We start from the raw sequence: 144,179 nt of genomic DNA, 5'->3' as shown, positions 1-144,179 counted from the left end.
CATGCTCTCATGAAGCAGTGATTCTAAGAGAGAGATTATTTTCACCTGGTTTTTCTCCCAAAAGCTGTATATAGCTGAGGGTAATATTCAAAGTAGAACTGCCTACAACTGCTAAATAGCTGCCTACAACTGTATCTGAAGTTAACCTTGCACAAAAATGATTCCTGGTGGTAAGTGGGGGAAACAGAAGGGTGCCAGCACACTCACCAGGAATCATTTTTGTGCAAGGGTAACTTCAGGATACAGTTGTAGGCAGTTGTTTTAGCAGAAGGACAGTGGTGGCATGACTAGGATTATTTTGAGATTCACTGTATTCAGTAGGCCTTTGTCAAAACTGGGAGTAGTGTTGAACACTTAATTAACAGCCATTCACTTTAGAGACCCTTTCTAAATATTGAGCAGCCAATAGAAAGGCCAGCTGAAATAACCTCATGGCTTTGAATAGTAAATCTGATCATGCTTTATAACCAAGGCAAATATTAGTAAAAATTTCAAAAATAACTGTTCCCTTAACACCCAGATTTTCTTTTGGTTACAGCAGAAATTTGTGACTCATTTATTCTCAATTTTATTTTTCACCAGCATTTAAGGAAATCAGAAATGCATTTGATTTACTTAAATTAACTCCAGAAGAAAAAACTGAATTTCCTGAGAATAATCGGAAAAGAGAAGAAATATTAGACTGTAAAATCACAGAAGATCACAAAACCAAGGAAAACAAGCAGTTACTTAAAGAAAGGAGAAATACAAGAGATGAAACTGATACTTGGGCATATATAGCTGCAGAAGGTGATCAAGAGGTTCTAGACAGTATGTGCCAAGCAGATGAGAATTCTGGTATGTGTGTAGTCATTTTGCAGTATTTTTTCAGGGTAAATGCACCATATTATTTCACTCTCCTTACTCTTCTCTCCCAGTATAATTCTGATCAGAAAATAATGGAGTAGATTTTAGCGATCTCCTGACATTTTTAAATACATTTTTATAAAATTGAAGACTTAAGTCATTCTGTGATTTCTAAATTCATTAAACAAATATTTTCTGAGTTCCTATACTATGCTCAACACATTTAGAAATTATAAAGATTTTGGTTTTCTACATTACCTACTCTTGTCAAGCAGTCTGTTTCTATATCTTACTAGATTTCTTTCAGAAAATTATCAAATACAGGCTTATTTGTATTCTGCCTTTTAATTTTGCAGTAACATTTGATAAATAAGATTATATTATAAATGCCGTCCTGGGGATGTTGGAATGGGCTGCCAAGGAGGGGAGAATCATGTGTAGAGTCAGAGTACAATAGCTGTAGCGAAGAGTAATAAAGAGTCGTGTGTGTGTATATAAAACTAGGACAGAATAAACAAAAGAGGTTAACCTGATAAAACTGTTATTTGTGAATCTTGAGAAACAGAGAATTTTTAAAATATTTCAAAATATATGGCAGGCTAGATACTCTGGGTGGCTCTCATACTGCAGAACAACTAGATTCTGAATACTGGGTAAAACATGCTTTTTGATACATTGCTGAGCTTGTAGGAAATTGGGACACTTTCTAGGAGGAGTAGATAAGAGGGAGGAAAGAGGTTACCCACAGGGCAAATGCCAATAGCAGCACTCCTGTTGGGATATTAAACAGTAAAGAACAGATAGTAGGTATTGGTTGCAAACTCAGAATTTCCCTGGATGAAATCTAAAACCAGCCCTGGTATGGGGAGTACAGGAAATGACCAAAGGAAGACACTGGCCATTCCAGATTGATAGGTAGCAGGTTTAATAAACAAGGGAACTTATATACAAAGCTTGCCTGGGTTGGCCACAAGATGAGTAGCGCACGTGCACACACACACCCCTCCTCCTGAATCTTAGAAGTTTATATAGAGGCCTTAACTGAGTTCAGTCACATATTTAGTCCAGATGGTCTCAACAACACCTATATTCTCAAGGATATGAAATAGCTCCTGGTATGGGAATGGTGTGTACATTCTTTTTTTTTTTTAAAGATTTTATTTATTTATCTGACAGAGAGAGACACAGTGAGAGAGGGAATACAAGCAGGGGGAATGGGAGAGGGAGAAGCAGGCTTCCCGCGGAGCAGGGAGCCCAATGCGGGGCTCGATCCCAGGACCCTGAGATCATGACCTGAGCCGAAGGCAGCCGCTTAACGACTGAGCCACCCAGGCGCCCCTGGTGTGTACATTCTAAGGAGACACCTCCGATTGCTCAGGTCCAGCCTGTGGGTCAACCCAAAGTCACATCCTCTTGATGACCTCCACCAATAGTAAAGAGCATCAATAAAGCCAGAGGTTGGTTCATTGATAAGACTAATAGACAAGCTTCTAGCAACACTGATAATGGAGAAAAAAGGATGGTTTACACAACAGTATTTCCATTGAAGAAAAACACATGGTTATAGATTGTGTCCAGATTAAAAAGATAATTTTCTGAGCAATTTTTTACCAATAAATTTGAAAACAGAATGAGATGGGAAAATTCCTGGAAAAATATGGTTTAACAAAACTGACCCAAGAAGAAATACAAAAATTGAATAGTTTTGTAACTATTAAAGAATTAAAGAATGTGAAATAGTAATTTAAAATAACCTTAAAAATTTAACACTAGCACAGATAGTTTCATATGCAAGAGCTTACCAAACTTATAAAAAGGTCTTCCTAAAAATAAAGAATGCTAACTCATTCTATAGGCCCATCATAATTTCAGAACCGTAATGAGACAATAACTTTGTTAGAAAGGAAAATGACAGGCCAAGCTTATGTAAATATCCCAAACAAAACATTAGCAAATTGAATCCAGCTGTATATAAAAACATAACCTCTTATGATCAAGTTAGGTGTTCCCTAGGAATTCACTGTGTAAAGGAGAAACTGATTCAAGAACATTCTTGATTTTTAAAAAACAAAACCTAGCAAACGATGAATAAAAGGAAGCTTTCTTAAATTAATAAAACATTAAACCTTTGGCGAACATCTGTCACCACTGTTACTCAACATTATTCTAAGGTCTACCCAGTCCAGTAAGACAGTGAAAAACAAAAGATATAAGCATTGGGAAGGGAGCTTCCCCCCACCCCAGCAAAGCTCTTCATTATCAGATGTTATATATATGAAAAACTCAGTCCACAAAGTTTTATGTTAAATGTTTAGCAAGGTGACTGGATATAAGACCAATATACAAAAGTTAACTACAGTTCTCTATATTTCTGTACAGTGTACATTTCTGCAAACATTTCTACATAAATAATATAATCTTAAAAAATTAATTTTCAGTAAAAAAAATAAATAAGCATTGGCGAGGATGTGGAGAAAAAGGAACCTTTGTGAACTGTTGGGGGAATATAAGTTGGACAGCCTCTGTCGAAAACAGTATGGAGGTTCTTCAAAAAATTAAGAAAAGATACCATATGACTCAGTAATTCCACTGCTGGGTATACCCAAAGAAAAGGAAAACACTAATTCGAAAAGATATATACACCTCTATGTGTATTGCAACATTATTCATAATAGCTAAGATTTGGAAGCAACCCAATTGTCCCATCAATGGATGAATGGATAAAGAAGCTGTGGGGTGTGTATGTACACACACACACACACACACTCTCTCTCTCTCTCTCTCTCTCTCAATATATTACTCGACCATGAAAAAGAATGAGATTTGCAACAGCATGGATGGACCTACAGGGTATTACACTCAGTGAAATAAGTCAGAGAAAGACAAAACCCCCATATGATAATCACTTTTATGTGGAAACTAAAAAACGAATACACAAAAAGCAGAAACAGATCCATAAATACAGAGAACAAACTGTTGGTTGCCAGAGGGGTGGGGATAAGAGAAAGGGCAAAATGGGTGAAGGGGAGTGGGAGATACAGGCTTCCAGTTATGGAATGAATAAGTCACCAGGATAAAAGGTACAGCATAGGGAATACAGTCAATGATATTGTAATAGTGTTGTCTGGTGACAAATGGGAGCTACACTTGTGGTGAACATAGCACAAGGTATAGAGTTGTTGAATCACTATGTTGTACACCTGAAACTAGTGTAATGTGTGTCAGCTATACTTCAATTAAAAAAAGGTAGGGAGATGAGAAATCAATTTTCAGTAGCAACACATTTAAAAGATTGCTAAGAATATTGTATATGAAGATCTGTAAGACCTATATGGAGAAAATTATAAAAACTTTTTGAAAGTTATTAAAATTTATACCATTTTATTAATAAACACAGTATTATAAATGTGCCATTTTCTTCAAGTTGGTCTGTAGTGTCACTGTGGTTCCAATCAATTTCCCAACATAATTTTTCATGGAATTTATAAATACCGATTCTAAAATGTATGTGGAAGACTAACCAAAAGCCAAAACCAGTTAACCCAGTAATAATCAAAACCTGCTGTGTAAAACTGTAGAACTAGATACAGTATTTACTTTGCACAGGGAAGTTTAGATTAGTTTCAAGTAGAGGCCTCAGACTAGGACCCTTGCAGTTGTGGAAACTAGATAGATGGTAAGTGGCAACACAGATCTCTGGGAAAGATAAGCTCTTTATAGATGGTGTGAGGATACTTGGTTATCCATGTGGAAGAAACCATACACAAAAACCAAATCCTGATGGATTAAGGCCTTAAATATAAAGAGGACTGTTAGGTATTTGGAGGATAAAGGATCATATCTTTAAGATCTTGGAGGTAGGGAAGGATTTCTGAAACGATGCAAAAAAGTACCATAAAAGAAAAGACTGATAAAGTTGACTGCAAAACAGTTCCTTTCATCAAAGTTCCCATTAAAAAAGGTGAAAAAAACAAAGGATTGGTACTCAAAAATATGTAAAGAATTTCTTCAGTATGATACTGTATTAATTAGGACTCTCCAGAGAAATAGAATCAACAGGATATATATAAAAGGAGTTTTGTTATGAGGAATTGACATGTGTGATTATGAAGGTTTAGAATAGTCCCACAACCTGCCATTTGCAATGTAGACCCAGGAAAGCTGGTAGTGTAATTTCAATCTGAGTTCAAAGGCCCGAGAACCACAGAGCTGATGGTGTAAGCCCTGAAGTCCAAAGGTCCAAGAACCCGGATTCCTGATGTCTTAAGGCAGAAGATGGAGGTCCCAGCTCAAGAAGAGAATCTCTCTTCCTGTGCGATGCAGAGGATTGGGTGATGCCTGCCCACACTGATGAGGGCAGATCTTCTTTAGTTCATTCTATTGATTCAAATGCTAATCTCCCAGAAAGGCCCGCAGAGACACACCCAGAAATAATGTTTTACCTGCTATCTGGGCATCCCTTAGTCCAGTCAAGTTGACACCGAATTAGCCGTCGTAGATACCAATTTCTTTTTAAAGATTTTATTTATTTGAGAGATAAAGAGCACACGCGTGCAGGCGCATGCACCAGCACGAGTAGGAGGGAGGGGCAGAGGCAGAGGGAGAAGCAGACACCCCGCTGAGCAGAGAGCCTCATATGGGGCTCCATCCCAGGACCTTGAGATCATGACCTGAGTCGAAGGCAGACACTTAACCGAGTGAGCCACTCAGGCACCCAATACCAATTTTTATAAAGCTAAGAAACAACTGTAGATTTTTTAGGATATATGTATTTATGGCAAAACCATTTTTAAAAAGAACGAAAGGGAATGACAGATTCAAACTCTGGATCCATGACATTGCTGTGGTGGGGGGTGGCATGGGGTGGGAGTGTTTAGGCCCCAGAGTGGTTCTGTGCTCAAGTTAGTGCCGTGTTCACGGATGTTCACCTCCTAACACATTCTTTAGTGTTACTAAAAATGAAGTTTAGGGGCGCCTGGGTGGCTCAGTCGGTTAAGCATCTGCCTTCGGCTCAGGTCATGATCCCAGGGTCCTGGGTTCGAGCCCCGTGTTGGGCTCCCTGCTCAGCGGGGAGGCTGCTTCTCCCTCTCCCTCAGTTACTCCCCCTGCTTATGCTCTCTCTCTGTCAAATAAATAAAATCTTTTAAATAAAAATAATTGAAGTTTATTAAAAATAGAAAAGGCTAAAACTACCAGATGCCGAGTCAAGATCCAGTACTTGGTAGGAATAAACGTAGGATTTTGAACCAGTTGGCTATGTTAGAGACCAAAATCCAAACTACAGCATACCTTTTCTTATTATTTATGTTGTATGTTGTTGTTACTTAACAACAGTCCTGTAAGTTAGGTGGTATTATCTCAACTGATACGAACCCTCATCTGTCCTGCTTCCCAGATCTTTCCATGGTTCTGTGGGGCTGCCCTAGAGAGGGAGGTCCAGCTGTGGGCTCAGATATGTCTCAGTGAGAATATGGCTCTTGGCTTATTGAAGTGTTTCTGAGCAAATCACAGAGCCTCTTCGCCTTGTTTTCTTACCTGTAACATGTATCCCTGTATAGGTTATTGTGTGTGTGCTAAGTTATGTAAATACTTTAACACTTCTCACTGAATGTTAGCTACTTCTACTATTACTACTACTGTTGTTTCTCAGAAAGTGAGGTACAGCCAGTTTACATGACTTACTCAAAGCCATGCAGTTGACGAATGGAGCTGGGATACAGAAAAGCCAGTATGTGTAGCTCCTAAGGCTGTGCTGTTTTCCGATGGAATGCTCTTGGAGGTAGCAAAGAGAAGTGTTGGTTTGAGTTGAAAGCTTTGGAAGAATTTCCTTCATTTCTTTGCATGTCTTTTACAAACTTCATTTCTATGGCAGTTTAACTGTCTAACATTTGTTTAGTTTGAGGAATTGGTTTTAGGTGAAAATACTTTAACTCTTACCATAAAATATTTATGATTTTTGCTTTTTAAAATAGCACAGTTGAAGGGCGTCTGGGTGGGTGGCTTAGTTAGGCATCCAAATCTTGATTTCAGTTCAGGTCATGATTTCAGGGTCGTGGGATCAAGCCCCCACATCGGGTTCTGTGCTGGGTGTAGAGACTGCTTAAGATTCTTCCTCTCCCTCTGTCCCCCCCAAATAAATACATAAATAAAATATTTAAAAATAAAATAAAATAGCACAGTTGTTTTCAATACTCCCCAATGAGTTATGCTCAAATCTTATTTGTTGCACCGCCAATAGTGGATGAACATGTCCTTTCCTAATGTTAGGAAAGCCCCTGGGTCAGACATGGGAGGGAGGAAACTAGCACTTGCTTTGTGGGTAGGCGGGAGCACAGAGGGCTTCCAGGAGGAGAAGCTAGAGCTGAGTCTGAAAGATCAGTGACTAATTTACATACAGGTCTGGTTTACACATTTAGAATGACTTTGCTTGCATAAATGATTGGAGGCAATGTATATCCAAGAATGGCCAAAGATAGAAATGTTAAGAGATTCCTCTTACTGAATCCCTGTGATTTTTCTTTCTTCCTTTGAGCTACTTAATCTTGTATTTAAAATTCATAGTTCATCATTTTATAATTAATAGATTACCTACTTATCTTTATGCCTTTGAAGCACCATGACATCTAAATGTGGATAGTTAGTATTACTTGACGAAGAAAAGCAGAAATTTAATTAAAGACTCAATTACATAATGAAGTATGTTACAAATGTGTATGAACCTTTGGTTAAGACACCACACACTTAATAAAACAACATTGTTACAGGAAAAAAAATGTGTATTAATAAGGCTCTTCTGTGTTCCAGATGGCAGACAACAGATTTTGAGTTTGGGCATGGACTTGCAGTTGGAATGGATGAAACTAGAAGATTTTCAAAAGCATCTTGATGGGGAAGATGAGAACTTTACCACAGCAGATGCAATTCCAAGTAGTGAGTAGTTTAGGAATTTTGGAGGTCCTTTTCATGAGTCTAGATATGTGAAGCTTAATTTACCTGAATTTCTTTCATTGTAGATTTATTGAGGGATGCTGTGAAAAATGGGGATTATATTGCTGTGAAGGTTGCACTTAATTCAAATGAAGAATATAACCTGGACCAAGAGGTAATATGTCTTAGTAAAATCTCATGAGATAAAGATGGGAAGTAGCTCTTTTAACAAAATTCTGTTTTATTTTTCATTTTTTAAAAATTAAAAAAAGTAATGTTCACTGAAAACACAGTAGAAATGTATAATGTAGAAAATTATAGACCTTGTGATTCCAGCCCCAAGAGTGACCATTTGGTTTAGCTGTGGCCTGGCTGGTTTTGTCTGTGGTTGAACCTCTGCTGCTCTGAGGGGCATAAAATGACTCCTTGTGTCCTTGTCACTGTTGATGTTCCATTTGTAGTCACCTGTTCACAGCAACTGCCCATGGTTCTGTTGCTGCAGGTTTTTCATTCTGATTTATAGGGGGGTTTTTGTTTTTTGTTTGTTGTTTTAATGAAAGCGTATTCACCCTTTCTTCCTAGTTTTTAGTTTTTGTTTTTTGAGTCTTTTATTGCTTAGAGGATTTTTATTTTTAGATAGTCACATCTGTCGATCCTTTCCTTTATGGCTTTTGGGTGTCTTGCTTACAAAAGATTTTTATATTCTTCAGTATTTTTGCTTTAGTGGTGGATTTTTTTTTTTTTTAAGATTTTATTTATTTGACAGAGATACAGCAAGAGAGGGAACACAAGCAGGGGGAGTGGGAGAGGGAGAAGAAGCAGGCTTCCTGCTGAGCAGGGAGCCCAATGCGGGGCTCGATCCCAGGACCCCGGGATCATGACCCGAGCCAAAAGCAGACGCTTAACAATTGAGCCACCCAGGCAGCGCTAGTGGTGGATTTTTTTTAGGCTTAATCCTTAGGGGTTACAGTTCAAAAAAATTATTGGGATTTTGGGTAAAATTGCATGAACTCTATAGATTAATTTGGCTGAGAATTGACATTTTTACATTTTGAGCCCTCCAAATAAGAACATGATAACTCTACATTCATTCAGCTCTTCACTTACTCCTAAAGCAGTTTTATAAGTTTTTTTCCTTTGTATGGTTCTTACACATTTATTTTAGATGTGTTCCTACATACTTGATAATTTTTAAATTATCTTAGTATGATCATTAGGATCTTTTTCCTCCCACATTTTGTCTTCTAACTGGTTATTATATATGTTTGGTGAAGCTATTGATTAGTGTGTGTGCGTGCGTGCATGTGATCTCAAGTCACTTTGTGAAATTCTCTTACCGTAATAATTTTTAAGTCACTTGCCTGGGATTCTCTGGGCAGAGAATATGATCATCTGCTAAAAAGTAACTATTCTGTTCCCTTTTTCTCCAGTAAAATTTCTTTTTCTGGTCTTTTGAACTTGGTGACATTTTGAAGAATAGTGATGATGGAAATGATCCTGTCCTGTGTCTGATCTGAGTGGGGATTTCCCCTTAGGCTGTGTGTGAAGATTCTCTTTCCGATGTACTGTTGTTGGTTTCTCGTGGACAGTAGCCTTTCTCTTTTTAGACTTCCTTTCTTTATTTACCTGCTTAAGTTTCTATCAAGGATGGATGTTGGGTTTTATCAGATGGGTTTTTTTTTTTCCTACTTTAATACTAATGTAGCTTGGTCTTTATTAATAAATTAGGAAAAGATTTTTTCCTTTTAACATGTTTTGTAGTAATAAGATACTTTATAAATGAGAGGAAGTGCACTATCTTACTTCAGTTGATTTTTCTTTTGTGTTCCTTCAGATTGCTCATACAGGTGAATTCTGCTAAGCTTTCAGATTACAGCCAAATTAACTACAGTATTAGAACTTGGTTTTAGCAGATGGTATTTAATGGTTTGGTATTCCCATGTGTTTGTTTCAGTTAATGATTGGAAATATTTTAGCTATTAATTACCTTTTTATTTTTTGTGAACTTTATATAATTTTATCTTTTTAATTTCTCTATTTTGTCATAGCCTCTTAGAAACCAATCATATCAGTGTCCTGTTTCCTGCTTCTGAATTTTCTTCTTTATCCTTTGAGTAGCCAAACTATCACTTCCCAACAGTTATATTCATATAGGCCACCATTTGTAGTGACAGCATTCACTTAGCCTGTCATCAATAGAGTGGACTTAGGTCACGTCTAGTGGTCATTTCTAGCCTTAGGTCTTTCGGGCCAACTAAATGAGTATCACGAATGTGTGAGTTTCACCTGTTTTACCTAGAACACAAGGAGACTTCTGCGCCTGAAGTGTGCGATAAAGAAATACCTTTGCCATTTTATAGCGTCAAGATATGAATGTGATTCATTGTATGTCAGGCAAAGTGTTGATATGATAGGCCTTACAACATGGAAGTTGTAAAATTTTATGAATATATATGAAAGAAATTGTAATATTTCTGATTATTTATTATAAGGATATTTTCGTGAAAACCTAAAGTACCTGCTTAAATCAGTGCATTTAAATGATTTCACATTGAAATACCATAGATGAAAAGACTTAGTTCTAAAATTTTTCTGATAGACACTGACATGTTTTTTTTCCTCAACAAAACCAATGAAGGATTCAAGCGGCATGACTCTGGTGATGCTCGCCGCAGCAGGAGGGCAAGATGACCTGCTGAGGCTCCTCATCAGGAAGGGGGCTAAGGTGAATGGCAGACAGAAGAATGGGACCACCGCCCTCATTCATGCAGCTGAGAAGGTTGGGAACTCAAAAGGCATCAGTTTCTTAGTCTGTGGGAATTCCTGCCTGTGGACCAGAACAGAGTCTGTTTCTGTAGTGAAATATAAATCTCAAATAGTTACATAACTTTAGAATCTCATATTTCAGCTCATCTAGGACTTGTCATGAATAGATTTTTTTTTTTTAATCAACAGTAGTACTTTATAATTGAATTTTCAAAGTGTGATTTATCTAGTGGGAAGTGAATCATATTGAAAAAGGACCCCGGGGGTGCCTGGTTGGCTTAGTCTATAAAGCGTGCGACTCTTGATCTCAGGGTTGTGAATTCAAGCTCCATGCTGGGCATAGAGATTACTTAAAAAAAGAAAAAAAGAAAAAGGGCCTCTGATTAATGTACTAATAATGCTGGTTTCAATCTTAAATCTTTTAAAAATCTTTTCTAATTGAAATTAAGTGTTCCTTTTGATTAAGAACTTAATTAAAATGTTCCCACATATTATCTTTTTAAAGGATTGATATACGGAGTTTCTTATGTTAAAACCAGTATTTAAACTTCCGGTTGAAGTTGCTGTCAAATTGTGTGTGGCTGTGCATGGGGCCTAAACAGTGGGGCACAGTGAAGAGCCATGTTCACTCACCTGCTTTGGATAGAGTCTGAGTATTTTTCCTGATAGCTAAAAATTTCAAGTCATCAAAAACTATCTTACTTTTAAAGAATTTTGAGAATTAAAAATGCCTTTTTTTTTTTTTAATAGAACTTTTTAACTACAGTGGCTATTCTTTTGGAAGCAGGAGCTTTTGTTAATGTCCAGCAGAGCAATGGTGAGACTGCTCTAATGAAGGTAAATACTTCACTTCGGTTCTGACAGATGTTCCTGTTGGTACCTCTGATTGCCAGGCACTCTGCCAGGGGCTGGGAATATGATGGGGAACAGGACACAAGATGTGTAGGAGAAACAGGTCAGCAAAATTAAAAGCTAGTGTGAGCCATGGGATTACATAAAAGTTGATACCAGGCTCAGCAGTGCGGATTCAAGGTGGGACAAGGTAGGGCACCTGGCTGGCTCAGTTGGTAGAGCATATGACTCTTGATCTTGGGGTCATAAGTTCGAGCCCCGTGTTGGGTGTAGAGATTACTTAAAAAAAAAAAAAGGTGAGACAGGCTGGATGTGATAGGTGGCTGAGCTGCATCCTACAAATGATTATGAGCTGGCAGGGATAAACTGTGTAAGCGGGAACTGGAATAGGATATGCACAGAGAACTGGGAGTGGAAAAGAACATGATGTACTTTCATTATTATTTTACATTGGTGGATTCATCTCCTTAGCTTCCGATTTCTTCATGGGTGTTTGGAATTGTGGTTTGCTGACCATTTTGAGTGGAAGGTTGTTAAAGCCTCCCCCATGCCTCACCCTTTAATTACCTCTCCCTGTTTAGCAGTTTTGTATTTGCCTCTGCTGGGGCCCAGCCTGGTCTAGCATGTTCCTGTGGCAGTTTTAGGTTCCTGGCCTAAGATGCCATTAGGACATAGCGGGTCCTGACATCGAGCCATGCGTTAGTTCCCTGCGTGGAGGCTCTGTCTTATTGCCCTCTTCCTAGATACAGTTTTGTGCAAGGAAATTGACCCAAGTAGGTGTTTGTCTGCAGTACCTATTTTCAGCAGTCTTTCCTGAGTCAGTAAGAGAGCACAGGTATAGGCCCTAGTTAGCATCGGGCTTGGTTCTGAGGGTGGTCTTGAATTTCTGTTATTCTCAAGGCTGGGATCACCTTGCCCCTCAACCTTCTTCCACACTCAGGATGTGGACCTTCCTCACTGCTTGTGTTGCCATTTCATTTTTGGTTTATGGAAATGCTTGCTTTGTTCAGGAGCCCTACTTTTGAATTTTAATTTTCCTTGTGTGCTTCTATTGCCATATGCTTAGAGTAGAGGTGGCACCTCAAATATGAATTAAAACTTTGTCCTATTGAGAAATCACCAGGTACATTCTAAATAGCAAATAAGTAGTCTGGCGCATAAAGGTGTGCACATAGGGCAGTGAGCACGGACACCATCTACATCTGGGACGAGGAATTAGGGCAACTTGATCCTGAGAGCAATTGGGAGCCACTAAAAGGTTTAAGCTGGAGAGAGACATAATCAGAATAAAAGTGGTTGTTTTTAATGTTCCTTAGTTCAGTACGGGGAACAGATTGGTTAAAAAGACAAGCAGTTTGCAGACTTATAGGGACATTTTTAAAATTAAGTGAAATAATAGTGTGTACCTAGGTAGTGACAGTGGAGATAAAAGTGGGTAGACTGACCAGCGGTTTAAGAAGATAGAATTCACAGGACTTGGTAACTGAAGGTGATGCTTGGTAATCCTATTTCCTAATTTAGGGAACTCAGGCAGTATACAATGGGAGTACGGTTGCATTTGAACTGGAAATGCTCAGATGATGTTTCACATGTGCATCTTTAGCTCAGGAGAGAGGGTTCAGCTATAGATTCAGATTTGGGCTCATCGGTATAGACCGCACAATTGCAGCCCTAGGCTGAGAGTGGGGTCACCGCTGAGAGTTGGAAGGGAAAGAAAAGCAGCGATGGAAGGCAGCCACATAGGAAAGACCAGAGAAGGGGGAGGAAGATCAGGAGAGAGAAGTATCCTGAGCGGTTCAAGGAGGAGCTGGCCTGCGGTGTCTGCTGAGGCAGAGATGCCAAAGGAGGAGGCTGAGAAATGCCACTGGGAAGGAGCACTGGAGAGGGTGTTGGTGCCCTCGTTTCTCAGGTTTGAGGGGTGTGGGACTGCAGGGGCTGAGGAGGTGGATGCTGGATGTAGCAGGCACTTAGGAGTTAATCTGCAAAGGAAGAATGCAGTGTCCAGAGGGGAAGGGGCCAAGGGACTGTTGCTTCTTCGTAGAGAAGAGCTTAAAGCATGTTTAACTACTGTCTAAATAAGACTGCCTATAACTGTATTTAAATTTCATTTTTGGTTTTTTTGTTTTGGTTTGGTTTTTGTTTGTGTTCGGGTTTTTTTGGTACTGGTTCCTTAAGCTTTAAGGATTTAGTATATTAAATTGGTTTTTAGAATTAGAAGAAAGAAACATGGGGAGAGATGTTCAGAAATTTAAGAAATTTTTGAATTTAAATTTAAATTTCAGAAATTTTTGAAACAAAATTGAAAAAAGCCTTTCATCTCAGAAATAATATTTCTCGGTTGTTACCAGAGTGTGAGGGTGTGGAGAAACCATTCCCACCCACTGATGTGGGGCATATAATTGGTTCCAGCAGGGCTTCTCAACCTTCCCGCTCCTGACATTGTGGGCCAGATCATTTGTGGGATGTGTAACAGCATCCCTAACCTTTGCACCAGATGCCATTAATACCCACCCTGTAACAACCAGAAATGTCTCCATACATTGCCTGAATTCCCTTGGTGGGGCAAAATCACCCCAGTGAGAACCACGGGGTTATATCATTTTGAAGAGCATTTGTCAGATCTACCATGAGATGCATGCCCTTTGACCTAGCACTTGCACAGCTTAGAAACCTACTCTGTAGTATCTAAGCTGTGCTACTAAGTGGTAGCACACCAGATGGCCTTGTTCTTGTAGGAAAGCTTACTGGCTTGCCCTGGTCCTTTACAATATATCTTTTAATTGCGGCCTCAATGTTGTGAGGCAGAAGTACTGTGATCCCCTTTTGACAAATGGAAACAGTGAGACTCAGAATTAGGGACTTAACTTCAAGTCCCATAGCCGGTAAGTAACAGAGACAGGAGAGAACATGGATGTAGGTCTTTTTACTCTAGAATTGGTCTTTGAACTGTGTCCAGGTCCATCTTAAATTTGCCGAATTCAAATTTGTATCTATGCTTAATTAGTCTCCTTTAAAGCGGCTTTTAGGGAAATTTTGGAATTATTTTGTGATGCTAAGAGACTTGGTCTGAAAAATGGAGCGCACTAGAGCTTAGAAACGCCTGGTGTTTATTCTGCCTTGGGACAGAAGTATCTTTTTCAGAGTTGCCCATTTCCCCAGAAGTCAGGGATGAAATTGAACGTAGCACAGATTTCAGTACTGTTCACTGAGTAAAAGGAGCATACCACTTGTTTGTTTACATAACAGTTTGTAACCCTTGGTGAAACCTGATGTCAGGTTTTCTTCCCCCTCTCCAACATTCTTGTCTTTCTCTTCACAAAGAACTCCTGGGCTCACGTGTGGAGAAGGGGGAAAACACAAATTGGTAGTTAACTTATTTTACAGCTGAGTAATTACTGCTCCTTTTTTCTCCATCATAGGCCTGTAAAAGAGGAAATTCTGATATTGTACGACTTGTAATTGAATGTGGAGCTGACTGCAATATTTTGTCAAAGCACCAAAATAGCGCACTGCATTTTGCAAAGCAGTGTAACAACGTGTTGGTGTACGACTTGCTGAAGAATCATTTAGAGACGTAAGTGTGAGCAAATATGCCATGGTTAAGTCACAGAGTCTGTTTGGACACATCATAATTAGAATGGCCTGTGTATAATTGCTCAGACGAAGATTGTTAAGTGGAAGTCCTGATGGGTTTCTGTTCTCAAAAGATCATAAATTTAGTAAGTGGCATATGAATTATTTTTCTGACAGTTACTGAGGTCTCAAACTTTGAAATTTAATACTGTCCTATCTAGGACTATCTACTTGAAATCTTAGTTATGCTCGTAATTTGGCTCATGCTTTCTTAAAACTGTTTAATCTGTAGTTCCTTTTTTTTAATAGACAATTTTTCAAGCAGTTTTAGGTTCACAGTGAAGTTGAGCCAAAAGTACAGAGAGTTCCTACTTATCCTCTGCTTCCATATATGCACAACCTCCCCTCCTAACATCTGTCACCAGAGTGGTGCATTTGCTAAAACCAGTGAACCTACAATGACAGTTACCATTCAAAGTCCATAGTTTACCTTAGGGTTCACCTTGGTGTTGTGCATTTTGGGGTTTTGACAAACATGTAATGATATGTACCCACCATTAGTGTCATACAGAATAGCACTGCCCTAAAAATTCTCTGTGCTCTGCCTGTTCATCCCTTCCTGCCCCTGCCCCTTGACCCATGGCAACCACTGATCTTTCTGCTGTCTCTATTGTTTTGCTTTTTCCAGACTGTCATGCAGTTGGAATTGCAGTATTGCCCTTTTCAGATTGGCTTTTTTCACTTAGTAATATGCATTGAAGATTCATCCATGTCTTTTTTTTTTTTTTAATTTTTGTTTGCTTTAATTCCAGTTAGTTAACAGTATTATATTTCAGCTGTGCAATATAGGATTCAACAACTCTACATTACTCAGTGCTCATCACTCTTAATCCCCTTCACTGATTTCCCCCATCCCTCCACCCACCTCCCCTGTGGGAACCATCAGTTTGTTCTCCATAGTTGTCTGTTTTTTGGTTTGTCTCTTTATTTTTCCTTTGTTCATTTGTTTTGTTTCTTAGATTCCACATACAAGTGAAATCATATGGTATTTGTCTTTCTCTGTCTTATTTCACTTAGCATTATACTCTCTTGATCCATCCACATTGTTGCAAATGACAAGATTTCATTTTTTATGGCTGAATAATATATATACCACCTCTTCTTTATCCATTCATCATCTATCGATGGACACTTGGCTGCTTCCATAATTTGGCTATTGTAAATAATGCTGTATAAACATAGCGGTCCTCCATGTCTTCATGGCTTGATAGCTTATTTCTTTTTAATGTTGAACAGTATTCCATTGTCTGGATGTACCACAGTGTATCCGTTCAAGTTCATTATTTTTCAAACGAATTCTAAATCATTTTATTTCAATTGAAAGTTCATACAAGTAATATAGTAGCTTTTTCCTTAAGAATGATTTTGGCTTACTCAGCCATAGGGGAAGGGAAGGAAAAATAAAATAAGATGAAAATTAAGAAGGAGGCAAGCCATAAGAGATGCTGAACTCTAAGAAACAAACTTGAGGGTTGCTGGAGGGAAGGTGGGGGGGGAGGGATAATCGGTGATGGTCATTAAGGAGGGCACTTGATGTAATGAGCACTGGGTGTTAGATGCAACTGATGAATCACTAAATTCTGCCTCTGAAACTAATTTAAAAAAAGTATTTTGGCAACACATAATAGAAACTTCACAAAGTCTAGTTAATACAAGTAAGGTGTTTATTGTTCAAAATAATACAGAGTCCAGGGGTAGACAGCCGTGGGCAAGAAAAGCCTCTCTTCCCCTTTTCCTCCTCCACCACACTTAGGGTGTGACTTGGATCTTCATGCCTGCGTGATGGTTACTCCAATTCCAGGATCTATATTCTAAGCAGAAAGTAAGGTAAATTTCAGACGAGAGACAAAAAACAAACCAAAAGGGCATGTATGTGTGGTGAGTCTGCCCACGTTGGCAGCCTTTGCTGGGAGCCTTACCCAACTGGTAATTTCTCTGTGTGTCCATGACCCAACACAGTGGATTTCCACTCCTAAAACCGGAATATCCTGGGCAAACCAAATGAGTTGGTTACCTTCCCAACAAGATCTTTTAAAAATATTTTCTGAATTAGCACTGATCATTTTTTAACTGCCTTCTGAACTAAGTACTATAAAGACGTGTATGTGTGTGTGGCAATTCTCAAATTTATTGTTTAATAGAATTTTCATTTTCCTTTTTTTTTTTTTAAAAGATTTTATTCATTTATTTGACAGAGAGAGACAGCTAGAGAGGGAACACAAGCAGGGGGAATGGAAGAGGGAGAAGCAGGCTTCCCACTGAGCAGGGAGCCCGATGTGGGGCTCGAGCCCAGGACCCTGGGATCATGACCTGAGCCGAAGGCAGATGCTTAGACTGAGCCACCCAGGCGCTCCTAGAATTTTCATTTTCATTAGACAAATAAGTATTGAGTGTTGTCCGTATGCCAGGAACTATTCAGAAGGCCGGGAAGATGGAGACAGCAGTGGGGGAGGGGGAGGAGACTTGCCCTCTTAGAGCCTAAATTCCCTGTGACAACATAGACAGTAAGACACATAGTGTGTCAGATGCTAAGTGCTAAAGAAAAATAGAACGGGGAAGCAGGATGAGTAGGAAGTTATATTTAAAGGTTGATTTGGGAAGACCTCACTGGTATTCAGCAGTTTGATAATATGACTCATGGTTATTTTCTACATTGATATTAACAACTGTTACTATCCTTTTTGACTAGACTTTCAAGAGTAGCAGAAGAAACAATAAGGGATTACTTTGAAGCACGTCTTGCTCTGTTAGAACCGGTTTTCCCAATAGCATGTCATCGTCTCTGTGAGGGGCCAGATTTTTCAACGGATTTCAATTACAAACCGCCACAGAACATCCCAGAAGGTAAGTCTTTGTTTTTCTGTTTGAAAAGTGACACTGTAAATATCAGCTGATTTTTAATCAGATGAGATTGGGCGTGTTCAGGGTGGTATGGCCATGGGCTATCAGTTGATTTTTAAACAGAACTCTGTGAACATAACCTTAACAGAATCCCATTATGTATAATAATTATGTAAAATAGTTAACAGCAGAGCTACTCTGGCAGAAAAAAAAGAGACCCAGCTGAGACCTACCATCCCAGGTGACTTTGAGGGATCCACAGAGCACTGTGTTAGCACTTGTTTAAAAAGCAAGGGGGTGCCTGGGTGGCATCTGACTACTGATTTTGGGTCATGATATCAGAGTTATGAGATCGAGCCCTGAGTTAGGCTCTGTGCACAGCAGGGAGTCTGCTTGAGATTCTCTCTTTCTCTCTGTCCCTCCACCCCCCTCAAATAAAGAAATAAATCTTAAAAATTTTTTAAAAATGAAAAGCATGGAAGTTGGGCCTGTTCTTTCTGCCCATGGGTCCTGTCCCCTGTGCTTTAATGAAACCACCTTTTTTGCACGAGAAGGGAAAAAAATAAAGTATGGAAGTTGGATCTTAATAATTGTACTACCTTTTGTTAAAATTGAGTTTTATTAAAATTTAAATTCAAATTCAAATTGTGAGCCCAGAATCAGTGTTTTTCCTGAATTTTATTAAAAGAAAAAGTCAGTGACTTGGCCCATAGGAAAGTTGAGTAGCAGGAGATGGGAACTTCAGTTTTCCATCTGAAAACTAGCCTCTGCTTAACAGCTGCTCTGCAGGCAAGACCATGACATGGCGTGGTCCTTCTCTAGAACACAGACGCAGCATGTTTAAGTGGAAAGAACACTGCCTTCATGAAAGTAGGAAGCTGGGTTCTGGCTTTTTTGTTAAACAAAAACATCCATTTAAAAAAATATGTATTGGGCGCCTGGGTGGCTCAGTCGTTAAGGGTCTACCTTCGGCTCAGGTCATGATCCCAGGGTCCTGGGATCGAGCCCCGTGTCGGGCTCCCTGCCAAGCGGGGAGTCTGCTTCTCCCTCTCCCTCTCCCTCTGGGCCCCCACCCTTGCTCATGCATGCTCGCTCGCTCTCTCAGATAAATAAATAAATCTTTAAAAAATGTATGTATTCACTGATGAAAATTTAAAATATAGCCATAGCATGAAAATTTAATTAAAGACAACTATTCATAACACCTGTGTTTAGTGAACTTGACGTTGAAGAATCATTTGTGGTTTCAGCTGTCCAAGTGGATCGTTTACATTGCTGGGTAGTGAGCACGAGGTTGGGGAACAGGGTGTAGGGGTGGCTGAGCTGATCTGGGCCAGTCTCCCCGCATCCACAACTTACGGGCTTCAGTGCATCTGGACTGCCTTACGGTTACCAAAATTTTTTTCTGCACATGCACAATGTCTATGGCCAGCAGAGAGCTTGTTAGAGATGCAGATTCTCAAGCCTCACCCAGGCCTGACTCTCAGTTGACACCTTGGTGAGATCTCAGGTGATTTACGAACACACTCAAGTTTGAGAAACACTGACCTTGGTTCCTTGATTGTGATTTTAACACCTAGTTTGGCTGGAGAAAGCATTTATACTGATACCGTGAAACAACAGCTAGCAAACTGATTAGGGTTCCTCGTGTCATTTTTTATCTATGAAATTCAAGTATTTGTTGGAGTAGAGCTAATGAACACACCTTCCTTAGATCTAACTCATTTTGGTTAGAATAAACAGCACCTGAATGAAGGATTTTCACTGTAGACCACTAGTCCCCATTCAGGCCATTTTGAAGCGTTACCACCACTCTCTTTCTCTATATAGGCAGTAACAAACAGTCCCAGATCAGATGCTCATTCATAGTGGAGCTGAAGGGAAAAAGACAAGGAACGGTCCCTATATTGTCTGTAGGCCTTTTCTTCTTTTGAACCTTAGCACTTTGGGGGCGGTGGTGGGGGTGGGTATTGCATTTTAAAGCTGGAGAGCAAAATCAGTATGACAAACCTTAAATAGCTTGAAAGGCAAAGAAAGAGAGCCAGGGGCTCAGCGTGTCCTCCTTTCCCTGGGACCAGAACAAATAAAGCCAATGGTTCCTTGGGGTCTCTTTTATGAAGTCTCCTCTCGTTTATAATTGGGCTGGATCAGTGTTTTTTCATCTTAAAAATGGCTTACCAGAAAGGTCATAGAGTTCATATATCGTTTTGTTATAATAAAAGTATGGCTTTGTTTAGAAAAGTGAGTCATGCACAGCATTTTGGATATTCAGTGGAAGCTTCAAATCTCATGGTTTTTTCCCCCCCAAAATAAAATAGGTTTTGGTATTAATCAGAAAATTTGGAAAAGGCAAAATACTATGTGGAAGAAAATGGACAGTCATTCAAACCCACACCCAGAGAGAACCGTCATAGAAGTTTGCTTCTATGGACATTTACACATTTAGCAGCAACTTTTAAATACTCATTTTTTTAGACCAAAATTAATGTCGAAAAGCGTATTTTAAAATATTTGTGCCATGGACAAAAAATAAAACGGGTCTGTGGTTTGAAAAATGCTAGGTAACACCAAGTTTTGAAATTGGACTCAAGATTGTCTGGCGTGAGTGGGCAGCAGGTGAGGTCGTAGACCACCAGGCTTACTGAGGGGACCGCTCCCAACTTGTACAGCTGCACCTTCCTCAGAGTTGAAAGGTGGCCGTGGTAGGATTGGTATTAAAATCTGTGTTTACACCTCCCTTATTCAGGCTCTGGCATCCTGCTGTTTATTTTCCATGCCAACTTTTTGGGTAAAGAAGTTATTGCTCGGCTCTGTGGACCATGTAGTGTACAAGCTGTAGTTTTAAATGATAAATTTCAACTTCCAGTTTTTCTGGTAAGATTTTCTGTAGTTCATTACTAAAAAGTATATTCTTCTAATCCAGAAGCACAGATGACTTTTAATTGTGTGTTGTAATAAAATGTTAATTGTAACTAAGCCAGATGGAAATGAGGCAATAACCCCTAATTATAAAGTAAAATTATCCTAAATTTTGTCAGTAAGAGTCTGGATTTCTCATGTTTGATATATATGCCTTAAGTTAACGTTTACCATACTGTCTTAGAACATCCTGAATATAAATTCTTAAGGTATAATAAACATACTGTCTGATTTTTATTAAATCTTCTGCCTTTTCCCACCATCATAATTACAGTCACCTAAAGGAAATTTAGGAAGTTTTAAAAATACACCCATCCTGTGCTTCAAGCACCTAGAACATGGGTGTATTTATGCTCAGTGTTAATGTGTGTAGCTTTAGGTAACCATTATACCGTAAATTTGGTTTATAATAAAATAAATATTAGTGGCTGTATGAACTTTAACAAAAAATGGTCTTGAAGAATCTTTGTGTATGTTTCCTTTTCTGTACTTAGAGTTCTTTCCTTAGGCTGAATTAAGCAAAATCAACTGTTCATGAGGATTTTTAACACTCATGCTGTATATGGCTGGATACATGCTAATCCTAAAGATTTATCTGGATGCTGTTTTTGCAGATAAATCTTAACAAGCTTTTTTTGTCAGTTGTGTCTTTTTAATAAATCGAGAAAAGTAATCACAGCAAATTGACCTATATAAAGTATAAAGTTTGTGTTCTTTTATGTCTTTGTAATCTGAAGTGTTTTTGCTAAGATACAGTGATGCTCTCAGATGTAGAAGTTTGTCTGAGGAAACTCTGACTGGTTGGTGTCTCTCCTCTCCCTAGGATAGTCATTTTGTTTACTCGTTCAGCCCTGCGGCAGGCCTCAATAAACTCTTCATAAGGTTGACGGAAGCGCCTTCTGCCAAGGTGAAAATCCTTTCCTCACATTTAGTGCAGCTACTTCTGTTGCTACGCCAGATTACTTTATCATCAGCAGAAAAACATTCCAAGAATGCTGTGTTCCTGGCGTGCCTGTCCTGGAGACAAGTGCTCTCCGGGATAGCAGTGCACCAGAATCTACAGATGTGTTAGACATAAATTGTGTGTCAAGAAAGGGACTGATGGTAAGGATGCATCTCTCCGGTATTGAGCAGTCGGAGCTGTATTCTGGCCTTTGTTATTTAATGTAGGACATTTTATGTATGTCTCCAGGATGTTCACTAAACATTGAAGGTGGACCGAAAGCTTATGTAACAAAGAGTACAGTTATTTACTATAATAATCTAAAAGTCAAATCATAAGCACTTGGATTTTTTTATTAGAAGTGATAACCTAACACCCTGAATTGATAACCAATTTGAGAACATTGCCAAATAAGACAGACAAATCTTGGTTGAGTGTTTTCCCTCTTCTAAGAAGAGAGAACTCGATGGAGGTATCTGTACTGATACTTATGCCTATTTTCTTTCAATAGGTTAAGCTGCTAATAGGTGCATACAGAGTACAGCTGCAGTGACGGAATGGAGAGTTGGGATGGAGATCTTTCCAGATCTGTTTTGGGACTCTGGCACAGCTAACACCTCCAGATTTGAAGTTTCATCTGTAAACCTCTTGCAGTTTCAGGCCTGTTATCTGTTACAGGCTCTAAGACAGGACATGGTGGTTCTAATATATTATAAAATATAGATGTAAGTATTTGTGCCAGTGTTCTGAAATCTCGATGTTGTCTCCAGACTGCATAATTCAGTTTTTCCACAATGTGGAATGGTACATAGGAGAATTATTTAAGAAAATTAAAAGAAGTCTTTTTTCTAACTTGAAATTTTCTACTAGCCCTGGTGAATTTCTGCGTTAAAAACAATTAAGTGTATATGTGATATTCAGGTTACCGAAGCACTAAGAGGTGTGAATCTGCTGCCCTTGAAGGATGACTTTCTAACTTGGTAGGCAGATTCGAGGGAGGAGGTTGAGCTGTTTGTAATATGCAGTTGCCACAGATCCTGAACTGGAGGTGACAACTGTGTGTATTTGCAATCATCCTTTATTATTCGAAAAGGTAATAAATCAGAATCTAAGATACAGCAAAAAAAAAATGTAAGCCGGGACACTATAGGGCCTAGAAGAAGATATTACTTGTGGACTTTTGTCCTTGTTCTTGGACTCCATCAAGTAATTTTCAAAAGCCAGATCCTGTGCCCTTACTAAATGAACACTGGGAAGGCCAGCCGAGGTTTATTTGCCACACTGTGCTTCGTGTGAAGAGTTACTGCTTCTAGAGATTCCCCACAGGTCTTTTATAGTCTCTTACGAACTATGTGGCCAAATAAGAAGTCAGACTCAGTCTGGACTATGGAGATGTATAAAATTATTTAGTTCCTGATTGGTTTTATAATTTACAATTTTAATGAAAAATTTTCAGACTGTCCTATAGTAGACCACATACATTGTATAGACATTTCAGAGAGCCATTTTTACTTTACATACTGCCTTTTCCTACATTGTTCTCAATAAAACAAACACCAAATATTGGTCTGTTTTCTTTGTATCTCAAGTCTCAGGACTTCAAAACAAGGGGGATACTGATGTGTAATTTTTTAGCTAAACGATGGCTGGGATTGGAATTTTTTCATCCGTGCTGAGTCATGCATGACTAGCACTGTATCTGACTTCATAGTTTCTAGGAAAAAAGAAAGATTTGAGTTAGCAGCAGTGGTAGGTCAGGGAGAGTGAGGGAGATGGTACCTTCAAATAATACATATAAGAGAAATGGGTTTTTAAAGAATGAAAATTTCTGTTCTGAAAATCATGCCTATTAACCGCACACATTAGAAGGCGATGTGCTGTTTATCCAAGAGGTGAGGCAAGGCTAGGCTAGAAATCCAGTAGAAAATCTGATGAATAATTTCTTTAGAAGTTTAGGTTCAGAAATATGAAAGCTGTTTATAAGAGATGAAGAAACTGTTAATTATGGAGAAATTGAGCAAGTTATTTTGACAGAAGCAGAGTTAGGGAAGGAAGACAAAAGTGTTGAGATTGATTATTTGGGGTAACACAACCTGTTATGTCCATCTCAACGCCTACCAGTTATGCCAGATGCGGTAATGAATCATGTAAACACGGCTGTGTCTGTCTGCTAGGAGTAGTAGAGCCACACAATTTAATACCTTTTGTTCTAAACTACAGCCTCTCTACAGCCAGATGAAAAGCACACCTGTCCACTCTGAAAGTTCTGGTTTCTTAAGGATGGAGAAGACTTGAATGGTCTAGAGACTCACACTTGAGTGGTTTCTTGCTGGTTCTCTGATGAGGCAACTTAATTCCATCAAATACTGATAATGCTGCTACTTTGACATTTAAACGTGTACAAAGTATGAGCCATGGTTTCTCTGGAAAAGCAGTTCTCAAAGCAGCACCTTACCAGGTTTACAGATTTGTTTAGTGCTATAGGTCAAAACCAAAGCAGTCTGCTTAGAAAGTATATACAATACAGAATACGTAACAGCTTTATATCTACACCATGGGCTATCTTATCATTAAGCAGATCGTCAAAATGGGATGCATCACCGTTCAGCCAGACTCACTGAGAAAAGCAAATAATACACATTTTTATTTCAATTTTATTTTTTTAAATTTTTTTTTAAGATTTTATTATTTGAGAGAGAGAGGGATAGAGCACAAGCAGGGGGAGCAGCAGAGAGAGAGAGGGAGAAGCAGGCTCCCCGCGAGCAGGGAGCCTGATGTGGGGCTCCATCCCAGGACCCTGGGATCATGACCTGAGCCGAAGGCAGATGCTTAACCGACTGAGCCACCCAGGCGCCCCTCGATTTTTTATTAACTTAAAAAAAATCAGGGGCACCTGGGTGGCTCAGTTAATTAAGCATCTGCCTTCAGCTCAGGTTGTGATCTCGGGGTCCTGGGTTTGAGCCCCATGTAGGGCTCCCTGCTGAGCAGGGAGTCTGCTTGTCCCTCTCCCTCTACCCCTCGCCACCCAAGCTCGCTTGCTCGCTCTCAAATAAAATTCTTTAAAAAAAATCACCCTCAGCCATTACTCCTTTCCGGTGCATACGGCAGTAAGGACATCATAGGTGGGTTATTCAATTTAAGTTCTGTATCATTCAGATCCGGTCCACTCTAATGAATATGGCTCTAGTACAAAGCATATTATACATGCTTTCTTTACCTGCAGTAGTACCAAAGAGCAGCATCCAGTATCCAACTACTCAAATGTTGAACAGCTACAGTTAGGGAGTCTGGTTTCGCTCTGAGAACAGGGCATTTGCATACACTGTCTTCCCGAGTCATTCCTGTCTTATTTTCAGTGAAATGTCAGGTTGCAGTTTGAAGCCCAGGTGCTTTTAGAATTGACCCAGTGTTACACTGGCAGCTTTCCAAGTAAGAATTTATTGGTGCTGGAAAAAGGCTTTTGCATCCAGAATGTCAACAGTGAAAGGACCGGATAAAGCATTTACCATGCAAGTCTAGTGTCTTTAAAGCAAGGAGGATGATTAGCAAAGACCAGGGAAAAGGAGGATTGTAATATATACCAGAATTATCAAAAAGTGATTTGTGAAATAAGGTAAGCATTTGAAAAATTTTAATATTTTATGCAGTTAATGTTTCATAGCCTAAAACTATATAAACCCCTAAAATTGTTTTACATTTTTAAAGCTTTATTGGTCCAAGTGTTGGCTAAGTAAGTGCAGAGAACCACTGATAGAACCCACACTGCTTTCCTCCATCCTGTGCTGACTTGCAGATAATGCTCCTTTCAGACCAAATCTGGGATTTCTAAGCCTTAATCTCCCTCCAAGTACAGAAGAGCATTACTATTAAGGTAGAAAACTGTAATTACAATGAGTCACAATCAAGTAAGGACCAAATTAAAATTGGGAAATAGTCCTATGCCAACATCCAAAGCTCCCAAGGACCCCAGCTAGAATCTAACCCTAATATTGGGCATCAGTTTAACTTGGAAGAAAGTAATTTTCCACTACTCTACAACACACTCTGCCTTGCTCATATCCGCCCTTCTTTGCTTTCTTTGGGCTAAAATATATATGGCTTTAGTAAAACACGACCTTTCTCACAACAATGTCAGATTCCACAAGTAGTTCCTTATCCTGGGGACTGACCCAAAATGGCAAGCCACGTGTGGCTGTAAAACAATCCCTCTAATGGTTCCCACTTAACAGAGTTGAAAGGGAAGTTTGTTGGTTATTCTGTATTTGTGGGTTACTACACTACTTTCCATGGCAAGACCACACCAAGGGGTAGGTATACATCTTTTTTTTTAAATTTTATTGTTAATCACCATACATCATTAGTTTTTGATGTAATGTTCCATGATTCATTGTTTGCGTATAACACCCGGTGCTCCATGCAATACATGCCCTCCTTAATACCCACCACCAGGCTAACCCATCCTCCCAGCCCCCTCCCCTCTAGAACCCTCAGTTTGTTTCTCAGAGTTCATAGTCTCTCGTGGTTCGTCTTCCCCTCCGATTTCCCCCCCTTCATTCTTCCCATCTTCCTTTTTTTTTTTTTTTAACATATAATGTATTATTTGTTTTAGAGGTACAGGTCTGTGATTCAACAGTCTTAACACAATATACATCTTAATGAAAAACAACAAAAAAAACACCTGAATGAAAATGGAAGTTTGCATTATTCCAGATATTATTTTAACCAAAGAAAACTCCATGAGGCATAATGTCAAATGTTAGGATTACTCATACATCCATAAGCTGCTTGTATGGAGTAATAAATTCACAAATGAAATGAAATTTGTTTTCTGGCTTGTTTCTCCTGTGTCTTTAAAAGCATTTCTCCCACAAAATGACCTGAAAAAAAAAAGGTAAATTCTTTGTTAGCAAATTAATATCTACTGTATATTTTCCATTGGAAACACAGAAGTTTCAGTCACAAAATAATTTGCTAGGCTAGAGTCACTGAGCAACAGACCTAAAAAATATTCAAGAACTGAATTAATAACATTGGACCTATAAAATTTTCTTCAGTAATCCACCTCTGTAATTAGTATTTTGTTGAGAGCTCGTATAGAGATTAAGTGCCGAAAGAGTTAAATATGTTAATGTTAAAAAAAACACACACACAAAAAAACAGTGGTTCTGAAAATGCAGTCCCTGCCCTAGAGCAACACTAGCTGTTGGAAATGAGAACTCTCAGGCCCTCTAAATCACACATGGTGGGTCTGCAGTCTGTTCTAACAAGCCTCCAGGGGGTTCTGCTGCCCCTTGAAAACATGAGAACCACTGTTTCAAAGGATAAACCTGAAGAGACCCAATTTTTAGTAAGACTTGGGCATTTTATTAACTTCTAAAACTTAAAAGTTAGTATCTTCCTGAGATGACTTTCTTTTCCGCTGACGAGAAAATCTGTAATGAAAAGCAGTTATTTTAAATAAACACTATTCATATCTTACCAAAATTAACTTCAAAATCCTAAAGTTCCAATGAGAGATCCACTTGACAAGCTTTTAAGGTCTCTCTGATAGGCACAAAATGCCACAGCTCGGATCTGTGGCACAGTTAGCCTACGCACATTAAATTTTTTCCCCTTTCCCACATATTTTGAGATTATTTCTTGAAATTTTATTTAAGGGGCTTACAAATAAAGCAATTAAAAAAAAAATTTTTTTTTAAGATTTTATTTATTTGACAGAGACACAGCGAGAGAGGGAACACAAGCAGGGGGAGTGGAGAGCGAGAGGGAGAAGCAGGCTTCCTGCAGAGCCAGGAGGCCGATGTGGGGCTCGATCCCAGGACCCTGGGATCATGACCTGAGCCAAAAGCAGACAATGACTGAGCCACCCAGGCGCCCCAGCAATTTAAAAATTTAATACCAACAAAAGGTCTACAGAATATTTACAAAGTAATTTTCTAATTTCAAAAGGCAATTCTAATTTTTTAGTAACTCCCTAGGTTCGTGGGTCTCCAACAGAAAACCGTTTACCTGTAAAAAAAAAAAAAAAAAAAAAAAAATAGTTTACCTGGACGGCTTTACTTTTTTTTTTTTTTAAGTAGGCTCCATGCCCAGCATGGAGCCCAGTGTAGGGCTCTAACTCACGACCATAATGAGATCAAGACCTGAGCTGAAATAGTCACTCAACCGAATGAACCACCCAGCAGGCACCACCCCCCCCTTATTTTTTAAAGTAATCTCTATACCCAATGTGGGGCTTGAACTCCTGACCCAGAGATCAAGAGTCACATGCTCTACTGACTAGGCCAGCCAGGCACCCCTACCTGGAGGCTTTTAAAATAAAATACTGCATTGCTGGATCCCACCCCCAAGTTTCTGTTCAGTAGCCGGACCTGAGAATGTGCATTCTTAAGCTCCCAGATAGTCTAGGGACCAGCTTTGAGAATTATTACACAAAATTAATTTTCTAGAGCTGGATAACAGAATGCAAAACAGAGCTCTCACATTTTTGTCCTGCACCGGCATCAGCTACTTTAAAAAGGTGAAATTTCTCAAAGTTTGCGTATGTCAGCGCTTCTCACACAATGTGCACGCACTCATTCAAATCCCCTGGGATCGGGTTAAAATGGGCAGTCAGATTCACTAGGTCAGCTGTGTGTTCTGAGATTCTGCACTGCCAAGAAGCCCGGAAGGCTGATTCTCCTGGTCTCTGGGACCACACTTGTAGTAGCAAGAACAGAAGAGATGGTTTATCATCACCAGATAAAGTAGTTAGGAAAGAAATACCCTTAAAATAATACTTTCTGCATCTATTAGGATGCCAGTATACCATCACTGGAATTCTGTCCTGAAGGTCACAATGTAAATGTTTCTATAAAATTTTATAGCTAACTTAACAAAATAATAGGAAAATTGTTACCTTTACAAAAGGTGAAAGCAAGGAAGATATGGAGCTAGCATCCCTAGTACGGATCTGAATTTATGATATTAAACCATTTTTAGGATTACACACTTTCCAAGGAACTTCTAGACTTGGGAATCACTAAACACCAAGAGGGAATTTCTTTTCTTAGTAAAGACCTGTTTAATATGTCATTTCTACTCTCAGTTCATTTTTACCTGAAAACAAATACTAACCGTGAGGAAAGACAAAGGCAATCTGGAGATAAAACTAGCCTCCAACTTTGCTCAGAGAGAAGAGCAGTGACCCTGGGGGTCCCTTAATACAGGCAGAGAAGCAGAGGTTTCAGCTCCCGCTGTAAACTATTCATTGACATTCCACTAACTCAAAGCATGGGGACCATGACATATGTTCATGAGGTCGGCAAAGTCAGGATCAGGAAGTACGGCTAAGGAAACAGAAGCAAGGAACAATGTTTTAACAGACAATGACTGACCTGAAAGGAAATACTGACACCAGCACTTCCTAGTCTCTGAACTTGATTCATGCCAGAAGCCAAAATTCAGGAAGCTTCATCCATGTTTTCTTTCACCCTCCTAGGAATACAAAAAAATCAAATTTAGCCAGTTTCAATAATCAATAAAATGGCAAAAGTGTTAAATTATAAAGTTCCTAACAGTAATCAGTTTCCATTTGGTAAAGATTTTCCTTTGAATTCATTTTCTTAGAGAACATCAACAGACTTAAAATTCAGTTCAATTTGGGGCGCCTGGTGGCTCAGTCGTTAAGCGTCTGCCTTCGGCTCAAGTCATGATTCCAGGATCCTGGGATCGAGTCCCACATCGGGCTCCCTGCTCCGCGGGGAAGCCTGCTTCTCCCTCTCCCACTCCCCCTGCTTGTGTTCCCTCTCTCGCTGTCTCTCTGTCAAATAAATAAAATCTTTAAACAAAAAAAAAATTCAGCTCAATTTTATGAATGGCATAAATTTACACCACTAAATCCTAAAAGTTGAACCTCCCAAGTCTGCTAATAATTTAAAAATATTATTTTGCTAAATCTTTAGTTTTTATTTCCATAGGCAGGCCCTCTTTTCTGCATTGTTGATCCCTCAGCACACCACTGCTTGAAATCTTATAATCCAAAATTCTACAGAGGATCCTGATCCCTACTCTAATCTGCAACATTTTATTCTACTTGTACCAGGGCAGGGCACACAAATGTGTCTGCTGTGCTCCCTCAGAAAAAGACTTACCTAATCCTAGTAATTCCTTGGGCCAATGTTATTGCTCCAGAGAGAGAGCACTAACCCCAGATTTTTCATTGGAATACAGTTTTAGGTGTATTAGCTCATCCTTATAAAGTGTATCTTTTAACATACCTGAAGAGTTAGTACAAGAGTACACAATTACAGTTTAGAAATAAATATACAAATTTGTGCTCAAATTTTTTTAACTATTAGGGTACATGACCTGCAAATACTAGAAATACCCTAAATTAGTATAGTTTTCAAAACCCATGTGGGTCTCAAATACATCTGAAAATTGGATGGAGTATGAACAGTTACCCCCACCCCCAAATTTGCATGTAAAAAAATATGAACACAAAATTCTGCATGTAATTTAAGGGAATTCCAAATGATCCAACAGGACCCATGGTCCGTTATAAAACCTTAAATATTTTTCAAACAAGGCATGCCAAAAAACAACAAAAAATTATCTTTTATACATTTCCACCTACAAGTAGCATTCTACTACACAGGATCCTGTCAGTAAAGTTGGTTTGGTATATATTTGTACTTCTATAATTATATTGCCTTTAGTAAAGTTAAGGCAGACAAGAACACATAAACCAAACTGCACAACCAGACTATTAAAATACTATCTTCTCAACTTTTCAAAAATGTGAACCCGCCATTTACAAAGCATTCATTGCCTATACTGAAACCTAGAAAGGTAATCTCTAGAATTATCCAAGTTTAGTTGCCAGTATTTAGTCTTTAAACGGGTGGCTTAATATCTTATTCAATATTTAAAATCACTAGCATTCTGTTTAAAGTGGTCTTACAAAGAAGTGACCAGGTTTATTGTGCATTGGACTGTAATCACCACTAATAAAAGAATTACAGTGAGCTACTGCACGTGTACATCCATTCTATGATACTCCTAATTTGGATGTAAAGTCTGTAAAGTCCTAGACAGTTGATACATATATTTTCTGATGCTGAAGAACCTAGCTGTCTCTATCAAAGTGATACTGTCAAATATTGGGGGGGGGGGAGGAACACCAGCCAATAATTACATTAAAAGAAAAGGTCTCCCTTAATTGAAATCTTAAAGCACAACTGTAAAAGACTACATGATACCACTTTGGATGAAATTGGTCCATTTTCGATTTTAGGATAAAACTGGGTCAATAAAAATTGCGTACAAGTTCAGGTTTGATTTTACCCTCCCATGCCAAAACATAGTTGTTAAGAGTGAAAAACGGGGGGCGCCTGGGTGGCTCAGTCGTTAAGCGTCTGCCTTCGGCTCAGGTCATGATCCCAGGGTCCTGGGATCAAGCCCCACATTGGGCTCCCTGCTCCGCGGGAAGCCTGCTTCTCCCTCTCCCACACCCCCTGCTTGTGTTCCCTCTTTCGCTGTGTCTCTATCAAATAAATAAATAAAATCTTTAAAAAAAAAGAGAGAAACGGCTCCTCTAACCACACCCTAATTAGTCAGAAATATACAATATTTTCTGATGATTTTCTTAAAGAATAAAACATTAAAGATATGGAAGGCCCATTCATAACAATTATGTAACAATGCACCTAACATTCTCCCCTCTTTGAGTTAGAGAAGGTATTCTTTTCCACCGAGTACACAATCCTTATATTACATATAATTTGTATTATGTAATATATAAATTATGATAGTACATTCTAAGAAAGGAATGTATAAAATATAGATACTTCAGCAAGCATGGAAGCGGAGCAATACTCTACAAAGCTGTTCAAATTACAACAAATTGTGAATACCCAAGAAACAGGATTTTAGCAATGGCTCATGTTGAAAACGCCTTGCCAGAAATCAATGTAAAAGATAATGATTTCCTCTGAAGTAGATTCCCATGGTATCAACCATGAAAGAGCCACATTCTTTACTGACATGCTCTGCAGCAGGGTTTCCCTTCTGAGGAGCTTATGTTCTGAAGTTTGAGGTATGGAGGTGGGAGGATATCCATGTTATCAAACATTACCATCAGAGAGAGCTTATATGGAATAGAGCTCACAAACTAATATGATCCTTTGCTTTCGTGACAAAGACAAACCACACTACTGGCTGCTAAAGCAATAAATAAACCAAACGCTATTACAGGCAATTCACAACAGTGAAAATATGTAACATACTCCTTACTGAAGTAATTTTACTTCAATGTTAACTAACAGATTCTCTTTAAGCAACAAAGAATAGGCGCGCCTGGGTGGCTCAGTCGTTAAGCGTCTGCCTTCGGCTCAGGTCCTGATCCCAGGATCCTGGGATAGAGCCCCACATCGGGCTCCCTGCTCAGCGGGAAGCCTGCTTCTCCCTCTCCCACTCCCCCTGCTTGTGTTCCCTCTCTCACTGTGTCTCTGTCAAATAAATAAAATCTTAAAAAAAAAAAAAAAAAAGGCAACAAAGAATGTATCTTTGGGGCGCCTGGGTGGCTCAGTTGGTTAGGTGTCCAACTCTTGATTTCAGCTGAGGTCATGATCTCAGGGTCCTGGGATCGAGCTCCACATTGGGCTGCTCACTCAGTGGGGAGTCTGCTTGAGCATTCTCTCCCTCTGCCTCTCCCGTCTTGCGCAAGCATGCGCTCTCTCGCTCTAAAATAAATCTTTAAAAATAAAAATAATAATATATCTTCAAAGAGTATAGGGAAATAGTGTGTGATTAAGTGAATAATATATCCAAAGAAATTAGGCCAAAAATTCAAAAGCCATCATCTCCCAAGGAAATGAGTAAACACCCATGAAAGTAGCAAATCTCTAAAACAATGGACAATACTTCTACAAGTTCATCCTTTTTGATTTAATACAATTTCAACTGATAAACAAATGATATAACAGAATATAGTTCCAGTTAACTGAACAGTTAGTTGGAAGTTATAAAGACAAAGAATTTTGACATTTTAAATTTTCACCTCTTTTGGATTGAAAACTGGCAATAAGGGGGACCTGGGTGGCTCAGTCAGTTGGGTATCTTGACTCTTGGTTTTGGCTCAGGTTATGATCGGGGTCACAGGATCGAGCCCCACATTGGGCTCTGTGTTCAGTGTGGAGTCTGCTTGTCCTTCTTCCTCTGCTCCTCTCCCGCTTGTGCACTCTCTCTCTCTAATAAAATCTTTAAGACAAACTGGCAATAAAACAAATATAGCAAACAGGGCTTTGATTTTTTTAATCAAACCCATGTATCTTCTACCCACATTAGCATGCCAGACATCATAATAAAAGTTCAATTACATAATAATTTCTATTTTCCAGCTGTATTTTACAAAAAGCAAAAGTCCATAATATGAACATTCAATTCTTCATTCTCAACATCATCTGGCTTCCCAGAATTCTAATCAAGATTTTTTTTACATCATAGGTTATACACAGATGGAGTTTTACAATGGATAGCAATGAAACCACACATCCTAGTGATAGTCATTCCCCCTTACCCACGGTGTCGCTTTCTTTAGTTTCAGTTACCTAACAGTCAACAGTGGTCCAGAAGCAGATAATCCTCTTCTGACGTTCTGTCAGAAGGTCAATAATAGCCTAATGCTACTTCACCATGCCTACATTGTTTACCTCACTTCATTTCATCACGTAGGCATATCACATCATCACCAGAAAGGTAACAGTACAGTAAGACATTTTGAGAGACACCACACTCATGTAACTTTTATTACTATATCCTGTTATCATTGTTCTATTATTAGTTATTGCTGTTAATCTCCTCCTGTGCCTAATTTGTAAATTAAACTTTATCATAGTTATGTACACACAGGAAAAAACATAGTTATTTATAAGATTTGGTACTATCCACAGCTCAGGCATTCACTGGGGTTCTCTAAAAAGTGTCCCCCTCAGATAAGGGGGGGCAGGACTAGCAATGAGGGTATGAAAGGCAAAAATACTTCACATAAAAAAGTATCCGAATAGCCAAAAAGTATATGAAAAGTTACTAGGTAAATGCGTATTAAAAACCACAGTGAGGGGCACCTGGGTGGCTCAGTTGGTTAAACGACTGCCTTTGGCTCAGGTCACAATCTCAGGGTCCTGGGATCGAGCCCCGCATCAGGCTCCCTGCTCAGCGGGAAGCCTGCCTCTCCCTCTCCCACTCCCCATGCTTGTGTTCCCTCTCTTGCTGTCTCTCTCTCTGTCAATAAATAAACAAAATCTTTAAAAAAAAAAAAAAAAAAAAACCCCACAGTGATACACCTCTACATACTCACTATAATGGCTAAAACAAACATGACAATACTGAGTGTTGGCAAGAATGTAGAGCAGAACCAAAATCATGTACACTGCTCATGGGAGTATAAAGTAGGACAGACACTTTGGAAAATTGTTTGGCAATTTCTGAGAAACATACACATCCTCTATACTCAGCAATTCCATTCCCAGATATTTTCCCCAAGAAAAATGTAATGTGTGAATGACTTGTACAAGAATGTTCATAGCAGCTTTATTCATAATAACCCTAAACTGGAATCTACCCCAAGAATATGTCAATAGGACACTGGATAAAAAAAATTTGGCATATTCACTTAATGGCACACTATACAGCAATAAGAGAGAACCAACTGCTGATATTTGCAACAACACAGATGAATCTCAAAAACACTATGTTGAATGAAAGAAGCTAGACACAAAGAGTACACATTCTATGATTCCATTTACATTTTTCAAAACAGGCAGAACTAATCTGTGGTCATCAAAATAAAAGAGTGGTTGCTTTGATGCAGGATGTACTGCGTGGAAAGGAGCCCCTAATAGGAGGTTTATGAAAAATGAGGCTGTCAAACCAAACAAAACTCACAATTTTAACTGACAGGCTATTCCAAATTTTTAAAAAGCAGGATTTTAAGGTTTATTTTTTCCCAAGATTATTTAAGTAATCTCTACACTCAAAGTGAGGTGTCACAACTCTGAGATCAAGGGTCACATGTTACACAGACTGAGCCCGCCATGCACCCCGGGATTTGAAGTTTTTTTAAAGAATCAGAAAAAGATTAGAACTCAAAATTAAGAAGTAAGTACATAAAAATAAGGTCTTATTTGAGTAAATAGGTAAGAATCATTTATAAATACTGTTAAATAACACAGAAATCTAGAAAATATTAAAGAAAAACATAAGTGGGGCAACCAGATTTTTTAGAAAAAGTTTACTGATACATATGATATATATATATATAATATATACACACACACCATCTTTTCTCCAAAGGTCAAGCACTCATATGAAATCAATAAAGTACAAATTGATTACTTTTATCATACATAATTCTTAGAAATCTCTAAGAAAAGTTATAACTAACTCAGTTTCAAGGTCCCAGACCTGTATATATTTTGTAAGGCAATGTGATGTCAACAATGGCTTGTGACGAAAGACACCACTGAAAAATTTCAGACTTAATTTCATCCCCAAATTCCTACAAAGGCATTTCAATCCAAAAAAAAAAAAAAAAAAGCAACACTATCCTCTTGTGATCACCTAAGATTTCTCAAGCACCCCTCCCCCCAAAGCCAAAGAAAACATATCCTTGATCATTGCCTAATCAAGGTTAAGTTTTTTATGTGTGTTTTTTTTTTTTAAGTATTCTCTATGCCCAATGTGGGACCCAAACTCACAACTCTAAGATCAAGAGTCTGAGGCGCCCCAGGGTTAAGTTTTTTAAAACACGTTGGAGTACAGTAAAATATATAAATTGCATTTTTAGTTCAAGATAAAAGATGGTTATTACGAACTTACCTGTATGGCTTCCACTATTTTCTTTAAAAAGTTCAGTATTTCAAGTAAATTATTGATATTTAATGTATCAACCATGTTCATATATAGAATGAAAAAAGCACTGGAAATTAATTAGCAAATAATATTCAACAGTCTGTTTTTTACCATATACTTAAAACCACACAAAATAACAACTACTGTTACCTACTTTGAAGAGAACAAATAAATCAATAAGAAACACACTTCTTGCAGAATCCACCGCAGGGAGAGAAAGGGGAACCCTCCTACACTGTTGGTGGGAATACAAGCTGGTACAGCCACTCTGGAAAATAGTATGGAGGTTCCTCAAAAAGTTGAAAATAAAGCTACCCTATAACCCAGCAATTGCACTACCGGGTATTTACCCCAAAGATACAAATGTAGTGATCTGAAGGGGCACATGCACCCCAATGTTTATAGCAGCAATGTCCACAATAGCCAAACTATGGAAAGAGCCCAGACGCCCACCAACAGATGAATGGATAAAGAAGATGTGATATATATATATATATATATATATATATATATACACACACACACACACACACACACAATGGAATATTACTCAGCCATCAAAAAAATGAAATCTTGCCATTTGCAATGATGTGGATGGAACTAGATGATATTATGCTAAGTGAAAGATAATTATCAAGTGATCTCACTGATACGTGGAGAAAGAAGGCAGGGAGAAAGAAGGCAGAGGATCCATAGGGAAGGGAGGGAAAAATGAAACAAGATGAAACCAGAGAGGGAGACAAACCATAAGAGACTCTTAATCTCAGGAAACAAACTGAGGGTTGCTGGGAGGCAAGGAGATGAGGTGGCTGGGTGATGGACACTGGGGAGGGTATGTGTTGTGGTGAGTGCTGGGTGTTGTGTAAGAATGATGAATCACAGAACTGTACCCCTGAAACAAATAATACATTATATGTTAACTTAAAAAATTAAAATATACATATAGTAAAAAAAAAATTTTTTAAAAAAATCCACTACATGTTCACATGCAGTAAATATCAAATGTTACACTGGGGAGAAATTACTTAAACATCATTCAAGTATAATCTGCACTGTTATCTGTTGATTATTTAAATTTATTTAAATATAGGATAGAAAACAGGTGCTCAACTAAATCAGTGATGAAAATACTTTGTCCTGGACACAAGATACCAACACATGTCCTAAAAAAGGGATTGAAAATTCTAAAAACAGACAAGTTAAAAATTTTGGTCACTGGGGGCGGGGCTCAATGGGTTGAGCCTCTGACTCTTGGCATGATCTCAGAGTCCTGGGATTGAGCCCTGTGTCAGGATCAGTGCAGAGTCTGCTGGAGAGTCTCTGCCTCTCCCTCTGCCCACCCCCCCACTCACACACACTATCTAAATAAATGAATAACTAAATTTTTTTTTAAGATTTTATTTATTTTTTTGACAGAGAGAGAGGGAACACAAGCAGGGGGAGTGGGAGAGGGAGAAGCAAGCTCCCCACTGAGCAAGGAGCCCGAAATGGGGCTCAATCCCAGGACCCTGGGATCATGACCTGGGCTGAAGGCAGACACTTAACCGACCGAGCCACCCAGGTGCCCCTAAATAAAAATTTTTTAAAATTTTGGTCATTTTAAAAATGTGCAAAATTTCCTGTTTGATTACCACTGTGTTTGAGAAATTAGGCTGTAGAAACACCAGAAAACACAAAACAAGGCATTAAAAAAAAGAGTCATAAATCTCACTTCTCAAACATTTTGTGCCTCCGGATCATTTGTAAGTGCAACATACTCCCAATCAGCAAAAGCTCCAGATGCACTGCACTGTGTCTCATCAGAGCCCAGGAGGCCTTCATGTCTCCCCTTGGCAAGGAGTTACAGGATCTGAATGGTGTGTGAACCTCAGAACTCCCTGCAGTCCCTTTTTGTTTTTTAATTATTTATTTGAGAGAGAGCATGAGCAGTGGGGAGAGGCAGAAGGAGAGGGAGAAGCAGACTCCCCACCAAGCAGGGGGCTGGACACAGGGCTCAATCCCAGGACCCTGAGATCATGACTTGAGCTGAAGGCAGATGCTTAACTGAGCCACCCACGTACCCCTCTGCAGTCCTTTTTTAAAACCATTTATGCTACTTAGGCTATTTCCCATTTTCAGCACCATCAGGGTTTGTTAAACATTCCCAGTAATTTTGCATTCATTCAATTTTGAGACAAAACTGTGTGGTATAAAATCTCATTTGGGTTCTGCTAATAACTTCCAGTATGATCTTGGAAAAACAGCCTGTTCACTGATTCAACAAACTGCAGTAAGCACCTGTATGAGAGTCCTTTTGCTTTGGGGAATTCACAATACTATCCCTCAATAAGTCAGAGGGCCAAGAATTGTCTATTAGGTAAGAATCATTTAATTTAACAGAAACTTTAACTGAAAATGTTCACATACTAATACCACCACTACTGTAGCAGAATACAAAAGAACAGGCAGGCTTTTAAAGACTTCCCAGTCCCGGAATGGAAGGCACAAAATATGGGGGCACATTACTACTGAGAAAATAAAAAAAAAGAAAGTTGAAATAGTTTTGACCATTCTAAACTGTGTGATAGTCTACTGAAAAATAAACTCCAAATGTTAACATGGGTAAAAATCAGACAAGTTTCTCATTTCCCAAGGGTCATTTCCTTCTTTCATTTCACTGGGTTCTATAGGCAACCTCTCTCTGTAACTTGGGAGGGCACACTATTCCCCAAGCTTTCATCAATATCATTTGTAGACATACTTTATGACCATTAATGCTACATCCATTTATTCTCTCTCCCCTCTTTTGGTCTCTCTAATCTTCCTTATCTCTTTATCAATAATCTTTGAAGACCAAGCCACCATTACCTTTCACCTTTTTTTTTTTTTTAAGATTTTATTTCTTTATTTGACAGAGAGAGAGACACACAGCAAGAGAGGGAACACAAGCAGGGGGAGCGGCAGGTAGAGGGAGAAGCAGACTCCCTGCAGAGCAGGGAGCCTGATGCGGGGCTCCTTCCCAGGACCCTGGAATCATGACCTGAGCCGAAGGCAGACGCTTAACGACTGAGCCACCCAGGCGCCCCCCTTTCACCTCTCTTTACTGGTCTAATTGGCATGCCTACTTTTTATTCTGGCTCTCTTTCAGTCAAGTCTCCATGAGTAGCTAAAATTCTTTTCTAATACATAAACTAGATCATGTCACTACCTGGCCCAAGCCTTCATGATGATTTCTCATCAAGAAAAAAAATCTCAACTATTTACTATGGCATACACTGCTCTCCATCTTGTGTTCTCAATGGGGCAGTACTGCCCCCAAGAGGGAGAAAATTAGTTGAAGGTGGGAGTAGTGGAGGGCAAAAATCTCTTTTAATGTATAAATGCATAGATATAACAGATATATTTATAGTACATAAACAGCTGAGTTAAAATTGAGGGGGGTCAAAAAAATTTCATGGGGGCCATGGTGGGGGTCGATTAGAAAAAAAAAGGGTTAAGAAACACTCTTGCCTTGTTCACTTAATTCCAGCCTCAAAAGACATTTTCCTATTCCATGCTATAAATGATAAACCCCTCAGCTTGAACTGGGCTCACCTTCAACACCTCCAACATTGCAAGTCCCCTCCTTCTGATTATTCAGGTATCAATCAGCTCAAGTGTCCCCTCAGAGAAGCCTTCCCAACCATCCTAGCTAAAATGGACACATCTGTTTCCCTAGCCCAGTTGTATCCCCAGTGTTTATTGGAACAGTCAGAATAGTCCCTAGTACTGCTACAGTTTGTGCTCAACAAATATTTAAGAAGTCTAGTAACTATAATATGTGGTGAAACAAAACAATGTTTATTCTCCAGTCATACCTTGGAGAGATAATACTTCACAATTATGATGAATGTTGAAGTATATAGGTGGAATAAATGACCTCTGACCAAGGAGATTTTGGTTCTGCAAACAGCAAACTGCTCATTTAAGTCCTTGGGCAAACAATGTATACATAATTGTTTGAAGTTACTATCTGAAGATATAATTTTTTTTATTCAAAAAAATCATTTCATTTTGCTATGAAGTCTTCAAATTTACATAACAATTTGCTGAATAAAAACCACAATTCCAAATTCAAAATAAAATCCTTAAAAAAAACCCCACAATTCCTTGGGAATGTATAGAAGTGTTTTTTAATTTTTTTATTAGTTCTAAGTAGAGCTAATCTAAAATATAGCTTAGAACCTCCATCCTTTTTGGTTTATAAATGAAGTATCTATCTCCCTCCAGTACTTCCAAATAATATAAGATTTGAAATTCAAAGTGATATTGTAATATGAACACCAAAGATGGGAATTCTTCTAGAAAATTTTATGGTTCTTCCTATTCTTGGTATTTAAGAAATAAAATACAAGTTAGCTATTTGGGCATAACAAAGTTAATGCCCATTCCTACCACTGGAGAACTGCAGAAATTTTTTAAATGAAAAATTTCTGAATTTGAGTCTAATGCCCTACTTCTCTATCACAAAAAAACTAAGCCATTATTAAGTTCAGTGTAATACCTCTCATAAGGCAAACTGTTAATGTTCACCATGTCATTTTAAAAATCTAACATACTGGGGCACTGGGTGGTTCATCCGACTCTTGGTTTTGGCTCGGGTCGTGATCTCAGGGTTGTGAGATAGAGCCCCATACTGGGCTCCATGTTCAGCAAGGTATCTGCTTGAGATTCTCTCTCTCCTTCTGCCCTACCCCCCCCCCCCCCCAACTCTCTCTCTCCCCCTCTAAATAAATCTTCTTAAAAAAATCTAACCTATTGATAACTCTCGAAGACATTAATACAGTTTATTTAATTAAACAGGCAACTATTTAATGTAACCGAGTATTTAAGACATAAGACTTTAGGTCTCTAATTCCCAGAATTCTTATAAGCCAGATTTACACTTCAAAGTTCTTCCAAGTGCTTCCAAGTGCAATTACATAATTTTTATTCTAAAACTTGTATTATTACCTGAAACAATCCCATCAGATTTTATTAATCTCTGATCTTTACTGACTTTATGCATTTGGTTGTGGACTACAGGGAATAAAGTTAAATTCTCATTGTCTTTAGTTAGGATAGGGAACCTCCAAAAAAAACTTTAAAAATATACATACCCAGTGACCAAGCAATTTAACTGGTAGAAATTTTATCCTATATATACATTCACACATATGCTTCATAATACATGCCCAAAGACATACTTTAGAGCATATAACGGGGAAGGGGGGTTGGGGGGGGGAAAGAGGAAACATCAATTAATCACTGACCAAAAAAGATCTAGAACATACCTAACAATGATATAGCAAGAGGCGTAAAAACAAGGGATCTCTCTCTCACACACGTATGCATTTATTTGGAACAATCTCCAACACAGAATATTGCGAGGAAATAAGTAAATGGCAAAAGTGTGTACAGTGTCCTAGCGTATGTATTAAGAATGTATACAAATATGCCTGTAAGTACACAGGAACTTCTGGAAGGATACACAAGAAATAACAATGAATACACCTGAACAGAGAAGATGGGCGACTGGTAGAGAAGAAATTTACTTTCACTACATAGCATATTATATTTCCACGTTTGCATACCAGATGCATATTATTCAAATAATTCCAAATATATTGAGCAGTTTATGTATCAATAGTATTTGAAGGCTAGTTGATTTTTATTAGGTGTTAATGCTTTCTAAAGTACAATAGTGTGCTAAGGATTATTTCTAGATCTCAAACAAGTATTTGAATGATGGCTATAATATAGGGCTTACTTAGGTAATTCAAACTTAAGTTTGAGGAGTAAGACAACAGGTGTTAGTCTACCTCTGGTTTCCGCATTTCCTTCTGCTGACCACTGACCAAATATGAATGAAATGAATATTTAGTAAATGTCCATTTCTTTAACGGGCTTGTTTCTGTAACTAATGCACACAACTGCAGTATTTATGGATTAAATGTATTCCAGTATGAGACTCAGTTCACCGAGCCCTACAAAATCTACCTAAACAGTTCCATCTACATAGATGGTTAGAGGATATAGTAGCCCCCTTAACCTATATAAATTTTGCACTGGTGAACTATTTGTCTCATACTTCATTTATCAGTTATTGCTTACTTTGTTGACAACAAAATTCTTGAGCCGAGACCTTTTCCTAAGCATCACAATTTTTCATGCTGAAAACACTTACTAGATGTCACAAGAACCTGAAGCCTTCCATCTTGATCTGCTGCTCTATTCTTCGAAGCTGTAGCACCAAAATCACCTGCCATTGGTTAAAAACTAGTCATCCTTGCTTTCTTCCAGATAACGGTCCCCTACATCCAATTAACCACAAATTAATTAATTAGGGTCTTAAATTCTTCCTTTCCAATCCAAATACCATATAAGAACTGGTTTCCTTGCCCACAGCCTGAGTTACTACAAATGCACCCTTCCCACAATGTAGTTAACTTTACTAAAATACAAACCTGACCACCACCATTCTCTGGCCAAAAAACTTCCAATATACCTTGCCATGGAGTAAGATCTGATTAGTTTTCTACTCTAATTGTGGATTACTACCAGCTTCATGCACATTTAGCAGCTCCCAGTCTTTGTTTATAATGGGTCTTCTTTGATTGCACCTGCTCCCAAAGACAAATTTTAATTCATCTTGAAGATGATAACTCAGGCACTTCTACCTCGCCAAATCCTTGAACATACTCATTAAGATAAATAATTCTCCCCCTTTTGTTCTGAATGGTCCTTTAACATTCTCCTCATCCTTCCCAATTAGTTTATCTTGACTCATTTCTCCCCTCCAAACTCTCTGTAACACTTAATTTTGGACAACAGGTCTCATATGTAGTAAGTGAAGTCACCCAAATATACCGATCACCACCATTAAGCTGAACACACAGAAAGCTATTTATTTTTAAATGGGTAGTGGAATATGTGATAACCTACTGCGCATGATGCTCCAAGTCAATCACACCAAAATGCATTTTTACTGATAACAGGATTCCAAGATGTACTTTATATTCATGTGTGCTTTTTTCCTTTTCTTCTGCCTGACTCCCAAGTCATGTAAACATAATCCAAGTCTCAAATTATTCAAAGGTGCTGCCCCACTGATGTTTACCATCCTCTTGTTTTCCCTTAGGCCTTTTCTTCATCACTGTATCATAATTATTGTACTATATTCCAACCTCTGCCACTAAGGTTTGGAATTGCTCAATAACAGGAACACCTTGTATCTACCCCACATTCACTGCCTTAAGTCTTAAATGTAGCAAATACTTAATGAATGGAACTGATGTTCCATGTCAACAGTACCTACTGTAGAATTAGTGATTCATGATCTATGACCACTTCTATTTTATACTAACCTAGGGTCTTCCCAAATATAACAATGATATAATTCTTTACAATTCATTCATAGGCCCTATCCATTTTTAAAAAATCATTTATTTCAGGGCGCCTGGGTGGCTCAGTCGTTAAGCATCTGCCTTCGGCTCAGGTCATGATCCCAGGGTCCTGGGATTGAGCCCCGCGTCGGGCTCCCTGTTCGGCGGGAAGCCTGCTTGTCCCTCTCCTACTCCCCCTGCTTGTGTTTCCTCTCTCACTGCCTCTGTCAAATAAATAAAATCTTTAAAATAAATAAATAAAAAATAACCATTTATCTTATTGACCAAATACATGTATACATATATGCAATTATGACAGCAACAATGCACATACATTAAATTAGCATTTTAGGGGTGCCTGGGTGGCTCAAGTCGTTAAGTGTCTGCCTTCGGCTTAGGTCCTGATCCCAGAATCCTGGGATCGAGCCCCGCATGCGGGCTCCCTGCTCTGCGGGAAGCCTGCTTCTCCCTCTCCCACTACCCCTGCTTGTTTTCCTGCTCTCTGTCAAATAAATAAATAAAATCTTAAAAAAAAAAAAAAAGAACAGATCATTTAAAAAATAATAAATTAGCATTTTAATACCTAAGTTATATTTAACGATGTGATAAAATTCTAGGAAACAAAAAACTCATCGTAGTACTAGCACCCATGCTATATTGTGTATGCATATCTTCAAGCACCATCCAAAAGAAAATAACTATTAAAGAACAAACAAGAAAGGAATAGTTGCTTGCCAAATTCTCAAGTGTTCATTTAATGATGATGCAGCTAAGAGCACATATAATCCAGAAAAGCACTGAGGTTCTGTCGGGTACAGTTTGCTGCAGCTGTTCTAGACAGCAATAGCTCAGATTGGAGCAGAAAAAAGCGAGCCTCCAGGGAGAATCCTGGGATGAGGAGGGGAGCTAAAGGCAGGATGATGAGCATGGGAAATTAATGAAATGGTGAAGATACTGAATGCTGGGGAAAAAATTTATGAAAAACTTATAAAAATTAGTTCAAACAGCAACTAATGGTCTTAAAAACCAATTCTCTTTCCACACTATTGGGTAGAAAGAAAACTTAACTACGGTTCAAATAAATATTAAAATACCCTTAAAGGCACCTGGGTGGCTCAGTCAGTTAGGAATCTGACTCTTGGATCTCAGCTCAGGTCATGAATTCAAGCCTGGCACTGGGCTTTTAAAAAAAACAAAAACCAAAAAACATACACACATACTCTTATATTTCACATAGTACATATTAGCTATATAGAAAAAATTACCTTAGAACTTTGGTTAACCTGAGTTGACTCAATTTATTTGTCCTCTTTGTAGATGTTAGATGACATGTACCACTGTAACACGTTGATTATTAAAGCTGTACCATAATGTAAACTGGAAAATTTTTAAGTCATTCCCAAATACTGCACTTAGACATTTATTTTTATTTTTTAAAGATTTTATTAATTTATTCGACAGAGCGAGAGACAGCTAGAGAGGGAACACAAGCAGGGGGTGTGGGAGAGGGAGAAGCAGGCTTCCTGCGGAGCAGGGAGCCCGATGCGGGGCTCCATCCCAGGACCTGGGATCATGACCTGAGCTGAAGGCAGACCCTTAATGACTGAGCCACCCAGGCGCCCTTGCACTCAGACATTTATCTCCCAACTTTTCAACAGCTCTGAAGGAGGAAAAAAATGGCAAAACAGAAAATTGTTTTGTTTACGTCCCCAGACTCAGTGGCATTCCCTTTCTTCCTAACTTATATTAACTTGCATTTACTATAAAATACATAAAGATAAAAACCAAAATGCAGGAGCTCAGTAATGTCTACTATTTAAGAAAAAATGTTAATCTCCTTAGAAATAATTCAAATCATTGTAAAGGCAATTCAGAAAAGCAAATAATGCCTCTTTAATCCTTATAAACCATCAAAACAAATAAATGCTAACTCAAAGACCATGATAAAGGAATGGAAGGGAATTGGTAGCCTTTAAGAACCCCTTTAGAGAGTATTGGAATAATTACCCACTCTTAAATAGGAACTGTTAATAAAAGACCAAGGGAGATAAAGTTTCTTCAAACTTTGTATTAACATGCCTTTTCTCTCCCAATATTTGTACAGAATAGTTTTTCAAGCTCTTTTTGATGCAATACCCAAGTTATGTATCAAAGCCACTGAGAGGACTAGGTGTTCCCTTCCTAACATCCAAGTGTTACTGAATGATTTCTCCTGGAAATCTTAACCACTCCGTCATTTTAAAGTTCAATTACTACAAAATTACCATAATCAGACCTTCCGTGTCTGCAGAAGTATATCTGATGGTCACATATAAAAAGTGTATATGGATAATCACAGCAACAATGAGCTGAAGTTGCTGCACTTTAATAGGAGACCCTTCTGAATATTTCCCAAGGAGTTGCTCTTTGCAGCCAACCTGTTCTACTTCTGCTTCTGATCTTCTCTTCAGTGTATACCAATGATTAGAAAAGGTGCAAGAGAAAAACAAATATGTAAACTTAAAATCAATAGCCTTCACTTTACACTCAATTAGAAAAACAGATTTTCTTTTTCTGGAAATAGAGATTGGATTTGGACACTTTAGGAGGCTTTTTATTTTAAGAGGGGGAGAGGGGGAGGGAGAGAATCTTAAGCAGGTTATATGCACAGCACAAAGCCTGACACAGGCTCAATCTTACAACCCAGAGATTATAACCTGAGGCAAAATCAAGAATTGATCAAGAGTTGGACACTTAACTGACTGAACCACCCAGGTGCCCCTGACACTTTAGGAAGGCTTTTATATTTCCTTCCAGTTCCTCTGGTCTCCTTAATGCTTGGGGTTCCATTAACACCAAAACACCACTGTATTTCAGACACCCAATACACAAAACATACACTTGTGAGTTTTTTTAATTAAAAAAATTTAAGAACCCTTATTGTTCCAACGGTTAAAAATCTGCCTTCCATGCCAACAACCTCATCAATTCTCCAGCCTCAGAGTAAAGTGTGACTCCCATCCATTCATTTCAAATTACTCCCTTCACATTTCCTCTCTCCCCCCAGTTGCTTTTAGTTCTTTCTTTTTAGATATATTTCTACATAGACGTATGTAGGGGTACATATTCTAAATTCTACTAAAAACTGGACTATTCACTCACATTCTCTACTGGCTCTTCTTGCTCTGATGCTCAATACAATGAGGAAATTGTCTAAGAATTTATCATTTCTTCCCATGATTTCTCTTGCCACCCACTGGACTTCAAGCTTAAAGAAGGTGAGGACCAGTTCTGTTTTCTTCACTATTATATGCACAAGCTGAGACAAAAATGTCCAGTAACTATTTAGGGAATGAATAAGCAATCTGGGATTCTCATCCACACACTTTAATTGGTACTGAAAACTACATTTAAATCTATGCCATTACTCCCTGATTTTCTCTGACTGGTTCAAGAAATACTTAGTGTCAACTGTTGTGCTATAAAATGGGCAACACTGATAAGAGTTGAATAAAATGTAGGAACAACAAGCAAGCAAGTAAATATATACTGACAAAATGACAGGAATGAAAATTCAATTGGGGAAAGACTCTTAAGAAACCTACAAAAATATCTCGGGAGACAGAGGAACAATTTTAGTGTTTAGTACACAAGGGGTGGAAAGTAGACTGAGGTTGGAAAGGTACACTGAGAACAGATCATATAAAGCCCTGTGACCTAGAGGTGCCTGGCTGGCTCAGATGGTAGTGTGTGCAACTCTTGATCTTGATCTTGGGGTTGTGGATTTGAACCCCATGTTGGGTGTAGAGATTACTTAAAAAATAAAATAAAATCCCCCCCCACCCCGCCGCATAAAAGCCCTGTAGCCTATACAATATAGTTGGGTTTAAAAAAAAAAAAAAAAATTTTTTTTTTTTTTTTTTTTTTTGAGAGAGAGACAGAGAGAAAGCACAAGTGGGTCTTGATCCCACGATCCTGAAATCACAACCTAAGCTGAAACCAAGAGTCTGACGCCCAACTGACTGAGCCACCCAGGCGCCCTTACAGTTGAGTTTTAATTCAAATGGAAAGCTACTGCATCTGAAAAAGGAGACCTACAATGACCTAACTCACATTTTAAAAGGATGCACTAGATACTACGTGGAAACTAAATTACAAGAGCAAAAGTAAAAGCAGGACAAGTTAGGAGGGTATTATAGTCACCTTCATAACAAATGACAGTGGCTTGAGAACATATTTACCAGAGTTTTAAAATCCCAATAATCAATCATAAGTACTCAAAACCGAAATATTAAAACCTTCCTCTCTCCCTCAAGCAGCTACATACCCCACCCCGAATCCTGAACACACTTACCTTCTGTGTTTCAGTTAATGGTTATTATCACCATCACCCCATCATTCAAACTAGAAAACTCCTAGATCACTTTTCATCCCGCCCTCTCCCACCAACACACTAGGTCTGTTAAATTCACTCTACTTCTGAATTACTGTCTGGAATCAGAACAATCATCATGGACATTAAAGATCCTTTCAAATATCACATGGGGGGTGGAGAGTGTGGGAGTGAACCAATGTTCTATGTGGTCTCTGCTTTCTGATTCATTTAATTCTTGTCCTGACACCCAGTCACCTAAAGGCAAGGATCAAAACTCCTAAACTTAGATCAATCAGTTTTATCTAAACATTACTTCTTCCCTGCTCTACTCTTACCTCCTTCCCTAGACAGCTCCTTATTAATGGACCAGGATCTCTGTTCACTTATTAGCCTTTCCGACCACACCATTCCATCATCCCCAACCCTCCCCTCCCTATCCTCTACCTCCAAAAAACCTACAGCTGGCAAGTACTTACTCACCTTTATGACCTGCTCAAAAGTTATCATCTTAGTGAATTCTTCCCAGTCTTCCCAATGTAAGTGAATACTTGCTTTGAGGTTTTCAGAACATTTCCTATTCCCTTCCTTACTACCAACTGGTCTTATACTTTGCTTCCATAAAACCATTACACTCTAAATCCCAAGAGGGCAAGGACCATATTTATTCATGGTATATTCTCATGTCAACAACCATGTGTTGCCCTCGGCTGGTGTAAATCATTCACTAAAAAACATTTAATGAGGATGTAATATAAAATGAGGATAAATCACTAAATGGATAAGATCCCTACTCTCCTAGAGCTGACATCCCAGATAGAATGAAGTAAACAAATGAACACAAAAACTTCAAAGATTTTAAGAGAAATCTTGTATGACAAAAATTTTTGGACTTAAAATTTTATGAAGTAGATAATAAACACGTAAGAAAAGTAACAAAAGTGAAAGGAATAAATGTAAACTTAATGTGTACAATTTATTTCCTAAAACTGGTATTCAAATTTCTTTCTTGCACTCCTACACAAACACCAAGCAATTATACTACCAGGAAATCAATCTAACACTTAATGGTGAATACATAAACTCTAGTGTTCAACCTCAAAGTATTCATTTTTAAAAAAGATAAAAATAAATGAACTGCTTAATTACACCATGTAATGAGATTCTGAGATTACATCCATGTAAGGAAAAGAAAAAATTTGACAAAGTTACTACTCTAGACCAGCACTATCCAGAAGAAAAATAATACAATGTAAGAAAATTTAAATTTCCAAGAAATACATTAAAGAGAAAAAAAAAGCAACAGATGAAATTAGCTAGATAGTACATTTTATTTAACCCAATATATCCAAAAGATAACATTTCAACATATAGCCATATTAAAAATTGAGATAGTTTACATTCTTTTCTCCATACCAAATCTTTCCAATTCTGTACTTTACACATCTAATTCAACTGGTAAATTTTCTCCAATATTTGTGTATTTAGATTTCATTATATTGAAGATGTAAAAGGAGATTTGCATACCCAAGTTGTTCCAAATACTCTGGTGTCTCTTCAGATCGCATAAATCTTTCGCCTTTTACCAAATATGCTAAACACTGTATTGATAAATTGGATTTAATTACAATAAAATTAAAAATCTTAGTTTCAATACTCCCAAAGATTCAATAGCCCACATATGGCCACCACACTGAACAGCACAGCTCCAACAGTAGACTTATGACATCCACTTCATCCATCACAATGGTGTCTTTTATCAGCAGACTAAATTGACCAATGTCCCTTTGTCTCCTAAGACGGGTATTTTCTAGTCGTCTTATCTAAAATAGAAGCTGTCATTTTCTCTACCCTTATGACCTCAAATTATTTTGACTCTATTTCTTCTAAGTTTAGAACACTAGTGCCATGGGAGCTGAGGGTTGTTCTACTGTGTACAGCTATTATCTGCAGTGCCCAAACTGCAAGGAACTGTCAATACATCAACTGTAGAAAACCAGAATTGAATGCTTTAAATGCTAAATTACTTAACATGTGCATCATACTTATATGATCTATAAAAAAGAATGACTATAAACTGCTTGTGACAGGCAGTCTTCTTCCATATGCTACAAGTAGCTGCAAAATAATTCAAATTTTGAGATCTATAATTTCAATCAACCTAGGGAATATCTCATCCATTCAGAAGTCTAAAAGATCATAATATGAACCTAACTACACCTTAGTTTACCTCAGCTCTGACATTGTAACACAAATACTGGGACATAAACTAAACTTATTCCTCCTAAAAATATATTATATTGCAAGGCAAAAATTACCAATCTGAATACTTGTTTTCCATATTATAGTTCCTACCCCCCAAATTTGGAGCATGTCATTTTCCAAAACCTCTAATCTCCTCTAATATTTTAGAAGATTTAATGGCTCCAGGTCAAAGTCAATGTACCATAATATAAAGAAAACAAAAGGTTTTCTGAATTTTCCTAATTATTCATCATGCGTAATTCTAATAGTAGCAACTGAGCAAGTACAAATCTAAAGTTTTTATACCTGCTTAGTAGGATAATAATTGAGGTTGTTAAATATGGGGTCAGGTGCACAGGGAGTACAGAGATCCTCCTTATCTGTGGTTTTGCTTTCCATAGTTTCAGTTACCCAGTCTGGAAGCAGACGACACTCTTCAGACGTATGGTCAGAAGGTCACTCGTACCTTAATGCTACATCACAATGCCTATGACATTCACCTCACTTCATCTCATCACAAAAGCATTTTATCATCTCACATCATCACAGGCATTGAGTACAATATTCTGACAGAGGCCACATTCACATAACTTATTTACAGTATAATGTTGTAATTGTTGTATTTTTCATTAGTCATTATTGTTAATCTCCTACTACTGTGCCTAATTTATAAATTAAACTTTATTGCAGACATGCATGTAATTAGGAAAAAAATATATATCTACAGGGTTTGGTACTATCTGTGCTTTTCCACTGGGGGTCTTGGAATGTTTCTTCCTCAGATAAGGGGACACTATTATATAGAAAAATCACAATATGAATCAGAAAACTTCAGTATAGATTAACAACTTCCTTTTTCAAATTTTATCCTTTTTCTCTGTATTTGTGTACCTATAAATAAAGTTAAGCACTGACTTTTGTAGAAATATAATTCATTGCAGTGTCCAAGTACTGCCACAGGAGTTAATCATTTTCTTGACTGAAGAAAACTAGTAATAAATAACTGAACAGGAAAAACAAAAATATAGGAAATCTAACCATGTAACTTTTTTCATCTATTTAAGATGAAACAAAGTTTTACTCTCATTAGCCACCTTGGGGAAGAAACCTAGTAGTCTCCTTAAGCCCTGGGTTCCCATGGAGCAAGGAATCTGACTTCTTAATAAAAAAAAAAAAGAGGGGTAGGTTGGTGCAAAGTTAAAAGATAAAAGGGTAGATGAGTTGACTTCCTTGATGACAGATATGTAACCTCTCAGAGTCAAACCCATTTCTAGTTCACAAAAACCACAAAATGCTTGGTCAATGTGGATTTCCTGGTAAAACTGAGAGGACCGTTATGCTATGGCAATCTTTGGGAAGCAAGAGAGTGAGGCACCCAGATGACATCTAAATTACAAACAAGTTTCTCTCCTTATTTCCTATACACATATTCTTAGGAGACATACACAGGTTCTAGAAAATACCTGCTCAGATATTTAGAAAGCTATAAACCAGGTGACTGCTTTGCACTAATATAGTCAAAAATTTTTGAAAGGAACTATAATCAATATTGCAACATGTGCTCTCATTATGGACCAATTTAATTGTTTTAATGTACTGCATAATTCTGAACAGACTTTGAGTAATACATATGTGTAGCATAAATCTTTGTACGGTCTCATAAGCCAGGCTATAGTTTTTACCATAAAATTACTTAACAATTTCCATTTATTGAACTCTTTGGTGGCATTACTTTCTAAAATGATTAATTGAAGCTGCAAACCAAGAGAAAATTACTTTTAATAAATATACTCATTGTCTTAGAAAATGTATTTATCAAATCTGTATCTTCAATCTAGAAAAGTAAAAGACGAGTTCACAAAAGAGAAAGGCTGAGCCATCATTTTAATCCATCAAAATAGTGTCATTGTATTCATATTCACCAAGATGGTAAGCAAAGACCAGGACAGTTTTCTAAAACCTGTCAGGCATAAGCATCTTCAAGATTTTTTTTTTTTCTTTTAAATAACCACAACACCCAACGTGGGGCTCAAACTCACGGCCCCAGTAAGGTCAAGCAAGAGTCCTAGAGCTGGCCAGGTGCCCCAAGCATCTTCAAATACAAAAACATTATTACACTGTTTCATTTCTCATACTGGTATAGGTAGTTGAAAATCAGTTAAGTGAAAAACCTTTACAAAATTTTCAAATTGCACTTTTCTATATTCCCTCTTCACTTGAATTCACTAGGCTTGTGACACAAAAATGAAATCCTAGTTTAAAAACCTTGTGTATAAGATACAGCACTCAATAGCCTACTTAAAAATAATGGACTTTTTGCAGTACTTGTCAAGTGGCAGTAGCTGGAAAAGTTTGGGAGTGTTTTGAATGGTCTCAATGATTAGCCAGAGATCCTAAATAGCATATAATGTACCAGGACAATCACCTATGCTACCACCAACAAAAATCAACTAAACAAAAAAGTTACTGTGATTCTTTTGAGTAATACTTGAGAGCAGAGATTCTCAAAGAGTGCCCAAACCCAGCATTAGTATCATCAGGGAACTTGTTAGAAATGCACATTACTTAGCCCTACCTGAGACCTGCTGAATCAGAAATTGTGGGGTAGAGCACAGAAATCGGTTTTAATGAGCCCTCCAGGTGACTCTAAAGCACAGTGAAGTGTGAGAACTACCAATCTGGAGGGATATTCACATGGCTGCTGGTCTTTAATTTAGAGCAGCGATTTTGTTTTTCCACTTTTGTATCTCACAGCCTTAGGAAAGGGTACAACGAACAATAGGACCCTCAATACATACTGGTACAATATATACATGAATATAGTGCAATTCTGAATGACAGGGCTTCCCCATAAACTCTATATGACTGCGAACGTATCTTTTGTAGACAGTTACTTTGCTAAACTGCTGATTCCTAATGTTTAAAATATTCTAACCAGTCCGTGAACATGTAAATATTCTAAGCAATTCTAAGAATTATCATTATAGACTAAGTAACCACTGAGCAAGTTACTACTGCCTCTAACACTTTTAAAAGGTTAGAAATTAAGACAGAATCACTATGTGTGAGATTGTTTACTTTTTCTCATTACATAAAAACACCAAGCAACATTTGTAAATCTAAGCAATGTGTCACATTTGATACTGATTTAACATTATCTAATAATATGAAAATAACCTGAAGAAAAATTAACTACAATTATTCTGGCAAAATGTACAATATAATTTGCAGAAAATAAATTGTCCAAATAAGCATACAAAAATAAAAATGTCAAGTAACTCATAGGCCAAACCTGGCAAAGTTAATAGTGATAGGATTATATTTACATAGTTTTTCTAAATCCCAAAACATACCTAAACTCTCATTCACATTCACAAGTCTGGTAGGTTGATATTTTGCATAAAGAAAATGAAACCAGGAAGAATATGTCTTAAGAGATCCAGTCACAGATACAATATAAAATATAGTGGATTACTGTGGCTACTCCTTTAAGTTTTGACACTACATCATATCTATGTATTTCCTACCTTAAATATCTGAAATGATAATTTCAGAGCTAGAAACAAATTTTAGATATAAATATCAATTCCAAAGTCTTCAACACTACAAACAACACACTTACAGAGAGCATTTAAGAAACTCTAGGTCCATTACATTACTACTCAAGTAAAGTCCACGTTACTATTGATGCAATGCAGAACCCTTATTTTTAATTAATAAAAACCATTTCTTATTAATTGACAATACTCTTATTTTTTAATTTTTTAAAAAAGATTTTATTTGTTTGAGATAGAGCAAGAGAGAGCAAGCATAAGGTTGGGGGGGAGGGGGACCAGAGGGAGAGAAGCTGACTCCCTGCTGAGCAGAGCCCGATGTGGGGCTCAAGCCCAGGAACCCGGGATCATGACCTGAGCCGAAGGAAGACGCTTAACCAACTGAGCCACCCAGGTGCCCCAAATGATACTTTAAAAAAAGTAAGTTGAATATTAAAAAATCATGTATTCCTACTAAGTACACTTCTTAATTCTACATAATCCTACTAATTAATCTTTGAGATAGAAGTGCCTCACATGGAATTTGGGTGATTATATTGTATAAAACAGAACTGACATTTTATGTACACATATAAGCAGAATACCATCTTTTAAAATCCATTTAACTCAGAAAGACAAACAGTAATTCTAACTTAAGATTTTTATATAAACACAATCAACAAAATCTAGTATCTATTGCAGAGGAAAGAACTGGTAAGAGCTGACAGTGATTCAAACCATAAAACAATATACTTGAAAAACAATTTTCTAAAAATGTGTACTACAAATTCTGGCTAGATTACTTTAAGAAATGCAGTATACTCCATCTAAAAAATATAGGCTTCTCTTTTTGAAAAGGAAAACTGTGTATCATAAAGTAAAGAACATTCCACTGATTTCACCAGGTAAATAAAAAAATAATTAAATAAAAAAATAATCAAATAGTAAGTTTCAACCAATAGGAACCCCTTGAAGATATTTATAAACTATACATGATTTTATAGAAAAAGGCAAGCAGTAATATTCCCAAGGTAACAGTGTTCTGGTTGTGCCTTTAATTATTCAGTCTTTTAAGATTCAAACTTCAACTATTAATACTTTTTCAGTAATCAAGAAACCAAAATTTCAAGATTTTTTTTTTACACTTAGAAGACAGTGCTTTTGACAAAAAAGCTAATACAATATATAATACATAGATTTTAATCAGATACTATTAAAAAAATTAAGATCAGATACTTAAAAAATTCTGAAATTCTTCACTATTTTAATACCCAGAGTGACGTTCTATAAATTACTTGTCCACATTCAACTAGGAAGCTATGTGTGTTTCATTTTACACAACTGTGAAAAACCATTATGTAAAATGAGCACACTAAAATTATTTCCTATTTTTTGAAATTTAGTTCTGAAAGGTGCAAGAAAGGAAATAATGCTCTTGAAAGTACGACACTACTCTCGATTTATTCATTTAATCATCATTTGTTTAGGATGAAATAAACCCACACGGGTCTATTCAACTTAAGTGATGGACTTGCTACTTACTTTGAAGATAAATAAATTGGTTTTCTTCCTTTCCACCTCTCCCCTCCACCCCACTCCAAATAAGTCCATGGTTACAAATATCTATCGATGAAGTAAGCACAGGAACATATTTACAACTGTTTAATTTAGGAGTTAGATATGTGGGTGTTCACTAACTTATTTTTGAAAATAGTAAGTCTGACTTTTCAAATCATTAGCACTCTCTTATATTTCAGGAACATATTTTAACATATTACTAGATATTATAACACAATAACACACACAAAACATTTAAATACCACAGTACTCCCCAGATAATTTCCTCTATTTTTGCAAAATAATGTATCCATTTGATAGTCCCATTTAACACTACATTTTAAACCTTTTAAGAAAGGTTTAAACATAAACTTCATATTCACCTTTTTTAAATCACACTTATTTCAATCACACACAAATCTTTTTCTCATTCAGAATCTAGGTTGTAATTATCAACCAAACCCCCAAATACTAATTAGTGATTAATTAATCATTCACACTAACACTTTAAATAATTATTATAGACTTTACATATACACACCAAGCTACTGAAATGTTCAAGTATGTTTTTGAATAAAACGTAAAGATGTAATTTCAATTAGTATTTGAGAAACAAGATCTAACATTCCATTAATTCCTTGTTGATAATTTCTATTTCTTCTATTAATGGCAATTCTGGTGAAAACAGGTTTTTTTCTCCCCTAACATAATTTCTTTCACTGAATGCCCAGTACTCATATTCAAAAGAAAAATCCAAAAACTAAGGGAATAACAAATTGGATTTTATGAAATATGGGTGAACCAAAAGTTCTTTAAAAACTAGATCTGTCAAAAAACAAAACAAAAACAAAACAAAAAAAACTAGATCTGTCAAGAAAACCAATTTATCTTCAAAACAAAAATGGGGAAATTTTGACAAAATAATTAGGGAAATGGGTGTTCCTTTATTTTATGTACATTAATTACATATTAATAGCATATAAAATCTAAATCCTACAGACTTTATACTCAGTATTTCAAATGACACAAGAAGAAAAATAATATTGTGATATAATTCTAAGATTGTTTCATATTACCTTTTTATGGAAAGAATTATGGTAGCATATGACAAATTCACTTATTTAGAAAAGCTAATACTATTATTTATTTTTATATCTACTGCTTTTAAGCAAATGACACTCAAATATCTTCCCCAGTACATACACTAATTCACAAGAAAAAATATTGACTGAACCAGCCACAAAGTTGTTTATACAAAAACACTAAAAACTGAATAACTGGGAGTTCACAGATGCTCCACTTGACTGTCACTCAGAAGCTGACTGTTCCCAGGGTAAACTTGATAAGTACTGGAACAAAGATTTTCTTGATGCAGGGAAAAAGCTGTGTAGAACTCTGTCCTTGGAGCCAGAGTTGAGCTTGACACTAGAATGTTCAGGAGATTAGGACATCTCTTTGTGCACTGGCTTTCAAATGTTCTTGAATCAATGTTACAGAATTTCACAGCCTTGGCCAAAGACAGCTTGGTATTAACATCAAAGGATCAAGTTTTTGCCGCTCTTAATTCAGCTTTGAAGCAAAATACAGTGCTAGCAATTACCTAGGATTATATGAATAAAAATATAGATGATGGGAAAGGTATACTTAGGTGCAACAGATATCATTTAAAAATTATAGTTAATGTTAAAACTCCCTACACTGCAATTAATTAATTAAAATAAATACTCCCTGCCAACTCATATATGTGGAAAATGTGATGAGAACGGTCTTTTTTGACTATTATTTACAATCTCCAAATCATGTTTTCAAAGATTTGCCAAAAAACAAAAGCCTACAAAAACCGCAAATTTTAGAAAATAATTCCATCCATACAGCTGTGTCTAAAAAATATGTGAAATAGTACACAAGAAAAATGTTACAAAAGAATGCATCTCAATTTTGCTTTACACATGCTTTTATGCAAGATTTTAAATTAATGAAATTTATTTCTTTACAAAGTATGCCTTCCAGCTAAACATATACCATGCAAAAATGAGTTAATTTTTACATACTCTTCATTTCAAAACAGCAGAGTATTTTTCATTAAAATGCTAAAAGCATAATACAGTAAACACACTGAAATGTTATGTGAGAAATAACTATGTTATGATCAATGGATGATCATTAGATTTGTGGTTTAAGGTAAATATGTAATTCCTTAAATGTAATTTTAAATTAAACATGGCTGACATACAAAAATTTAAATATAGCAAGAACTTTGTTTTAGAATAACAATTATAATGTGATAAAATCCGTTTCTTCCAAGTACCGAAAATCAAACTTCAAAATATGTATTTGACAGTAAAGGGATCTAATCTGATTCCAATGACCTTAGCCATTCACAAATTAATTCCCCCCCCCTTTTTTTAAATAAAGATCACCATTTGAACTGTATTCCTTGGAAACAAACACAACTAGCCCTGTCAGACATGTTTACTGGAGAGACTTACCAAACTACAGGAAGATATTTACAACACTGCAAAGTTAATCCATCTTTAGTACTTCTATAAACGTTCTCAAGAAATGCCTAATTTCTTCTAAATCACACCAAATCCTCCCTTAACATCCAACCTAACAGTACTGTTTGATTTTAAAAGAAAATTTAAAGGGTTAAGATCTAGATACTGACACCAAATAATGGCAGATAAGATTAAAAGTAAACATTATTTTATAAGCAAAAGAGATTTGCTTCCAAACAGTTTTTATTTTTCCAAGATTCAAAAGGTTTATTTGAAAAAAAATCAGCACAGGACAAAGATATCCTTAATATTCCTTCTCAGAATATTTGAATATTCAAAATTTATATGAAATGTAGACAGCAACTCTGATTTCACAGAAAGAACATCAATGGTTTATACAAATGTAAACCCATTCCCACATCCCTCCCCAATGTACTATTCTATCCACCCCTTACTGACATTAGCTTTCACTAAGCTTCTATCTTCAGTGCTACTTGCAAAAACTAAAAAGCAGAAAATCATTTTCATTTTTAAATGGCTGGGATTAATTAAAGCAACCAAAGTGTTACTGTTACACAAAGTTTAGTAAAACTATGAGAGAATACTACTAATAACATTTGTAAATTATCCAAAATGATTTCTTTATTGAGATTAAGTAACTACATAGACTTCACAGTTCTATGGCATACTTATATGTAGCTAAAGTCACAAACACATTTTAACATTCACAATGATGAGCATCACCATTCTAATCTACAAAGCTTATGTATGAATAAAGAAAAATACAAAAACCTTGTTTTACAAAAGAAAAACTTTAAAGTCTACATACATTAACAATAAAACCATTTCTTCCAGGTAACAAGTAAAAGTGTAAAGGCATACCACTGAGGTTTTTTTCTCTAAGTAGCCAGGAATGAAAGAATGTTTAATATCTACGACGTTTATTAGGGCCTTCAAAGTTGCCCCCTTGGCTTCCTCTACCAAAACCACCAGGACCACCACTAACAGGACCTACACCACTCATTGGTGCTTGAGGGGTTTCAGAACCTGTTCTACTCCCCATAGGTGATCCCATCTGAGATGATGGTCCTTGAGGAAATCTATCATTGTGCTATAATACCCACATAATAAATATGAAGTCCATTTGGAACACGCCAAATGTTAAGTGACAAGAAAAATTGGCAAAATCCCAAGTGGTGGTGTCATGAAGTTCAGCAGAAAGTCCAGCAGAATCAGGATCACACATAGAAGGAAGAAAGGAGCAATTTAATTAGTTACTATGTTTTAAAAAAAAAGGGAAAAAAAAAAGCATCTGAAGAGTTACAATTGCTAATGCTATGCCCCAATTTCATGAAAAAGAACTGATTTTAAGAAGTAAGCAAGTGCCATTTTAAGCCTAATCAGTATTACAGTACTGTTCTGATCTCTCTTTTTCTTAAAAGCTTATACTATAACTGTGCTGTGTAATAAAAAAATATATTTTTTTTTAAATAAAAGAGATAAAACTGGGGAGCAGCATCACATTGAAAAACATTTAAAAAATTTCAACAGCAATGCTTTTAACAAAGAAAGTACTAGTACAGAGTTATAATTTCAGTATTAAAACTTTAGAGGTGTTTTTCCAGAAAGACTATTAATGGGAAAATATAGTTTTTAAAAACTGACAATATACTAATATGTACTACTAATAGCACAATTAAATAAACATCTGAATCCTATGCTTTGGAAAACTTTACAATAATAACAACATATGTTAATCTCAAAGGCTGACCAGAACTCCCTACATGCAGTAGTAAAATGTCACTGTGAAAAAGACCAAAGGTAACATTTAAATAAAGGTTACAATTTCAGGGGGATGGGTGGGAAAATGGGCCAGTTAATATTATTTTAAGTTACTAAAGATGATTATAGGCTACAGAAAAACTTAACCAAAGTAGTCTAAGTTTTTACTTAGCTTTTAGACATTTTACTATAAAATAAAGCCTCCAGAGACGGAAACAAGTACACTAATTACATATCATGCGCCATCTGATCATAGTAGGTACTATGGCACTGCCTTTTTATCTCTGTACACACTCATTTAAAAAAAAAACTGTTAGCATGTCCAATTTTTCCAAATTTTTGTAGGACTGCATTTAAAGTAAATAAATTTTAAAATGATGAAACACTGTATCCATCAATTCTAAGACGCACATTCACTTTTAACATCTCTGAAATCAGTATGGATTTACAGTTGATGGCATGTCTGAATTTAATTGGCAGTGCTTTTTCTTTCTTAGCAGCAATGGCGCCTTAACATTTGTGGTAGTTCCAAAACTAAACTGCCTTTTCCAAAATATACAATCAACCAATTTTCCTTTTCTAAATGTTATTTAGAACAACCATTAACAAAAACCAAATGAAAAAATGTTCTGCCAAGAGCCTCATTTAAACAGTGATAGATTTTAAGGAAAATGAGAAGTTATCAGTCTTGCTACTGGTATTCAAGTAAAAGAATTACTGAAAAATTTTGCTTTTATAACTATTTAACCCACACAAAGATATCTTCACACTGTCAAATCAAGACATAAACTGTATGCTTTAAAATTTTGTAACAAATAATAATTCTATAAGACTGCAAAATGTAAATTTAAAATACACTTTAAAACTTTAATGTACATTATTTTATAGTTAGAATAAGTTCCCTGAAATTAATCATAAATAGTCTTTTTATTAAAAATGTTTATTGAAAATGTGTTTTCACACATACTGGAGTTTCATTCCCCACCAAAGGTAAGGAGTCCACAGAGGAAAAGAACACAATCTTAAAATACTTGACCTTTACAGTGGATACTGGTAAGAGGTGGATACATACTAAAAGCAATATAAAAATAACTGTAATTAACATGTATCTGCCATATACTTGAGTACAAAAGCATGCCATGAATGGTAAATATAACTCTTGTGATACGTAAAAACTGCCTCTCATAAGTCAATATAACTTCACAAAATTACGTTTTCTTCACTGCATATTGACCTTTACCGCCAAAACAAATGATGCCAAATTATGTTAAGTGTGAAGTTACCTTTGGGGCAGAAAAGTATATATTACTGAATATAATCAAAATAATGTTTATGATACATTACCACTGCTCCATTATCTGGCATCATTGGAGTTCCCATATTTGCAGCTCCTTCTGGTCCCATGGCAGGACCAGGACCCATTGGTGGGCCAGGTATAGTTCCTCTGTTGTTCATATTCATACCCATCATTGGAGGAGGACCTTGGTTACCAGCAGGTGCTGGGCTAAATGCATCTACGCAAAACAATCTATACTTAGAGCTGTCCTATCTTAGTTTAGTAAACATTAAAAATTTAACAATACTTATGCAAACTATATAACAAGACTATCATAAAATTATTTTCCTTCTTTGAGAATGGGACACTTAATTATCTACTCTGTAATAGAGCATTACCTACACTATAGAATTTTCATCCCAAAATCAAATGTACATAAAACAAATGAGACAACTATCAACTATTTTAGAATATTTGAGACTGTCAAAGTTTTGAAAGTTTTTTAAAAAATGAGTATTACTTGCTATAGTCTGCTTTTTAACTACTCTCTTAACAATGGTAACTATACCTTATAATTAATGGCAAAGGATTAGCACTTGGCAAATACAAATATGTATATAAAGTTCACTAAAACTAACCTCTTGACTTTAATGTAAGTTACTACACATACCCCCAAATTACAGGAGGTACTATTTTTTAACTTTAAAATTTACAGAAATAGGCAATATAAACAACTAAAAAGGGTTGTGATGACAAAGCTTATTTTTTAAAAGCAAATATAGATAAAATATTAATAGAGCTATATGAATTTTTTTGACATGTTAAAAATTCTGGAAATGGGGACAATCAGACATACTTCAAATTTTTTCATCAAAAAGATATCTACCCGGCCTCATGTTAATTGCAATAATTTTTGAGCTGAAATATTGTATTTATAATGGCTTCAAATACAACATTTTTAGGTATCTTCTTTGAATTTTTTAATTTTTAAAGTACTCATACTTCTTTTCATTAAAAATTCATAACAAAGACTAACTCCAACTTAAAGAGTTTTCTTCTAGTTATTTCATTCTATAGGTCAATTTTATGACACTCAGAACTCAATTTCTCAAGAACACATTATAACAGGAGATGGTATCTCCATTCAAACCCAGAATTCTACACAGTATCTAATGCAGCTGACCTCTACATAGGACTGAGCCCAGGGAGGAGCTGGGAGGAAAAAGTCTTACTCCCTACCAGTCCCTGGCAATATATACACTACCACTCGTTCTCAACCTAATCCCCAGGAACCTACCACTTCATGGGAAGAAATTACTTCCTTAATCCCAAAATGTTCTTATTGATAAATCGAACATTATAACTATGCAAGAATATTTCTATTCCCTTAGCATAGCTATAAATAAAAATTTTTACTAGAACTCCATGACATGTCCCACATGGAAATGAGGAAGAATGGAGATACTATCTATAAGGAATCTTAACTTTCCCTAAAAAGAACAGATCAAGGATTAGGTTTTTCTTCTCTTTTTAGTAAAACATAATTGTTACATTTAACTTGCAAGACTCAAATATAACTATACAACTATGGGTATAATAAAATAAAAAAAAAATAACATTTCCAACTATCAGTATTGTTTCTAGTAATTAAGCTTTCTATCACACAGATATAATTAAACTAAATTTAAAGATCTAAGAAACGTTAGAATTATCTGGTCCCCTGAAAAGCAGTTTTATAATCTATGTTTCGCTTGGTAGACAGACTGGTGATAAACCAGAAAACCTACTGCCACATTCTAACAATGTAACTTGATAGGATATGACAATTTAATGATTCAACAGTGGCATTCAACTGCATGATAATGATTCATAACTCCAGTAAACCATTAGGACAAAGTCTCAGACTGAATAAAATGTATACAGGAGAAAAGTAAATGGGACTGGACTTAAGGGGAGTTGAGAAAGTGCTCAACTGTAATACAGTTCTCCAATGAAATAAAATGCCATAAAAATTTTTAGTTCTCTTAAATTACTAACTAAATAAGAAATCTAAAGGTACACTCTCATTATTCTTCTGATGAAGTTGCTAACTAAAATAGAATGTTTTCAAGGTCTTGGCAACATCAGAAATACTTCATTTGCTTCTAATGTTAATAACAATCTAATAATTATAATGGCATTGCCAAGTACCTACAACCCATAACCTCACACTATAACCCTTAAAACCACTTGGATTATATTATACACCATTCTACAATTTACTTTGAAAAGACATAAAATTGAACTATTTGTACATTACTATATATTCAACTGTGTCTTATATACTAGAACTGTGCCTATAGAACTTATGTATTTTGTTCACCAATTAATTCATGTATCCATTGTAACTAACTTCACAATTAAGATCTTTATAGGTAAAGGCCATGTATCATGCTTCCTTTGTATACCAGAGATGCTCAGTAACTTCTTACTGGTAAGAAAAATGACCAAATTAATAGCAATAAACAATTTTAGATGATCTGATTGGAAGTAGCAAATAAACTGCATGAGAAATAGGGAAAAAGGTTGATCACAGAAAATGTTCATTCCACATATTAGATGCGTTAAGATTTTTTTACTCCATACACTATATATCCTAAGTACTACATGCTAATGGTAATGTAATCTTTACAACAATATGTACATTTTGAGTTACGTGAAAATTTTAATTTTGTGACAGCTTCTGTGGGACAATATGAAATTAATATATTAAAAATTTATCTGATTTTTAAGTGTATGACATTTCAAATTTACTGTTTCCCTCAATAGTGGAGAAGCTAATGTAGGCACTTTCTTCAAAACTTTACATCGACTCTAAAGATATGCATTAGCCCAGATGTAAAAGACACATCTCATTTCCTTGACATATCATAGACGCCTCCGAACAGTGCACTTCTGTGCACAATATGGTAGGTTAGGGCAAAATAAGCTAAACATTCAGTAAAATGAATAAAAGTAACTCCACTTACACAAAAGGTTACCTTACCAATAAAAATTTATAAAATACTCTCAAGAAGTTTAAAAACACTACACACTCAGAAACTATCAAACTTCTAAGAAAGGTAAAAAGAGCCAATTTGAAAGCATGAAATTTGATTTTTTAAAAATGCAACAATATAGCTGCATTACACCATGGAATGACTGAACAGGTTTCAGGTTGTATCAAAACCTAGTTATAGGTTTCTTTCATTAAATCTCTTAAAACATAATATACCTTTTAGCCTTCAATGAAACAAAATTCTTCCTTAGCATATTATTTTTAATATACTTGTATTTTTTTTCAACTTAATAAATATAAGAGATTTCACCATTACAAATGTTGGTTCCAAATTTTAGTTTGTTACTGATACGTAGATACCACAAACAGCATGTACAATTCCCCAAAGAATTACAAGTTACAGAAGGCTTTTGCTTCAAATCCCTACCTCCCATGTTTATTGCTCCACGGGGACCCATATCACCCATTCTCATTTCCTGTTCTCTCTGTAAGTAAGCATAGTTGTCACAGTCAACCTATCGATCTTATGACTTTACATTTCCCATCTAAAATCAAAAAGAAAAGAATAAATTGGGACATCACTTTCCATTTAAAAAAATTAAAAATTTCCAACATCACTTACTTATTAAGAACACTGAAAAGAAACTTCAATCTCCCAGGTCTGATATACCACAGAGCTTAGAGCACTCAGTTTATACTACTAGATTATCAATGTGTCAGATTACACAAAATCTACAGAATGTTTTTAATGTTCAATAGAGCAAAGACGTATGCCTACATTCCAAAAAAAGAAAAATCTAATATTAATAACCACCAGGGCCAATTATTTTTTCCTCCCAGGACACTAAAGTCTTAAAACAAAAAGACCATTACCCCTTTTATATTCAAATGTATTCAAACATCCAACACAAACAGCTGTGGGGCACTAAGCTAAAAATAAAGTTATATGGACAATTTTCATTGTTAATACATCTTTGCATTTTTATTCAAATACTTGAGCATTGTTTCACCCAAGACCTAAAGATTTGCCATGAAAAGTCCCCATGACACACAAACAGTTGTTAAAAGTTCAACATAACACTGCTTCCTTTATTTGAACAAGGGTTTTGCTTGGAAATCTAAATAAAAGTGTTATTACACAGTCGGCAAGTTCTGAAACAAAATGCTCGAGGTTAACTGTGATACAAAAGGTCATGCAAATGACAAACTTAAATTTCAGTAAAATTCAACTACTTCGAAAAACTAATTTATTAACAGTAATATTATTAGTATTAGTTATTAATTCTGTATAACTATAGAATTAACGTCGATGAAATCTCTAGGTGAAATTACTCAACATACTGTAATTCAAATTTGCACTATTATTTAATGACCTTTTCCATTATCAGACCAGTGTGTTAAATGTAGCAATCACAAAACACATTCTGAGACAAAAGTAGCAATGTCTTAAAACTTTAAAAAAAAAAAAAAGCACAATTTTTCTTTTAAAAGCAGTTCTATTAAAATGTGCTTAAAATTCCATTTAGTAATACAAAATACCAGCGAAAAGCACCTATAAAAGCTAGGGAAAAAAGGAAAGAAAAGCCTATGGTATATGGAAGATAAATGCCACTAAGCAGCTTATCAACTGCCCATATCTAACCTAATGGACATGCCTCAAACTGTAACCTTTAATGAAGCTGTGGTAAAAAACAAAACAAAACAAAACACATCACTTACACAGCATCATAAAGAAATGTTTGTCACATTACGTAGAAAATGTAAATCCCAAAACTTTCTCAAAGCTATTTTTTTTAAACTTGCCTAAAACTAAATTTGTCTCTTCTCATCAAATGTTTGGCTAGTGATGGATACTACTATCAAGCAAAACAGCTAGACTATTTCATAGAACGGATTTCTGATGAAGTCATATGGAAAATACTACTTTATGATCACACTTAACACTATCATCAATAAATCAAATCCAAGTTGTCATTTCCTCATCACTAGAACCTGATAAAATGTAGACAGCCTTCAGCATATCCAAAATCATCCAGGTATTATTTATAGCAGATACCTGTTATTGAAAAGCTGGTTCCATTTCAGCACCACAGTAAAATACACGGATTTTTTGATCATGACATCTTTGGGGAACAAGGGTTTAATTTTTATTTTTACTTTTGGATTTGCCTTAACTATGAAAGATGAAGAATGCAATATCTAACCAACAGAGGGTAATTATGATATGATATGAATTTGTATTCATATTGTTTGTATTTGTATTCATATTCTTATTGTTTGAGACTTCAATTTTCAAATCCCCCTTAAGTATTCTGACATCCTAACTGGATGCCTGTGATTCACTGGTGGAGGGCAAAGAAGGAGACGTTTTTATTATCTCCTTAATATTTCATCTGTACGTATCATTTTCCAAAATAACAGTATTTATTAGCTTTATTATTCACAAAATTCAGTACTTTTTAAATTATTCTATTATTCTATTTTCTTCATTAATAGAATTCTGAAGAGATTAATATGCTAAATACATTTATGGATTTTTTTTAAAAGCTTTTATTTATTAAATAATCTATACACCCAGCATGGGGCTCTAACTTACGACCCCAAGATCAAGAGTCACATGGTCTACTGACTGAGCCAGCCAGGTGCCCCAAGACTTACGGTTTTTAAAGTCAGTTTATTCAACAGTGGCCATAACATTCCCTTTCTGATGCTCTATTAGAAACTGGTTCCAGGGGCATGTGGCTAGCTCAGTCAGAAGAGCATGCAACTCTTGGATCTCAGGGTTGTCGGTTCAAGCCCCACGCTGGGTGTAGAAATCACTTAAAAAATCTTAAAAAAAGAAACAACTGGTTTTCCAGTTTTAAAATATCTTTCTTTAAATTAGATAATCAGAATGTCTTACAATAATACATGCTAATGTAGCATATCACTGTGCTAAAATACCTATATATATAAAAGCATTTTTCACTAAATACACATACACTCCATTTATTTAATAGTGTTGATGCTTCCTTAAAGAAAATTACTAAGTACTATTTTATACAGCTTCACATATTAAGAAAAAGAGATAGTATAATTGGATGATAGATCATTTTTTAACTATTTTAGAAGGAGCAAAAGAAGTTTTCAACTTCCTAGTCCTATCTTTTTTTTTTTAAAGATTTTATTTATTGGTCAGAGGGAGAGAGAAAGAGAGAGCACAAGCAAGAGGAGCGGCAGGCAGAGCAGGCAAGAGAAAAGCAGGCTCCTGGCTGAGCAAGGAGTCCAATGCGGGACTCGATCCCAGGACCCAGGGATCATGACCAGAGCCCGAAGGCAGACGCCCAAGTGACTGAGCCACCCAGGAGTCCTTTCTTAGTCATATCTTAAGATTACTGTCATTTTTATCAAAATCCACTGCTACATACTTCAGGTAAAATGCAAGGGTCAGAGATTATATTTAAAGGTAGTGGTTAGCAATGAATATTAAAACAGTACTTCTCATTATAACTTGATTTATCAAATATCAGTAAGGAGAAACTTGGAAGTTCACTATTAACTGTGTACCCACCTAAAAAGCAATACACAAGACTCTCACTTCTATGAATTCTAATATTTGAAATTAGAACTGGTGCAGAATATACATGGTATTTTTGGAATACAAATTTTAATGCTTTATTGCCTTACACCAAAAATTAGAGTTACGATTTAACATGAAACAACTTATAGGTAAACAAAATCTCGAAAGACTGCACTGCAATAAGATAATAAAGCTATGATTAAAACTTGGTTTAATTAATCCAATTACTCTTCATAGCAACCCTATAAAGTAGGTCTACTGTTATCCTATTTTAGAGATCATAAAACTGAGGCACAGCACTGTTAAATAACTTACTCAAGGTTGAACTGACCTAAAAAATTCTGCCGAGAGAGTTCATTAAGTTTTTACCTTCACAAAACACCTTCACTTTTTTCAAGGATTCCAACAAAGCCTAACAAAAGGCGAGATTTTTAATTTATTCTTATTATATTCATAAGTCGTGCCTTTCCATTAAAAAAATTATGCATATGTATTCCTGAGCTTGTCACTGAAGTATGCTTAAATTCACAGCTGACCAAAAAAGCAAACAAAGTATGACTGATTTCCAGAACCACTTACCAAAGCAGCATTCCATTAAAACAATGGATCTCAGAGTGTGGCTGATGGGAGTACTGAGTCCGCAAGACCCTTTCAGGAAGTGTACACATTCAAAACTGTTTCATGTCTTACTAAACATTAGAACACAATTATAAAACTATCATCTAACTGGGCTTTTCAGTCTATCAACATTTGTAGGGATGGTGTACAAGCAATTGGAGGCAAAAATCTTGGTATTTTAGCACAAATCGAAGCACTTACACTCAATTTTTACTAGTAACTATCACTGTTACAAGGGAGCAGCGGGCAGGACAGCAGAGGAGAGGCTGCTGCCCACACAACTAGTTTTAAAATTTCAACTAGAATATGTAGATGAATACGTACAGGAAGCAGTTAAAATTATTTTTTTAATATATTTTTTTAAAGATTTTATTTATTTGAGAGAGAGAATGAGAGACAGAGAGCACGAGAGGGAAGAGGGTCAGAGGGAGAAGCAGACCCCCTGCTGAGCAGGGAGCCCGATGCGGGACTCCAGGATCATGACCTGAGCTGAAGGCAGTCGCTTAACCAACTGAGCCACCCAGGCGCCCCAACAGTTAAAATTATTTTTATTGAATCACTACATCTTTTTAATTATGCAACAAAACAGGATATATACATAAAGCACTTCTGCTGCATTCTGAAATAGGGTAGTCCTTCAAGAAAAACATTCTTATGACTGGGTTGTAAACGGAACAAGACAGCATCTGACAACTATGATTACTGACTTGTGTACAGGCGTCCCTTGTTTTTCAAAAGTGTGCATTACGCCACTTGGCTTTTTTTTTTTTTTTTTAAAGATTTTATTTATTTATTTGACAGAGAGAGACAGAACACAAGCAGGGGGAGTGGGAGAGGGAGAAGCAGGCTTCCCGCGGAGCTAGGAGCCCGATGCGGGGCTCGATCCCAGGACCCTGGGATCATGACCTGAGCCGAAGGCAGACGCTTAACGACTGAGCCACCCAGGCGCCCCGCCACTTGGCTTTTATAAAAGACCTACATTTGTAGTATCTGTTTTTGCTAACCAAAACAGGATTTTCGCTTTTATGGAAAAAGGCAAAAAGTGAATATAAAGTTGTGTGTTTTGCAGCAAGTTATTTTAGAGGCACCACAAACCTAGAGCAACGAAAAGTGCTACCACCAAGCTCCATCCCTGGGAATATTCTTAGCATCTCTGGATCAAGCTGCCATAGCTTTGAACTATGTGTGAACATCTGCGCTTTATCTAGATTTATTCTGTGCATCAGTTAGCAAGATGTGTACTAAAGTCTCAGAGAAGCCTAAGAGGTTATAATTTGGGTTCAGAAACTTTCCAAACATTTTTTATATAAAAATGTTAATGCTTCTTCAGTTGATGCCATTTTGGCTTACAAAAGGTATCATAGGAATGTTATACTTTGGGATAGCATTTGGCAGACATTTTCTGACAAGATCAGTGGTTGATATTAAGAAATGTAATTTGTTTTTAATTCTGTGTAATAAAATACATTAAAATTTAGAAGATGTGTATAACTCAATGGATCAGTATTTTTCTAATGTTTGGTATATGACATTACAAAATCATGCATGGGTAAAAAAAATAATCCATTCAAAGTTCCAGGTAGCCTAATGGATTATAATGCAATGAAAACTACTGCTTGTCAAGTTTTCTGTAGTATTTAACAAAAATATCCACAATTATCTGAAAAGGTTAAAATATACTCATCTCCATTTTACTAATTAGTTATCTAAGTAAAGCCAGATTTTCTTCATGCACTTTAACCAAAAGAGCATTCTGCAACAGATGGAATGCAAAAGCAAATATGGGAAGCCAGCCATTTTCTATAAAGCCAAACATTAAACAAATTTACAAAACAGTAAAACAATAGCACTCTTCCCACTACATTAAAGTGGAACATCAAGAATATCTGCAAAAAGTAAAATAAGGCCAGTGTTCCCACTACAGCCCATTTTCTTTCAACTTTCTCTCTTATTATCTAATATGGTAAACACTGATGTAACAAAACCAAACCAAAGCTCTTAGGGGTCTTCAATAATTTTTAACAGTGTAAAAAAATGTCAAAACCCAGAAGTTTAAGAACCAATGCTTTTTAAGTTCCGGTCAGTATTCGTTCATGAAAATAAAAATAGAAAATTTGCACTACTGTAAAGTAACTAAACCAGTGCAGAACTTTACATTATTTTATATAGAATAGGATCTTTTCTTTAAATACCTAATACTCAAAATATCAACCTATGAATTTAAAGATACTGTAGCTTCTTTTTTTAGATAACCAAATTTAAAGGATTCACACAGTACACAAAGATGAGTCTAAAATAAAGTAATGCCTAAGGTTTAGAAAACAGTGAACTATGTAAATAATGATTTAACATAGTATCAACTGAAACATTCTGCAATCAATGATAAAGATATATTCATCTGACACTAATTAAATTCCTGTTTGAATGAATACAGTCTTAATGACCACAATCATTATTTTTTAATTTATAAAGATCTTTCACGTACATTTCTGAAGAAGCCTCTAAGGGATTGTCAAAGGATCACCATGTACCATCTACGTTCAATATCTTGATAAAGAAAATGCTAAAATTCCCGATGTAAAAATACTGACACAGAACATTTAAATCTACTAAAGGAAATATAATTCTAGAGAAATGTCTTAAGTCTGGGAAATAACAAGATTCAACCTTTTTATAATTATTTCTAAAAATAAATTATACTTAGTACTGGAAAACATACTTTTCCTTCACTAGAGAAGATTACATAAAGAATAAAGATTATTAGCTAGCTAGTCAGACTGTCAAGAGAGAAATTAAACAAATTAGCAGCTGAAATACTATCTAACAAACAGCATATCTGGAAGTAAAAAATGGAAAAATCAATTACATGAAATATTAAGAAAACAGGTATAAAGAAAAAAAATTCAAAATAAAAGGTAGGCCTCTTTGCCAAGAAATTACTCATTCATTTAGAAAGTGTTACAATCCTCAAGGGTATGCATCAACAAAGTAATCTTTTCTTAATAAAAATGAAATAATTTTAAACTAAAAAGGGGAGTAAGACATGTTTCCACTGATATAAATAATAGCATGCAAACTTTCAAACATAATGAACAGAGAATGCTTGGAAGACATTTTTACTTCAAGTAATTAAAAACAATAACTTCCAAAACACAGTACTCACTACTAGACCAGGGGAAGGGGGGTATTTTTTAAGCAACCTAAGACAATCTTTCAATAAATACAATCTATGATGGGTGTTTCCCCCAGTTTGAATACATGCATTCCATGATACCTGCATACACAAATAGTGGGAAAATGTTCCTCAGTTTTATGACTGTTAAAATGAAATTTTACACCATATTATCAATTAGGTAATTGCAAATTAAGACAACAATGAGATACCACAACACACCAATTGGAATGGCCAAAATCCTAAACACTGACAACACATAGTGCTGCCAAGGATGTAGAGAAATAGGAATTCTCATTCACTGCTAATAGGGATTATAAATGGCATATTCACTTTGGAAGACAATTTAACAGTTTCTTACAAAACTAAAGATACTCTTACATACATACAATCCAGCAACTATACTCCTTGGTATTTACACAAAGGAGTTGAAAACTTATGACTACACGAAAACCTGCACATGGATGTTTACAGCAGCTTTTTCAGAATTGCCAAAACTTGGAAACAACCAAGATGTCGTTCAGTAGGTGAATGGATAAACAAAATGTGGTACATCCAGACAATGAGACATTATTTAGCACTAAAAATAAACAAGCTATCAAGCCATGAAAAGACACAGAGTAACCTTAAAATGCTTATTACCAAAAAGTCATTATGAAAAGCCTACATATTATACGATTCCAACTACATGACATTCTGAAAAAGGTAAAACTATATATAGACAGTAACAGAATCAGTGGTTGACCAGGATTAGGAAGAAGAGAGGGATGAATAGGTAGAGGACAGAGGATTTTTAAGGCAGTGAAACTATTTTGTATACTGTAACAATGGGTACACGTCATTATACATTTGTCAAAAGTCCACAGAATGTCCAAAACCAAGAGTGAACCCTAACATAAACTATGGTCTCTTGGTGATAAGATGTGTCATTCTGATAGTGAAGGAGTCTGAATGTATGTTGGGGGAAGGAGATATATGGGAAATCTCTATCTTCGGCTCAATTTTGCTATAGATCTAAGACTACTCTAAAATTTAGTCTATTAAAATTATTTAATTTTTTGTCAGAAAGAGAGAGAAAAAGCACAAGCAGGGGAAGCAGCAGGGAGAGGGAGAAGGAGGCTCCCCACTGAGCATGGAGCCTGATGTGGAACTCGATCCCAGGACCCTGGGATCATGACCTGAGCCGAAGGCAGATGCTTAACCAATTGTGCCACCCAGGCATCCCTATTAAAAATTTTTAATGTTTCTTTTTGAATAATCAATTATAAATATATGAATTTATACTGTAATTTTTAGTCACGAATAAAAATTTGTTACTTGTTAAATTTCAAATCAGAAATAAGAGGAATTAACAAATATAAGTAGGGGGACTTACATCTTAGCTCACTATATTCATTAACCTCAAGATACATACCTCTTAATCTAGATTCCCTCAATGTATTTTGAAAGATTATTCTGGTGTCACTGTCAAATTCAGAAATTAACTGCAGCTTTTTAATAACTAGGGTGGTTTTCTAACTGAAGATTAATTAAATCTAATTGCATATAATCACCATGTATCAAGAGACTGAAGGGAATATTTTAAACAAATTAATTTTTTAAACAAATTCATATTCAACTGAGAATATTTTTAACCATATACCCAAGGGACATTTTCAAAAATTATCATTATCATCATCACTTTTCAATTGTCATGACAAACTCTGAAGAGATGCTTTTAAAAATTGAAATTGACCAGGAATACTTATTCTTCAAATTTAGTTATTTTATCCTAAACTCTTAAAGAAATCAGCCACGACGGTATCAGCTACAGCACAAACACAGTATTTTGAATAGTATCCTATCAAAGCTCACATAATACTGGTAATTGGTTTGCATTTCTTCACCCATAACCTTTTAACCAGTACATTTCCTTATCAAAGTCAAAACAACTATCACGACTGGCCAGACCAAGATATGAAAGATGAAACAAAAAGATAAACTGTATAAGAAGAAATGCCAAACTGGCCCCATCAACATAAGAAAGCAGTGGAAGGAGCAAACGAGCACATGTGTTCCAATATATAAATAATTAAAGTATGTATTTAATGGGGAATCTTTTTGTTCATGATACTAGGCATTAAACAAATTATTTTAGTAGTATGCCAGAAGCTTTTAAATTTTAACAAATTATGTATTTTTCCTAAGTAGATAACTCAAAGCAACAGGTACAATTATAGTAATTTTATAAATATATAAGTGGTAACTAAATAAAATTCAAATATTTAAAATACACAATTATAAGAAAAACTACTATAATAAGCATATCAATTGTTAAAAAGCAGAATTTTAAAAAGCAGTACTAGGCCAAATGAAGAAGTTACTTTGTGAGAAACATGGTAAATTTACAACCAGAAAACACAGAATTTGAAATGTGGTGTACAATATAGTGCAGGATATCGTAAGACAAAGTATAGGCAAACTTACCCATATACTTTCAATTATTGAAATTTTAAACAGAAATAAATGCATTTCATCAGCAGAGCATGCTCACAAACCCAGGTTCCTACCCCCATCACTAATAGATAATAACTACACAGAGATATTAACATTCACATTTATTTAGCCTGATTTGGTATAAAACACTGACATTTTAAGTGATACTACAGAACTTCATGTCCTCAATACAAAGTACAGAAGATACTAATGGAGACTGGGTATAAAACTCTGACATTTCAGGTTATACTACAGAACTACAATACAAAGTACAGAAGATATTAGATGGAGACTAACCTAAAAAAAATTTTTTTTTTGACATAACCACCTTGTAAAACAACTCCTGTTTGAGGGGGGCTCTAAGTGTAACGTTAAGAAGTCACAAAGCAGAAATAACAGGTTAAATTTTTATGTCTTCCTAGATTCTTTTTAATTCAAATTATTTAATACCTAAAAATTCTTATTTATGTTATTCTTATAACACATGTGACATCTCAAAAACTGTTTACTTTAGTTGAACATTTCTATTTGCCAAACTTGACTTTCCTCCTCTCCAACTTCAGTTAATGTTTACCTTTCTTGGGGTTGGAGAGGTAAACATTAACTGAAAGATCTTACCATTCTGAACAAAGATTAGAAGGACTTACCATTTCAAATGAAAAGACATGATGTATACCTACAACACAGTGGAATAATAAACCAATCATATCAGTTAAAAAGAAAAACAAAAAAACATCCAAAGTAAGTTCCACAACAGTGCTAAAGCTACTCAATGCACTCTTCACATTCCCTAGCAGAGAATCTTTCTCTAAACTCTTAAAACTTTTTAGCTGTATCTCTGTATATTCCACAAAGATACTCTGCACCTATAATACTCTAAAATCCTCAAAGACCTGACCCTGAGCTTGATTCACTTCTGTATCCTCCATGGTATTCAGCACTCTGTTCTTAAACAGTAAAACAGTGACCAAATTTTCTTACTAAATGGAAACCTCTAAATCTTCCTGTAAGTCTAACACTCAGAGGGGATATTCGAGTGGGATCCGAATATTGAAAAGTTAGATGTGCTGAAAACCAAACACAAAAAAATTGTTATTTGACTATTTTTAAAAATTTACTCTTCATTATGTGAGTCCATTATGAAGTCTACAAAAATCTACCAATACCACCTATGTTTCAAAACTACAGATGTTTAATATCTTAGACATTAGTATTCAATAAATACCGAAGTATGGTGACCCATAAAGAACAGTGAAAATCATATGACTGGGCAGCACTGATATTTGAAAAACAGGACACCAAACAACTATTTAATTCTCCCAATTTGTGTCTAAGTAACTACAATATGACAAATACAAGACTCTCAAACTCAAAAAATTCAACAAATTTGGCAACAAAGTCAGAGAGTAATTAGAATGCAATGTGGTATACAGCTTGGTGCACAGTCAGAGAAAGTTATGCATGCACTGAGTACACCTCCAGGAGAAGAAAAGAGATACAGAAATTTGGATTTTAAGCCTCTCTGAAATGCTAATGGAAGGTAAGACGGGGAAAAAAAAAAAAAGACACTAGTCATCTAATATGACATAGAAATAATTAAGTACAATAAAATGTCTTCTAGTAAAGTGTGTATAGAGTTTAAGGGAGACTCAGCATTTCCATTTGGAATCATTTGGAAATCTTTTAAATATGAATGAAAAAACTATTATTTATAATCATAACATATGATTGGGACAACCATACATCCTGCTTTGCCTGAGACAGCCCGTTTTCTGCCTCCTGTAAAAAAAAAAAAGTAACTTTAAATAATACCCATATTCAGTTGTCCCAGTTTGAATGAAAACCATTAAGCTTTCCCCTACATATGATTAGTTATTACTAAAACTATTAAAAAATCCTTTGAGAAGTTTCAAAGAGAAGTGATCAAAGATTTCCACAGCTGGTTAAAATTGACACTTATCTTCAATCCAAATACCCCCAGTTGTCAAAATCCCTAAAGATCACTTCCAAAATATATGTAAACATTACAAATGTAAACATCTATTGATTTTTGTTTTCACTTGACTACGAAAGTCTAATTCCATCCCAAATATTCAGAAAAGTTCCTGGCTCACTGTAAGAAACACATTAATTAAATTATCTTAGTAAATAAACAAATGAAAACATTAATAAAACTCGGTCACAACTAGAGCATTCTATGGGAAACCACTGCAATATAACTGATATAATCAATTTTGATCTTTATCATCATGTCCAAATCACTGGAACTGGGCTGCCACTAACAGCAAGAGGTACACTAAGCTGCCCAGCAAGTCAAACCTAAATCTGACACCAAACCCTACAGCAAATAATTCTTTAGTTATTTCCACAGAATAATGAAGATGCTATAAAAATTCCTTGTGAAATGTCCTTTTTGTTTGAATACTTCAGGTGTTTAGACTTCCAAAAACCAATCTTCTTCTGCAATACAATCAAATCACTTGCTAGAGCTATATAATTTATAGAAAGAGGAGGATTGGCTAGGTGGAAACCACAAAATGGCAACTTCTCTCAAAAATTCAAAAATCATTTCAGAAAATGTATTTGTACCTACTCATTAGTAATTAATGATTAGGGTCAGTTCTCTCTACCAGCACCTATTCATGAAATTTTATTATTGGCTAGACTTTCTGTTTTGAGTTTTGTACATGGCACATCAGGGAAAGCTGTGTTATAATTAAGTCAGAGAAAAGAAACAATGCCCACTTGAGAAGCAGGAAAAGAGACTAACATAAAGAAATGGCTGATTAAACAGGCCAAATTTGGCAACACCGATCAGCAAAGGGTAACATCTGAAAGAACAATGCTTTATGTCTCTACTAAGAAAACATTTGTAAACTCTAAGATAATCAGCTATGGGGCAGTGATGCTTTATCAGTTCTTCCAATAACTTTTGCTCTGATTTATAACCATGACTACCAATAAACCTTCAGGACACTACTTTGGATTCTTCAGGGACCTTGATTCTAGGATATGAGGTGCTCTGTTCAATGAGCCTTCTAAAAACACTGGAAAAAAACATATTAATTAATAAACTTGCATTTTAGTCACAAACTCTTTGAGTTTGGTTAACATGAGTCACTTTTTATAGATTACTCCCAACTCTCAGACTGAACCTAGACCAGGGGTGGGCAAACTTTTTTGGTAAAGGGCCAAGATAGTATGTATTTCAGGCTTAGCAGGCCAAAGAGTCTTGATATCGTCTCATACAGTTCTGTCATGACTAGTCAATCTACCACTTTTGGACAAAGCAGCCATAATCAAAACATAAACACAACTGTGTTCCAATAAAACTGTTCCAAAAACAGGCAGTGTTCAGATTTAGCCTGGCTTATCCTAGTCTGTCAACCCCCGGTCTAGATGAAATACTTAAACAAAAAGTTAATGCATCATTTGAGACAATACCTCCTCCACATATAGGCTGAAAGCTCAACTAAAAGTTGTCACACCAAAATCCCACAGAGCACTATTCACATAGAATGTTGTGCTACTTCCACTGTTAAGCGTATGAATCCTATCCTCCATGCTGACTGACTTTGAGCCCTCCCTTCAAACTCCCAGGTTCCATAAAAAATTCAACTACTTACTACTAATTTCAGTATTTCAACTATGTCTCATTTCAACATATGGCCAATGGTCTTCTATTTTTGCTAATTAAAATAAACAGACTGAAGAGCTTCTTAAAATGCAGATCCCATGGCTCCAACTCAGACATTTTTCTTTTTTAAGTTGCAAAGATGTGCTGCAAAGCTTGAAAACTACTAAATTTAGCCAAAAATGTGATCAATGGAGAATGCATCAGATTCTACTATAGTCGTGAAACAAATCAATTTGTAGGTTGGAGACCTAAGGGAAAAACCCACATTTTTAAAAAGCTCCCTGAGTGTTTATTATGCACTATTTGAAAAACACTACCATGGAAGAGGCATTACACCCTTAGCCTCTGGCTACATCTCCTTAATGCTCTTGGCCTCACTATGTAATATACTGGGTAACCACAATGGAACTACTCTGACAAAGAAACATAACTCAATCAAATTATTGCCTTAGCATATAACATACATTTATTTTCAGGTTTATTATGCACATGTATTTAAATATCCAGTAGGCTATTCCCACCTACTCAAACAAAAATAAAAATTCTTCAGTATCAATTCAAGTACATATTTCGAAACAGATCTAAAGGGCTATTCTTTTATTCACTAAAAAACCACAAATATTAATATTTACAACAGAAACAAACTTCTAAAAAAACAAAAGAAACTCTTGAAGTTTTAAAATAAAATAGCATCCCATATAAACATTGCCCCAATTTACCTAAACAACTATTTTATAATTACTGGATACAACTACTAAAGCTAGAATGACATTTAAGATGTTTTTATAATCTTATCATTTTCCCAAGAAAGCAAAATTTACTCTAAGAAACTGAATTAAAGAAATAGTCTAATTAAAATCTCCACTGTACGCCAATGCAAACTGAATCCACAGATAAAGACTGGTATACTGTAGTACTAAAATGTTTAATATAGTAAGTGGAGCAACCTAATATAAAAACAATCACAAGACAATCATAAAAGACAATCTCATAAATTTTTACACTAACACTGTAACTTATTGTGATGTGTCCAAAAGCTATAAAACTGTGGTAAGTAGAAAACTTCAACCTAGTAAGTACTATCATGAAAATGGTTCAATATTACACTCTATACTACGATAAAGGTAAAGATAAACCTAAATGTATTTAAGACACAGCATAAAAATATATATATTGTTATGGTTGTCAAAAATACCTTATGCTATAGGACTGAAAATTAACATGTTTAATTTATAATTACCAGAGCTATTATCAAAGAACCTGACTTCTAAGAAGAAATAAGGTATGAAATATATGACAACTTCTAGTTGAAGTGCTGACATATCCTTGAAACCCTTAAAAATATGTTCATGTCATAAAATTATGATAAAGTTGAAGGCTAACAAAGAAAAACATGACCAGACATGATGTGTTTTCCCTCATATTTTATTACATTTAAAAAAATTATTTTTCAAGACACAAAATATGAAAATCAATTTTTACTTTATACCTCAAAGTCCATACCATTACTTGTGTTGGAATATTTCTAATAGGAATATTAGAAAGAAATGAGAGGTAGCATCTTAAACCAAGTAAACTGCTTTATACTAATTACTCTTACTACTTGGGCAAGCTGAACACTTACCATTTGATTCCTCCCTTTAAACTGAACAGTGAAAAAAGAGAAAGCACATAAGAGGGCCTAATTTCAAAGCTTTTAAAAACAAAAACAAACATTAAATTTAACAATTTTTTCCAAAGACAGTTTTCAAAATAAATGAAGAATAACTAATACAACAATTACCTCAATGTTTCTTCTATTAACACAAAATAATCAAGACCTATAAAGAGCTTTTAATATTTCTTTAGTACTTGATTAGCTTGTATTAACAAGCATTATGAAGCTAGGAACCAAATAAAACTGATACCAAAATGATGAAAAACTTTTGTCTATCCATAATTTCTAATACCAAAAAATCTAAAAATCTGGCAAAGACTATATTTCCCCTAAATATTTAATTGCATTGTTACATACTATTTTACATAGGGTTCCTCTCCAGAAAATTAAGACTATAGTAACTTTGTGGCCTAACAAGAAACAAAAACAAAAAACAAACAAAAAAACCCAGCACCAACTCTCCAGCCTAGGGTTCAGCAAACTTTTTCTGTACAGGGTCAAAGAGTAAGTAGCTTAGGTTTTGTAAGTCACAGATACTCTAATATTCTTTTATTTTCCTTATCCATTAATTCTCTAAAATGTAAACACCATTCTTAGCTCTGTGGTAGGGTGGTATGAAACTGCGAACTGGTCCCAGGCTAGTTTGCTGACTTCTGCTCTAGTGAAATTAATCTTATGATGCTTCAAATATGCAACATATACTTTACTTGAAAACAAAGATATCTTAATATTAAAATATACCATCTACATTTTCTAAGAGTATAATCCGGTGAAACAATAAATGATCTATTTTTGAAATGCTTCAATAAACCCACCATGAATATTTTAAATATGTAATTAATTTATTCTCAAAGTTCATCGGTAATTTATAAAATTTTAGACACCATGAAATTAATTTTAAACATACAAATGTTTTAAAAATTAAAATAAGAATTTGCAGTATTTTAATTTTAAATTGTAGCAACATTTCCAAATAATTTTTGAAAAGAAAAGTAAAATTAAAATCTGTCCTTCATTAATTATATTAAATGCCACTGAACAAATGTAAAAAACACTGGTATGAGTTTTAAAAAATTGTGAAATAATTTCAAAGAATAGAGTCCGCAGACAAATTTATGATATAGCCACTTAAATGTAACAGCAGAATACATTTTACTTAATCATTTCCTTCTAATCCCCTAAATGATTTATGCATATGACATTACAAATAGCTACACATGTGCCCCAAGAATGTGAAGTTTGTGCCAAAAAAATATTAAGAAAGCTAATTCCACCAACTTTGACTATAAGCAAGCACTTTAGGAAAAGAAATGTTCAGGTACATATAAGGACAAGGAAGAATTTCCTAATCCTCAATGGAATGAAATAAAGTTTCCCTAAGGAAATGTATCATATGTGGTTTACATCTTGATTATATTTAAAATTAAAAACTTAGTCACTAGTTTCCAAAATATGGGCCAAAAAAATTTTAATTACACATACTTTCATAACATCATAAAATATCCTCACACTGATAAATCCAACAGATTTATGTTCACATATAACAACCAAAAGCCCTAAGACCACATTTAAAATATGTCATAAGCAAACACTATGTATCCAAGGAGGAAAAAGAGAATTGCAAAATGATACTAAAAATACTAGAAATTAGAGAAGGAAATTTGCAATGCTTGAAAACTCATGTGGTAATGGAATTTAAAAATCAAATTAAACCTTTAGTATAACTTATAAAAGTAAGAAACTTCTCTAATTGAATTTAAATGCCACATAATTTTTAGTCAAAGGATATTTACTTGATGCAGGCTAAGATAAAAATTTCTTGTTGTTATTACACAAGTTAGGATGTATTTTATTGTGTGTATTCTTTTTTAGAAAGAAAGTTTAAAATTTTTCTTGGGACAGAAGAATGGGACAGAGAAGGTCAGCAAAAGAGTCACTGACTTGAATTAATACTGTTAGCCTCAGAAACTTATTAAAGAATCATGGCTTTTGAATAGCTAGGGGAAAAAAACACCACTAAATATTTTTCAGAATAATGACTATTAAAATAGCATTCATCTAAGGTGAATAATAAGACTCTTTGTTAGTTCACATTAAGAACTTGGGGACTTTAACATATTTGAAATATCCTTGTTTGCCCTACCATTTTGCCTGCCCAAATCAAAAACCTGAGTCAGACCAAATCTTTAGAACTAACTCCAGTTTATGAGAAATTCAGGGATAGAGAAACTTGCTAAGCATCACTGCATGGATAAATTCAACATGATCCAGGATGTGAGAAACAAGGGTCTGTTTTCTTAAAAAATTAAGGGAAAAATTTAAAAGGTGAAGAGAAAACCTACAGACTAAAAACACTGGATTTATCAGCCAATTTGAACCAATTGTAAAGAAAATAAAAACCTTTATAAAACCTGAGCAAACGTGGGCTTTTACTAGTTAATATTAAAGAAGTGACAATTTTTAAGATATGACAAAGATAGTTTTAAAAAGAGTCCTTATCTTCTAGGGATACATACTGAATTACTTATTAATGAAATCATATAAAGCCAGGGATTTAATAAAAATAATTCGGGAAAGTGGCTCTACTTAAAGACGAAAAGATCAGCTGTGTGTTGATAACGGTCATGACTGGGTAATGAGCACATACTGGTCTACATTTGTATATATCTAAAATCTTCCAATATAAAGAATTTTTATTTATTTTATTTCATTTTTTTTTTAAGTTTGTTTATTTAAATCATCTCCACACCCAACGTGGGGCTTGAACTCCTGACCCCAAGATCAAGAGCTGCATGCTCTTCTAACTGAGCCAGCCAAATGACCCTAAAGAATTTTTAATATCAATAAATGTTGAAAATCAATCAAGTAGAGATGACAGATTTATCAAGAGTTCTAATTTAGAACCATATATTTAAAAAAAGATAAAAATGGAGAAAATTTTAACATCCTTTTCATAAAACATTAATAGTATCTTCAGAAACTACTTTTAAGTTATTACCTGTAAGAGGTTAAGAAAATCATTAGTTTAACATAAACACGACAAATTCAGAAAGATTAAAAAATATATTATATAAACCAATATCCAAAGAATTCTAAATATGCATTGTCCACCTGACAATATAAAATAATTTTAGTTAACTAGTATTTTACTTACATTTTCCATATAGTTTGGCTTAAAGCCCTCTTGTTGTCGCCTCAGTTCCTCCTGTTCTCTGTGTCGGATCATTTCTTCCTCACGGCGTCGATGCTCTTCCTCATGTCTGAAAGATTTTTAAATAAAAATTTCAGCCTGGTTGACATGTAAGCCATGATCAGGTATTTTATTCCAGGTAAAACAAAATCATTTACACAAGTTACTTTATACAAAATCTGCTAATGATGACTGACTGACTAGATTTACTTTCCTTCTTCTAGTTTGCTCTAAGCCTTTAATAAATCAAATAACCCAAAGAAATAAAGTAACTAGGATAAATTAAAAAATAGAGTAATAACATGTAACTAAGAGTTAATATGCTTACAGTCAAAAAATCAGGAGTGTAAAAGCTCAAACATGTATTAAATTACTGTATAAAGAGAAAAGCTTGGGATCTATCACTGGCATAATAGAGTTCTTAAAGGCACTAAGAACCAATCCTGATATAAGCCACTACAAAGAACAACACTGCCTAGTCAAGAAAAATCTATACAGTGTCAAAGGAACCCTTAACAAACCCTCTCTCCCCCATTTTATCAACCCAATGAGGAAAACCTCTGGAACAGGTGTCAGACTACCATCTGTTTTTGTAAATTAAGTTTTATAAGACAATCATCTATTTAATGTCTATAGCTACCTTGGGCCAGAGCAGTGCTGAGTAGTTGAGACAAAGACCATATGACCTGCAAATCCTAAAATGTTTACTATTTAGCTCCTTCCCAGAAAAAGTATGCCAACCTCAGCCCTAGAGGTATGTGGGAGGAAAAAATATTGAACTATATATGTGTTCAGAATTACAAAGAAGTCAGTAATTACTTATGATTAAGAGAAAAAAAACCCCACAAAATATTATTGAATATACTCACATTATATTGGCATGTATGTCAATGCATATTCAAGTATATATGCCCTCTACTCAAAAACAAAAAACATTACTTCAGGGGTGCTTGGGTGGCTCAGTCGTGAAGCGTCTGCCTACAGCTCGGGTCATGGTCCCAGGGTCCTGGGATCGAGCCCCGCATCGGGCTCCCTGCTCTGCGGGAAGCCTGCTTCTCCCTCTCCCACTCCCCCTGCTTCTGTTCCTGCTCTCACTCTCTCTTGTCAAATAAATAAAATCTTAAAAAAAAAAAATTATTTCAGTAGTGAAGACTATATAATACTGATGCGCTCCCATTAAGTCTCATTTTCTGTTGCTCTTATAAGTACATTCCTACGCCAAGTGTAATACTTGAATTTCAAGATACTCTGTTGTTTCCTGTATCATGCCTCTCCTAAACACAAGTCCATGAACTAAAAAAATGGTGGTTATTTCCCACAGACAGCAGAAAACCTAGCTCTTAGAGGAGTTTGGGTCAGACCACAAAGTAACAATGTTCCTAAGGGATTTTAAGCAAAATCTAGACTATTTTGAGATTTTTGTCTAAGTCCCCAATATACATTTCTATTCAGGTAAATTGAACATTCAAATAAAGTGGTTAATCCACTTCTTGGACATTAACACTCATAAATTTTATGGTAAAGAAAATATTTTCATATTCACACATGTGAAAATGTACATAGGTACAGTTAAAAACCCCCTATTCAAAAACTCCAATACTACGTATGTTTTGAAACTGATTTTTCCCGATTTCAAAAAGGGTCCATATACTATTATTATACCACTAATAGGATCTGGGACAGGACCCAGTAATCAACCACACTGGTATTTCTGCAGTAAGATGAAGATTCACTTTTGTGAAAATAATAAAGGTCTGACATGACCCCAACATAAATGCAGGTCAGGTTTTGTCATCAAATAGGCTCATATCAGGGCGCCTGGGTGGCTCAGTTGGTTAAGCGACTGCCTTCAGCTCAGGTCATGATCCTGGAGTCCCGGGATCGAGTCCCGCATCGGGCTCCCTGCTCAGCGGGGAGTCTGCTTCTCCCTCTGACCCTCCCCCCCCCCATGTGCTTTCTCTCGTTCTCTCTCTCTCAAATAAATAAATAAAACCTTTAAAAAAATTTAAAAAAAGGCTCATATCAGATCCTGCCACTAAATGATACATGAAAAAGCTTTTGGTTTTCAAAGTTTTTGGTCTTCAGAATTGCAATAAGGACCTTGTTCACGAATAACTTATGACATGTAATAGAAATTTAAATGGGCAAGTCCATTTCCAATAAACTAAAAAGAAATATCTATACAAATGTGCAAGGATATATGTACACAACGATATACACACTGTGGCATTAATTAAAGGCAAAAGGTTGAAAATCAATTACAAATGAGAAACAAGTTTGGCTCATCAATGCCAAGGAACACAAAACAACTGTTACGAAGGCACATTTGCATTTACTGACACAAAAGAATATCAGCTGTCAGGAAAAAAGCAAGTAAAAAAACAGCATTCCTATTACTGATTTTAAAAATAATTTATATGAGCACAGAGGGGGGTAGAAGAAGTTTATGTCACACTGGGAATAATCGGGGAAACAGGATCATTAACTTTTTTACTTTACATATATAATGTATCATTGAGTTTTGTTTTATACATGTATTGCCATAACATTTTAAAACAAAAACCAATCAAGTATTTTAAACAAAATTTGAAATGTACTTCTCCCATTGTTAAAGCAACTTTTTTCTGATAAAATGTGAGAATAGATTTACAAATCAGGAGTAAAAAGGTAAAATCACTTCAAACAGTTATTTTTCTTCCTTCCATTCTTTTGTCCAAAAATTCAAGAATTTCTACTTTGTTCTGAAATAAGTTGATGCCACACTGACAATTCCATAATCTGAACTTACAGACAATATTCAGAACTATCCCCTATTATATATATGTACACTTTTAATTTTTTCTATTTCACAAAATACTTTAATGAGTATCTATATGTATATTTAATGTCTCTGCAGGTGAAGGACAGATAACTTCCTAGGTAATATTTACAAGTGGAACTAAAAAAGTGACAGATTTTAACATCCGTCATGTTATAATTAATTGGAAATTGATAAAACCTCAATTTTACAACTTAATTTGAACCCATTTATTATTTTCAGGTCTCAAGTATTTTTGTAGGATTTTGAAAAATGGACAAGATCTAGAAACTAAGCCATGATATAACTAATGGATAAAAATGTCCTCCTACTCTTTGTTCCTATTTAGCATTACACTCTCCACACTTACTGCAGGGCTCAGTACGTAAGATCTTTATGTCGAATGACATAAAAAAGGAAAAGAATGGATAGATGGATAGATGAGTGAGCAGAAGGGTGGTAAAATTATGAAGAAATAAATGAACTACTAAGTGGTCAAGTCACAACTTGAACCAACTCATCACACCTTGTCTTAGTCTTCTTTCTTCACTAAGACAGCCTCTGAAAAATTAATTGACCCGTGAGAAACCTAATAATTTGTAGCACTGAAAGGAAAACTGTAAATTTGTGCACTCCAAATAAGTTTTTTCTCTCTAAATATACTTTCTTAAACCAGTTTTGTCGATCTTCTAAAGTGAAACAAAAAAGCAGAGTCCAAACTATCCAGCTTGTTAACAGTTAAAGCTGTCTTATGTATGGCAGGAGCCACAGTCAGCTGTATTTCCTCAGTTTAACTGCTGTAGTTTTATTTGCTTTGTCTTGAAAGTACAGGATATTTTTGACAATTACTGGTGTAAGTTCCTAGCCACATTCAGTCTTTCTTGGTCTTTCATGAACTTGACATTTTTTCTTTTCCAGCAGCAGACAGGTTTCACTGACCTGGGCCTGGGGCAGACCGGGATCCTCACCCACAGCAGGGGGTGGAGGTGAGGTTGAAAATAAAATGTGATTTGTGGTAGAATTGCAGGTTTTGGCTATGCTGAGAGCCAAGGGCCTGGTTAGCTGGTAGCTGCAAAGTCGGACTTTTCTGTTGATTGTATCTGCAGCTGCAGCAGGAAAGGCAAAGCCTGACTTTCCTGCTGGTTGCATCTGCAGGAGTAGCAGGGAGGCAAGGAGTTCAGAAGCTGGATTCATGGGGCACAGGGAGGAAGTCCAGTCTGTTGGTTACCATGTTCCATCTGCTTTTGTAAGTACAAAGCACCACGAGGCTGGAGGACCTCTGTCTGGGTGGGTGGGCTAAAAGTGGCCGGGCACAGCCTCATGTAAAACTTTTCTTGAGCTGCAAGAAAAGGTAGTGGCTTCTCTTCCTGTAGGGCCAAAAGCTTCGCCTGCAATTTCAGGATCTGTTCCTGAGGGGGGTCTCCTCTAGTGACATTCTCTCTTCCAACTCCTTTTTCTTCTCTCCTGCTCTTCCTTCATCTTTTGTTCCATCATCTTGTACACCTCTCCCTCCTCCAGCAGACCACATTCCTAGCTCCATCATGATGTGCCAGTGCAATACCCAGGCCATGGCACTGGAAAGCTTGGGGCATTCCAGGAATGCAGGCATGGTGCTGCCAGGGATACTTGGGCCATGGGAGCCTTGCTCTATCACTGACTACCAGAACTTGGACTGGACCTGTGGGGCAGCAGGTTCTCAGGGGGTACCATGCCCAGCGGAAGCAGAAGCCCACTGACCTGCCATAGTAGTGTCTAACACTTGCCACCACGACCTACCAGCCTGGCAGGAGAGGTCTACCACGTGCGCAGAGCCAGGCCAATGGTCTCCAGCCTGGGCACTCAGCACACCTTCCTCCCCATTAGCCTCAGAGTGAGCCTGACACTTTTTAAAAGACAACGGATTATTTTGTACAATGTCTTTCAATCTGGGTTCATGTTATATTTCCTCACGGGCTAGCCTGAGGTTATAAATTTTTTGCCAAAAAACCCCACAGAAATGACAATGTATCCCTCTGACTGCATCATATCAAACAGTTCCTGATATCAATGTCTTATTACAGGTGATACGAACCTTAATACTTGGTAATGGTGGTGTCTGTTGCTTCTCCACTTTAAATTTACTGTTTTTCCATTTGTACCTAATACAAATGACTATGCAAATTGTTTCTAAAGTTTCGGCAAAAACTTGAACATCTGTCAGTAAATCTTGTCTGTGACAATTATTACTATAGTGTTTGACCCACTGGTGATCTTCTCTCATTCCTTCCATACTGATTAACTGGAATTCTACTATAAGGAAAAGTTGTCCATTCTCTTCCATTTATTTATTTATTCATTCAATTATTTACTTCTATCAGTATGGACTCATGGATATGTACTTTATTCTACAGTTTAAAATCTAATACTATAATTTTTTATTTTGTTGTTGAAACTGTTCCAACTTTGGCCATTTAGGAGCACCTTCAGTTTGCCTGTGTACTTTCAATATGCCCCATCTTTTTTTTAAAGATTTTATTTATTTATCTGACAGAGAGAGAGACAGCGAAAGAGGAAACACAAGCAGGGGGAGTGGAAGAGGGAGAAGCAGGCTTCCTGCTGAATGGGGAGCCTGATGCAGGACTCGATCCCAGGACCCTGGGATCATGACCTGAGCCGAAGGCCAGACACGACTGAGCCACCCAGGTGCCCCAATATGCCCCATCTTTTAGGAGTACAGACCTACTTCATTTTATTCAGCTTTGCCTTACTGTGCACTTCAGATACAATGGGGGTTTTTTTGTTTTGTTTTGTTTTGTTTTTACAGATTGAAGGTTTGGGTCAACTCTGCATCAAGCAAGTCTATTGCCCCATTTTTTCCAAATGCATTTGCTCACTTTGTGTCTGTCACATTTTAGTAGGTAATTATCACAATATTTCATTATTATTATTATTATATCTGTAACGGTGATGTGTTTGATGTTGTTACTACTACAATTGTTTTGAGACGCCACAAACCACACCCATGTAAGACCAAACATTATCAATAAATACTATGTGTGTTCTAACTGCTCCATCAACAGGAGCATCTCTCTCCCTCTCATCTGTCTCCTTCTCCTTGGGCCTCCCTACTCCCTAAGACACAACAATATTGAAATTAGGCCCATGCCTAGTCCTAGAATGGTCTCTGAGTGTTCAAGTGAACAGCTACATGTCTCTCACTTTAAATCAAAAGCTAGAAATGATTAAGCTTAGTGAGGAAGGCATGTCAAAAGCCGAAAAAGGCCAAAAGCTAGGCCTCTTGCACCAAACAGTTAGCCAAGTTGTGAATGCAAAGGAAAAGTTCTTCGGGGAAACTGAAAGTGCCACTCCAGTGAACACACGCATAAGAAAACAAAACAACCTTGTTGCTGAAATGGAGGACTTTTAAGTAGTCTGCATAGAAGATCAAAGGAGCCACAATACTCCCTTAAGCCAAGACCTAATCCAGACCGAGGCCCTATTGCTATTTAATTGTATAAAAGTGGAAAAAGGCGGGGAAGCTGCAGAAAAAAGTTTGAAGCTAGCAGAGATCCAGAAGCTGCCATCGAGTTACCCAGAAGATCTAGCTTAGATAATTAATGAAAGTGGGTACACTGGGCGCCTGGGTGGCTCAGTTGGTTAAGCGACTGCCTTCAGCTCAGGTCATGATCCTGGAGTCCCAGGATCGAGTCCCGCATCGGGCTCCCTGCTCGGCAGGGAATCTGCTTCTCCCTCTGACCCTCCTCCCTCTCATGCTCTCTGTCTCTCATTCTCTCTCTCTCAAATAAATAAATAAAATCTAAAAAAAAAAAAAAGTGGGTACACTAAACCACAGATTTTCAATGTAGATTAAATAACCTTATACTGGAAGATGATGACATCTAGGATATTCATAGCCATAGATGAGAAGTCAATGCCTGGATTCAAAGGACAGTCTGTCTTGTTAGGGGCTAACACAGCTTGGTGACCTGAAGATGAAGCCAATGCTCACCGACCATTCTGAAAATCCTAGGGCCCTTAAAAATTACACTCAATCCACTCTGCCTGTGCTCTACACATAGAACAACAAAGCCTGGATGACAGCACATCTACTTACAACGTGGTTTACTGAATATTCTAAGCCCACTGCTGAGATCTACTGATCAGAAAAAAAAGATTCCTTTCAAAATATTGCTGCTCCTTGACAATGCGCCTGGTCACCCAAGAGGTCTGATGGCGATATACAACAAGATTAATGTTGTTTTCACACCTGCTGACACAACATCCATTCTGCAGCCCCACAGATCAAGGAGCAATTTCAACTTTCAGGTCTTATTATTTAATAAATACATTTCATAAGGCTATAGGTGCCTTAGTGATTCCTCTGATAGATCTGGGCAAAGCAGATGAGAAACTTCTAGAAAGGATTCACCATTCTAGATGCCATTAAGAACATTTGTGCTTCATGGGAAGCACGGGAAGAGGTCTAACTATCAACATTAACAGGAGTTTGGAAGAAGTTGATTCTAACCTAACCCTCATGGATGCCTTTCAGCTGAGGGGTTCAAGACATCAGTGGGGGAAGTAACTGCAGATGTGGTGGAAACAGCAAGCAAACTAGAAGCGGGGCCTGAAGATGGGACCACATTGATGCAATCCCATGGTAAAACTTTAACGAATGAGGAGCTGCTTCTATGGATGTGCAAAGAAAGTGGTTTCTGGAGATGGACTCTACTCCTGGTGAAGATGCTGTGAAGACTGTTGAAATGACAACAAAGAACTTAGCATATTACATAAATGTAGTTGGTAACACATCAGCAGGGTTTGAGAGGACAGACTCCCAATTCTGAAAGAAGTTCTACTGTGGGTAAAATGGTATCAAACAGCACCACAAGCTACAGAAAAATCTTGCCTGCAAGGGAGACTATTCATGCGGCAAATTTCAATATCATCTTATTTTAAGAAATTGCCACAACCACCCCAACCTTCAGCAACCATCAACCAGTCAATATTTTTTTAATTAAGGCATGCACTTTTTTTTTAAACATAATGCTATTTCACACTTAATAAACTATAGGTGTAAATATAACTTGTATGTACTGGGAAACCAAAGAATTCATTTGACACACTTTATTGTATTGTATTCACTTTACAGCACTGGTCTAGATCTGAATCTGCGGTATCTCCGAGGTATGTCTATGAGAGGGTTTGAGAGGATTCCTATTCTGAAAGAAGTTCTACTGTGGGTAAAATGCTATCAAACAGCACCGCATGCTACAGAGAAATCGTTTGTGAGAGTCAAAAACTGCCACAGCCTTCCCAACCTTCAGCAACCACCACCCTGGATCAGTCAGCAACCAGAAACATCAAGGAAAGCCCTTCCACCAACAAAAAGATTACAACTCATTGAAAGCTCAGATGATGGTTAGCACTTTTTATCAATAAAGTGTTTTTTCATTAAGGTGTGTACATTTTTTTTAGACATAATGCTCTTGTACACTTGTTACATTATAACAGTGTAAACATAACTTTTACATGCACTGGGAAGCCAAAAAGTTCATTAGATACACCTTATTTCAATATTTGCTTTACTCCAGTGGTCTGGTACCGAACCTGCAGTACATCACAGGTACACCTGTACTTTCTTATTCCCTGGCATAACATTCCAGGCTCATCCTGGACTTTTTAGTCCAGGAATCAACCACTTCTCCACAAAGCCTAGTTCCTTTTATTAAAGAATGGTGTTTGAATCAAGAATCTGGGCCCTAATAATGTGCTCACTGTTACTGAGGCATTGCATCACTGCTTCTAGGTAGACAGGAGTTATGAAATGTATGTATGTATGTGAACCCACATATATACACACATCTATATTTCTCTAAGTTAAATACCACTGAGTTCTATTGTTACCCTGATCCCAATTCAACACCACTGGATTCATTTTAGTTTTAACCTTTCTCTCTTTTTTCTTTCTCCAACAATGAGAAACCTGTGTTTCATTATCTATTATTTACTAATTTGTTCACTCAAAAAAGTATATGCATTCTTTTCATTAAAGACCTGATCAAAGTAGGAAAAAAGTACATACAAAAAATAGTTTCAGAACTACTAACCCATATCCCTGTGAGAAACACATTAATTAGATTACAAAATATATTGCTTTTCTTGTAATTGGCCTATAGTGTCAAGACAGTGTTTCCCAAAGTTATTTAGGTTCCTTATTTTCTTCCTCATCCCCCTTCAGAGTGTTAATGTTATTCACTTGCAATGCAATTATGTTCATTTGTGTTTTTTTTTTAAAGACTTTATTTTTAAGTAATCTCTACTTAAACCCATTCTGGGGCTCGAACTGACAACCCCAAGATCAAGTTGCATGCTCTACTGACTGAGCTAGCCAGGGGCCCCCATTTTTATGTGTTTTTTTTTTTTATGCCCTCTTATTGGTTCTCCCCACATTGTTTGGTTAAATTAATTTTTTTGAGAAATGAAGGGTAGAGTCCTAATTCTAAAAGCCTAGCTGTCAAGTATAAATATAAGGGAAAATGGAGTCAGAGTTTTATACTTGGGAGGGAAGGTTTCCTTTTCTTTGTACAAGTAGAACAGACTTTAACATACTTACATAAAAAGGAAAGAAACGACAACAAAGAAATTGGCAAAAGGTCCCTTGTGTAAGGAGATCATATGGGGAGTTTTATATAATAGTCGTTCTCAAACTTTATGATGCATACGAATCACCTAGAAGATTAAGCACAGGTGGCTGGGCTCCACTCATATAGTTTCTGATTCACCGGTTGGGGAAGTGGAGGCTTATAATTGGAATGCTGATGCCGTCTGTCCAAATATAATTTGAGAAGTAATTTAGAGTAAAATCAGGGTAGTTGCAAGACAGAAACATACATACACTGATATAAGTAGGTACAAAATTAGAAAAAATACTTCAAAATATACTGAATACAACCTATCTCCAGACCATAAAGACACTTCACATTTATTCAAGGCTTTTTGCCTTCTTTTTTATTTTTTTATTTCCCATGAGCACCTACCTTACTTCCTACCACAAGCACTTACTACTTTTATAACACTTTATTCTTTTTTAAAAGACTTTATTTATTTGACAGAGAGAGAGAGACAGCAGAGAGAAAACACAAGCAGGGGGAGTGGGAGAGGGAGAAGCAGGCTTCCCACTGAGCAGGGAGCCCGATGCGGGGCTCGAGCCCAGGACTCTAGGATCATGACCTAAACCCAAGGCAGACACCCAACAACTGCACCACCCAGGCGCCCCTTTTATAACACTTTAAAAAACAAAACTTTGAGGGGTGCCTGGGTGGCTCAGATGGTTAAGCTGGGCTCCCAGCTCAGCAGGGGTCTGCTTCTCCCTCTCTCCGTGCTCATGCTCTCTGTCTCAAATGAATGAATAAATAAAATCTTGAAAAAATAAAAAAAAATATATTAAAAAATAAAAAACAAAACTTCGGGGCACCTGGATGGCAGTTAGTTGAGCATCTGACTCTTGGTTTCAGCTCAGGTCATGACCTAAGAGTGCTGAGATTCAGCCCCATGGCAGCCTCCACGCTCAGTGGGAAGTCTGATTGATATTCCTTCTCTCCCTCTCCCTCTGACCCTCCACCCCACACTTGTTCTTTTTCTCTAAAATTAATTTAAAATTTTTTCTTAAATAAAACTTTAAGTCTGCTTTAATCTATCATAGCTTTGTTCATAACACTTCCTATTATGATTTTTAAAAACTTTTAAGAGTGATATTTATCTCATTATATTTCACAATTAAATACTGCTAGTACAAGAAAAGCTGTTAATTTTTGTTTATATATCTTGGATCAACCACTCCCCCAAAGTCCTTATTTAACCTAGAAGATTTTAAGTTGACCATCACAGTCATCTATTTTATACTGAGATTTTATTTTATTATTTTTTTAAAGATTTATTTATTTATTTGAGAGAGTGAGAATGAGAGAGAGAGAGTACATGAGAAGGGGGAGGGTTAGAGGGAGAAGCAGGCTCCTCGCTGAGCAGGGAGCCCGATGCGGGACTCAATCCAGGGACTCCAGGATCATGACCTGAGCTGAAGGCAGTCGCTTAACCAACTGAGCCACCCAGGCACCCCATACTGAGATTTTAAATACCCATACCCCTTTTTATCATGTATTCCACTTCCACAAATCTTTTTTAAGCAAATTATCAGAAGCACAAAGATGTATAAAAGCATTCAGTAGTGTTATACATATGGAAAAATTAAAACTAAGAACAATTCAAATATGTCCATCTCTAGAAAAATGATCCAGTAATTTACAGTGCATTCTTACAGCAAATTATATGCAATACCTAAGCCCCTTATATAAGTTCACAGTGAATGCAGTGTCCATAACCAGCTTGGGGGGAAAAAAAAAACATAATACCAAAGAATTATGCTAATGTGTAGAGTAATTCCCAAAGCATAGTCAAAATAGACAATTTTGTTATTTTTTTCTGTTATTTTCCAACTTGTACAACTTATTTATTATAGGCAGTGGGGAATTTTATTAAAAACACAATGAAAATTACATATATTCACATATATATTACAATGATTTTCTTTTACCTCAGTTGTATTTGCTTCCGTTTTTGTAACTCTTGGTTTCTGAGTTCTTCCAAGCGTCTGAGTTCTTCTTGACGCCTCATGAGATCTATAAAATATTGATTACACATTAATATTTTTACCTTCCCTTTCTTTTTTTTTTTTAAATCAATAATCATATAGATTCTCTACTGCTGGCAATATACTTAGTAACTTATTCATACTCATGCACCTCGCTTTTTTTGTCTATCATTTTATAATGAAAAATTATAAGCTGTGTAATTAATCAAATTAGTATCTTTTCTGGACCTGTTTCTTCATGTGTATGGAAATAATAATAAAATTTATCCTTACGTTAAGAAATTAAAATGGGTAGTAACTGTTTTAATGTAACGCCTGGAACATATTAAAAACAGAATAAACAGTAGCTATATTTTCATATACATTCTTTCAAATTAGAAATTTTTTCAGCTGCGAATTTTGTAAAGCCCAAAAGGACGCCTTGGGAGACATGAGCAGAGGGCACATAAGAACCAAAACAAACAGTAAGAATAATAGGATACTGTTTAACTGCCAAAGAATATCCCCACCCCCCCATAAATTAGCATAAGATTCCTCCCACACAAAGTCAATTTCTTATGAAAAAAGGCTATGAGAGAATTCTTGGGAGTGGGGGCTGAATTCTGACACCAACAAAATTATTTTAAACAAGATGAGAATTCCCCCAGTCACTAACCCTTGCCATATCATCAAGAACAGGGGTTCCAGAGTAGTATAAGATTAGAAAAAGTACATTTCTTTTGCCCAAGTGCTAAAAATCTTTGTAACAGCTTACCAAATTATGTGCATACAAAAAACATTAAAATACTCTGGATGGCACAATTATGGGTTGTGCTTTTATTTGCCCTCTTATCACAGTATCTGAAATTTCTAATGTAAACATAAATTACCTCAATTGAACATTTCTTAATAAATCACTATTCTCAAGAACTTATATAACAAAATACTAAGTTATTCTATGTGCCAATAACCCTAATAATATAACCACAACAAAGTAGGCATCATAACCCTAACAAGGTAAATATTATCGTCCCCATTTTACTGACTGAAAACAGCTGTATTATATATTACTTATGTCAAAGAAAAAAGATTCAGACAGATTATAAATGTATTATAACCATCCAGCTAGGGTAAGGTAGTGACCAGGGGATTCCAACAAGATGTGTGAAAACACTTAGCTACCTTAAAAGCCATCAAAAACTACTACAATGATTTCAAACATTGAGACAATTAGTTGTCAACCTTAACTACTCATTAGAACTACCTAAGTACCTTTTAACCAGACGAATTAAATCAAAATCTCTTGGGATGTAGACATCGGTATTTTTTTTTTAAAGCATGCTATTTGACTCCACTGTACAAACACTGAGAACCATACAACTATCAGATAATTACTTTAGCTGGAGAAACCTAGCAGATACCAAAAATATATAATCTACTTATAGTCCTAAGGGGAAATGCTTTGATAAGCGAAAATGTGGAAAGTGTACTACGATCATTAATTATCCAAGAAAGTCTATCCAGTATATCCAGTAACAATTTTGTCATGGTTTTGCAGGTTAGCTGCTCTTAAATCAGGGACAAATTACCATATATAATAATGTAAAAATGTGCATTACATTTTCTTCCACAAAAAGGAGTAAGAAAGAAACATAAATACTTGTTTTCTGACAACTAGATTTTCACCCTTTAAGCTGTGCCAGTTGAGAAAACTGCTTTAACCTCTCAGATAGCATTTCCCCATCTGTTAACAGTGGTTATTAGCTCAAAGAATCCAACAATAAAGTTAACAGATAAGCACATTATACAATTTAAGTAAGAGCACTATCAACTTAAAGCAAAACTACCATTTTACATTTACTAAATTATTTAAGTTGCTAATATCCGAGGTTCCTGAAATTTCAACAAAGCTTACATATTTGTACACTGCCATAGTAATATCCTTCTGGGGGGAATAAATTACAAAAAAAAACACATATATACACATACATATATATATATAGCTGAAGTGTTTTCAACCTTTGATCCAGTAAATCACAGTCACAGAGATTTTTCCTAAAAATATAATCCAAAGGCATCCATCCATACACATAAAGACATCAGCTGCAGCACTACTTATTACTAAACCAAAAAACATTTGAAAATGCTTTCCTAATTTAATGACAACATAAAATTACATCTATGTAACATAAATATATGGGAATATAAGGGAATAAAGGGGAATAAAGACAAATTTAAAGTTTGATCGGGACTGTGTTTTCTCAATTTAACATCCTTCAAGTCATGAAAACTGAATATATACTCTCTAACAGCCTATTTTCCAGAAATATAGGCACTGAATCTACATTTTTTTATTTGACAGAGAGTGCACAAGCAGGGGGGAGCAGCAGGCAGAGGGAGAGGTAGAAGCAGGTTCCCTGCTGAGCAGGGGGCCCAATGTTGAACTTGATCCCAGGACCTTGGGATCATGACCTGAGCTGAAGGCAGACGCTTAACCAACTGAGTCACCCGGGTGCCCCAAATCTACAGATTTTAAGGCATATTTAGTCCCAAAGAAAAGTTGAAACACTATACTGTTACAACAAGATGTATCTTAAATACAAGAATGAAAAGATGGAAAGATATAATAAAGTACAGTAAAATGTTAGTAACAGAATCTAAATAGCGAACACCTTAAAATTCCTTCAACATTATGTTTAAAATTTCTCTTAACAAGGGGTGCCTGGGTGGCTCATTTGGTTAAGCATCTGACTTCTGATCTTGGCTCAAGTCTTGATTTTGGGGTTGTGAGTTCATGTCCTATATTGGGCTCCATTCTGGGTGTGGAGCCTACGTAAAAAGAAAAAGAAAAGAAAAAAAATTTATCTTAACAAAATGTTTGGAGCAGGAGGGTGGGTGGGTAGGGAACACATCCTGGATAAGTTACTGGACTGGACTTAAGAAGAAAGAATCCAGATCAAGTCACTTACGAGACGGGAAAAAATTCAGGCTTACCTCAGACTTCCCCACAGAAACATTCAATGCTAGAAGACAATGAAACATGCTATCAAGTACTTAAGAAAGGAAGAGAGAAAAAGATGCATGAATTTCAAGCACCAGTTTAAAATATAAGGATCACAGATAATATTTTAGAAGACACAAGAACGCAAGGAATGTTGTTTTTATGAATTCTTCCTTAAATCACAAGGATAGACATCAAATGAACAGTCATGAGTCATCTATTTAAAATAGGGTTAAGATTTAAACGTGTGAGGATTATCATTAAAGAACATTAAGTTGAAATGAAAACATGATATTGAAGAGGTATGTGCACTTCCATGTTCAGTCCAACATTATTCACAACAGTGACCGTATGGAAACAACCTAAGTGTCCATCAACGAGTGAACTGATAAAGATGTGGTGTGTATACGTACATATATATATCTACAATATACATATATACACACACTCATACACATAATATACATACACAGACACACACACAATCGAGTATTATTCAGCCACAAGAAAATGAAACCCTACGTTTCCAAGAACATGGATAAACCTTGAAGGCATTAAAGCTCAGTGAAATATGCCAAAGACAGACAAATACTGCATAGAACTTATATGTGGAATCTAAAAAACTCAAACTCATAGAAACAAAGTAGAAAGTGGCTGTCAGGGGCTGGGAAGTGGGGTAAATACCGAGAGGTTGGTAAAAGGGTAAAAACTTTCACCTATAATAATAAGGCCTGAGGATTCAACATATAATGTAGTGACTATAGTTGATAACAGTGTATTGTGTAATTGAAAACTACTAAGAGAATAAAACTTAAATGTTCTCCAACACCAGAAAAATAAACAAAATCAGCTTTTATACTAAAGAAAAAAATTGATGTCGTAAATGTAGACAAATAAGATACAAAATAAATAAAAGTTGAGAGGGGGGTGCCTGGGTGGCTCAGTCGTTAAGCGTCTGCCTTCGGCTAAGGTCATGATCCCAGGGTCCTGGATCGAGCCCTGCATCGGGCTCCCTGCTCAGTGGGAAGCCTGCTTCTCCCTCTCACACACACCCTGCTTGTGTTCCCTCTCTTGCTGTCTCTGTCAAATAAATAAATAAAATCTGAAAAAAAAGTTGAGAGGAAAAGAGAATGAAGGAGGAATAAATTATGCCTATTTCCTTGGGGTTTTTTTCCTTCAGTAATCAGGACCAAAAGATATTTAAAGGCAATGTACTTCCACTACTTGATTTATCAGTACGAAGGCATACATAAACAGTGATAATCATAAAATTCCATTGGTGGTAGAGGAGAGAGTAATAACAAAATGCATGGCAGAGTTAATCTCATCTATTAGAAGTTTGTAACTACAGGAACAAAGGTAATACAAAAATAACCATGAAGAAAATTCAGGAACTGCCTCCTATGATGATGATCAAAAACAGGGGGAGGAAGAAAAAAATACCCTGTAATAGTATAATGGAATTTGGATCCAGAAAGGATTAATAAAGATCAGCAAAGTATAAAAGTACAATTATTAGGACATATTGGTGTATCCATGAAGAATTAAGATTTACAAAACTTTGCTAAGGTATATACATAAATATTCACTGAAGCACTGCTTTTACTAACTGGAAAAAGAACTAGATATCAATCAACAGAGGATGAGCTAAACTAATTATATCCATTTAGCAGAGTATCATGCAGCCATTTAAAAAATGAGGCAGATCTTCTACAGAAAGTAAAACAGCAAGGTACAGAAAAAGATAAATAGGGGATTTTTTGGTTATAAATAAATATACATATCTACTGACATATTCAAGTTTTCTTTTCATTAAGGGATATACAAAAGAAACTGTTAAAATACAGAAGACACTGTGACTCCTAGAAGAAAGCAGAAGGTGGGGGCAGGGAGGAGACACTTTTTCTGTACTATTTGAGTTTATTTCCATGATAAGTCAACTAAAGAGCTGTTTCTGTTTCTGCACAGCCATAGAACAAAGATTACCTAAAGTCCCCCCTCGACCTGAATAAACCCTTAGAAATGCTGTATGAAATGTAAAAATTGTAGAAAACTGTAAATTAAAAAAAAAATTTTTTTTGCACAAACACTAAAAAAAATTTATCACCTGCAGACTTCTGCCAAAATAAACACAAGATGTACTTCAGCAGAAGTAAACCCAGAAGGAGTAGGCTTTGGGAATGTGCTAAACACTAAACAATGTGCTTTTCTAATATTATAAACCAAAATATTGTTAACAGGGTTTATAAACAAACACACAAAAAGCAATGAAAAAAAAAGCTCATAGGAAATAACTTTGCAAAATTATTCTGCTTCAAAAGTCAAGCCCTAGGGATAGGCAAATCTTCTAAGAGCTCAAAAGAGCTTTATGGGGCCAAAAGAAATGTTGTTCTTTGTCATCACTATATCCTCAAATACCTCAGTGTCTTCTACAACTGACATTAAAAAATATGTGAAGTAATGACTGTTACAATATTGTTTGTCATCATCAGCAACAAATATCTTGTAGTACAAATGCTTCCATATTTAATCAATGTTATGTCCTAACTATGGCATGACTGTAGATAGTGGCAAAGTGCCCAGCAGGCTATGAGCAGAAAACAATTCATATTGGACAGAAGTACTAGAGTAATCATGGGGCCCAAGAAATTAAATTTTTAAAAATTTCCCAGTTGATTCTCACGTGTTTTAAAGCCACAAATTCACCAGACTAGATAACCTTGAAGATCTCTCTCCATCTCTAAGCAGCCAATGATTCTGTAACCCTATCTTATAAAACAATTTAAAATTTTCTGCTAGAGACTTAGTTTATCTTAAATATATGTAATATAAATGAGTTCAATTTTCTTAGAAGAGTGAACTTACAGAACTGCTAAGTTTAGTGTCCAAATGAAACCAGAAATGTCTGACTAGTTTCTATAGTTGCTGAGCTGGATTTTGTTTTTTTAACTTAGTTTCAGCACAGTTATTTAGTGACTTGATCATAAATGTTCACTAACCATTTACTGAACAGAAAAAACAAACAACCCAGACTTTTAGGAATCAAGAATCTATCAAAAGGATTTAAAGATGAATAATGATCATATTTTTCACTTTTTAAAGAAATACTGGCTCTAATATAAAAGAATGGTTTAGAGACCAGGAATAAAGGACAGTCCAGTAAGAAGGCTACTGAAGAAATCTAGGTAAGCATCCTGTGCCTTCATCTCTGGGGGTAGACAAGAGAAGGTAGGTAAATGTTTATTGAAACGCTAAATTAAAAAAAAAAAAATTAACAGTAAGAAAGCAATTAAATGCTTATTTTAAGAAATACAAAACTACTATGAATAGTTGAAAAAATGAGTGACAGGAATAACGAAGAAATTATTTGGAGAATTAAAGAACAGAAAAGGGAAGATATAAACAATAAAGAAAGATAGGCATAAAAAGAAACCCAGCAGGGCGCCTGGGTGGCTCAGTTGTTTAAGCGACTGCCTTCGGCTCAGGTCATGATCCTGGAGTCCCGGGCTCGAGTCCCGCATCGGGCTCCCTGCTGAGGGGGCGTCTGCTTCTCCCTCTGACCCTTCCCCCTCTCATGCTCTATCTCATTCTCTCTCTCAAATAAATAAATAAAATCTTAAAAAAAAAAAAAAAAAAGAAACCCAGCAAGAGGTTAGGGGAGAAGTGAGCTTCTAGATATATTTAAGCACGTTGTCAATGTTAGGTAACTGACCAGTGAATAGGAGAATAAATGATCACCCATCAGGACTGCTCTTAAAAGTTCAGTTGGCTCTGTCTCAAATGTTTAAAATATTCTTGCCAGCTACAAAAAATTCAGTCTTCATGAATCCCCCTATTTGTCAGCACACATGAATCTTTTTCACCCCTGCCAAAGAATATCCATCTGTATTCTTTTGACACACAGTACAATCTTAAATAGCCAGCATTTGTCATAATTCTTCTTTCCAATAAACAAAATCTTTTAAAAGTTTTTATTTTAATTCCAGTTAGTTAATATACAGTGTTATATTAGTCAGGTGTACACCACAACAAAATCTTGATATGTGACTTTATGCCAAATCTACACACCAAGAATTACCCACTGTGCTTCTCTTTTTGCCAGCAGAATAAAGTATTTGTTACAGGCAAAATTTAACAACCTTAATAACCTCCAACAATACTATGTATGTAGGTAGGACTTTTTTTTTTTTTTTTTTAAGATTTTGTTTATTTATTTGACAGAGAGAAAAAGCACAATCAGGGGGTGCAGCAGGCAGAGGGGGGGTAAAAGCAGTCTCCCCACTGAGCAGGGTGCCCGATGCAGGGCTTGATCTCAGGATCCTGGGATCATGACCTAAGCCAAAGCAGATGCTTAACCAACTGAGCGACCCAGGCACCCTTTTTTTTCTTTTTAAACGCAGGGTTTGAACTCACAATGCGGGGCTTGAACTCACAACCGAGTTGAGATCAAGAGTTAGACACTTGGGTGCCTGGGTGGCTCATTCGTTAAGTGTCTGCCTTCGGCTCAGGTCATGATCCCAGGGTCCTGGGATCAAGCCTCGCCTCGGGCTCCCTGCTCAGCAGGAAGCCTGCTTCTCCCTCTCCCACTGCCCCTGCTTGTGTTCCTGCTCTCGCTCTCTCTCTCTCTGTCAAATAAATATAAAATCTTAAAAAAAAAAAAAAAAAAGAGAGAGGGCGCCTGGGTGGCTCAGTTGGTTAAGCGACTGCCTTCGGCTCAGGTCATGATCCTGGAGTCCCGAGATCGAGTCCCACATCAGGCTCCCCGCTCAGCGGGGGGTCTGCTTCTCCCTCTGACCCTCTTCCCTCTCGTGCTGTCTCTCATTCTCTCTCTCAAATAAATAAATAAAATCTTTAAAAAAAAAAAAAAAAGAGAGAGAGAGAGAGACACTCAACCAACTGAGCCACCCAGGCACCAAAAACTTATTTTAATAAGGTATTTTTGCTTTTTTTTTTCTTTCTTGGAAAAGGGAGATTTTTGTTTCTAATACAGTGAGAGTTCCAACTACCTCCAAAACTCCTAACTGGCAACTTAAATAATAATAGGGATCATTGGGAAATATGAACGAGCCTTAAGAAAAAAAAAAAAATCATACCATATGAAAACCCATTTTTACCTTGCCTCATTAACATTAATTGGTGTTCATGCCTAGCTGCTTCCATTTCTGCTTCCAGTTTCTCTTTGGCTTCTCTGATGTTTCTATCAACCTGCTCACGCTGCTGCTTTTCCATTTCATCAAGAGCCTTCCATCGAGATGCATACTCAAATTCAAAGGTCCCAGGTTGAGCAAAACGTGGCGGCTGTTCTCTTTCCCTAAGTTTACATTTGAAAACATACAGAAATGTATGTTTAAAAGTCAAAACAACAAATAAGATAATAAGGACTACCATTTACTAAGCAGTTACAATGTTTATGGCACTGTGTCAGGCAAGTAAGTATTCGACATGACTTACCTCATGGCAGTATTATAATACATGTTTTAACAACCCTGAGTTTAAGAAACTGCCCAAGGATGCCCAGCTAGTAAGAACAGAACCAGGACTTGAACCTAAGCAATCTGATACTACAAGCTGCACTCCCCTAATTATCACCTTCAATAAGGCCTTCTGGTTTTCACTCAACAATTTTAGATAAGGCAATCTGCAACACATGAATCAAATATGCCCTAAATTGTCAAGAATTAATTTTTTTTCCTAAAAGGAGTAACTTTTAGGGATAATAAAGGCAGACAGTTTACTGAATATTATGTGCTAGGTTAATTGGCTGTGCCAAAAAATAAAGTGAGGCTATGCCTCACTTATAAATATATCTGTTAATTCTTATACCTCAAGAACCTAGCACAGTATCTGGCACATTGTATACATTTAACATTTATTTCTTAAATGAATGAATAAAAGATCAGCAAACAAATGACCAAAAAATTTTTTTAAAAAATAATGATCTATGAATGTACTTGAAATTCAAAGAATTTTTTCAATTATTCTTGCCTATAATAGCTTCTATTAAAAAATATTAGTAGCAGTGCCTGGGTGGCTCAGTCGTTAAGTGTCTGCCTTCAGCTCAGGTCATGATCCCAGCATTCTGGGATCGAGCCCCACATCGGGCTCCCTGCTCCGCAGGAAGCCTGTTTCTCCCTCTCCCACTCCCCCTGCTTGTGTTCCCTCTCTTGCTGTGTCTCTCTCTGTCAAATAAATAAAATCTTTTAAAAATAAATAAATAAATAAATATTAGTAAAAACATAATCCCTATCCCACCAATGAAAGTATAGAGGCCTTGCAATCCTAAATTTTAACTTTTATTTTAGGGTGGGGAGGGGAAGATGCGCAGGTGAGACAAATTTGGGAGATAAAAGGTGAGGTTGTCACAGAAAAAAAGATGTAGTAACAAGAAAGAGCTTTAAAGATTTTCAGAGGTACATCAGGAAAATCAAAGTTAACCATGATCTGGTATTCTATACTTAAAAAACAAGACAGACATTTTCTTTTAAAACACTGACTGGAAAAAGGAAAGGAATGGGGGAGATCAACCACCTACTCATTTTTCTGAAAGAATTATTTATTAGTCAGTAGTTCCTAAAATCAGACTTTGACTATAATCACAAATATTAAAAAATCTTCATTTTCTCCAAGGGAAACACTACTGAAACAATATGGATTTGAGGAGTTAGAACTAAATTTGAACCATAGCACTTAGTCTTTGTGAACATTCCCTTCTGAGCATAACTCTTTAGTAGCAAAACTGGAAATATGAGATCTTGTAAGGTTTGCTAAGTAAATTATATAAATGAATATTTCTATATGTATATAAATTCCACTTTTTGTAACACCCTTATAATTCCAGTTCTCTAATTCTTGAATCCAAAAGTATGCTCTAGTTCAAATTTGTAATGCTAAACTATAACCAGAAAAAAAGTCAAGTGACTAGGAAATCATAGTAATTCTCTGAAAAACAGCATTGTATGAGAAATTAAAACGGTCCTGAATTACAACTGATTATACTACTGATCCTTCTCCCCTAAAATACTTTCTTCCCTTGCTTCCAGGACATACTGCCAGTTGATCCCCCTACAGCAATGACTGTTCCACTCTTGTCTTTGCTAATTCCTTCTATGCTTCCCCAACTCTATATACTGGAGTATTCCAGGGTTCAGTCCTTTGACATAGTTATCTATCACATGTGGTAAGTGTAGCTCAGAAAGCGCATCTAAATTCCAGATGCAAATCCAACTACTTATTTGACATCTCCACTTGGGTTTTGGAAACCATCTCAAACTTAAGATGTCTAAAACAAGGTTCCTGAACTTCCTCCCCCCAAAATGCTCCTCCTATAAGATTCTCCAGATCAATCATTAGCAATTTCCATATTTCCAGTTACTTCGGCCAAAAACCACATAATCATGCTTTTAACTCTCTTTCTCCCACATCCACCAGCAAAACCCAAAGTCTATTTTCAAACTATAGCCAGAATCTGACCACTTCTCACCATCACCACTGTGACCTCCATTTCAGCAGGCTCCTAATTTACTATCCCCCCAATTCCACCCTTGGTTCTTTACAAATCTGTTCTTAAAACAGGAGCCAAAAAAGCTACTGTTAAATTTAGGATTAAGTCACTACTCATAAAATACAAAAGTCAGTTCAACAGCCAGCAAGGCACAACAATCTACACTCCTCCCAAGGTCCTATTTCTACCTCCTCCCTACTATTTTCCCTCCCTACTCACTATGCTCCAGCTAAACTGGCCTCTCTACTGTTCCTAGAACTTGCCAGAGTTCCCTCAAGGCCTTTATAGGTACTATTTCCTCTGCTGAGATCACTATTCTCTCTATTCCAGCCCACTTCTGATCCTACATAGCTAGCTTCTTCCTCCCCACTCCTTCAAGCTGTTAATCAAATGTCACCCTCTCAGGTAGACTTCCCAAACCACCTGTACAAAGAACACACTACTCTGCTCCACAGCATCCACTTTCCCCTGTCTTTCTGCTGCATTTGTTTTACTAATTTTATTGTTTACCCTCCTTACCACCCCCCACATAGCATGAATTTCTGGCCTATTTTGTTCACTGACACATCTCCTGCAGCAGGTATATAACAAGCATTCATATTTCTCATTTAAATCAACTACAAAGAAAAACATTCAACTGCACTAAAAGAATGCTAATTAAAATAACACGCATAAAATATCATTTTGAACAAAGGCTATCAAATCTTAAAATCATACATCCATCTTTTCGTCATGATGAAGAAAAATACCTTTATACATACATCAAGGAATGTAAATTGGTATATTCCTGGAAAACCATCTGCCAGTATTAATCAACTTTAAATATGCATACACTTTGATCTAAGCCTTTACACCTTATGTTAGTGAGTTTTTTAAATAGTAATTCTCACAATTTAATATATATATATTTTTAAGATTTTATTTATTTATTTATTTGACAGAAAGACAGTGAGAGAGGGAACACAAGCAGGAGGAGTGGGAAAGGGAGAAGCAGGCTTCCTGCCAAGCAGGGAGCCTGATGCAGGGCTTGATCCCAGGACCCTGGGATCATAACCTGAGCCGAAGGCAGACGCTTAACAACTAAGCCACCCAGGCGCCCCTAATACATGTTTTATAATTTTTGGTTCCTTACTTCTTGTATAACTCCACCACCAGAAATATAAGCAGGAGGAAGGCAAAAACAGTTCAAAGTTGCACTGAAAACATGTGGAACAGTGCCTAGCACAAAAGCCCTCCAGTATTTGTTGAATTCATGCTTGCAAATATGTTAGTTTTACCTACCCACACCTGTTCCAGTTATAAAAGTAGACTCAGAATTCTAAGTTAATGTTCTATCCATATATAAAAGAAGAGTAACATTCATGTAGACCAGGCCACTCTATTAACCAGATTATATGACTGAACAGAACACCTTATAATCTAACAATACTTGATAACAGATGTGATATAATAGCCTTGATATCACATATCAAAATGTCTTTATTAATAAAATCTTACTTATGATATTGTTGGGTTTTCTGCATTAGCTTCTCCGGCAAGCCATCTTCATCATCAAACTGCTCCATAGGCTCCACAATCACTGGACGAGGGGTCCTGGGTAGGTAAAATTGTTAAGAGTTTAATGCAGTGTCTGGAATTAACATCTCCCTAGAAATTCTTTATAATAATTCCAAGGTATATACATGGGAAATTTCTCTCTTGAGAAAAACGTCTCAGAAGTTACTACATATACTCTTAAAATGAGTCAATAAACATTTACTGCATCAGATACAAGTAAACATCTAAGTCAGACAAAGATGAATGCTTTTTAGAGCATACCCCATTCAAGACGACAGAGTAAATCAACATCTTTGAACCTGCATAATCACTGTAGTTAACTTTTACAAATTATGATGGAAAAGAATGAGTACCTAATTCATGTTTTATGTGGAACCATCATCCCCATATCCCACCACCTCAAATTCCCACCTCCCAGCCTCCCTGTGTCTAACCAAGTCTTGTTCAGAAAAGTCTTTCTAAAACCTAAAATGAGGGATGCCTGGGTGGCTCAGTCGGTTAAGCATCTGCCTTCAGGTCAGGTGATGATCAGGGTCCTGGGATCGAGAAATGCATTGGGCTCCCTGCTCAGTGAGGAGCCTGCTTCTCCCTCTCCCTGCTTGTGCGTGCTCTCTCTGGCAAATAAATAAAATCTTAACACAAAAACAAAAACACCCTAAAATGACATCTAAAATACATCAGCCAAGCAGCCAGGCAGCTAAGCAAAAGGGAAGGAGGGGAGCCAGAAGACAAAGACACGTTCAAGGTGGAGGCTGGGGGCAGGGGGAAGCAAGAGTGGGTGATGAAAGATATGACTTGTAAATGTTCCTTCTTTACTACTTTCCTAAGTAAAACAAAAGGATGGAAAAGCTCATTGAGGAAGACAAAACAGGGAAATGAAATAGGTATCAGATGATATACTGATATTAAAATTTCCTTGCTATTATTCATTAAGTTTGTAAGGCTTTTATAGCCAAGCACAGTATTTTAAAACCACCACCACTGAAAGTACCCATGTATGTTTTTTAACAATACACTTTCTTGTAGCTTAGACTGGATTCATTTCCAAAATGATGCAAAAGTATTTTTACCATTTTTCCAAATTAGCAAATACCAAGACTGGTGTGTTTTCAGTGATAAAAGAATGCACTGGATTCATTCTTGTCAAAGAAGATATTGTGGCCTGTCCAAGGAATGGATCAGGGATGATCAGCTGTATGAGAAAGAAGCACTAAGGATTTATAGATCCTGTCAAACTGTTGCTGATACCCTCATCACAGCTGGGACTGTTACCATTGCTATCAACACAATCACCTTCATGTCATCTGTAATAATACCCCTGGAGGGCCTGGCTGCCTAAACCCTGGGTTTCTTCCTGCTCCTGCCTCCCAACCGCCTCACACACAGACAGATGAATATAGCATATTCATTTGACAGAATCAAACTGGCATCTGTACATGAAGATCCGTATCAGACTTTCTTATGGTTAGTGCCTTCCACTGATACCAGAGCATCTCCTCTGGTAGTTGTGTTTTGTTAATTATGTTTACTTTTTGGAACTACGTAAGCCTAACCAAAAATAAAAGATCTTTGCCTAAGTTAAATTTTTTTTTCCCTTGCTATCAGTCTCTCACTATGCAAATAATAGTAAATCTATTGCAGTAGTAAATCTGTGCATTAACACAAGGGCTAAGAGGTGAAGGGGTTTTCTGGATTCCAAAAGCTTCCCTTTACAAATAAATGAAGATCCTGAGAATAACAGAGACTTTAAATCCTAAACTGTTACTAAAAATGATTACTGGGGGGGCGCCTGGGTGGCTCAGTCATTAAGTGTCTGCCTTCGGCTCAGGTCATGATCCCAGGGTCCTGGGATCAAGCCCCGCATTGGGCTCCCTACTCCATGGGGAGTCTGCTTCTCCCTCTCCCACTCCCCTTGCTTGTGTTCCCTCTCTCGATGTCTTTCTCTCTGTCAAATAAAATATCTAAAAAAAAAAAAAAGATTACTGGGGCACCTGGGTGGCTCAGTCGGTTAAGCACTGGACTCTTGATTTCAGCTCAGGTCATGACCTCACGGTCATGGTACTGAACCCCATGACGGGCTCCACACTCAGCATGGAGTATGCTTGTTCCTTTCTCTGCTCCTCTCCTTGCTTTCCCACGTTCTCTTGCCCTCCCAAATAAATAAAATCTTTTTTAAAAAAGGAGAGCAAGAAAGAAAAATGATTATTAAAAATGATTCCTTGGGTGGGGGCACCTGGCTGGCTCAGTTGGTGGAGCATGCAACTCTTGACCTGAGGGTTTTGAGTTTGAGCCCCACGTTGGGTATAGAGGTTACTTAAAAATAAAATCTTTATTAAAAAAATGACTCCTGGGCTAGTAAAGACATTTTAAATATATTTTTTAAAGATTTTATTTATTTATCTGACAGAGAGATAAAGCCAGAGAGCACAAGTGGAGTGAATGGCAGAGGGAGAGGGAGAAACAGGCTCCCCACTAAGCAGGGAGCCCAATGTGGGGCTCGATCCTAGGCCCCCAGGATCATGACCTGAACTGAAGGCAGACGCTCAATCGAACGAGCCACCCAGGCACCCCACTAGTAAAGACATTTTAGACAGAAAATGAAACAGAAGCAGGTGTGGAATACCTTGGGGTGATGGACACAAGGGGATTATAGAAACCTCAGATAAACTGAGTGGAAACCCAAAAGAAAAGAGCCTTACAAGCCTCAATTTCAAGGGTGATAACTCATATCCCAACATCTAAAAAGGTGAAGTGTGGTAAAGACTGAGTAAATACAGCCTCAAAGATCACATGCAACCCAATGAAGTAGAAGAAAATAGCTGAGAGTTCCTGAAACCATAAGAGGACCCAAAGAGGCCCAAGGACAAACAGAAGAAGATGCACTATATTGACTACTTACCCAATGGAAGCCATTGCAGGACCACAAACATCAGAATAATAATAGGGCCAGATAAGAACTCCTCAGCAGAAGCCAACAAAGACAAACTCACCCCCCCCACTTCAATACCAGAAGGCCACTATCCCCCAAGAGAAAAATCAGAAAAGGAGACTCAAGAAGGAAAACATACTAAGTAAATCACACTCAGAACATGACAGAATTACTTAGAATTGACAAGATTAATTTTATGAAGTCAAGGAAATGAACAAAATTAGAGAATATAATGACACCTCTACTATACTCTCAAATAATGTTGAGTTTATAACTATAAATTTTCAATTTTCAACATATGAATATGGGCCACCAGACACAATTAAGACATGGGTGTGAATACAGCCCTGAGACAAAACTTGACCCATACAAACATTATATATTTATACCTTGTTCCTGGAATTTCATTTCTAAAGAGATACATGAATAAGTGAGGAAAGATCAGTCAGTCACAACCACATTCATCATATTACGTAAAACAAAGAGACCATGTGTAGTGTTCAAGAGAAGCCCTTAAGGGATTCTCTTATTTATTTTTTTGGGTTGGGTTATATGCTAAAATGTGAACACTTATGGTTTCACTGTATGCACTACTCCCTGTAAAAATTCCCCTTGTCCATTATCTCACACATCTTATTTCACTTTGATCTTCTGTTGTTAAAGATTTATCTGAAAAAATGCATGCAAGTGAGGGGAGGGGCAGAGGGAGATCTCAAGCACACTCCCACTGAGCTTGGAGCTGGAACCCAATGCAGGGGCTCAATCTCACAACCCATAAGATCATGACCTAAACTGAAATCAAGAGTTGAATGCTTGGGGCGCCAGGGTGGCTCAGTTGTTATGCATCTGCCTTCGGCTCAGGTCATGATCCCAGGGTCCTGGGATCAAGCCCCGCACTGGGCGCCCTGCTCCGCGGGAAGTCTGCTTCTCCCCCTCCCACTCCCCCTGCTTGTGTTCCCTCTCTCGCTGTGTCTCTCTCTGTGAAATAAATAAATCTTTAAAAAAAAAAAAAGAGTTGGATGCTTAACCAACTTGAGCCACCCAGGTGCCCGTAAAAAAAGTTTTTAAAACCTTAACTTAAATTCTGTGCATAGATACAATTACTTATTTACTTTTTATAAATGTAGGAAAATACTTCATAGAAAAAAAGACTAAAAGGAAGCAAATCAAATTGGTCAACCATTAATGTTAAATCTGGAGTCAGTTTTTCTTCTCCTCCCTTTGCCCCCAAATTAACCAATCATTAGTTTGGTTGTAATATTGATACTTGTCCATAGTAACTTTTATAAGTCAGTCAGTCCTGGGAAATCCTATCATTTGGAAGGGATCTCTGATCATGTTCCATAAACATCTCTTCAGATTTTCCTTTCTGCTAGATATACGTAATTTTACATAAAATGAATCACCTATCCAAGCTTTCTTCAGACATCCTGTTATCACTCAATAAAAAAAATGGCACCATTTCAGATGTATGTAATGCACCATAATTTTTTAACCATACATATTGGTGGACATTTAAGGGTTCCATGTTTTCTGAAATGGTACATAAAGATTAACATATTTGTGACTGACCTTTCCTCACTTGTTCAAATATCTCTTTAGAAGCAGAAGTGTGAGGGCGCCTGGGTGGCTCAGTTGGTTAAGCGACTGCCTTTGGCTCAGGTCATGATCCTGGGGTCCCGGGATCGAGTCCCACATCAGGCTCCCTGCTCAGCAAAGAGTCTGCTTCTCCCTCTGACCCTCCCCCCTCTCATGCTCTCTCTCCCATTCTCTCTCTCAAATGAATAAATAAAATCTTTAAAAAAAAAAAAACCGTTTCTTTTTAAAAAAAAAAAAGCAGAAGTGTGAGACAAGGTATTATATATACAGTACTAAAAACATAATGGCTTAAAAGATGATGCAACATTTTGCGTATGGAATTAAAAAATGATTATGTAATGATGACAATCTGTTTCACTGCTACATAATCCTTGTAGATATATACCATTTTGCAGGACTTTTTCAATTTTAGTCTTTAATATAGTTGAGAATTGAAGAATAATGACAAAATAATTCTTAGAATGATGAAATAAGATGTTTTATGATAGAGGAAAAATAAAATGACTAGGCCCTGATATTATCTTAATTATAAAATGACCCAATGGACCCATATGGTAAATTTTAAGGAAAATAAGTAAGTTTAAATATTTTTTTTGTTCTTTTGAGGACCTCTAAGAAATAATAAAATATTATCTCTACAAATAATTAAGACTTCTCAAAAAAGAAAGTATAAAACTAAAACTGGACCCAACTGACACTGACCATATTATAAGGCTTAAGGGTGCTTTTCTGGAAAGGTTAAGGAGCAATTTATACTTCCACCACCAGCAGGTATGCCTAGATAACTCTTGTGTTTCCTATTTATATAAGCAAAAGCAATATTACAATATTGTTTTTATTAAAGAAATATTTCTTCTGTGGGGCGCCTAGGTGACTCAGTCGTTAAGCGTCTGCCTTCGGCTCAAGTCATGACCCCAGGGTCCTGGGATCGAGCCCAGCATCAGGCTCCCTGCTCAGCGGGAAGCCTGCTTCTCCCTCTCCCACTCCCCCTGCTTGTGTTCCCTCTCTCGCTGTGTGTCTCTCTCTCTGTCAAATAAATTTAAAAAAAAAGAAAAAGAAACATTTCTTCTGAATCTAAAAGAATCCCATTTAATGGAAAGATGTGATGAAGCAAACAAAATGATAGAAAAGTAATCTTTTTGAAGTAGGAGTATAAAATAGGAAAGTTATAAAAAAATTATTAATGGAACAATCACTTGTATACAAAAAAAGTTAAGAAAATAGGCCTAAAACAGCTATGCCACCACCCTAAAAGAAAAGGCTGATTTTCTGTGCAAAACTGTACAATGTGGTTTACGTTGAATATAAACCATCTAAGTTTGTTTCCTTCATGGGGTCCTAAATTCTGGTATCTTCCAGGTAGCGGAAACACTCTACCCTCTACTCCACCAACCCTTTGCACACACCACTGGGGTCAGTTCAACTTCACTTGGTAGTAAGCACTTCATTGTGTTGTCTCAACTAATTGCTGGAGGAATTAAGACAAATCCTGTCTTACTCACCTGGAAAAGGAATCTTGGAAGTAACAAGAGCTTTTTAACAATTTGCTACATTCTTTTATTTATAGAATATAAATATACATTTATATGCTAAATTTACTTATAAATTTTGAACAGCTGTTAGCACAGATGCATAGCGAATGCTCTGCATAAACAGATGTGGGGTTTGCAACTTCAGTTTGTACTTTTATTGAGATATAACTCACACACCATAAAATTCATCATTTTAAAGTGCAGAGTTCAGGGCTTTAGTATGTATAACCATCACTATGATCTAATGCCAGAACATTTTCACCACCCCAGAAAGAAACCCGAAACTCATTAGCTATCAATTCCCCATTTCCCTGAACCTCTGGGAACTACTAGTCTACTGCCTCTGTGGTATATACACCCTTTAAAAAAATTTTTTTCAGGGGGCGATTGGGTGGCTCAGTCGTTAAGCGTCTGCCTTCGGCTCAGGTCATGATCCCAGGGTCCTGGGATCAAGTCCCACATCGGGCTCCCTGCTCTGTGGGAAGCCTGCTTCTCCCTCTCCTGCTCCCCCTGCTTGTGTTCCCTCTCTAGCTGTCTCTCTCTCTCTGTCAAATAAATAAATAAAATCTTTAAAAAAGAATAAAAATTAAAATAAAATAAATTTTTTTCAGGGCCCATGGCTGGCTCACTCATTTGAGCATGTGACTCTTGATCTCAGGGTCATGAGTTCAAGCCCCATAGAGATTACTTTAAAAATTATAATAAAGAGGGGCGCCTGGGGCGCCTGGGTGGCTCAGTTGGTTGAGCAACTGCCTTCGGTTCAGGTCATGATCCTGGAGTCCCGGGATCGAGTCCCGCATCGGGCTCCCGGCTCAGCGGGGAGTCTGCTTCTCCCTCTGACCCTCCTCCCTCTCGTGCTCTCTGTATCTCATTCTCTCTCGCAAATAAATAAATAAAATCTTTAAAAAAAAAAAAAAAAAGAGGGGCGCCTGGGTGGCTCAGTCGGTTTAGCAGCTGCCTTCAGCTCAGGTCATGATCCCAGGGTCCTGGGATCGAGCCCCACATCGGGCTCCCTGCTCCTTAGGAGCCTGCTTCTCCCTCTGCCTCTCTCTCTGTCTCTCATGATTAAATAAATAAAATCTTAAAAAAAAAAAAAAAAAGAAGTCAATGCCTGGATTCAAAGGACAGGCTGACTGTCTTGTCAGGGGCTAACACAGCTTGGTGACCTGAAGATGAAGCCAATGCTCACCGACCATTCTGAAAATCCTAGGGCCCTTAAAAATTACACTCAATCCACTCTGCCTGTGCTCTACACATAGAACAACAAAGCCTGGATGACAGCACATCTACTTACAATGTGGTTTACTGAATATTCTAAGCCCACTGCTGAGATCTACTGATCAGAAAAAAAAGATTCCTTTCAAAATATTGCTGCTCCTTGACAATGCGCCTGGTCACCCAAGAGGTCTGATGGCGATATACAACAAGACTAATGTTGTTTTCACACCTGCTGACACAACATCCATTCTGCAGCCCCACAGATCAAGGAGCAATTTCAACTTTCAGGTCTTATTATTTAATAAATACATTTCATAAGGCTATAGGTGCCTTAGTGATTCCTCTGATAGATCTGGGCAAAGCAGATGAGAAACTTCTAGAAAGGATTCACCATTCTAGATGCCATTAAGAACATTTGTGCTTCATGGGAAGCACGGGAAGAGGTCTAACTATCAACATTAACAGGAGTTTGGAAGAAGTTGATTCTAACCTAACCCTCATGGATGCCTTTCAGCTGAGGGGTTCAAGACATCAGTGGGGGAAGTAACTGCAGATGTGGTGGAAACAGCAAGCAAACTAGAAGCGGGGCCTGAAGATGGGACCACATTGATGCAATCCCATGGTAAAACTTTAACGAATGAGGAGCTGCTTCTATGGATGTGCAAAGAAAGTGGTTTCTGGAGATGGACTCTACTCCTGGTGAAGATGCTGTGAAGACTGTTGAAATGACAACAAAGAACTTAGCATATTACATAAATGTAGTTGGTAACACATCAGCAGGGTTTGAGAGGACAGACTCCCAATTCTGAAAGAAGTTCTACTGTGGGTAAAATGGTATCAAACAGCACCACATGCTACAGAAAAATCTTGCCTGCAAGGGAGACTATTCATGCGGCAAATTTCAATATCATCTTATTTTAAGAAATTGCCACAACCACCCCAACCTTCAGCAACCATCAACCAGTCAATATTTTTTTAATTAAGGCATGCACTTTTTTTAAACATAATGCTATTTCACACTTAATAAACTATAGTTTATAGGTGTAAATATAACTTTACGTACTGGGAAACCAAAGAATTCATTTGACACACTTTACTGTGACATTCACTTTACAGCACTGGTCTAGATGTGAATCTGCAGTATCTTCAAGGTATGCCTATATTGAATAAATGTTAGATTTCTTCAGTATGACAATTATATTGTAACTTTTAAGAAAATATATTTTTTTAAAGGTTTTATTTATTTATTTATTAGAGAGCGAGCGAGAGAGAAACAGCATGAGAGGGGGGAGGGTTAGAGGGAGAAGCGGGCTCCCCGCCGAGCCGGGAGCCCGATGCGGAACTCGATCCCGGGACTCCAGGATCATGACCTGAGCCGAAGGCAGTCACTCAACCGACTGAGCCACCCAGGCGCCTTAAGAAAATATTCTTAACAGATGCATATCAAGTACTGCATTCAGGGATAAAGTATGACATCTGTACCTCTCAAAAGAATTAGCCAAAAAAACAAAAAATCCACAACTATATGTATATAGTGAAATAAAACGTGTCAAAATGCTAACAATTAGTGAATGTAGACACCATATACAGCAACATTAAAGGGCTGCTTTAAAGCTAAAATGTCTTTTTCTAACTAAAATTGAAACATACGGGGCACCTGGTGGCTGAGTTGGTTGAGCATCTAACTTCAGCTCCTGCCATGATCTCGGGGTTCTGGACTGAGCCCCATGTAGGGCTCTGCACTCAGCAGGGAGTCCGCTTCTCCCTCTCACTCAGTCCCTCTCCCCCTGTTCGTGCACACTCTCTAAAATAAATAAAATCTTAAACAAAAAAAAATGAAATATACATTTTTCTGCTTCTTTCTACGGAAACAACCCCAACATCATTTTTAGGGTATCAGTTGGCAAATGGTAAAATCGCTGTATCTTGATTTAATTTAACCTGTAATGGTCTTTACGAAAAAGAAAAAAAAACAGAACAGGGGTGCCTGGATGGCTCAATCGGTTAAGCTGCTGCCTTCAGGTGGGGTCGTGTCCCAAGGTCCTGAGATCGAGCCGCATATTGGGCTCCTTGCTCAGCGGGGAATGTGCTTCTCCCTCTGCCTTGTGCTCCCCGCCCCCACGTCAAATAATTTAAAAAAAAAACCTTTAAAGAAAAGAAAAAAAAAGAAAAACTAGAGAGAGAAATTTAAGTAGTGAGCAGCTAGCATTATGCCTACTCAATTCCTGTGTAGTTCTAAATCCCTATGATACCACTCCTATAAATCACTTGTATTATCCTTGATATCTGAGATTCAGTCTGTCAATAAATATCTGATTACCCAAAATGTACCAAGAAGACCGTACGTGGGGGCTAGAGAATCAGAGTAAACACCACCATCCCTGAAGTGTTCTAAAAGACCAAAACAAACAAAAAAGAATGAGTAAACAAATACTTTTAAGAGCTAAGAAGGAAAAACACAATGCTGTCAGAAAGAATTAACAGTGGGAGCCCACTTTAGATAAGGCAGTGAGGAAATTCCTCTACATGAAGTTACATTTCAGCTGATACCAACTATTCAAACAGGGAAAAGAGCATCCTGGGTTCCATTAGAAGGTTTAACTAAAAACAAAGTTTGGAGCAAGAATAGTCTATAAAAAATTCCACCTGTAGCACAAAATGAAAAGCAAGGGATACGATGTCAGACTAAAATCCACCATTCAGGGGCGCCTGGGTGGCTCAGTCGGTTAAGCGGCTGCCTTCGGTTCAGGTCATGATCCTGGGGTCCTGGGATCGAGCCCCACGTCCGGCTCCCTGCTCAGCGGAGAGCCTGCTTCTCCCTCTCCCTCTGCCTACTTGTGCTCTCTATCTCTGTCAAATAAATAAATAAAATCTTTAAAAATAAATAAATAAAATCCACCATTTATTAGTTGTGCCATTACAAATTACTTAACATCTCTCAGCCGGTTTTCTCCTCTGAAAAACGGAACAGTGCTATGAAAATCCACCATGCTTATGATTGTGAAGTATGACAGATAATACAATGTTCAACACCTTGTCCATTCCCTCGGAACTGTTTTTAAATTATTCCAAAAGCTACCTGGAGGACGTAAGTATTTCCCAATGCCTGCAGTGGAAAAAATACTAATCACATGCCTTGCCTATTGCTTTATTTCCTTCCTTCCTTCATTAAATAACTACTAGCTTACTTTGTGGCCAGGAATTACGAGACTACAGGTGCTAAGAGCGTATAATACTAAGCAAAGTAAGTCAGAGAAAGACAAATACCATATGATTTCACTCATATGTGGAATTTAAGAAACAAAACAAAGGGGAAAAAAGAGACAAACCAAAAAGCAGACTCTCTAACTACAGAGAACAAACAGATGGTTGGGGCGGGGGGTGTGAATGGGTGAAATAGGTTAAAGGGACTAAGAGCACACTTATTTTGATGAACACTGAGTAAGATACACAATTGTTGAATACTATACGGTACACATGAAACTAATATAACACTGTATGTTAACTATACTGGACTTAAAGTAAATTTAATTAAAAAAAGAACACAGGTGCTAGGATTATAGTGTTGAACAAGACAAAGCCCTTGCCCTCATGGAACTTACATTCTACTGCAGAGAAAGACATACAAATTAAAACAGTAAATGCTATGACAAAAAATAAATTGGGAGAGGAGAGTATCAGTGACGCTGCGGAGGGGATGACTATATGAAGATAAAACTACTTCTCTGAGAAGATAACATTTAGCAAAAGGTGAATAAAATGGAACAAGGCCTGGTGATGTGGAGAGCAAGCATTCTCTAAGCAAAGGGAACAAGACCAAAAAGTCTCTGAAGGAACAGCAGTGCTGTAAAACAGATGTAACATGAATTACAGTTTTAGCATGAATGGTTAACAGTCCAAAACAAACTGAAAATGCTTTACAAATCACCAAACTAAGCTGTGGGGCCAAAAACAAGATGTTTTATATTGTTTGTATCCAGTCCCCCAAACCCTAAAATATTTTAATGATCCCAACCAATAATATACCAAATGGAAACACTTTACTACTAACAGAGATAAAAGGAATCAATACAATAATCAACTAAGGAACTTTTACACTAAATCCAGTGTAAAGACTAAGGATGAACATCAAGAACTTTGTCATGGGCAAATTGAAAGGAAAGGCATGTTAATATGGCAAGAGGTTTAATGACTATTATAATTACTTAAAGTATTTTTGAGTAAATGGAGAAATACACCACATTCATGGAATGGAAAAGTCAGTATTGTGAAGATGTCAATATTCCCCAGAATGACCTATACACTCAAGGCAATTTCAATCAAAAGCCCAGCAGAATTTTTTTAAATTGACAAGTTGATTTTAAAATCAGTAAAAATAGCGGTGCCTAGGTGGCTCAGTCATTAAGCGTCTGCCTTCGGCTCAGGTCATGATCCCAGGGTGCTGGGGTCGAGCCCCGCATCGGGCTCCCTGCTCGGCGGGAAGCCTGCTTCTCCCTCTCCCACTCCCCCTGCTTGTGTTCCCTCTCTCGCTATGTCTCTCTCTGTCAAATAAATAAAATCTTAAAAAAAATTTTTTTTAAATAAAATAAAATCAGTAAAAATAATCTGAAACTAATGTAACATTGTACATTAACTATACTCAAATTGGGAAATAAATAGGTAGATAGATGAAATAAGTAAGGATATACAAAACAAGAATACCCAGAACAATTTTGAAAAAAGAAAAAAGTTAGGTGATACTACCTAATTTCAAACCTTAGCATAAAGTAATTAAGAAAGTACAGTACTGGTGTGGGGCACACCTGGCTGGCTCAGTCAGTAGAGCATACAACTCTTGATCTCAGAGTTGTAAATTTAAGCCCAATGCTGGGTGCAGAGATTACTTAAAAATAAAATCTTTAAGGGGCGCCTGGGTGGCTCAGTCGGTTAAGCATCTGCCTTCAGCTCAGGGGCTTCCTGCTCAGCAGGAGCCTGCTTCTCCCTCTCCATTCTGCCGCTCCCGACCCCCCCTCCCCCACCGTTCTACTCTCACATGCTCACTCTCTCTAATAATATCTAAAATAAAATAAAATAAAATCTTTAAAAAAAAAGTATTGGTGTAATAGACACGCAGATCAATGAAACAAAATATAGTGCAGATTTTTTTTGCCAAGATTTTTGATAAAGATAAAAGATAAAAAAGGAGATATCATAATCTTTTCAATGACTGCTGCTGGAACAAATGGATATATGTATGAAAAAAAACGAACTGTTATCTCACATCATGTTCAAAATGGACCACAGGTATAAATAAAAACGCTATAAAATGTCTCAAGAAAGCACAAGAAAAACTTTGCTACCTTGGGAAAGGCAAAAATTTCATAAAAGGATCCAAAAAGCACAAATCATAAAAGAAAAAAAATCATAAATTATACTTCACTTCTGCTTTCTGAAGAACACTATTAAGAACATTAAAAAGCAAGCCACAGACTGGGAGAAATCATCATAAAACAGACCTGTATCCAGATTTTTTTTTTAAAGATTTTATTTATTTATTTGACAGAGAAAGACACAGCGAGAGAGGGAACACAAGCAGGGGGAGTGGGAGAGGGAGAAGCAGGCCTCCCGCCGAGCAGGAGCCCAATGTGGGGCTCGATCCCAGGACCCTGGGACCATGACCTGAGCTGGAGGCAGATGCTTAACGACTGAGCCACCCAGGCGCCCCTGTAGCCAGATGTTTTAATTCAGTAAGGCAAACCTCCCAATTAAAAAATAGGCAAAAAATTCCGACACTTCATAAAAGATATAAAAAGAGCCAAAAAGCACATGAAAAGATGCTAATCATTAGTAGTTAGGAAAATAAAATTTAAACTCACCATGAGACGCTCCTATCACTAGAATATCCAAAAGACTAAAAATACCAAGTGTTGGTGAAAGTATGGAGCAACTAAACTAGAACTCTCCCACTCATCATTGCTGGTAGGAATGTGAAATGATACAATCATTTTGGAAAACAACTTGGCAGTTTCTTATAAAGTTGAAAATTCAGCCGTTTACCCCTAAATATTACCCAAGCCACATGAAAACATAATGTTCACAAGAAGCCTTTACACAAATGTTCATGGTAGTTTGATTCAAAATGGTCAACAGTTGGAAACAACTTGAACATTCACCCACCCTTAGATCACTGGGCAAACTGTGATTATGTCCATATGACGGAATAGAACTCAGCCATAAAAAGGAACAAAATACTGATCCAATGGTATAAGTGAAATCTCAAATTATTATGCTAAGCCAAAGAAATCAAACACAGGTGGCTCCTGGGTGGCTCGGTCAGTTAACTGTCTGCCTTCAGCTCAGATCGTGATCCCAGAGTCCTGGGATCGAGCCCGGAGTCAGGCTCCCTGCTCAGCTGGGAGTCTGCCTGTCCTTCTCCCTCTGCCCTGCTCATGCTCTCTGCCTAATAAATAAAATCTTAAAAAAAAAAAAAAAAATCAAACACAAAAGAGTACATACTATTTCATTTACATGAAATAACTAGAAAAGACAAAACTAATTTACAGGAGTGCAGAAAGATCAATAGCTGTGTGTTGGACAGGATTAAGGGGTGGAAAATAACTGCAAAAGAACACAAAGGAACTTGTTTGGATGATGAAAAAGTTCTCTATTTGATTGTGATTGTAAGTTACATAAGTACATTCACTTGTTAAAACTCATTGAGTTCTACATTTAAAATTGGGTGCATTTTAATTCATGAAAATTATGCATTTATCAATCTCATGAAGAGGCTGGGCATTTCTTTTAGCTGTATCTCTGCTGAAAGCATAGCAACAAAGCTTGATTCCCTTGAATTTCCAGAAATTCTGTAAACAACCTAACAATACATAATAAATCCAGTTCTGCTAAAACTAAAAAAAAAAAAAAAAAAAGCATTTAAAAAGTTGATTAAAATGTCATTCAACCATTATTTAAATATAAAATTTTCCTCTGCATATAACAGACATTCAGTCAGCTGAATGAAAATCATAAAAGAATACATTTCTAAGATTCAAGTATGAATCAATACACTGAAGTCTGAAGTATGACTCCTGACTCCTGGAGATACACAAAAATTTCTTATTTATATTCAGTGAATATTTATTCAACACCTACTTACCATATGCCAAGACAGTATGAACTGTACAAGGAAAAACAGAAGTTCAGAACAGAGAGAAGCCCATTTGCAACTGCACAGAAGGATGATGAGATGTTTAAAACTTACGTTGTTAGCAAGAACGCCCCATCACCACATCTTTCCAGAGCCTTTCGTGCAGGAGGTTTTGCTGCAAATTCTACAAAACCTTTTCCTGTCGCTCTACCACGATCATCCACAACCACAACGGCTTTCTCTACAGGACCAAACTGGGAAAATGCTTGCTCTAGCAGCTCATTGGAAACAACCGGCGAAAGGTTCTTGACAGTTAGGGCTGCTCCATGTGTAGCAAAACGAATTCGGAGAGGTCTGCTCTTCAAAATGGTGCCATCCAGCTCTGCTTTTGCAATTTCAGCCAGTGTTCTGGATTCCTTTTTAGGAGGAAAAATCACTTTTTAAAGATGATAGTAACACAAATAATTTTAAATAGTGGTTTCTAGGGAGAAGAGCTGGGTAGCTTTTGGAAAATGACTGTTAGAGTCACTCTGTTTTTGTGTCATTCAATTTTGGTATCACATGCATTGTATTAATTATTCAAAAATAAGTATGTTTAAATACCCCAATGTCCCAAGTCATCACTAAAAGATTATCTATTCAGAAATTACCAGCTATTAAATATTCGAAGCAAGATCTTTTTTTAAAATCTCCTCCATATATTAAAAGAAAATCATACTTTTTGAGACCAAGCACCAGTTACTGGAAGCTATTATTGAAAACAGAATAATTTCTCATATATTCCATGTTTTTGATATTCATATCTTAATAAAACATCCCACCTCATCCCACCTCTCCAATGCCAGAAAAAAACCCCTTCTCTTTTTCTTTTTTATATCATCTATGAAAACTACTATCAGATGTTGTTAACCACTTCTGAAATACTTTCATGGGCTACACATTTCTCCATTATATTGAGAAGCAAACATGTACAATCATGGGCTGTAAGAGTTCTCTCCGTTATAGAGAGAATCAAGTGCACACGCATTTATAAACTAGAAAATACATTCATTGCTGAAACCACTAGGTAACTTCCTACTTGAAGAATTCAAGAATATAGACATCTAAACATTATCAACAAACTGATAAGTTTAATATAGACATGTTCTTTTTCTTTGTGTTGTGAGAACTCTCCAGAGAGAACTGAAAGAAGTTTTATATGGATTTGTAAGAGAAATATACTGTCTTATGAAAAAAGTCTTAAGGTCACAATAGATCCTTATATAATCCCTAAAATATTCATGACATTTAAATTACTGCACTAATGCAAAAATCTATCTACAGAACTAATGTTACAAAGACAAATGAATCTAACCTTTTTACAGATTTTCAAAATAGCTATCTTTAAAAATTACTCTTGGGGTGCCTAACCGGCTAAGTCAGTAAAACATGTGACTTGATCTCAGGGTTGTAAATTCAAGCCCCAGCTTGGGTACAGAGAGGACTTAAAAATAAAATCTCAAAAATAAATAAGTAAATAAAAATTACTCTTAAATTTTTTTTAAATTATTCTTAAAAGTATCTGCAAGCATTCAATAAATATCTAACAAGGGACAGGTACTTTGTACCTAGTATGTCATATAATCCAACAACTCTGAGAGGTAGATTTTAAAATGCTGTTGGGTATAACTGGGAATGGGAAGAGGAATGAGGAAATTTCATGGGGGTGATGATAGTGTTCTGTATCTTGATAGGAATCTGAATTAAACAAATGTTATTCGTCTAAAATCACCAAATTGTACACTTATAATTTGTGCATTTTGCTGTATGCAGATTTCAAATACCTCAAAAAATAATACTGGACTCTAGTTAATGACAAGCATGCCAGAGTGTTCAAAAAGTCAAGAACTGATGGGCAGAGACAGAGATGAATAGATAAGTGAAAAAAACATATGTAACAAAACTTAGACAATCTAGATAGATGTTCATTGCTATATATCTGAAATTTTTTCAGAGTAAATGTTTAAGGGTAGGAGGATAAAGAAAACCGGTGAGGACTTTCTAAAACTGAAGAGTGGTGGGGCACCTGGCTGGCTCAGTTGGTAAAGCGTGTCACTCTGGATCTCGGGGTTGTGAATTCAACCCCCACACTGGGAGTAGAGATTACTTAAAAATAAAATCTTAAGAAAATAATAAATAAATGAAATAAAACTGAAGAGTGCTTCCAGAGGGCATCTCCTGTTCAGATTCAGTCACGTATATTCACAACATCACATATTTTTCCCCCAAGGGAAGTAGGAAATACCAATTTTTATGTTAAATCAAGTAATTTTTTTTACAGTTGGCAATGAATTCAATTTTTAGTATTTTGGGGCCAAATAAAATGTTTATGCTGTCAGGAATTTTCAATACCATAATCCTTCTTCAAAGCTTGTACTTTTCATGGTTTTAAATAATTCTACATCAGGGTTTCTCAACTTTAGCACTCTTGACATTATGGGCAAGATAATTCCTATTGTCGGGGGCTGTCCTGTGCATTATAGGAGATTTAAGCCAGTAGAACCACCCCCACTTTTGACAACGAAAAATGTCTCGAGACATTGTCAAATGTCCCCTGGGAAGCAAAACCACCCCATTTAAGAACCACTGCTGTAAATATGTACTACAGTTATCTGTAAAATCAATTAAAATTATGTGTTTGAAATGATTCTTTACTTCATGCCGCAGAATAACGATAACAAGGTAACTTTTACTAAGTAGGTACTATATGCTAGCCATTATTTTATATAAATATACATATATATATATATAAATACACACATTATCCTCATCAACAATCTTACAAAGTGGGTTGTTACTATCCCCACTTCACATATGGGGAAATAAGCCTAGACAGGTTGAAGTAACTCGCCCCCAGATCTATACAGAATTCATAATCTCTACCAATACATCGTAAGTCCCTCCTTCCAGCTAGTGTCCCTGCATCACTCTGCATAGAAAGTAAAACTATAGGCTTTTAACTTAAAGGAATACAAAAAATAACAAGAAACTAAGTGACTATCCCAAGATAGAGACCACTTGAATTAGGATCTCATGATGTCCACTGGACCCTTTCGAAAGGCTCTTTCAAAGCACCTGATCTTTTCTCACTGTTCGCTAGTGGTTAAAACTGACCACTGCAAGAGTACTAAATTAATTAAGTACAAGGAAATCCACTGATGCAAAATGGAAATAGCCTTCAAGTCAATCAACAGAGAGTTGACTGGGTAACTAGCAGTCCATTCACACTGTGAAATACAATATGGTCATTAAAAATCAATCTAGTGATATGAAAAGATGTCAAAGAGATATTAAATGAAAACCTCAAATCACAAAATGTGTACAGTATGGTTTGCTATGGAAAAATCACACCAAGTTTAACAGTGATTACATTTAATGTGTTAGGGGGCAATCTTTCACTAGAATTAAAATTGTAATATGAAAATTACCTGAACTAAAAGAGCACTTTAAATTATATGCTGGACAGGCCCACTAAGGAGATTCTACAACATCTTTTTCAGTATTTGACATTCCATTAAGAAGAACACAGCATTGGGGCACCTGGGTGGCTCAGTCGTTAAGCGTCTGCCTTCGGCTCAGGCCATGATCCCAGGGTGCTGGGGTCGAGCCCCGCATCGGGCTCCCTGCTCGGCGGGAAGCCTGCTTCTCCCTCTCCCACTCCCCCTGCTTGTGTTCCCTCTCTCGCTGTGTCTCTCTCTGGCAAATAAATAGATAAAATCTTTAAAAAAAAAAAAAAAGCACACAGCATTTCATTATTAAAAACAAAAAACACAAGGGGAGAGGGTTTAGTCCCCAAAGGCTAAATTAATGTAAATTCGGTTGATTTGTAACTCTTTAATTACAAGAGTGGTTCTCAAACCTTAGCAAGCATAAAAATAACATGGAGGGCTAATTAAAACCCAAGACTATTGAGCCCCAACCCCACAATTTCTGATTCAGTACATCTAATCTAGGGTGGGGTCTTAGAATTTGCATTTCTAACAAATTCTCAGTCAACAATTTTTGAGATGGTCTAGGGTCAGTCAGCATTGCTAGCATGAGTGGTAGGGAAAATAATATAAGTGGCCATCTGCGTACACTAGAGAGAAATGTGAATCTGCTGGAAAGGAACCACAGTTTTGTGAATCACCGCTTCAGAAGTCTAGTTTACTAAAGCTAAAAAAGTAGGGGAGGAGGGAGATAAAAGCAGAAACAGAGTTCAGGTCAAACTTATACCAGTTTTAACTATATTAAACTAGCTTTAAAATGCACCACTGGGACTTCTGGCTGCTCAGTCTGAGAAGCATGTGGCTCTTAATCTCAGGGTCGTCAGTTCGAGCCCCTGACTGGGTATAGAGATTACTTAAACTTTTTTAAAAATGCACTACAAGTTCTCAGTTAATTTAGCCAATCTAATGTCAGTAACCACTCAAAACCTAAAAAAGAAGCTTTTTGGTCTAAAATTCCACAAAATGTACCTAAATTAAACACAGTCTATTTCAACCCTAATGTACCGTGGATTTACAATATGGATTAGGACCTTATAAGGAAACGCCGCTTCAATTCTTTTTCCTCACCATTACATACTAGCAATGCTGACCCTACACCATCTCCAAAATGTCTCACCTCAACAATTAACTGGAAAACTACAACCACCACTGTAAAAAATTTATTTAATTTTAAAGATTAACTGAACAAAGTATTTCTAAAAATAGAAATCAAATAAAATTACACCACTATTATAGGGCCACTACACCACCACTGCATACTATAGCCACTACACCATTACTGACATTCAAATCAGGTATACACTATATGATTTTCCTAGGTAGAAAAAGTATGTAAGAGCTCAGAAATATTTAAGGCTTTTAAATATACCTGTTAATCATAGAGCTCAGATTAAACAGTAAAGTTATCCATAAAGCCAAATCTTGTAAGCTAAATTCTAATTTCCCACTGACATATTTTTAACATTCCTACACAAAAAATACAGCATGATAGGTTTGGAGGAGCATATCCCAAAGGAGCAGACAAGGGCCTTCTCATCTCCCCATTTCATAATCCCATAGACTTTTTTTTAAAAGAAACTAAAAGCAAATATCCACTAGCCACGTATGGCTATTTAAATTTAAGAATAAGTAAAATTTAAAGTTTAAATCCTCCAGCACAATTGCTACATTTCAAGTGCTCAACAGTCACATATGGCTAGTAGCTACTACATTGGACAGCACATACACAGAGCATTTCCAACACTGCAGAAGTTCTATTGGACAAGGCTAATACGTTAAAGGAAAAAAAGGATTATCAGCAGCTTTAAAGAGAGAAGGAAAAAGATTTTTTCCATGTCAAAATGTTTACTATTGGCTTATTTTTTAAGTGTAAGGCTTCCCAAACAAAAGGAAATGCAGTCCTACCATTCTTCCTCCAGAATGTCAACTTTAGAACAGACCAACAGGGTGCCAGAGGCTAAAGAGTATGAAAATGTTAAATAACACCTTTGTAAAGTTTACTAAAAATTGCCTAAAACACCTCATTGTAGAAACCTAAGTTCCTTTAACATAACTTTTGGAATTGTATTAAAAATAATTTTACCAAATGACAGTCTGTTTCTCTAACGTCCAAAAGATATTTATAATTTTGTGTTCAAAACGCACTGATTACTTAACTTCAATTTTAAGGAAATTTCCAGATCTTAATACCCTATGAAGATTTACCCTTCTCTTGAAGCCATTTAGATTTTAAATGTTCAAATGTTCTCCCTAAAAAATACAATGTCATTAAATTACAATCAATTCTATCTACATATTAAAATTTTGCCTTGGCCAATCATGAAGAGAACCCGATTTTCAATGTTACAACTCCAATAAGAAAGCTTCCACAAACTGCCATGCACATAAAATTTGAGGGTCAAACTAGAAAGGCAACACAACACAAATAAGCCCTTGTGTAAAAAGTCTCCAAGAAAAATATTTTGTTGGAAAAAAAATCCAGCACCTAAATACGAATTACAGTAAAGCTGTATAACTGACACTGATGGAATTCACCACAAAGCACATAGGAAAACCGAATAAAGTAGATATTTTGGCCTGTAAGAGTAAACCCCCGCTGTTTAAATTAAAATAAAAAATGTAAGGGAGGCACAATTTTTGCATGTTATTGGAAAACTTTTAAGACTTAGACTGAAAAGTAAAATATATACTCTCCTAGCATTAAAATGTGCACGTAAAATATAAAACAGTATGTAATTCATACCCCCCCCCCCCCGCAAAAACGTGGAAACGTCCAGAATGTTTAGGAAGAGAGCATCCTACACTAGATACGTAACAATTCAACACCGTCCCAATATCGCAGAGTTTAAGAACTAGGCAGTTTAAAGGTGGGCTGCGCTGAGGTGGAGGAGAAACAAAATGGTTTACCGTTAAACATGCAAGTCTGGTTGCAATCAAGGAGATGATTTGGACAATTTTTAAGAAGCGAGTCCGCCGGTTGGTCCTCCTTGCCCAATGAAATTTCTGGTAAGACCGAAGCTTCCGTTCCAAATTCATATCTAATTCATTTCCCTTAACACAATTGTGCCTGCAAGAAGTCTCACCCCAAAACGTTCCTGACCCTTGTCGGAATCAGAGAACTTAACCCCATTGGGCCGGGTTAGCCGTAGCCTATGTAGCGCGGGGCAAGCGAAGCCGGACGCGCGCAGAGCAGAAAACGCTGGCGACAGCAACCACGGAGCGACGGGAAACCGAGCCGGCTAATCGGAAATACCGGGCTAAAACGCCGCTCTGGGTGAAAGGACAATCCAGCGCGGCGGGAAAGATAAGGGCGGGAGGCGCCGCGATTTTCACAGGCCACAGCAAAGGCCGCAGCTGGGACAAGGGCTTTCTCCAAGGCGGCTGAGGAACGTGGACCGCTGCCGGCGGCGCCCGGCTCCTCGCAGGGGCCTCCCTTCACGACCCCTTCCCCTCACACCCCGCCAGCCAGGTCCGACACTCACCAAACGGATGAAGCCAAAGCCACGGTCCCGATTGATGAAGACCTCGCTGGGCTCGCCGTAGCGCTCGAAGAGCCTCTTGAAGTCCTCCTCCGTGATGTCTGTGGGCAGGTTCCCCACGAAGAGGCGACAGCGTTGCGTGTACGTCTTTTCGCCCGGCTTGAGGAAGCTCTTGATGTCAATGGTGAATCCCATCTCTTCATCGGGGTGGTCCTCCGGGGGTACGGGGGCAGGTGGCGCCGGCTCCCCCGCCAGCGCGAGGGCCATGGCGGCCGCCGGCTCGCTCTCGCCTGCCGCGGACTCAAGAGCTCGAAGGCGGGCCGGGTTTTTCTCAATGCGTACTTGCTTCAGGTTTCCTCTTAACATCATCTTAGTGAGTTGACTTCAGATACTGGATATAATTCTAGAGCTATAGCGTATCTCTGTATACACCTAGAGAAACGGAATATAGAAGGAAAAAGTCAGAGAAGACAGCGAGGTCGCCTAGCGCGCTGCCCCGCCTAGTAGGACTCACGGCCCGGGGAGCTGCACGTTCAAAATGGCGCTGCCACCAGCCGCAGTTACAAGAAAAGACGCCAGCTGTAAGCCCCGCCCCTCCGCAAAGGCCGGCGCCGGAGCCACCGCGCCTGCGCATTATTGGCGCCAACGGCACGATAACTAGCATGCGCATGAGCACAATATTAAATGCGCTGTGGAGCCGAGTCACCTTCTAGGCTTCGCGAAATGCGGTTTCCCATCCTTCTAAATTAGCAGACTGTTGGGTTGCACTCGTGAGAAAAATTGTGTTATGTGTGCATCCAGCGTGTGAAAACACAATGATTTGGGGAATATCTATATTCTTTTAAATATCCAGCTCAATTCTCAATGACTATGGAAAAATGAAAACTTGCAGATTTTATGCATAGCATTGAATAAGAAGATATTTCCCAGTAATTGGAACACGTAAAAACATTTATTTCTGCCCGTTTCAACAGCAGGGTTTTTATTATATTTACTGATATAATCCTGTTCTATAAAATAATTATGCTGTTGATTATTCGCCTCGGAGAAGGACTCCGTGAAATAGCTTATGAAATTCTGAACTCCTACGGACCATACTCCATAACACAGGTCAACAAATATTTTCTGTAAAGGGCCAGATTGCAAATATTTTAATATTTGTGAGCCATACAGTGTCTGCCAAACTACTCAGGTCTGCTCAGTACCTCTCCTGGGACATGGGCAGGCACTCCAGTGAATGTTAGAAAGAAATGAATTCACTCTCTGCAGAACATTTTAGTAGTTTCTCATGAGGTTAAACATATGCTCACTTAAGAAGAGCAATCCCACTCCTAATTACCCAAGTGAAGTGAAAACTTGTGTTCACAGAAAAAATATATGCAAATGTTTATAGGGGCTTTATTTGTAATCAACAAAAACTGGAAACAATCCAAATGTCCAACTAGTGATAGGTAAACAGTGTGACATTCATATAATAAAATACGCTTAGCAATAAAAAGGAATGCACTACAGAACACAGATCAGTGGCCGCCAGGAGCTGGGGGTGGGGTGACTACACAGGGACACAGGGAAATGTTTGGAATGATGAAACTATATTCTGAATGAGGTGGTGGCTACACAATTGTATGTGTTTGTCAAAACTTGGTAAACTGTGCACTAAAAGGGTCAGTATTACTGTTTGTAAATTATGCCTTAAAAATTTTTAAACTACGCAAGAATTTAAAAATAAAATACCATCAAGACTAATCCCTATTTACCTTAGTTACCATCCAAATTCTAATCACCCAGACTCTAATCCCCAGAGAGTTCTGTAAATTCCTGAGTCTGACCCACTTCCCCACACCCCTCTCAGTTGCTCTAAAGCCTTCTACTAAGTGCTTGGAAACTCACTCTCTGTCATCAGCCGAATCCCCTATCTTTAATTTTTTCTCTGAACATCTTCACTTTCCTGCTTTAACTGGAATATTGTTTTCCTCTGAAGATTGCTTCCCCAACAGCCCTCCCTAGAGGTGGACATTTTTCCTACATCCCATGTGTCACTAGACTTAAGGATGAGACAGAGACATTCTCCTTGATCCCTTGCAAGTTGGAGAATATTTCCCCTCTCCTTCAGCAAAAATCCCAGCTCCAAAATGCTCGTGTCAATATAAACATGAGCTTATGCTCCCTCTTCTGCTCTCCCTCTTCTTTACTCTTCCTTCTCCACCCCCCGTAATAACTTTTTCACCACTCTTTAAATTTACAACCACAAATGTGTGGTAGGACCTCAGCCCCTACTTATTTCTCTCACCTAACAATTTCAGACTATTTTCTCTCTCCTCAAACCAACACTCCCCCCACCTGATTCATAGCCAATGATGTCAGTTTTTATTGACTTCACTGAAGAAAAAGACACAATCAGAATAAAATTGCCTCACTCGATCAGCACCAAATCAACTAACCTAATACCATATGTAGCCTTCCCTCCTGTTACAAGAATGAATTGCCAGTGATCCCCTCTAAGGCCAACCCCGTGGATAGCATCTTCTTTCCAAGCACTTTGCTTCTGCAGTTAACTAGTCATCTTCCCAAGTGGTCGGTCCCTTGATCTGTACTCAACTATATCCATGTGCAAAACAAAACAAACTGCTGACGAAACTGTCACTTTAAAAAAAAAAAAAAAAAAAGGAAAGAAAAGAAAAGAAAAAAAACCCTTCCTAGACCAATGTTGTCCTTTAGCTATTTCTTTACTAGAAAGAGAGAAACAGAGAGAGCAGAAGAATTGTCTATATTTTCTGTCTCTATTTGCTCATTTGATATCTCCTTAAGCCACATTAATCAGATGTCTATCCCCACATTCCATTCCTCTGAAACCTCTCTTGGCACAATGGGTGACTCTACTTTACCAGGTGCAACAGTCAAATCTCAGACTTTTCAGCAGCATTTGACATTGTAGACCCATGCCTGAGTTTCACAATGTATAATATGGGAATAATACCTACTTAACAGTTATTGTGCATAGTAAATGAATTACAGTATAATCTTTGGAAAATATTCTGATACCATAAGTGTTATTATTGGTCACTTTTCTCCTAACTTCTGGAAACACTATTCTGTCTTCTATACTATCATATTCTCCTGGTGGTCTTACACCTCACTAGCCACTCCTCAGTCATTATCCTTCTTAAGAATCCTAAGTGTGTTGGAGAGCCACAAGTTTAAGTCCTTCTCTCTTCTTTAGCTACGTTCATTCCCTAGGTCAGACCATCCACATCATGGTACCTCAGAAGCATTACAGCATGTTTTCTAAACCTCAATACTATTTGCATTTTGGACCAAATAATTATTTGTTGTGAGGGAATGTTTAGCAGCATGACTGGCTTCTACCAACTAGATGCCAGTAGCACCTTGCTCCAGGTTGTGACAAAGCAAAACCTGCCAGGCATTATTCTAATTGTGTTACACTTATTAACTCATTAATCTTCATAACAACACATTTATTTATTTATTTATTTACTTATTTTAAGATTTTATTTGTCAGAGAGAGGGCGGAGAGAGAGCACACAAGCAGGGGGAGCAGAGGTAGAGGGAGAAGCAGGCTCCCTACGGGGCAAGGAGCCCGACATGGGACTCAATCCCAGGACCCTGGGATCATGACCTGAGCCGAAGGCAGACGCTTAACTGACTGAGTGACCCAGGAGTCCCTACTGTTGTCACTTCTAAACTTTATTTTTTAGGGCAGTTTAGATTCACAGCAAAATTAAGAGCAGGTTACAGAGATTTCCCATATATTCCCTGCTCCTACATATGCACAATCTTCCCCATTATGAACATAACCCACAAGAATGATACATCTGTTACAGTTGATGAACCTATATTGTCACGTCATGATCACACAGAGTCCAATAGGATTCACTCAGTGGTGTATATTCTATGGGTCTGGAAAAATTTATGATGACATGTATCCACCATTATAGTATTATACAGAGTGCTTTCTCTTAAGATTGTATTTATTTGAGAGAGAGACAGAGAGAGCACAAGCAAGGGGAGGGGCAGAGGGAGAGGAAGAGGGACAAAGCAGACTCCCTACTGAGCGGGAAGCAGGAACCTGAGATCATGACCTGAGCAAAGTCAGACACTTAACCGACTGAGCCACCCAGGGGCCCCTATACAGAGTACTTTCACTGCCCTAAAACTCCTCTGTGCTCCACCTGTTCATCCCTCTCCCCATCCAACCTCTGGAGATCACTGATGTTTTTGTCTCCATAGTTTTACCTTTTCTAGAATGTCATATAATTGGAATTATATAGTGTGTAGCCTTTTTAGACTGTCTTCTTTCACTTAGTAATATGCATTTAAGATTCCCCTATGTCTTTTCATGGCTCAGTAGCTCGTTTCTTTGTAATACTGAATAATATTCCATTGTCTGGATGTAGCACAGTCAATTTATCCATTCACTTACTGAAGGACATCTTGGTTGTTTCCAAGTTTGGCAATTATGAAGCTGCTATAACATGTGTGTGCAAGTTTTTGTATGGATATAAGTTTTCAACTCCTTTGGGTAAATAGCTAGCAGTGAGATAGCTGGGTCTTACGGTAAGAGTATGTTTAGCATTTGAGAAACTGTCAAACTGTCTTCCAAAGTGGCTATACCACTTTGCATTCCCACCAGCAATGAATGACTGTTCCTGTTGCTCCACATCTTTACCAGCATTTGGTGTTGTCAGTGTTCTAGATTCTGACCATTCTGTTACGGGTATAGTGGTATCTCATTTTTGTTTTAGTTTACATTTCACTGATAATATACCATATGGAACATCTTTTCTTATGCTCATTTGCCATTTATATATCTTTTCTGAGGTGTCTGTTAAGGCCATTGGCCCATTTCTTAATCAGATTGCTACTGTTGAGTTTTAAGAGTTGTTTGTATACTTTGGATAACAGTCCTTTAACAGATATGTCTTTGGCAAATATTTTCTTGCAACCTATGAGCTTGTCTTTTTATTCTCATGACAGTGTCTTTTACAGAGCAGAAGTTTTTCATTTTAATGAAGTTCAGCTTATCAGTTCTTTCTTTCATAATTCATATCTATGGTGTTATATCTAAAAAGTCATCACCATGGGATGTCTGGGTGGATCAGTCGATTGAATGTCTGCCTTCGGCTCAGGTCATGATCCCAGGGTCCTGGGATCCAGTCCCATATCCAGCTCCTTGCTCAGCAGGGAATCTGCTTCTTGCTCTGCCTGCTGCTCCCCCTGCTTGTGTTCTCTCTCTGACAAATAAATAAAATCTTTAATAAATAAATAAATAGTCATCACCTGGGACACATTGGTGCCTCAGTCAGTTGAGCGTCTGCCTTTGGCTCAGGTCATGATCCTAGGGTCCTGGGTTTGGGCTCCCTGCACGGTGGGGAACCTGGTTCTCCCTCTCCCTCTCCCTCTGCTGCTCCCCTTGCTTGTGCTTGCTCTCACTCTCTGTCAAATGAATACATAAAATAAAAAGTCATCACTAAACCAAAAGTCATTTAAATTTTTTTCAATTTTTCTTCTAGGATTTTTAAAGTTTTGTGTTTTACATTTAGGTCTATGATCCATTTTGAGTTAATTTCTGTGAAGGTTATTAGTTTTGTGTATAGATTCTCTCTCTCTCTTTTTTAATATGTGATTGTCCAGTTGTTCCAGCACCATTTTTTGAAAAGACAGTCTTGTTCCATCATATTGCCTTTGTTCTTTGCCAAAGATCAGTTGATCTATATTTATGATGGTCTATTTCTGGACTCTCTATTCTGTTTCATTGATATATTTGTCTATTCTTTCTCTAATACAGTATTGTTTTGATTAATGTAACTTTATAGTAAGTCTTAAAGTTGGGTAGCATTAGCCCTCCAACTTTGTTATTTTCCTTCAGTATTGTGTTGGCTACTCTGGGTCTTTTTCCTCTCCATATAAACTTAAGAAGCAGTTTGTCCATATCAAAAATACAATTTGCTGGGATTTTGATTGGGATTGCATTGAATCCATAGATCAAATTGGAAAGAACTGACATCTTGACAATATTGTCTTACTATCCATGAACATGAAATATTTCTCCGTATATTTAGTTCTTCTTTGATTTCATTTATCAGAGATTTGTAGTTTTCCTCATATAGATCTTAAAATTTATTGCATTTATATCTAAATATTTCATCTTTTGGGGAGCTAATGTAAATAGTATTGTATTTTTTTTAAAGATTTTATTTATTTATCTGAGAGAGTGAGTATGTGAGAGATAGCACAAACAGGGTGGGGGAGGACAGAGGGAGAGGGACAAGCAGACTCCCCGCTGAGCAGGGAGCCTAACGTGAGACTCAATCCCGGGACCCTGGGACCACAACCTGAGCCGAAGGCAGACTACCCAACTGACTGAGTCACCCAGGCTCCTGGTATTGTATTTTTTTTATTTCAAATTCCACTTGATCATTCTGGTACATAAAAAAATAATTGACTTTTGAAAGTTAACCTTATATCCTACAACCTTGCTATAATGCTTATTAGTTTTTTGTCAATTCTTTCAAATTTTCTACATACACAATCATATCATTTGCATACAAAGACAGTTTTATTTCTTCTTTCCCAATCTCCATACCTTGTATTTACTTTTCCTATCTTATTGCTTTATCTAGGATTTCTAGAACAATGTTGAATGGCAGTGGAGAGAGAGGATGTCCTTGCCTTGTTCCTGATCTTACCAGGAGAGCTTTGAGTTTCTTACCATAAAGTATGATGTTAGCTATAGGTTTCTTGTGGATATTCTTTATCACGTTGAGGAGGTTACCATCAATTACTAGTTTACTGAGAGTTTTTATGATAAATGAGTGCTGGATTTTGTCAAATAATTTTTTCTGCATCTATTGATAAGACCATGTGATTTTTCTTCTTTGGACTTTTGATGTGATGAAATATATTAATTGATTTTTGTTTTTGTTTTTTTATTTTTTTACTTTTTTTTTTTTAAGATTTTATTTATCTATTTGACAGAGAGAGACACAGCAAGAGAAGGAACACAAGAAGGGGCAGTGGGAGAGGGAGAAGCAGGCTCCCTGCCAAGCAGAGAACCTGATGCAGGGCTCGATTCCAGGACCCTGGGATCATGACCTGAACCGAAGGCAGACGCTTAATGACTGAGCCACCCAGGCGCCCCTAAATGATTTTTGAATGTTGAACCAGTCTTGCAAACCTGAGATAAACCCACTTGATTGTGGTATACCATTTGTTTTACCTATTGTTAGATTAAATTTGATAATATTTATTGAGAATGTTTGCATCTATGTTCCTGTAAATTATTGGTTTGTAGTGGTCTTTTTTCTTTTTTCCCCTTGCAATGTCTTTGTCTAGTTTGAGAATTAAGGTAATGCAGGCCTCATAGAATGAGTCAGGAAGAATTCCTTCTGCTTCTACTCTCTGAAAGGGATGATAAGAGAATTGGTATAACTTATTTCATAAATATATAGTAGAATTCACCAGTGAACCCAACTGGGACTAGTGCTTTCTGTTTTGGAAGGTTATTAACTATTGATTAATTTCTTTAAAAGATACAGGCTTATTCAGATTGTCTATTCATATTTCTGTGATTTGGGGCAGACTGTGTCTTTCCAGAAATTAGTTCATTTCATCTAGACTATCAACTATGTGGGCATAGAGTGGTTCACAGTATATCTTCATTATCCTTTTAATATCCATGGGATCTGTAATGTTGTCCCCTCTTTCATTTCTGATATTAGTAATTTGTATCTTTTCTCTTTTTTCTTAGCTTGGCTAGAGGTTTATTGATTTGTTTGATCTTTTCAATGAACTAATTTTTGGTTTTATTGATTTTCTCTAATATCTGCTTTTCAATTTAATTGACTTCTACTCTAAATCTTATTATTTCTTTTCTTCTGCTAACTTAGGATTTAATTTGCTTTTGTCTTTCTAGTTTTCTTTCTTTTTTTTTTATTAAAAGATTTTCTTTTTTTTTTTTAAGATTTTTTTTTTTTTTTTTTTTTTGCGAGAGAGAGAATGAGAGACAGAGAGCATGAGAGGGAGGAGGGTCAGAGGGAGAAGCAGACTCCCTGCTGAGCAGGGAGCCTGATGTGGGACTCGATCCCAGGACTCCAGGATCATGACCTGAGCCGAAGGCAGTCGCTTAACCAACTGAGCCACCCAGGCGCCCTGTCTTTCTAGTTTTCTAACTTGGAAACTTAGATGATTGATATTAGATTTTTTAAATTTATGCATTCAACAGTATAAATGTTTCTCTAAGCATTGTTTCTGCTGCATCCCAGAAATTTGGTAAGTTGCATTTTCATTTTCCCTTAGTTCAAAATATTTTTAAATTTCTCTTGAGATTTCTTGTTATTTAGAAGTATACTATTTAATCTCCATGTATTTTAGGAATTCCCAGTTATCTTCTTGTTATTGATTTCTAGGTTAATTCTAGAAAATCCCAAAGAGGCTCCACCTCAAGCACGGAGCCTGACACATGGCTTGATCTCACAACCCTGAGATCATGATCTGAGCTGAAATCAAGAGTCAGACACTCAATTGACTGAGCCACCCAGGCACCCCACAGTCCATATGATCTTGAGGAGAATGTGTATTCTGCTATTGTTGGACAGAGTAGTCTATTAATGTCAATTATATCCAGTTGAATGATGGTATTGTTAAGTTCAACTATGTTCTTACTGATTTTCTCCCTGCTGGATCCATCCATTTCTGATAAAAGTGTTGAAATTTCCAACTGTAATTGTGGATTCATCTATTTCTCCATGGAGTTCTATCCATCATGTATTTTGATGCTCTGTTTTTAGGCATATTGAAAGCCAAGATTGTTATGTCTTCTTGGGGAAATGACCCCTTTATAAATATGGAATTCCAAGAAAAATGGGAGGTGGCCGAGTAGTAAGATCCTGAGCTCACCTACTCCCATGGAAACAACAGGGCTGTGACTATGAATAGAGAAACTCTCTCTGAGAATGACCTGAAGATTAGCAGAACAGCTCTTCCGCAGCTGAAGACATAAAGAAAAAGCCAAAGCACTGGAGGGGCAAACACACCGTCTAATCAGGAACCAAATTCCTGGCATGGCAACCCATAAGCAGGAGGCATGTCACTGGCACAGAGGTACTCCCTGAGGAGTGAGAGTTCAAGCTCTACATTGGGTAATCCCTGCCCTGCAGATCTGAACCAGGTAGATGAGCTCCCATAATGTCTGGCTATGAAAATGAGTGGGGCTTAACTCCAGGAGAGCCAGACAGCTAGAGGAAACCAAGACTCTACTCTTAAAGGTATTGCACACAATCTCACTCCCTCCAAGACCCAACACAGAGGCAGCAGTGTGAAAAGGGCCTGGGCCAAAAGTGAAGACTTATTGACTAATTTTAGGGCATGTGCCAGAGGGGCAGGGATCTGTAGAAATTTTCTCTGGGAACAGAAGGACTGACGGGTGCCATTTTTCTTGCCCTCTTTCAGCGTAGTTGACCTGATGCTGATGGGCACCAGTTCTGACACTCTACATCTAACATGCTAACACTGACCACCCCTCGAAAAGCAGTTTTTGCTCTGCTGCAGCCAGTGGGCAGCCTCAGCAGGGAACACAACCCCTCCAAAGCAATTCCTGCTCTCACAGAAGGAAGGCCACCCTGGCCCAACAGCACACCCACACCAGTCATGGCCAGGCCTCATGGTCAGTCCTGCCCACCACTGCACCTGCAGCAGTCATGGCCCAATCACAATAGTAGGGCACATGGAACTCATACAGAGGACATCACTGGAGTGCCTGGTTCTGGTAACCAGGGGGAAATTGTACCTTCTTCGTAAGGCCACTACTTTCAAGACCAGGAGACATAGTTGACCTACTTAATACATAGAGAAAAACACAAAGAGTCAGACAAAAAGAGGAGACAGAGAAATATGTTCCAAACAAAAGAACAAGACAAAACCTCAGAAAAGGAACTACACAAAACAGAGGTAAGCAATCTATCTGATAAAGAGTTCAAAGTAATGGTCATAAAGATGCTCACTGAACTTGGGAGAAGAGTGGATGAACTCAGAACTTTAGCAAAGAGATAGAAAATAATAAAAAGAACTAATCAGAGCTGAAGAATACAATAAATAAAATGAAAAATACACTAGAGGAGCCAATAGTAGATTAGCAGATGCAGAAGAATAGATCAGTGATCTAAAAGACAGGATAGTGGAAATCATTCAAACCGAACAGCAAAAAGAAAAGGGAATTTTAACAGGGTAGGTAAGGGACCTCTATGACAACATCAAGAGTACTAAAGTTAGGAGTGCCTGGGGGGCTCAGTCAGTTAAATGTCTATCTTTGGCTCAGGTCACAATCCCAGGATCCTGGGATAGAGCCCCCTGTCGGGCTCCCTGCTCATTGGGGGGTCAGCAACTCCCTCTCCCTCTGCTTCTCACCTCAATCGTGTGCTCTCTCTCTCAAATTTTATAAAAAAGGGTACTAACATTTGCATTACGGGGGTCCCAGAAAGAGAAGAAAAAGAAAGGGGCAGAAAACTTAAAGAAATAATAGCTGAAAAATTCCTTAACCTGAAGAAGGAAACAGACATCCAGGTCCAGGAGCTACTGAAAGCCCCAAATAAAATAAACCCCAAAAGATCCATGCCAAAACACATAATAATTAAAATCACAAAAAATAAAGATGAGAGAATCTTCAGAGCAACAAGAGAAAAGCAACTAGTTACATACAATGGAACATCCATGAGGCTGCCAACTGATTTTTCAGCAGAAACTTTGCAGGCCAAAAGGGAATGACATGATATATTCAAAATGCTACAAGGGAAAAAAACCTACAATCAAGAATATTTTCCCCAAGTGTGCCTGAGTGGCTCAGTCAGTTGAGCGTCTGCCTTCGGCTCAGGTCATGATCATAGGGTCCTGGGATCAAGCCCCATATCAGGCTTCCCTGCTCAGCAGGGAGTCCACTTCTCCCTCTCCCTTTGACCCTACCCCTTGCTTATGCTCTCACTCTCACTCTCTCTCAAATGAGTAAAGAAAAAATCTTAAAAAAAAAAAGAATATTTTACCCAGCAAGATCATTACTCAGAATTGAAGAGAGAAAGAATTTCCCAGACAAACAAAATTTGAAGGAGTTCATCACCACTAAACTGGCCATACAAGAAATGTTAAAGGGATTGTTTTAAGTGGAAAAGAAAAGGCCATATATAGAGGTAAGAAAATTATGAAAGAAAGATTTTCATTGGTAGAAGCAAACATATAATAAATACAGTAGAGTAATCTTTTATAAAGCTAGTATGAAGGCTAAGAGACAAAAGTAGTAAAACTAACTATATATACAATAGTTAGTTAAGGGATGCATAAAAAATTAAAAGCTGTGAAATGTGGTGTCAAATACATAAAACATGTCAGCAGGGAGTAAAATTGGGCTTTTAGAATGTGTTTGCCCTTAAGTGACCATTAACCTAAAACAGATTGCTATAAACATAGGGTGATATTTAGGAACATCATGGTAACTACAAATCCAAAACCTATAATAGATACACAAAAACAAAGAATCCAAGCATAACAATAAAGCAAGTCATCAGAATGCTAGGAAAGAGAGCAAGAATAAAGAACTACAAAAACAACCAGCAAAGAAAATGGCAATAAGTATAACCTATCAAAAATTACTTTCAATGTAAATGTACTAAATCCTCCAATGAAAAGACAAAGGGTGACTACATGAATTAAACAAAACCAAACCAAAACAGGACCCATCTATATGCTGCCTAAAAGAAACTTGCTTCAGACCTTAAAACACATAGAGACTGAAAATAAAGAGTTTGAAAAAGACATTTCATGCAAATGGAAATGAAAAAAATAAAGCTGGTGTAGCAATACTTATATTAGATAAAATAGACTATTTTTTAAAAGATTTATTTATTTATTTATTTGAGACAGAGAGAGAGAGAGAGAGCAAGAGGGTGGGGTAGGATGGGCAGAGGAAGAGGGAGAAGCAGGCTCTCTGTCGAGCGGGGAGCCCGACGTGGTTGGGGCTCGATCCCAGGACTAGGGCTCAATCCCAGGACCCTGGGATCATGAGCCAAGCCAAAGGCAGACAGACACTCAACTGACTGAGCCACCCAGGTGCCCCAAAGATTTTATTTTTTAAGTAAGCTCTACACCCAATGTGGGGCTTAAACTCACAACCCCAAGATCAAGAGTTGCATGCTCCCCCAACTGAGCCAACCAGGAGCCCCCAAACAAAATAGGCTTTACAACAAAGACTACAGTAAGAGGAGAGAGGAGTTAAGATGGTGGAGTAGTAGGAGGACCTTATGTTTGCCTTGTTCCCTGAACACAGCTACATAATTATCAAATCATTCTGAACACCCAGGAATCGATCGGAGGACTGAGAGAACAAATTGCACATTGTGGAAGGTAGGAGGTGTGGAGATGTGATTTGGGGGAGAAAAGAATCATGGATGCTGCAGAGGGTAGGGAGCCCTGATCAAGGAGAGAGGAGAGAAAGAGATAAAGCAGCACACATGGGATTGCACAAGAAAAACACTTCCCCAAAACCACTGACTGGGAAATGAGAGGGGCTGATTATCACAAGTTTTTACTAGCAGCAGAGCTGAAATTCTGAAGTTTTAGAAGTCCACACCATTGCTGGGGTCATGCCTGGTGGGCATAGCCCAGGGAGCCAACAGCATGCTCTGAGGATCCCCTGGGTCATGCTGGGAGAGACACTTCCCCTTCTTGGAGTGCATTTGGGAGAGGTGGCCCTGCCTCTCAGGGGACAAAAGAGCCAGCAGGCACCATTGTGTTGTGCCATTCATTAGCATATGAGCAGAGACAGAAACTGAGGGCAGCTAACCTGGATGCCAGCTTTTTGCTGTGCTTTATCATAAACCCCAAGCCCCTGCACATTTGTGCAACTTTCCTTCTGGAACAAACCAGCACCAGCCACAGCCAAGTAAGACCCTATCCCAGAGGATCAGAGCAGTTCTGCACCACCCCGGGTCTCTAAAATTTGGAGTTTTAAAACCCAGCTGCATGCCTGAGATAAAACACAGGAGCACTACACCACTGGCAGGCAGATGGCTCAGACACAGACAGGGTGAAGGAAGGGATCTGATGGAAGCCTGGGACACAAGAGGGGAGATTGTTTACTCTTCTGTGAGGGCTTCCTGAACAGTGATCGGCGGGAACTCCCCTCTCTGTGGAAGAGAGCAGACTGTCGCCATTTTTACACCCACCGATTAGCACCCCTGGATTTCAGTGAGCAGCACAGTGCCCCACAGTGGACGCTTGAGCCACTTACACCAAGCCCCAACCCTCCTCACTCTGCAGGTGTCTTTGTTACTAGGGCAAGTGTGACTGAGAGCCAGAAGAGCAGTGGGCTCCTCCCCAGAAAACCAGCACAAACCCTCCACTCCCACCAGTTTTAGAGTGCGGCAAAGCTTCTTCAGCTCTAGTGGAAATAGGACCAGGCACAGGGTTCCTAAACACAAAAGACAGAGTCCTAGACAAAATGCCAAGATGGAGGAATTCATCCCAAAAGAAAGAACAAGAGGAGGTCAGGGCCAGGGAGCTAATCAAAATAGATAAATGTAATATGCCTGGACCAGAATTTAAAACAATAATCATAAGGATACTAGCTGGGCTTGAGAAAAGCATAGAAGAAACCAGAGAGACCCTTACCACAGAGATAAAAGTCTTAAAAACTTGTCAAGCTGAAATAAAAAATGCTTTTACCAAGATGCAAAACCAACTGGATATAATGACTACAAGGATGGAAGAAAGCAGAGGAATAAATCAGTGATTTAGAAGATAAAATTATGGAAAATAATGAAGTTGAAAAGAAAGGGGGAAGAAAAATATTGGATCATGAATGTAGACTTAGGGAACTCAGCAACTTCATAAAGAATAACATTCGTATCATAGGGCATGTGGGTGGCTCAGTTGGTTAAGTGTCTACCTTCAGCTCAGGTCATGATCTCAGGGTCTTGGGATCGAGTCCTGCATCTGGCTCCTTGCTCAGCGGGGAGTCTGCTTCTCCTTCTCCCTCTGCCCCTACCCCTGCTCATGCTCTCTCTCTCTCAAATAAATAAAATCTTAAAAAAAAAAAAAAAAAGAAGAACATTTGTATATAGGAGTCCTAGAAGAAGAGAGGGGGAAATGGGCAGAAGGTTTATCTGAGCAAGTTATAGCTGAAAATTTCCCTAATTTGGTGAAAGAAACAGACATCCAAATCCAGGAGGCACAGAGAACTCCTATCAAAATCAACAAAAGCCAGCCAACACCAAGACATATTGTAGTAAAATATGCAAAATTCACAGATAAGGAAAGAATCCTGAAAGCAGCAAGGGAAAAGAAATCCCTAACCTACAAGTGAAGACAAATCAGGTTAGCAGCAGATCTCTCCACAGAAACCTGGCAGGCCAGAAGAAAGTGGCAGGATATATTCAACATGCTGAATGGGAAACTACACAGCCAAGAATAATTTATCCAGCAAGGCTGGATAGAAGGAGAGATAAAGAGTTTCCCAGACAAAAACTACAGGAGTTTGTGACCATTAAACCAGCCCTGCAAGAAATATTAAAGGGGACTCTTTGAGTGGGAAAGAAAGACCAAAAGCAACAAAGACTAGTTAGGAACAGAGAACACCCCCAGAAACAATGACTTTACAAGTAATAAAATGGCACTAAATTCATATCTATCAATAATTGCTCTGCATGTAAATAGACTAAGTGCTCCAATCAAAAGACATAGGGTATCAAAACGGATAAAAAAACAAGACCCATCTATATCCTGCCTACAAAAGACTCATTTTTATACCTAAAGACACCTGCAGAGTGAAAGTGATTTTTCCAATGGAGACATCCAGATGGCCAACAGACACATGAAAAGAGGCTCAACATCACTTAACATCAGGGAAATACAAATCAAAACCACGATGAGATACCACCTCACATCTGTCAGAATGGCTAAAATTAACAACACAGGAAGCAATAGATGTTGGCAAGGATGTGGGGAAAGGGGAACCTTCTTGCATTGTTGGTGGGAATGCAAACTGATGCAGCCACTCTGGAAAACAGTATGGAGGATCCTCAAAAGTTAAAAGTAGAGCTACCCTACAACCCAGCAATTGCACTATGAGGTATTTACCCAAAGAGTACAAAAATACTGATTTAAAGGAGCACGTGCCCCCCCAATGTTTATATGTTTATAGCAGCATTATCAATAATAGCTAAATTATGGAAAGAGCACAAATGTCCATTGACTGATGAATGGATAAAGAAGATGTGGTGTGTATATTGTGTGTGTGTGTGTGTGTGTGTGTATAATATTACTCAGCCACCAAGAAGAATGAAATCTTGCCATTTGGAATTATGTGGATGGAGCTAGAGTGTATTATGCTAAGCAAAATAAGATAGTTAGAGAAAGACAAATACCATACAGTTTCACTCACATGTGGAATTTAAGAAACAAAACAGATGAACATAGGGGAAGGGGGAAAAAAAGAGAGGGAAGCACACTGTAAGATACTCTTAACTGTAGAGAACAAACTGAGGGTTGATGGAAGGGTGGAGGGGGACGGGCCAAATGGGTGATGGGTATTAAGGAGAGCACTTGTGTTGAGCACTGGGTGTTATATGTAAGTGATGAATCACTGAATTCTACTCCTGAAACCAATATTACACTATATGCTAACTAACTAAAATTTAAATAAAAATTTGAAAAAGAAAAAAAAAAACAAAACAAAAAACCAAAGACTATAACAAGAGACAAAGAAGGGCACTGTATAATGATAAAGGAATCGATACAGTAAGAGAATACAATTGTAACTTTCTATAAACCCAACAAAAAAGCACCTAAATATACAAAACAAATATCAACAGACATAAAAGTAGAAATCAACAGTAATATAATAACAGTAGGGGACTTTATCATGCCACCTACATCAATGGATCAGCCAGACAGAAAATCAATATGGAAACAGTGTCTTTGAATATCAGATCATATGCACTTAGATATATACAGAACATTCCATCCTAAATCAGCAATATACACATTCTTTGGACGTGCACAAGGAACATTCTCCAGGATAGACCATATATTGGCCACAAAACTAGTCTCAATAAATTTAAGAAGATTGAAATCATATCAAGCATCTTTTCTGACCAAAATGATATGAAACTAGAAAAAAATTGGAAAAAAACCACAAACATTTGGAGGCTAAACAACATGCTACTAAACAACCAATGGAGTAACAAAGAAATCAAAAAGAAGTAAAAAATACATGGAAGCAAAGGAAAATGGAAACACATTTCAAAATCTTTGGGAGGCAGGAAAACAAAAAGTCTTTGGGATGCAGCAGAAGTAGTTTAAGAGGAAAGTTTATTGTAATATAGGTCTACCTCGAGTACAAGAGAAACTCAAATAAATAATGTATCCTTACACCTGAAGGAACTAGAAAAAGAAGAACAAACAAAGCCCAAAGTAGGAGGAAGGATATTCTGAAGATCACAGTGGAAATAAATCATATAAAGACTAAAAGTAAAAAATAGAAAAGGTCAAAGAAACTAAGAACTGGTTCTTTGAAAAGCTAAACAAAATTGATAAACCATTAGCCAAATTCATCAAGAGAAAAAGATAAAGGGCCCAAATAAATATAACTGGACATGAGAGAGGAGTAGTTACAACCAACACCACAGAAATACAAAGGATTATAGGAGACAACTACAAAAAATTATACGCCAACAAATTGGACAATCTAGAAAAAATAGACAAACATACAATCTTCTAAGACAGAATGAGGAAGAAATACAAAATCTGAACAGACTAATTACTAGTAGTGTAATTGAATCTGTAATCAAAAAACTCCCAGCAAACAAAAGCCCAGGGCCTAATGGCTTCATAGGCGAATTCTATAAAACATTTAAAGAAGGGTTGATACCTATCCTTCTCAAACTATTCCAAAAAAATTTGAAGAGGAAGGAATGCCTCCAAATTCATTCTACAAGACAAGCATTACTTTGATACCAAAACCAGACAAAGACACTACAAAAAAGAAAATTACAGGCCTATATCTCTGATGAACACAAATGTAAAAATCCTCAACAATACATGCTAAAATATTAGTAAACCAAATTCAGCAATACATGAAAAGGATCATTCCCCATGATCAAGTGGAATTTATTCCAGGGATGCAAGGATGGGTCAGTATTGGAAAATCAATCAATGTTATTCACTACATAAACAAAATGAAGTATAAAAAATCATATGATCATCTTAGTAGGTGCAAAAAAAAAAAAAAAAAGCATTCAACACCCATTCATGATAAAATTTATCAACAAAGCGAATAGAGAGGGAACATACCTCAACATAATAGAGGCCATATATGAGGGGCACCTGGGTGGCTCAATCACTTAAGTATCTGCCTTTGGCTTTGGTCATGATCTCAGAGCCCTGGGATTGAGCCCCGCATCAGTCTCCTCACTCAGCGGGGTGTCTGTTTGTCCCTCTGTTCCTCCCCCCATTCATGTTCTCTATCTCTCAAATAAGTAAATAAAATCTTTTAAAAAATTGAGGCCATATATGATAAACCCAAGCTGACATCATACTCAACAGAGAAAAGGTGGAAGTATTTCCTCTAAGATCAGGAATAAGAGAAGGATGCCCACTCTCATCACTCTCTCTCTTTTTTTTTTTTTAAGATTTTATTTATCATTTGACAGAGAGAG

At 37.0% G+C, this 144,179-nt stretch overlaps 2 protein-coding genes and 1 long non-coding RNA gene across 5 annotated transcripts in view; 1 reads left to right on the top strand and 2 right to left on the bottom strand.

The window, feature by feature from the left end:
• MPHOSPH8 (M-phase phosphoprotein 8) overlaps positions 1-23,281 on the top strand; it is a 53,129-nt gene extending 29,848 nt beyond the window's left edge. Inside the window, exons 5-14 of one of the 3 annotated variants that reach the window (XM_035003767.1) lie at positions 583-837; positions 7,651-7,776; positions 7,860-7,948; positions 10,412-10,552; positions 11,290-11,376; positions 14,811-14,965; positions 17,714-17,868; positions 20,612-20,739; positions 21,608-21,691; positions 22,239-23,281. In XM_035003767.1, coding sequence (XP_034859658.1) covers positions 583-837; positions 7,651-7,776; positions 7,860-7,948; positions 10,412-10,552; positions 11,290-11,376; positions 14,811-14,965; positions 17,714-17,868; positions 20,612-20,739; positions 21,608-21,691; positions 22,239-22,280 — 1,262 coding nt within the window. In that variant the 3' untranslated portion in view covers positions 22,281-23,281. Of the gene's footprint in view, positions 1-582; positions 838-7,650; positions 7,777-7,859; positions 7,949-10,411; positions 10,553-11,289; positions 11,377-14,810; positions 14,966-17,713; positions 17,869-20,611; positions 20,740-21,607 lie in introns of all 3 variants that reach the window. The other 2 variants (XM_035003766.1, XM_035003765.1) reach the window with 2 other exon arrangements.
• Positions 23,282-26,410: 3,129 nt separating this feature from the next.
• On the bottom strand, positions 26,411-29,456 carry LOC118009610. Its single transcript, XR_004678982.1, has 2 exons — positions 29,104-29,456; positions 26,411-26,604 (listed from the first exon to the last, which is right to left on the bottom strand). It is a non-coding gene; the product is annotated as an uncharacterized LOC118009610 (long non-coding RNA).
• Positions 29,457-54,538: 25,082 nt separating this feature from the next.
• Positions 54,539-126,831, bottom strand: PSPC1 (paraspeckle component 1). Its single transcript, XM_035003764.1, has 9 exons — positions 126,466-126,831; positions 119,571-119,872; positions 104,993-105,088; positions 101,109-101,305; positions 92,958-93,042; positions 81,553-81,658; positions 63,708-63,765; positions 60,312-60,481; positions 54,539-58,296 (listed from the first exon to the last, which is right to left on the bottom strand). Exons 1-9 carry the CDS (start codon positions 126,829-126,831, stop codon positions 58,111-58,113), a joined length of 1,566 nt encoding a protein of 521 aa, XP_034859655.1. The 3' UTR covers positions 54,539-58,110.
• Between the last annotated feature and the right edge of the window lie 17,348 nt (positions 126,832-144,179).

This window comes from Mirounga leonina, unplaced genomic scaffold (assembly GCF_011800145.1).
Source record: "Mirounga leonina isolate KUSES-001 unplaced genomic scaffold, KU_Mleo_1.0 Mir_127, whole genome shotgun sequence".
Classification (NCBI taxonomy): domain Eukaryota; kingdom Metazoa; phylum Chordata; class Mammalia; order Carnivora; family Phocidae; genus Mirounga; species Mirounga leonina.
Note: the sequence above shows the minus strand (reverse complement) of the source record. Positions and strands in the feature narration are given on the sequence as shown.

Excerpts from the sequence above, each read along its gene's own strand:
- PSPC1 (XM_035003764.1), bottom strand. The coding sequence starts at position 126,831 with ATGATGTTAAGAGGAAACCTGAAGCAAGTACGCATTGAGAAAAACCCG. Across the intron at positions 105,089-119,570 it reads GGGGCGTTCTTGCTAACAAC|GACCCCTCGTCCAGTGATTG; the intron begins GTAAGTTTTAAA and ends TTACCTACCCAG. Across the intron at positions 63,766-81,552 it reads AGCCAAACTATATGGAAAAT|AGAGAACAGGAAATGAGAAT; the intron begins GTAAGTAAAATA and ends GCTTACTTACAG.